The 140,469-nt window shown below is 47.6% G+C and overlaps 5 protein-coding genes and 1 non-coding gene across 12 annotated transcripts; 3 read left to right on the top strand and 3 right to left on the bottom strand.

Annotated features, from left to right (window-relative positions):
• Positions 1-603: 603 nt before the first annotated feature.
• Positions 604-3,771, bottom strand: LOC116643366 (alpha-1,3-mannosyl-glycoprotein 4-beta-N-acetylglucosaminyltransferase-like protein MGAT4E). Its single transcript, XM_032422075.1, has 3 exons — positions 3,664-3,771; positions 2,530-2,686; positions 604-1,745 (listed from the first exon to the last, which is right to left on the bottom strand). Exons 1-3 carry the CDS (start codon positions 3,769-3,771, stop codon positions 604-606), a joined length of 1,407 nt encoding a protein of 468 aa, XP_032277966.1.
• An 8,712-nt stretch (positions 3,772-12,483) lies between these two features.
• On the top strand, positions 12,484-12,674 carry LOC116643629. The gene has a single exon (XR_004301591.1). It is a non-coding gene; the product is annotated as a U2 spliceosomal RNA (small nuclear RNA).
• Positions 12,675-50,694: 38,020 nt separating this feature from the next.
• Positions 50,695-51,240, bottom strand: LOC116643481 (60S ribosomal protein L26-like). The gene has a single exon (XM_032422309.1). It carries the CDS (start codon positions 51,189-51,191, stop codon positions 50,754-50,756), a length of 438 nt encoding a protein of 145 aa, XP_032278200.1. The 5' UTR covers positions 51,192-51,240; the 3' UTR covers positions 50,695-50,753.
• A 1,520-nt stretch (positions 51,241-52,760) lies between these two features.
• Positions 52,761-64,916, top strand: TMEM183A (transmembrane protein 183A). Of its 2 annotated transcripts, none has more exons than XM_032422308.1 (8): positions 52,761-52,955; positions 53,153-53,242; positions 54,085-54,252; positions 57,111-57,267; positions 58,235-58,415; positions 60,821-60,901; positions 62,591-62,746; positions 64,214-64,916. In XM_032422308.1, exons 1-8 carry the CDS (start codon positions 52,847-52,849, stop codon positions 64,397-64,399), a joined length of 1,128 nt encoding a protein of 375 aa, XP_032278199.1. In that variant the 5' UTR covers positions 52,761-52,846; the 3' UTR covers positions 64,400-64,916. The 2 variants fall into 2 exon arrangements, with proteins under 2 accessions (XP_032278199.1, XP_032278198.1); XM_032422307.1 differs by having other exon boundaries at positions 57,108-57,267.
• A 2,668-nt stretch (positions 64,917-67,584) lies between these two features.
• On the top strand, positions 67,585-137,253 carry PPFIA4 (PTPRF interacting protein alpha 4). Of its 6 annotated transcripts, none has more exons than XM_032422205.1 (31): positions 67,585-67,713; positions 79,370-80,002; positions 82,819-82,851; positions 83,243-83,344; positions 83,716-83,880; positions 84,182-84,256; positions 84,481-84,570; positions 85,148-85,339; positions 85,639-85,785; positions 86,057-86,191; positions 87,890-87,973; positions 88,236-88,367; positions 88,657-88,719; positions 89,392-89,483; positions 91,578-91,686; positions 93,216-93,424; positions 94,849-95,089; positions 95,540-95,575; positions 95,796-95,929; positions 96,240-96,406; positions 98,504-98,597; positions 99,102-99,183; positions 99,748-99,948; positions 100,651-100,713; positions 101,334-101,360; positions 103,026-103,201; positions 106,951-107,048; positions 107,743-107,918; positions 109,963-110,031; positions 113,527-113,701; positions 137,098-137,253. In XM_032422205.1, the coding sequence occupies exons 2-31, from the start codon at positions 79,769-79,771 to the stop codon at positions 137,148-137,150; spliced, it is 3,654 nt and encodes a 1,217-aa protein (XP_032278096.1). In that variant the 5' UTR covers positions 67,585-67,713; positions 79,370-79,768; the 3' UTR covers positions 137,151-137,253. The 6 variants fall into 6 exon arrangements, with proteins under 6 accessions (XP_032278096.1, XP_032278098.1, XP_032278097.1 ...); XM_032422207.1 differs by lacking the exons at positions 82,819-82,851; positions 137,098-137,253 and adding exons at positions 113,848-113,955; positions 114,192-116,542; XM_032422206.1 differs by lacking the exon at positions 137,098-137,253 and adding an exon at positions 114,192-116,542.
• Positions 121,750-123,791, bottom strand: MYOG (myogenin). Its single transcript, XM_032422211.1, has 3 exons — positions 123,321-123,791; positions 122,471-122,552; positions 121,750-121,871 (listed from the first exon to the last, which is right to left on the bottom strand). Exons 1-3 carry the CDS (start codon positions 123,789-123,791, stop codon positions 121,750-121,752), a joined length of 675 nt encoding a protein of 224 aa, XP_032278102.1.
• Positions 137,254-140,469: the final 3,216 nt, after the last annotated feature.

Here is a 140,469-nt window from a genome sequence, read left to right as displayed (position 1 = left end):
AAAAATCTGTGAGCACCTTGGACTTCCCAGCCTCCAAAACTGTGAGAAATAAATTCTTGTTTATAAGCCGCCCAATCTATGGAATTCTGTTACAGCAGCCCAAACAGACCAGGACAGGTGTATAGATCTGATCTAAAGTCAGTTCCACCATGATCATAGTTCCACCAGTATAAAGACTGCTATAACTCTAGATAGGGCAATAACTCCTTCATGGAAAGATCTTGGGATGTTATACTTGTTTGCTGATAAGAACCCAGGCAGTTCATGGTGACTCCTTCCCTCTTTCTGGTCCTTGGAATCCAGAGGACATTGTCTTGTCTCTGCCCCTCATCAGACTGTGTTATCTATCTTGAGTAACCTAGAAAAATCAGAATTAGGATGACCACACATCTCAGCTTATCTGGGGCAGTCTTGCTTTCCACCTGTTGTTCTAGTGTCATTTTTAATAGTGCTTCCTTTCATTCTCAAAGTGTCCCAGTTTGGATAATAAATTACACGGTCACCCTACTCAGAATGAGCAGGCTTTGATCGATTTTAGCTTTATTTCTGGTCAGCCATGTGGATTCCATTCTCAAGCCCCACCCTTCCAGTGTTCCCATTGTGCTAACTCTCCTCTTCCTCATTCTGAGTCCAGACTCTGATCTGCCTGATCAGGAGCCAAGACTTTTGAGATGCTAGCACAATCAATCGTATACAACTCAACTCCTCCACAGAATCTTCTTCATAAAATACCCTCTGGTCCAAATGTCCTTCCACCAGTGGACCTAGTAGGGTATAGCGGGTGCAGCCTCTGGAATCGTCCAAGGGATCATAGCCAAGTTCCACTTGTCCCTGCTGTAGCCAGTACAGCCCTTGTTTGTCAGAACCTGTCAGCACCTCTATCCGGATGACTTTTTGTGGCTTCTCCAAAATCACTGTCAGGTAGTTGCCTTCTATAGGATTGAGGACAGAGTAGCACTCCTTGTTCAGAATATAAGCGTACTGTGGAATAATATTCAGTTCTGCCATCATGTCAGTGAGGACGTTGGCAACAGGGTTGTCTGGTTCATCAAAGACCTCTTCCTTCTCCACAAGAAAGCAGGTGTCCTCAAACAGAGAATAATTGCCCATGTGGTAGAAGACCGAGGGACTGAAACGAATTGGAACATTTTGGGCCAAGAGTAGACGGAATTCAGAGAGAAACAAATGAATGGGAATGTTCTCATGGAAAAGGAGAAAGAAAGAGGTCAGGCGGGAGAGGTCACTGTTGTGGAAAACTTTCCCAGAGAGGCTCAGGCTGGAGAACTCTAGGATCACCCAAGGTAGTTCTTTCCAGGCTGATAATACCCAATAGATGGTAGAAATAAATTTGGGGGTGCAGTGAACATAATCTTCTATCATCAGAAAGTATTCAGAAAGGTTGAGAGCAAAGTTCATGAGGAGGGCATAATTGACTTTCTGCCTGGAATAATGTGCTTCACAGGGTGAGGTGTGACTAACGTTATTCAGATCTCCTGGGAGAGGAGAGTCACTGAGACCACCATGGATCACGAGCAGCTTCTGGGCCTCAATGTGTGGTTTGAAGAGGCTTGAAATATTGGCAACTGTTTGGCTGAGCCATTCGGGATCGGGATCTGACAGGTGGACCAACACTATGATACAACTCAGCTCAGGTTCTGAAGAAGCTTGGAAAAGGGACTGCAAGGTGTCCAAGAGGTAGCTCCCATGAGGGTGCTGCTCTGAGGAAATCCCCACCGTCAGCAGCTCTAGGGGTGGAGGGAGATAAGGGAGCCTTTACCACTTACAGATGGGGAAGAATTCCCAGGTCTCTCCTCTCAGGTCTTCCCCTTAATGCCATACCTGTGATAAATTCACATTTCCTTTCCTTGGAAGAGTGTGGTCCAGATATGAGGTTAATCTCTGGTTAGAAGTTGTGAAGTGGTTTTATTTTATCACACCTTTAAACGGCTATTGGCGGAAACTTTATGAAGAACAAGTCTCCCTCTGATGAGGGAGGCTGCCATGTACTAAAGGTAAATTTCTTGGCTTGGCCAGTTAACCAGGTCTTGACCTCAGAGTTATCTCAGCTACTGTGGATCAACCAGACCTGGATTAGAGGATCTCCAGGGACCTACATAAACCCAAGGCTTCTGGCAGTCTAGTGTACAGCTAGTCAACATCCAGCCACCCTTTTCTTCCTCTACCCAGTGCTTTTTACCATAGCTCTCCTCTCCTCTCCTCCTCTCCCGTTCTGTCTTCCCCCCAGCCCGTGGGGTGGGGGACATGAATGAGCTTCACTATGGGATGGCTCCTTAACAGGTCACTGTGGACTTCTCATCTTGTTAGTCATTCAAGGGGGTGGCCAGTGGGAAGAAAGTACACTCAGGATTATAACCTGTACCAAATTTCATAGCATGGCCCTCCCTCAGAGTATCCTGCTTTCCTCCCCAGATGCCAGCTCATGTTCCCTTTTTACCCATCCTCCTTTTTCTTGTTGGAATACCTTGTCTGACCTCCTCCCAGTCTGACCACTCCCTCCCCTATACTCACTCTTTTCCTGGGGAGGGGATCCAGCCAGGAATTTGTAGTTGGCCCGTTGGAGTAAAGGGAAGGGTTCCTGCATGTCCTTGAAGGTCGCCAGATGGTTCTTACGTTCAGAGCTGATTTGCTTCTGATTGAACTGCCACAGTATTTTCTTCTTTTCCTCCTGCTGAGGATATGATGAACATCAGCCTGGAGACAAGTAAGGGGCAGATCCCCCCTTTAAGACAGGCGGGGCATGCCCCAGGATCTAGTCACCAGAGAGCCCAAGTGTCAGGACTTAGATGACTGCTGTCCCCACCTCATCATGAGAACACACAGGACTTTCCAGAAGAGGTGGTGGGCCCTGGAATCAGGTAGAAAGTAGGAATACCTGTAGGAAGTTCCTAGGCTTCTGTAGAGTAGAACTTGCTTGCCCCACCATGTCTCACATCTAATTTCTCTTACCATTATCAGGCTGGCCAAGGTCATCTAACTCAGCTTAGACTGTGCTGGATTCTGTGGCAGGTACTGAAGACCAGTGCCTGGTCCTGTCCTCATGGAAGACACCCACAGTGCCTCAATTCTAAACACCTTTCTTTTATTCCACTCGGACTATATGCATGTTTCTCAATCACTTCCCCACATCCACTTATGCTTTGCTGTAGCTGGTCTGAGGCATTAAGGAAAAATATAGACTCTCAAAACCCGAGCATGCCCTGCATTGGATTTGGTTTTCTTCACTTGCAGATGTTGTGCACGTGGGAGAAGTTATTTTAGGGCTCTGTGTCTCAGTCCCTTTGTATGAGAAATGGGATGACTAACCTCTCTCATGCCAGGCTCTGGTGAGGGAAGTGGCCAGCACTCAGGCAGTCCTCATCACATGCAGGTTCTGCCAGTCAGCATGGTTTTCTAGAAGTGTCTGTGCATTACTCTCTCTACACTAAAACTGCCCTCTCTTCCTCCTTGCCTTTATTCAAATATTATACATCTTTCAAGGCTGGTTCAATATTAACCTTTTCTCTGACACTCTCCTGATTCTTCAAGTGCCCTCTTCTTAGAACTTCTGCGGTGATAACTAGAGTGTTTGCATGACTGGAAAAAAATCCCCCCCCCCCCACCGAAGTATTGACAAACAGTCCAATCTCTGTCTCTGGTACTTACCAATGATAAGTTATATGTAAGATGCTCTTCATTATTCTTTTGGAGGAAGAAGTTCAGGAAGATTAAGGACACAGCAACTATGATATATTTCCATAGGCAATGATGCATGGTGCTGGAGCCTGGAGCAGCTCTGCAAAGAAATGTGAGCAGGGTACAGATCCTGAGTGCCTCCAGCTCAGAAAAGCATAGCGATGGCCTCCTCTTGCCTGGAAGTCTCCCACTTCTTTCCCCTCTTCCCTCCTCCTGGACACCATTGCCAAATCGTGTCAGTCGTCTTTTCCCCACCCACTTCAACCCTCCTTCCTACTTGTAGCCATCTAAGGAGAGACAAAGGCCAAAGAGTTTGATTCTTTCCCACTTCTACCTTCTTCACCTCCTGTCTGGGTTTCCAGGTGAAATTGGAGTAGCTTCTTTTGTTTATCCACTCTTGGAGTAGAGACCCAACCAGAGAGGATGTGTTGCCAAGAAGAGGAAATCAAGTGTTAGACATTAATCATATGCTTCCCTAAACTCCAAATTCAAGTCAAAGTCCCTCCTTGGATGTTATTGACCCACAAATTGGATCTTGTCTGTTAGTTCCCCATTTACTTTTGTGTCTGATCCTTCTTCCTAGGATTGTGTTAGGCAGATTATGATGTTTTGAATCAAGTCAGAGAGACTAAGGGAAGCTCTTGTTAGTATATCTCTCCCCATCCTGAACTGGTAAGTAGGATGGAAACCTAAAAGTGACAAGAGATTCCTAACCACGTGAAAGTCGTTACCATGTTTGGAGTGCTACATCATGGAGTCTTTCTGTCTAACAGAAGATGTGGCTTGAGGGTTTATCGGAGAGCTGGAATTTCTCTGAAATCAAGGAGAAAATAATATTTTTATGCATGCAAGATGGGGTCCCAGAGTGGCTCCTCTGAGGTAGCAGAAACTAGTCACCCCTCCCAGGAGACCCTGCTTGACAACCATTGTCCAGCCTGAATGGGGGGCTGGTTACCACTCCAGCCTCACATCAAGCACCTGTTTCTAGATAAGGTGGAGCTAAAGTTTTAAAGCCGGCTTTCCAGTCTTTTATCTCAAACCCAGAGGTGTGGAAATTAACCGTTGGTTTGAATCTAACTAACGAAAGTGGATATTGAATGTTCCCTTCCCCTATTAAAGGATTGCCACAGATGGTTCCTGGAGGTCTTATCTCTCCCCGTCTGCCCCCTCCCCACCCAGGCTCTGTGATGCGGTGCTCCCTGGGGGATATGGCAGTCACCGCAGATTGGCCCTACATCTACAGTTCTTCCGTGGGCCTCCCACTTCCCAGAACTGCCCAGCGGGCTTCTGGAGGTTCCTTTTCTTCTCTTTATCTGCTCTGTCTCATTACCAAGATCACATTTCCGGTTCTTCCTTGCTCCTCTCACCCCTCCCCTCCATGCTTGACTTGGCATTAGGCAAAATGCAGATTTGGCCTTTTACTAAGTAAAGGATAGAACCAAATGACATCGTCTCTTATCAGTGCAGCTTTTTAGATATGAAAAACTGAACCTGGGCACCGGGGTGGCTCAGTCAGTGAAGCATCTGACTTCAGCTCAGGTCATGATCCTGGGGTCTTGTGATCGAGTCCCGCATCGGGCTCCACGCTCGGTGCAGAGTCTGCTTGTCCCTCTCCCTCTCCCTCTGCCCCTGCCCTGGCTTGTGCTCTGCTTCTCTCTCAAATAAATAAATAAAATCTTAAAAAAAAAAAGAAAAGAAAAGAAAACAGAACCTGTATTTAGAATAAGATTTTACTTACAATAATGTTTTATTTCCTTTCAGGTTTATTGAGATATAGTTAACATACAGAACTATTTACATAGGTTTAATGTGCACAGCACAGTGCCTTTACTTACCCATATTGCAAAATGATTATGGCCATAAGGTTTAGTTAACATCCATCATCCCATATAGACACATACACATACATACACACATCTTTGTGATGAGTACTTTTAGTATTTAGTCTCTTAGCAACTTTCAGATGGACCATACGGCAGAGTTAGCTATAGTCATCATGTTGTACGTTATATCCTCGGTGCCTATTTATTTTATAACTGGAAGTTTGGACATTTTGACCACCTTCCTCCACTTCCTTCTCCCCTTAACCCCCCACTTCTGGTAGCCACAAATCTGATCTCTTTTTCTGTGAATTTGTTTGGTTTTTTTTTTAGGTTCCACATATAAAAGAGATCATATAGAATTTGCCTTTCTCTGTCTGACTTATTTCATTTAGAATAATGCCCTCTGTGTCCACCCACGGTGTCACGGGTGGCAGGATTTCCCCCTTTTTGATGGCTAAAGAGTATTACACACCATTTTCTTCACCCATAGTAGGGCTGTTTTGAGAAGTCCATGTATTTAAAAAATACAGTCTTCCACCACGGCATAACTACCTTGAACTAAAACCCTTTTTCCTTCTCCTCTCTTCCGTTTTTTGAATCCTCTTCTTCCAATTTTTCTCCCCCTCTCCTTTCTCCTCTAGGAACCAAAAAACAAACAAGCAAACAAATAAACAAAAAAATATTATTTTTTTAATTTTTAAAAAAGATTTTACTTATTTATTTGACAGCGAGAGAGGGAACACAAGCAGGAGGAGTAGGAGAAGGAGAAGCAGGCTTCCTGCAGAGCAGGGAGCCTGATGCGGGCTCGATCCCAGGATCCTGGGGTCACGACCTGAGCCGAAGGCAGACGCTTAATGACTGAGCCACCCAGGTGCCCCAAACAAAAAATTATTATATTGAAGTTGAGATGATTAGAGAAAACTAGGACAATTTTTTTGCATTAAAATTATGTATAATTTTGATGTTCAATTTATTATTATTTTTTCTTTTATGGTCAGTGACTTTTTTTGGTCTGTTTAAGAAATATCACACTCTACAAGGTTGCAGAGATAGTCTCTTACGTTTCCTTCTAGAAGCTTTGTAGTATTAATTTTCCCTCCAGCTTTATTGAGGTATATGGTAATTGACAAAAATTATATGCATTTGAGGTGTATGACTTGATGTTTTGATATATGTTTACATTGTGAAATAATCACCACAAGCAAGCTCAATAACATATCTGTCACCTCACATAGTTACCATTTTCTTTCTTTTCTTTTTCTTTCCTTCTTTCCTTCTTTCCTTCCTTCCTTCCTCCTCCTTTCTTTTGATGAAAGCCCTTAATATCTACCCTACCCTCTTAGCAAATTTCATGTATACAATACAGTATTGTTAACTATCTTCACATTGCTGTACATGAGATCCCCAGAGCTTATTAATCTTGCATAACTGGAACTTTGTACTCTTTGACTAAGATCTCCCCATTTCCCCCTTCCCCAGCCCTGCCAGCCACCATTCTACTGTCTGCTTCTAGTAGGTATCTACTGGTATCGTACACTAGATAGGTCATACGCTGTGTACACTAGGTATTGTGTTTGTTTTTCTTTTGTAAACTAAAATTTAATTTTTATATGGTAAAAGCACCTTTTTTTAGCATAGAGTTCTATAAGTTTTGACATGCACATACTGTCAGGTAGTTGCCACCATATTCAAGATCGAGAACACTATCGTCACCTCCTGAAATGTCCTCATACTCTCTTGTAGTCAATCCTTTCCCTCACTCACAGCCTCTGGTAGCTATTCACCTGTTTTCTGTCTCCATAGTTTTGCTTTTTCCAGAATTTCATACCAATGGAATCATGTAGTATGTAGCCTTCTGAGTCTGGTTCTTCTCAGCATGCTGCATTTGAGACTCATCCATATTTTTGTGTATATTAGTAGCTCATTCCTTTATTCTGCTGAGTGGTAGTCTACTTTACGGATGGCCCACAGCTTCTTTATTCATTCATAATTTGATGGATATTTGGGTTGTGTCCAGGTTTTGGCAATTACAAATAAAACCTAAAACTAAAAATGTTCCCTATCAGGTTTCTGTGTAATATAAATTTTCATTTCTTTCAGATAAATACCCAGGAGAGCAATTGCTGAGTCATACAATCAGTGCATGTCTACTTTATAAGAAACTGCTAAACTTTTTTCTAAAGCAGTGGGTCATTTTGAACCCCCCTCCCCCCCAGCAATATATGAGGAGAGTTCCAGTTGCTCCCAATCAATACTTGGATTGTCAGGTTATTTTTAAGACATTTTATCCCTTCGAATAGGTATATGGTAGTATCTCATTGTGTTTTCAATTTACATTTTCCTAATGGTTAATAAAGTTGATCATTTTCCCCCTTCAAATAAGTTTTTAAAGCTATATACTTTATTCTAAGGGCTGCTTTAATTGCATCCCATAAATTTAGAGGTTGTGTATTCATTATTATTCAGTTCAAAATAGTTTCTAATTTCATTTGCAATTTCTTTTTTGACCCATGAGCTATGTAAAAATGTTGCTTAATATTCTAAATCTTTGGAGATTTTCTAGATATGTAATTGTTCCTGGTTTCTACTTTTATTCCTTTTTGGTTCGAGAGCATATTTTGTATGATTATAATCCTTGAAACCAGGGTAACCCTCTAATACACAGCCATTGTTATGCTGCGGCAAAATATTTGGCAAAATCTTCTCGCCTGGCCTTGCTTTTGGTTTCCCACCTTACCCCTATCCTGACTTTTTGGCTTTACCTTTCAGTCTCTGATCAGATAACTCTTTGAAACTGAAGCAGATCTGGCTTCTCTGGCTTGCCTTGTCAGTCCTTTCTTTGGCACCATTTTGTCATCTCCTGGCTTCCTCCATTTCTGGCTGGGCCCATTACCATCTTGCCTAGATAAGCCCTGGCCTGGGGCCTGGTCCCGATTGGCCTTCTTGGCCCAGGCACCCTGGACAGGAAATAGCCAATTTTTTTTTTTTTTAATTTTTTTTTTTAAAGATTTTTATTTATTTATTTGAGAGAGAGAGAGAATGAGAGAGAGAGAGCATGAGGGCGGGAGGGTCAGAGGGAGAAGCAGACTCCCTGCTGAGCAGGGAGCCCGATGCGGGACTCAATCCTGGGACTCCAGGATCATGACCTGAGCCGAAGGCCGTTGCTTAACCAACTGAGCCACCCAGGCGCCCAGGAAATAGCCAATTTTTCTCCTAAACCTACAATGTTCAAGGGATTGTGATGGGATTAAGGAAGCGCTGGTGGCTAAATTTTGTTTCACCTAGTCAATCTGGGTGAAGATGCTCAGAGCAGAAAGGGCAGTGGCCCTCGGAGGCCAATTGCCAATTGGAGTAGTATATTTCCCTGCACTCGCAGACGTAGCCAGCCTTGCTCTCTTTCTACTGATGTTTTTCGTACAATTCCATGAGTCTATAGCCAACCTCTCACTTCCATGATGCAGCCCTGACCAGACTTCAAGACCTACACCTGTGTGTTTTGTGGGTATGCTGAAAAGGTGGAATTTTCCCTGATCCCCTTAACAGGGATTTGAAAAGATGGATTATCCCAGATAATCAGCCACCCAGTGAGTAGCCTAGGAAGAACGTGGCAGCATTCCTGGCTGCCCTTCATGAAACTCCACCTGAAGATACCTGAATTGCTTCACTGCTACTAGCCTTCATCATAAAAGGAGCGGTGCTGGTTTTTTAAAAACGTAATGTCAAGAAAAGCTTCCAGGGACAATGTTATAGGGGCTGGGCTGGTTTACTGAACCAGAGCCCAGCAGAACTGCCACATGCTTTGTCAGGTTTTGAACACTGCTGGCCATATGTTCTCACTTGCTTTGCCCAGCCCAGGGCAGGTATCTGTGTAGAATGGAGAATGGCAAGCAGGGTCATGCCTGGATCGCCTTGGGATGAATAACACAGCTCAGGGGTTGACCAGTTCAGGACCTGACTGGCAGCCAACGAGCTTCAGAAGGTGCTCAAAGAGGAGGCTCAGAGCCAGCTTGTAGGTCCATTATGGACACTAGAACCCCAGGTGCTTTTATTTCTGAAGGTGGGGCTCACCAACCTACCTCCTCCTTTGTGCCTTTCTGAGGCAAGCAAGGCCCAGAAATAGAATAAAGGTGCAGTAACAGATGTCCTCTTTTCCTTAGGAGTCATTTTGTCTCTGAGAAACAATTGGGTCATATCCAGTTCACTAGGCCTGTACTATACTCAGGGATGGTCCTATTTGAGGACTTTCTAGACTGACAAACTCAAATGTTCTTCAGAGGGAAAGGGAAGAGTATCCAGGGGATGCTCTTAATCATGTTTTAGACATAGACTTCTTTGGACCTTCTCAGAAAAATGCATAAAACATACCCAGCCACTCACACACCCCTCAATACCTACTTATACAAAGACCACAACTCCTCCAACCACCCATACATATACCAATTCACACCCCCACACCCCCGCACGTATATCCACTCCCACATGGCCACACATCAACCTTCCACAGACCAACCCCACACTCCTACATAATACATCCTCTTATACACACAATCCACTCTCCTCACTAACACACTTACCCACTACCTACCCACCCACCTATATATTCCATACAAAGCCGTAAGCACCCATACAGATACCTCCTTACAAAAACCACATACACATCGCACGCACTCAGGTTAGCTCCAGGTTAAGAACTCATCATTGTAGGGTGTCTTTTCACAAAAGTCCCCTACTCATGGACTTCTGTATCTGACAGCCTAGAATTTAGGATCCTGAGGAATCTCTTGGAATAAATCATCCATGCTTTGGAGCAGTGTGGGTGGGGGCCCCTCCTCTCTGCTGTCCTTACCCTCTGTGCTTATCTCTAACCAGCATTTCCCATTATATGAGGATGTGATATTCTAGTATGTATTAATCTCGCCACTAGTCTGTAAACATCTTGAGGCCAGGGACTGTATCATCAATCTTTGAATTCCCAGTGCTTAGCATAATGCTTAGCTCATAGAGGGCACTCAATTAATTTTGAGAGAAGGGATGACTCACTTTCAGACTGCCTGAATGAAAATAATTCACCTACTCAACAAATATATGTTGAGTTTCTATTGGTTGCAGGTGCTGCACTAGTCTTGTAGGAGATGAAAGGAACAGCAAGACTTTGCCCAGTGACTTTTGGAGATATAGTCGAATGTGGGAGACAGGCAGACAGAAAGTTTTAATACCTGTAGGGTATTTATTTGTTCAATTCTTATGACATGGAAGGCACTCAATATAATTTCTTGATTGAATGAAGTGCTATGGTAGAGTTCAGCATAATATATTATGAAAAATAGCAGAAAGATGTTAACTCTGTCTCTGGGTGATCAGGAAAAACTTCCCAGAGGAGATTACATTTGAGCTAGAATTTGAGAGCTGATTGGGAATTTTCCAGGTGAATCTAAGGGAAAGGGCATATTAGACGATCTGAATTTTGGCTGCAGGAGGTAGAAGGATATGAGTCTGAGAAGTTTGATCCAGATTGTGAGACTCTTATGAGTAATACAGGGCTGATGTTCAACCCAGTTACTAACCAATTAGTAAACACCTGCCCTTGGGTGTGGTCCAGTGTCCCAGGAGGCATCTCTTTCCCTTCCCTACTTCTCCCCAGACCTTCCATGACCTAGCAACAAGAGTTAAGAATTAGCACTTCAGGGGACTTCTAGGACCCTGTCCTAGTGCTGGGGCCAGTGCCTGTTTTTTTTTTTCCTTAAAGATTTTATTCATTTATTTGTCAGAGAGAGAGAGAGCGAGAGAGCACAAGCAGGGGGAGCGGCAGGCAGAGGGAGAAGCAGACTCCCCACTGAGCAGGGAGCCCGATGTGGGACTCGATCCCTGGGATCATGACCTGAGCTGAAGGCGGACACTTAACTGACTGAGCCACCCAGGTGTCCCAACCAGTGCCTGTTTTAATTGAGGTGTTCTTGTTCCATCTAATTTTTAAATTTTCAGTACCACCTCTGATACAATGCAAAGAAAGAGACTCGAGAGAAAGTTAGTATTTACTGAGCAATTTTTGTGGCAGACATGGTAGAGATGGAATGGGAAGTCACTTGCTAATGTGTTCTTATTGAGTCCTCATAAATGCCATTGAATGTGTATATTAGTATCCCTACATATGAGGAAGTGAGGCTAAGTCAAGAGAAGAAATATTTATTAAGAGTCTGCTATTGATAGATGCTGCCTTGCTCCTGCCTTTGGCCATGGATCTTGGTATTTGCATTTCTGGGCTCTAACTCTTGGGAGACTTTGCTCAGCTGTCTTAGGATATCCCCACTTAATTTTGATCACGAGTAACCAACTGTATTTTCCGATCAGCACACAACAAATTTCTTTTAAAATGGACAGAAGGTCAATAAAAGACAGCCTGATGTAGAGACTCATACAAGATGGGTGGGGACAATACAGTAAGAGAAAAACAAAAAAGAAATAGTTACTGAAAAAAAGACTAGAGAGAGAGAGAGAGAGCAGGGAGAAGGGCAGAGGAAGAGGGAGAGAGAGAGAATCTTAAACAAGCTCCACACCCAGGACAGAGTCTGTTGCAGGGCTTGATCTCACGACCCTGAGATCATGACCCGAGCCGAAGTCAAGAGTCCAACACTTAACTGACTGAGCCACCCAGGTGCCCCTGGGATGATCCCCTTTTGTATCAGAAATGCACCCCATTTATGAGCTGAAAGTCTAAAGCCCAGTGCTTCCACGTCTGTGTGGTTGCACAGATTGTGTTTTGCACGAGGGGAGTGGTAGGGAACTAAAATCCACCACTATAAACCCTGGTTTGGGTATTCCAACTGGGAGCCAGCCACCTTAGGAGGAGCACCTTTTTCTAATTTATGCAAAAGAGCAGTATAGGCTGGGTTGAATCCAACTCAATGCCAAGGTGGGATTACATGTGTGTGATTTACTGGGAGTTATAGCCTTCAAGAATGCAATGGAAATCGCTTCTCGGCCTTTTGGCTAAGATCAAGTGTAGTATCTGTTCTTATCAGTTTAATATCTGATACGTCCTCTATCCGAGGACAATATATTAAATGGATTTTTGGAGTTAGGAGATGGAATAGGAGCTTGCTCCGTCCACTCCACGCATCGACCTGGTATTGCAGTACTTTCAGGAATGGTGCACCCCCTTCGGGGGAATAAATGGTGTTCCGAAAATAAGAAAAAAAAAAAAAGAAAAAAGAATGCAATGGAAGTTTGACATCGGGGGAGGGAGGGAAGATTGGGTAGAAAACAGCCTGTACATCAGTGCAGTTTCAAGAAACCTCAGACAGGCTGATGGGGAGTCCCCAAGCCAAAGTTGCCCAGTGGAAGAATCCTGATCTTGTTGGAACTGGCCTGTTTTAGTAACCCTGATGTGCTCAGTCCCTGGTGAGGAACAGTCTGTGGGAAGTATGCTTAGTCTTTCAGTGAATTATGCTCCTCACAGCAGGAGAGTGGAGCAGCACATTTTCGTGGCTGCTGTAGTCAACCCCTTGCACCACACAGATCTACTTCTCCGTTCACGTTGGGGAGCAGCTCCTCCCTAGTTCCCGTTGGTCTCTCTTCCTGAGGGGAAACCTCAAGAGCGAGCTATAGCACTCATTGCTGTAGTTGCATCAGGGCCACGACTCATGCTGCTCTTCATTCTCCTCTCCCACCTATTCGAAATTGCTCTCACCCTCAGCTATTATTTTGGCAGGTCTTGGTGGCTTCCCTTCCCTGGTGGTATGACCCAAACCTACATTTCTAAGAGGTCTGAGTTCCTGTAAGTCACAAACCTTCTTGTACTAGGGTTGCTGCAAATGTCCATTCACAGTTACAGTGGGGCGGGGGAGTACCCGCAGGTGCCCAAGTGGGTCACCTGGATTCCATATGTATTGTTTTCTGTTCTGTGTAAAAGTAACCCTACCTCCTCTTGCTGATCAAGGACAGTTACTCTTCACACAATGGTGACTACTTGTCTTCTGGTCTCTGGACACAAAGAGTCCAAAGTGCTCTGATGGCAGCTATTACATGTAGTTCAATAGGCCCTTGCTGTGTCCTTTGGCAAGGGTGCAACCTCTTTGGGAATCAGCACTTTCAGCCCTGGAGAGTCCAGAGTTGCAGATATGGGAAGCACAAAATCCCTTGGTGGGTCATGGGGAGTGATGGTAAGTGGGGCCCTCTCCTGCTTTCACCTTTAGGTTCCCAGACCCCTATATTCTTTCTTCTGGGGAATCATTTAGATCCTCTGATTTCATGTATATACTGCATCCTGAAGGATGCCATCCCATACTTCCAGAGTATCTCTGAGCTAGTACTTCCTTCAGCTGTACCTTTAGAAAGGCACTCCAGCGCTCTATGAGGTCAGCTGCTTCTGGATGGTGTGCCATATGATATGACCAGTGGACCCCAAGGTCAGGGGCCCACTTCCGTACCTCCTTTGTTGTGAAATGGGTCCCCAGATTAGATGCTATGTTGTGTGCAATTCTATGGCTGATGATCAGGCATTTCATAAGCTCCTAGACAGTGGTCCTGTCTGAGCCTCTGTGGGCAGGAAAGGACAACCCATACCCAAAGTAGATCCCTATTCCTATGAGGATAAACTGCTGGCTCTTCCAAGATGGAGCTTGCCACCAAGTATCTGGCTGGTCTTCTCAGGGAATAGGACCATAATGGGGACTTACATTGGTCTCTGTTGTTGACAGGTTAGGTATTCAATGGTAGCAATAGCTAGGTCAGTCTTGGTAACTGGGAGTGTATGCTCTTGAGCCCTTATGTAGTCTTCATATCTGCCCCCATGGCCACTCTATTTTTTTTTTTTTTTTTTAGATTTTATTTATCTGACACAGAGAGAAACAGTGAGAAAGGGACCACAAGCAGGGGGAGGGGTAGAGGGAGAAGCAGGCGCCTCACTGAGCAAGAAGCCCGATGCGGGACTCGATCCCAGGACCCTGGGACCATGACCTGAGCCGAAGGCAGACGCTTAACGACTGAGCCACCCAGGTGCCCACGGCCACTCTATTCATGTGGCCATTGTGCCACTTCCATGTTGCCTAATGTTACCTGGCTGAATCATTTGTCTACTTGGTTGTTCAGAGTCTCTTCCATGGGGATGCTTTCTGGTGGTTATTAATATGTGATACAAAAATTTTCACACTTTGTGCCCATGCCCATATGTCCTTCCACATTCCTCTATCCCAGTCCTTTGTATCTGCAGGCTTCTAGTCCTTTCCCTTCTAGGCCCCTTATAAGACAGTTAGACCTTTTGTCACTGTCCAGAAATCATGAATGACCAGACACCTGTTTAGAACTCTGCTCATTGGGAAGATTTTCCTGTACTGTCTTTCAAAATCACCCCTAAATGTGTCCATAATGCAACCACCATCTGTTTTCAGCTTATACCCACATGTAGAGCACACCTATATGTAAATCAAGCTTGGGCCTTTTCCCTGTCCTTCAGCTAGTAATATAGAACCCTCCGTATGGCTATAGGTATGAGCTGGGGGAGGGTATGGTGTACTTATTTTGGATGGTATGAATTATCCACCAAGGCAGCTTATTTCTGCCTTCTGGCCCCACTTGATCCCAGATATACCATTTTCATCTTTTGATGGACAGCTGCTAGGCCCGTCTGACTTTATGACTTGGTGGGTATAACTGAATTCAGCTCATAATGGGAGGTTATGGACACATGGTCACCAGGTGCTCCATGCTCAAGCATTTTGTATCTATCAGGATTCATTACATGCCAAGAGCTGTTCTTCAAAAGGTGTATAATTTTCTGTTGCAAATGGCTTGACCTTGCTCCAGAATCCTAGGGGACTGCATTGTGATTCTCCCATGGAGGCTTTTCATAAACTTTACACTGCATCTTTTCCCATCAGCATAACCTCTGATACCATGAGGTCTGCTGGATTGTATGATCTCAGTGGCAAAACTTCTTGTCTTGCAACCTGGACCTGCTGCAAAGCTCTTTCTGGCTCCAAGACACATTCAAAGCTGGCAGGTTTCAGTATCACCCAGTAAATGAGCTAGAGTAGCACTCCTAGATTTGGAAACTGTTGCTTGCAGAACCCAAAGAGGCCTACCAGGTCTTTAGTTTGGAGGGAATATTCTGGTACTCCCTTGGCCACTGGACTCTAAAATACTTCACTCAAGTGGCAAATTCCTGAATTTTACCCTCTTACCAAGACCTCCAGCATGTAGCCACTTACTTGTCTTGTCTAATCAGTATGATGTTCTGTGGGATATCTAGGCAGTCCAAATCTCTTTGGACTATATTATGACAGAGGGCACGAGAGTTTACATTGTTCTTTTTTTTTTTTTTTTTAAGATTTTATTTATTTGACACAGAGAGAGAGAGAACAAGCAGGGGGAGTGGCAGGCAGAGTGAGAGGGAGAAGCAGATTCCTTGCTGAGCAGAGGGCCCAGTGTGGGGCTTGATCCCAGGACCCTGGGATCATGACCTGAACCCAAGGCAGATGCTTAACCAACTGAGCCACCCAGGCGCCCCCGAGTTTCCATAGTTGTGGGGCAAAAAATGTGAATGAATATTGTCAACTCATGTGAGTGTCAAGTCTTTCTGATTTTTTTTTCTAATCAGAATAGAAAAGAATGCATTTTCTAAGTCAATGGCTGCATAGTATGTGCTCAAGGGCATATTAATCTGCATTAACAATGACAGCATATCTGATACACAGCTGCGATCAGGGCTACTAAATGGATGAACTTGTGGTAGTCCACGGTCATTTTTTAGGAGCCAGCTGGTTTCTGCAGGGGCTAGACTAGTGAATTAAATAGATATTATAGGGACCTCCACAATTTATACTTTAGGTCTCTACTAGTGACATTAATCTCTGTCATCCTTCCCTTCTCCACTTGGCATAGAATAATTTTCGATTTACTATCTTGGCCAGGGGTAGGGGCAGTTTCAGAGGTTTCCACTTGGCCTTCTCCTCTATGATAGCTCTTACCCCATAGACCAAGGATCCAATGTGGAGTTACTCCACCTGCCAAATACATCAGTTCCAATTATACACTTAGGGACTGGAAGGATGACCATTGAGTGGGTCTGTAGACATAGTGGTTCCGCTATAAGCATGACTTTGGCAAGGACACCATTTATAATGTGGCCCCCTTAAGTTCCCACTCTAACAGGAGGCCATGATTATGCTTTGATTCTGGATATCAATATCAACCCAGAACTTGTGTGCGATAGTTGTGAAAATGTCTGGATATTCCCCTTCCCCAGTTGTGCAATTATCCAAGCAAATGGCTATAGGTCCCTTCGGTAAAAGAAACTGGGGAATCGTTACAGGATATATTGTTACAGGGTCTTCCTTCTAGGGATTTGGCCACTTCTTCTGTCAATGTATATAGGCCTGAAAATTGGCTTGAGTCCAGGAACTAAGCAAGAGACTGTCCTCAACCTCCTGTTCCTCCATTTTTGCCTTTTCTTGCTTGTAGATCTTAAGAAGCAGTCTTCTCATCTGCCTATTTTGTCCATAGCGATGACATGTTCTATTTACCTATTTTAACCTCTATTTCCACAACTTGCTGAGGGTCACGAGTAACCAGTCCCAAATCCTCACCTTACTATCCACTTCCACAGAGTACTCTCAGTACCCCCTTGTATTAGTTCACACCTGCCAAGAAGCTGACATGAAAATGGGATCAGACATCCAAGAGATTTATTAGTGGAGGGAGAAGGAGAAGGCTACAGAGTGTAGTGAAGGTCTGACAACTGTGGAAGGTGACGGAGAAGGAAGAAATTGCTAAGAAGAGTCTAGGACTGCAGCATGGTTCCAAGAAAGCTTCCAAGCCGTGATGGAGAGTCCTTGAGCCAATGTCACCTGTTGGAGGAGTCCCCCATCTTACCAGAATGGGCCTTACTAGTACCCCTGCTATAGTCACTTACTGGCTGGGAGCATTCTGTGGGAAGTATGGCCTTGACACCAACACTGTGGGGCATCCAGAGAACAGCAGTGGAGCGGTCAGTTAGTCATGCTGCTTGTAGCCGATTTCAACAATGCATTTTTATGCCTACCATATACACTTGTCCCATTTCCCTGCATTTGATGTTCCCAAAGCTTCTACCTCATCCTTGTTTGGCTTCCCCCGCATCCCTCTCCTGTTTCCATCCCATTATTCTGTTTCCAAATCCCCCAACTCTTTCTATCCATTTTTATTACAACTCATTTGGACATGCTGCTTGGTTTTTTATTTCATTTCTTCCCAAATATCCCTCTTAAAGTGGTCTTTTCTTTTTCCTTTATCCCCACCTTCATGGATTATAGTTCTCAAGCTAGTGAAAACCAGACACTGCACATTATTTGAGTTCAGGGCTCAGGGCTCAGAGCTCAGATTTTTCCTGGAATAGAGGTCTCATACCAAAACTGAACTGAAAAAATGTTGGTAAAATATCCAGTTTTTCCTATCAGAAACATCCCAGTTACCTTATAGTCCCAGAGATAAGACTATGCTGGAGACAGGAGCAACCAAAAATCAGAAAATTACTTTTTAATAATTTTGATGCTATTTAAAAAGGAATACCCTGACATATTAGGTGATCATGTAGGAGGAAACTCTGCCTAATATAAAGGTTACCCAATAAATATTTATCAAATGAATGACTGCCTCATAATGGGATAATGAGATCACAGAGAAAATAGTCATGTTCCTCTCCTGACCAACCAATTTTTTTGGTCACGTAGGAAGTTCAGCCTTTAATGACTCTATTTTTTGGCTGTTGGAAAGATCCTCTGTCTTCTCTCATGCACTGCTAGAGTCTCCGGATATGAGCATCAGTCAGTCCTATCCGCATGTTCCTGTTGTTTCTAGAAGTCTAGTGTTCTTGCCCCAAGGGAAGAATTTTGGATGGTAGATCCTTTTGCATAGAAAACCAGGGAAGGGTTAAAAATCCTGCCTCTTCCACTAGTGGCTCTCTGGGACCAAGAGGATGTTACCTTCACTCTGCCTTTCAGCATGCTGTGTCTTTTGTATTAAGAATCCTGAAAGGACCCAAGAGTGAGATGTCCTTAACCAATTTCAAGACTTTAATTTTTTTTAACCTCTACAGAGTCTAACCTCCAACCTGATCCCTCCCAGAACTCCCAATGGCTTCTTCAATATTATTATTATTATTATTTTAATTTTTAAAAAGGATTTTTATTTATTTGTTTGAGAGAGAGTGACAGAGACAGCACGAGAGAGAGAGTATCAGCAGGGAGGAGAGGGAGAAGCAGGCTCCCCACTGAGCAGGGAGCCTGATGCGGGACTCGATCCCAGGACCCTGGGATCATGACCTGAGCCAAAGGCAGACCCTTAACCAACTGAGCCACCCAGGTGCCTGGCTTCTTAAATATTATTTAACTTCATTTAATCCACAGGTTGATGTGCCTGACTATTATTCCAGAGGGTGGAGTGGCCGTCACAAGCAATCTCACACATTTTACTTTCTTCCCAGACTCATTAGATAATACCTGCTTATTCAGTGTGCCATTTTCCAGTAGCCCCAGCAGAATATAGTCATCACAGTCATTGACCCTATTAGTAGCATCATAGCCCAGTTCTACTTGTCCCTCTTCCAGCTGATTCTTGTTTTTTAGGTGAGAGCCAGTCAGCACTTGAACTCGGAACACTTTGGCAGGTACATCCAAAACCACAGTCAGATGACTGCCAGCCTCAGCTGATTTGGTATAAAAGAAATTCTTATCCAAGCTGTAGGCATTCATGAGAACAGAGCCATTGGCAACCTTCAGGCTAGTGTAGATGGAAGCAGCAGGGTTGCTGGGAGAACCAGGGTCATTTTCCTCAGTCTCTTTATCTTTGAATTTGAATTTGCTGTCAAAGAAGGAGTAATTACCCATGTGCTGGAAAAGGGAAGGGAAGAATTGGATTGGTGTTGGTTGCGTGAGAAGTTCATGAAAATGAGTGAGGAGGTAGTCATAGGGCATTTCTTGGTAGAAGAGGAGAAGGAAATGAACTAAGCAGGGAAGATCTCTAGTACGGAAGAGTTTTCCAGTGAAGCCCAGCTGAGAGAAGTTCAGAGTCATCCAAGGTTTGTTTTCCCAGGCAGACACTATAGTAGCTATCTGGGTGACAAATCCTGGAGCACATTTCACATCATCTTCGATCATCAGAAAATAGTCAGAGTGGTTGGTAGCAAAGTTCATGAGGAAGGCAAAATCCATGTTCTGCTTGGAGTGGAAGGCTACATAGGCCGGGGTGTCATGAAAGTTTTTCTTAAGGTCCTTTAAAAGAAGATAGTTTTTAAGAGGTGTATTGATCACTACTAGCTGTCTGGTCTGGATATACGGTTTAAACAGGGTTGAGATGCTGGAGATCATTTGACCAAGCCACTTGGGGTCAGGATCTGCCAGGTGTACCAAGACAATGAAGTGTTTCTGCTCAGATGAGGAGGAAGCAAAGAAGAGAGACTGCAGGGTGTCCAAGAGGTAGCTCCCACTGGGATGTTGAACTGAGGAAATCCCTATGGTTAGCAGTTCTAGGATTGGGGAGAAAAGAGGACCTTTAACAACTTAGAGAAGTGAGGAAAATACTTGCTATGGGTGAGGTTATATTACTTTCTTAGGTCTTTCCATATGCTAAATTCATTTGTCCCTGTGGTTATTTTACATTTTCTCTCCCCCAGGCCTGGGTATGGCCTGGGTATTAGGAGTTAAAAATATCTGGTCATAAGTTGTGAGTTAAAAAAAAACATTATCTTTGAAAAACTATTGTGGGAGAAATAAAGAAGATAAACTAAAAACATTGCATCTATGTCTCCTCCCACCCAAAGTCTCACTGAGAAACCAGGAAGGTTGCCATGAAAAAATCATACTATTTGAAGAATTCCTGGAAGATAGAATATGGAACAGGATTGGTGGAGAAATCTAAGTAGAATTTATAGCCCAAAAGACACACAGAGAAAACAACTGCACAGATGCATCTATACCAAAAGCCTCAGAAAAGTTCTAAGTTTGAGCCACCAAATACAGAGGTATGGGCTCTTGGATGGTCACCTGGATAATTACAGAACTGTTTCCAGAACCACTGGACCAGTGATCACCAAGGAACTGGTAGTAGCAACACCCACCCCCAGGCTAAAGTCCTAAGGACTTCTGTCTAAATAAAGTGGAAGGTCTGCCAGGCAAAGGCCCAGGGTGTGAATCCTGGGGCTGGAGAGAACATCAGAACTACAGCCAAGAACTCTAGGCAACAGATGAAGGGGGAAAGGAGATAACACAGCTGACTATGGCATTTACCTTTAGATTCCCTCAAGTAGACGTTCAGAAATGTAGAGGCTGCCAGAGTGTCTAAGCAGATAAATGGGTGAAATTCCCTAGATGACTTAGGGTTCTACTAGGAGAGATAGTGGGACACTTCACCCAGAAGATCTGATATTCACATTCCTTACTTCCTCTATGTGTCACTGCTCCCCCATAATCTAATGAGGCAGGCTTCTGTAATCACAACACACTTCTACAGAGAGGCAAAAAAGGAGTGGTTACCTGTAGAGAATTACGCTGTTCATTCTAGATCCTTGAATGTAAATCTGAAACAAGAATCATCAAACATTTGAATCATCAAACATTGAATATAAATATGAAACAAGAATCACCAACACACAAACAAGACTCAACCAGAAAGAGAACTCCAAAAATATAATAGAGGAAACACTGAAATGAAGAACATCTCAAATATACTATATCAATCCTCAGAGAGATTGAGGAAGAAATCATACTTTTTGGTAAAAGAACAGGCTCATATGAAAAGAAGTTTGTAGAAAATATGGATATGGGGACTTGACCAAGTTCAGCTTAGATTTGTCTGGTATGTTCTTCCATCAGAAGGCACACAATGGCAAATTGTTTCTGTTTTTAGGATGTTAGCAGCCTTTGATGTTCAGTGTCTAGATCCATTAATACTCCAAGGGTTGTAATATGGTGATATTCTAAGTCAAACATTCCTTCTCCATTCATTATCTGGAATGTTTCTGTAAAGTGAAAATTCCCCTAATCTCCTCTTTGGTTACTCAGTGGTATAGTTCATACAGGAAAGTGAGATAAGTATTTGATTCTTTCCCTTTATTTACCAGCTTTCAAAATAATGGATTGGTTTCCTAGCATTTTCCAATGGTGACAAAATTGGTTAGTTGGTTTTTTGTTTGTTTGTTTTGGTATCCATATGAACTCATGAATTTTATGTTTCAAACCACTGAAATTTTATTGATGCTTAAATTGTCCTATCTTAGGCAAGTAGCCTCTTGAAGTTGGATCCTGAGCCCATTTAATACAACTTTAGTAATTTTTCTTTTTTAAAAAAAGATTGATTGATTGATTGATTGATTGATTGATTTTAGAAGGGAGGAGTGGAGAGGGAGAGAATCTCAAGCAGACTCCTGGCTGAGTCAGGCTGGACCCGGGGCTCCTTGTGGGGCTCGACATCACGAACCATGAGATCATGACCTGAACTGAAAGCAAGAGTTGGATGCTTAACTGACTGTGCTACCCAAGTGCCCCTCAATTTTAATTATTTTTGAAAGATTCCTTGCTATCTGGTATGACATTTCCTGCCTTGGACCTGGAATCAGCCATTTTTTTCAAGGAGGACTGGTTATTTTAGTATAAAATGGTATTACTCATTGCTAGTGGGTCATTTCTAAGCCCTAGTGGACAGAGCTAAAAAAATTTTTTTTAAAAGATAAAATACATCATGGGTTCAGACTGATATTTCAAAATGCATTCAATTCAAAAATACATTTTAAACTTGAAGAAAAAAGTGTTTTTCCTTGCTGAGAGTTCATTCTATTTTTAAGACCAACAAGCTTAAACCCTCTTGAACTTAATCTTGTTTTATTGACAATAAATAACTTTGCACTGTCCTTTGAACTCTTAAAGTGTTTGAGTCAGTTAATGCTTATTCTGTCGCAAGGTTTATTTTTTCTTATCAAATACCATCACAACTTATGGGGATCAAATGAGTACCATAGTTGGACCTCAGAAGGGTACACAATGCCAAAATGAAGCTTGTTCAGCAAAGAGAATCACAAAGTCCTGATTGAGCTGACAGATAAAAGCCACATATTCTCTAGCCATAGACTTCATAACAGATGCTAGCACAGTTACCAGCGATAGGGGAAAGAGGGGTACCATTACTGCAAAAGTCAGTGAGGACCACAGTCGGACCTAGGCTGGAGCTATACTTTTGAGAATAATTAGCATATAGATGGTAGTTAAGGCTGTGAGACTAGATGAGGTCACCAAGGCAGTGAGTCTAGACAAGAACTAGGATACATCAACATTTAGACATTGGAAAGAGAAGATAAACCAGCAAAAGAGACTGAGGATCTACTAGTGAAGCGAGGAAAACCAGAAGATTTTGGAATTCTGTAAGCAATTGAAGAATATTAGAACAGAGTGATCTACTGTATCAAATGCTGTCATAGGTCCATTTCCTTTCTAGTGCCTTCTGTCTCTACTCTTGTCTGACCTGTCCCAGCATGTTCCATACCCCTTGTGCATACTCACTTTTTTTCATAGGAGGAGCTCCAACCAAGATACGGGAGTTTACATTTTTGAGCAGTCCTAAGTTTTTCTGCATATTTTTGAAGGTTTCCAAGTGGTTTGTCCTACCAGGGTTGATCTGCATCCGGGCTCTCTGCCAAGCTACCGTCTCCTTTTCCTCCTGAGAAAAAAGTAAGTTTCAGCCCTAGGATTCAAGCCCTTTGGGAATAATAGTTGAGTGGATTCTCTTTGTATAACACAATGAAATATCTCCAGGATACAGGGCAGGTTGCTCAGGGCTGTCTTCGTTTTCTTCCTTATTCTCTAAAAAAGTTCCACACTAGGGATTCTTGTATAGACTGTGGGTCCTGGGGTGAAGGGAATTGGAATTTCTCTAGCTCTCCTGGGTTATATGTAGGAAATGAGACAATGTCCGTCGATGTCATTCTTCACTCACAATCATCCCCTATGACTACAGCCTGATTTGGGTTCCGTGAAGGGTAAGACATATATTAAGTGTGAGAGATACAGGAGAGAAGGTAATTCCACCCGAATGTCCCAATCTAAACTCTTTCCTGTTGGTGGCACTTCACTCTTCCAAATTTGTTTACTACTCTCCCTTTTCTTCTTTGTTCTTTCTGGTTTCTAGTGCAATTTTCTCAACTCCTTAGACTTTTTCTTGGCTTAGATAAATGACTTAACTTTTCCGAAATTCAGCATCCTATTTTATAAAATGGGCGGGAGGGGATATGTAACTTTGAAACTGAAGGAAATTTTCTAAAATGGGAAACTTACTAAACAAAGAGAATATTTTATGTCTCATCAATTGCTATTAAAAAAGGACCAGCTTTGCTGAAGTATTAAATAAGTGTTATTTTTTCTCAGCCCTAAATTCTCTCTTCTGGAGTGCCACATCCCTTATTGTCTATATCAAAGACAAATGATATGTTGAGTCCTCAAACTTATCTTTTTTTCTTCTTTGAGTGTCTACAGTGTTAGTGACAATTTCACACAAATAGACACTTAGATAATCTGTTTTTTTTTAAGTCAAGGGATTTCAACTTTGCCCCATCCATAGTTTCTGGTACTCACCAAAGATAGGAAACTTGTAGTATCAAAGGGATTTTCTCTAATGAAGAAGAAGACTGGGAACACCATTGCTGTTGCAATAACGATGAATATCCATAGGAAATCTTTCATGGTGTTGGGGTTGGGAGCTTTTAGAGCTGTTTCTCAATCTGTGATCCTTGGATGTATATTCAGATGTCTGCAATTTATACAGTATTGAGAAAAGTTTTCATTTGACAGTAATATTTTTTTCATGAATCAAGGAAGTTTATAGTATACAGTTTACTTGTATAAGTAGCATTCTTTTTTAAAAAAGACTTTTTAGAACAGCAGTTTTAGGTTCACAGCTAAATTGAGAGGACAGTACAGAGATTTTCTATATACCTCCCACTCCTACACATGCATAGCCTTCCCTATGATCAACACCACTCACTAGAGTGGTGTATTTGTACAACTGATCAACCTACATTAACACAGCTTTATCACCCAAAGCCCATAGTTTACATTATGGTTCAGTCTTTGTGGTGTATTCTATGGGTTTGGACAAATGTATAAATGACATGTATCCATTATTATGATATCTTATAGAATATTTTCACTGCCCTAAAAATCCTCAGTGCTCTGCCAATTCATCCCTCCCTCTCTCCTAATCCCTGGAAACCACTGATCTTTTTACTTTCTCCACAGTTTTGTCTTTCCCAGAGTGTCATATAGTTGGAATCACATAGTGAGTAGCCTTCTCATATTGGCTTCTTTCATTTAGTAAGATGCATGTAAGGTATTTCAGAGTCTTTTCATGACTTTATATCTTATCCCCTTTTAACACTGAATAATATTCTATTGTCTGGGTGTACCACAGTTTATTTATCTATCCATTCACCTACCAAAGGGCATCTTGGTTGCTTCCAAGTTTGGGCAATTATGAATAAAGTTGCTAGAAATATCCATGTGCAGGTTTTTGTGCAGACATGTTTTCACCTTTGGGTAAATACCAAGGAACTCAATTTCTGAATTGCATGTTAAGAGTAGTTTAGTTTTGGGATGCCTGGGTAGCTCAGATGGTTAATTGTCTGCCTTTGGCTCAGGTCATGATCCCAGGGTCCTGGGATGGAGTCCCATATTGGGCTTCTTGCTCAGCGGGGAGCCTGCTTCTCTCTCTGCCTGCAGCTCCCCCTGCTTGTGCTCGCTTTCTCTCTCTCTCTCACAAATAAATAAATAAATAAAATCTTAAAAAAAAGAGAGTCTTCCATAAGTTGCTGTACCATTTTGCATCCCCATGATAATGCATCAGAGTTCCTGTTGATCCACATCCTCACCAGTATTTAGTGTTGTTGGTGTTCTGGATTTTGACCATTCTAATAGGTTTGTGGTGATATTTCTCATTGTTGTTTTAATTTTCATTTCCTTGATGGCATATGATGTGGAACATCTTTTCATATGCTTTTCTCCATTTGTATATCTTCTTTGCTTAAGTGTCTATTAAGGTCTTTTGTTCTTTTTTTTAAGATTTTATTTATTTATTTGATAGAGAGAGAGTGAGCAAGACCCTGGGATCATGACCTGAGCTGAAAGCAGACACTTAACCGACTGAGCCACCCAGGTGCCCCTTCTGGTTCATTTTTTAATTGGGCTGCTTGTTTTCCTATTGAGATTTTTATTTATTATTTATTTATTATTATTTATTTATTTATTACTTTTTAAAAGATTTTATGTATTTATTTATTTAAGAGAGAGAGAGCACGTGAGTGGGGTGGGAAGAGCAGAGGGAGACGGACAAGCAGACTCCCTTCTGAGTGCGGAGCCCTACTTAGGGCTCCATCCTACGACCCTGAGATCATGATCTGAACCCAAATCAAGAGTCAGATGCTCAACTGACTGAGCCACCCAGGTGCCCCTATTTTCCTACTGAGTTTTAAGAGTTCTTTGTATATTTTGGGTAACAGTCCTTTACCAGATGTGTCTTTTGCAAATATTTTCTCGCAGTCTGTGGCTTGTCTTCTAATTCTCTTGATACTGTTTTGTGTATGGCAGAGGTTTTAAATTTTAATGAAGTCCAGGTTATCAATTATTTCATATATCATGTGTTTGGTATTATATCTAAAAAGTCAACATCATACCCAAGGTCATCTAGGTATTCTCACATGTTATCTTGAGTCCTTCAACTTTATTCTTCTCCTTAAGTACTGCATTGGCTATTCTGGGTCTCTTGCCTCTTCCTATAAGCTTTTAAATCAGTTTGAATATCCACAAAATAACTTGCTGAGATTTTGACTGGGATTGTACTGAATCTATATATCAAATTGGGAAGAATGGATGCCTTGACAACATTGAGTCTTCCTATCCATGAACATGAACTCTTAATTTATTTAGTTCTTCTTTGATTTTGTTCAAAGTTTTGTAGTTTTCCTTATATAGATCTTGCACATATTTTGTTAGATTTATATCTAAGTATTTCATTTTTGGGGGGAGCTAATGTAAATGATACTGTGTTTTTAATTTTAAATTCCACTTGTTCATTACTGGTATATAGAAAAGTGGTTGACTTTTATATATTAACCTTGTGTCCTGCAACCTTGTTAAAATTGCTTATTAGTTCCAGGAGGCTTTTTAATTAATTCTTTTGGATTTGTTAAATAAATGGTCATGTCATTTGCAAACAAAGACAGTTGTATTTCTTCCCTCCCAATTTGTATACTTTCCTTTCTATTTATTTATTTATTTATTTATTTATTTATTTGCCTTATTGCTTTAGTAAGGACTTCCAGTACAATGTTGAAGAGTAGTGGTAAAAAGGGACATCCTTGGCTTGTATCCGATCTTAGTGGGAAAGCTTTGAGTTTCTTACCATTTAATTTGATGTTAACTGTAGGTTTTTGGTAAATAGTTTTTATTAAGTTGAGAAAGTTCCCCTCTCTTCTTAGTTTATTGAGAGATTTTATCATGAATGGTGTTGGATTTTGTCAAAAGCTTTTTCTTCTTCTGATAACCTTTTTAAATCTGTTGATGTGATGGATTACATTAGTTGATTTTATATGTTAAACCAGCTTTGTATGCCTGGGATAAATCCTACTTGGTCATGGTGTATAATTCTTTTTTACATTGTTGGATTTAATTTGCTATTTTTGTTGAGGATTTTTGCATCTAAGTTCATGAGAGATATTTTGTTTTCATGTGTTTTCTTTGATTTTGATATCAGCATAGTATCAACCTCATAAATTGAGTTGAGAAATGTTCCCTCTTCTATTTTCTGGAAGAAATTGTGTAAAATTTGTTTTAATTACTTAAATGTTAGGTAGAATTCTCCAGCACACCCACCTGGTGGGTTTTTGTTTTGGAAGGTTATTAGTTATTAATTCAATTTAATAAATATAGGCTTTTTAGATCATCTATTCCTTCTTGTATGAGGTTTGTCAGATTGTGTCTTTCAAGGAATTAGTTTATTTCATCTAGGTTATCAAATTCGTGGGCATAGAGATAGTGTTAATATTCTTTTATTATCCTTTTGCTTTCCATGGGATCTGTGGTGATATCCTCTCGTTCATTTCTGTTATTAGTAATTTGTGTCCTTTCTCTTTTTTTTCTTAGTTACCCTGTCTAGGGGCTTATTGATTTTATTGATCTTTTCAAAGAATCAGCTTTTGGTTTCATGCTATTGATTTCCTGTTTTCCATTTCATTGATTTCTGCTCTAATTCTTATTATTTCTTCTGCTTACTTTGCATTTAATTTGCTCTTCTTTTTCTAATTTCCCAAGGTGGAAACTTAGATTATTGATTCTAGGTCTTTCTTCTTTTCTAATATATGCATTCAATGTTATAAATTTTCCTTTAAGCACTGTTTTCATTGCATCCCACAAAATTTGATAAGTTGTGTTTTCATTTTCATTTAGTTCAAACTATTTTAAGATTTCTTCTTGGTCTTCTTCTTTTTGGTGGGCAGCAAAGCAGGGTTTATTGAGCGATAGCAAAGTGATAGTACAAAACTCCCAAAGAGGGAGGGGACCTGAGGGGGTTGCCTTAAGATTTCTGCTTTGACCCATGTGTTATTCAGAAGTGTTTCCTTGGTTTAAGCTCCATGTATTTTGGATTTTCCAGTTATCGTTCTGTTTTGATTTCTAGTTTAATTCCACAGTGGCCTGAGAGAAGACATTGTGTGATTTCGATTTTTTAAAATCTTTCCCCTCCCCGCTCCTCCTGCCCTGAATTTTGCTATTTCAGTGCAGCATTCATAAAGTGTTCAGTTCTTAGTGAAGGCAAGTCAGCTGGTAGAACATAGAACATGGGGGCGCCTGGGTGGCTCAGTCGTTAAGCGTCTGCCTTCGGCTCAGGTCATGATCCCAGGGTCCTGGGATCGAGTCCCGCATCGGGCTCCCTGCTCTGCGGAAGCCTGCTTCTCCCTCTCCCACTCCCCCCTGCTTGTGTTCCTGCTCTCGCTATGTCTCTCTCTGTCAAAAAAATAAATAAAATCTTTAAAAAAAAAAAAAAAAGAACATAGAACATGTTTCTTTTTATTTGAAACAGTTTTTTCCTTTTATGGTTTATGAATATGAGTACTTAGAACCAATTGTTCTTTCATTCTCTCATTGCTTTATATTTGTCAATCTTATTTTCTCTATTAGCAGTAAGTTCTCTGAAGGTAGAAGCTACTTTTCCTTTGTGCTCTCTATGGCATTTAAACATAGTGCTGAGGATACAATAGGTGCTTAATAAATTCTCGCAACTTTTGATTCTATCCTTTTAAAAAAATGAGGTGCTTTTAAAATACATTCAAAACCTTAAGACTCATGCTCAGTATGGTCAGGGCTAAGTAATATAAGTTGTGGGAAATGACTGAGCTCTTGATCTCTCCAGAATCTTTTGGTACATATAAAATTGTTAGTGATAATTGATGGAAATGACTACTATTAAAAATAGGGCTTCTAAACAATTTTTAATCTATATATGCCTGTCCACGTATTGGTGTAAAATGGAATGTCAAAGAAGCACTGGGAATAGAATACTAATATATGTGATGACAAGTGGAAAATAAAAACAGAGAAACCAAAGGCAATAAAAACGTAAGGTAATTATGATTTTGGTCTACTGGGTTCTTTTTCTGTTCCTTTAAATTTGTTAAGATATGTCTTATGGCCCAGAATATGGTCAATCTTGGTGAACATTCCATGTAGACTTAAGAATGTGTATTCTGCTGTTGTTAGATGAACCAGTCTGTGGATATCAATTATGTCTAGTTGACTGATAGTGTTGTTGAGATTAATTATATCCTTACTGATTTTCTGCCTGCTGGATCTGTCCATTTCTGATAGAGTGGTATTGAGGTTTCCAACTATGATAGTGGATTCATCTCTTTCTCCTTGCAGTTCTATCAGTTTTTGCTTCATTTAATTTGATGCTCTGATTTTAGGTGCATACACATTAAGAACTGTTATGTCTTCATGGAGAATTGCCCCTTTTATCATTATGTATATCCTTAAAAAAAACTCTGATAATTTTCCTTGTTTTAAGTCCTCTTTGTCTGAAATTAAATGGCTACTCCCTCTTCCTTCCCTCCCTTCCTTCCTTTCTTTCCTTTCCTTTCTTTCCTTCCTTCCTTTCTTCCAATACTATGTTGAATAGAAGTGATGAGAACAGGTTTCAGTCTTTCACCATTGAGTGTGAGTGTTTTTATAATAAAAATGTGTTGAGTTTTGTCAAATGCTTTTTCTGCATTAATTGAAATGATCATGTGGGGCTTTTTCTTCATTCTGTTGATGTGGCATATTAGATTGATCAAATTTTGTATGTTGAATCATTCTTGTATTCCGGGAGTATATCCTACTTCGTCACGGTGCATATACCTTTTAATACTGAATTTGAGGGGCGCCTGGGTGGCTTAGTTGGTTAGGTGTCTGCCTTCCACTCAGGTCATGATCTCAGGGTCCTGAGATCAAGCCCTGCATTGGGCTCCCTGCTCAAATGCGATTCTGCTTCTCCCTCTTCCTATCCCTCTGTGATCTCTCTTGCTCTCTCTCAAATAAATAAAATCTTTTTAAAAATACTGAATTTGGTTTGCTAGTATTTTGCTGAGGATTATTGGATCGATATTCATAAAGGATATTGGGCTGTGATATCCTTTGCTTGTGGTGTCTTTGTCTGGCTTTGGTATCAGGGTAATGTTGGTCTCATAGAATGATTTATGAAGTATTTCTTTCTCTTCAGTATTTGGGGAAAGTTTGAGAAGGATTGGTACTAGTTCTTTAAATGTTTGGTAGAATTCATCAGTGAAGCCATCAGATCCAGTGTTTTTTGGTTGTTGTGGGGAGATTTTTGATTTCTGATTCAATCTCTTTACTAGTTATAGATCTATTCAAATTTTCTATTTCTTCATGGTTTAGTGTTAGTAGGTTTTGTGTTTCTAGGAATTGGATATTTCATCTAGATTACCCAATTAATTGGCATACAATTTTTCATAGTACTCTTATTTATTTATTTTTAATTTTTAAAACATTTATTTATTTGAAAGAGAGCAATAGATTGAGAGAACGAGCTGCGGGAGGGCAGAGGGAGAAGCAGACTCCCACAGGGAGCCTGATGTGGACTCGATCCTAGGACCCTGGGATCATGACCTGAGCCAAAGGCAGACACTTAAAACCGATTGAGCCATCCAGGTGCCCATCATAGTACTCTGTTATAATTCTTTTTATTTTTGTGGAATTGGTAGTAATATCCCCACTTTCATTGCTGATTTTAGTAATTTTAGTGTTCTCTTTTTTTCTTAGTCCATCAAGCTAAGGGGTTTTCAATTTTGTTGCTCTTTTAGAAGAGCCTGCTTTTGGTTTCATTGATTTTTATTCTATATTTCATTGATCTTTGCTTTATTCTTTATTACTTCCTTCCTTCTGTTATCTTTGGGTTAGTTTGTTCTGCCATTTCTAGCTCCTTGAATTGTAAAGTTAGGTTATTGGTTTGAGATTTTTCTTACTTTTTGGTGTAAGCATTTATAGCTATAAACTTTCCCCTTAGAACCACTTTCACCATGTCCCATAAATTTTGGCATGTTGTATTTTTATTTTCATTCATTTAAATATTTTCTAACTTCTTTTGTGATTTCTTCTTTGATTCATTGGTTGTTTAAAAGTGTGCTATTTAATTTCCACAATTTTGTGAAATTTCCAGTTTTCCTTTTGTTATTGATTGCTAACTTTATCCCATTTTGGCAAGAGAAGATACTTTGTATGATGTCTATCTTTTTAAATGTATTGAGACTTAATCTGTGGCCTGACATATGGCCTATCCTGGAAAATGTTCCACGTGCACTTGAGAAGAATGTGTATTCTGTTGTTGGTGGGTAAAGTGCTCTGAAATGCCTGTTAAATCTAGTTGGTTTATTGTGCAGTTTAAGTCCTCTATTTCCTTATTTATTTTGTGTCGTTGTTCTGTTCATTATTGTCAGTGGGGTATTGAATTCTTCAACTATTACTGTATAACTGTCTATTTCTCCCTTCAATTCCATCAGTTTTTGCTGATTATATTTTGACGACCTGTTATTAGGTATGTAAATGTTCATAATTGTATCTTCTTGCTGTGTTGAACACTTTAATGAACTCTTATAATGTCCTTCTTTGTCTCTTGTAAACTTTTTTTTTAAAGATTTTATTTTATTTATTTGAGAGAGAGAGAGAGAGTGAGAGAGAGAGCACAAGAGGGGGTAGGGTCAGAGGGAGAAGCAGACTCCCCACCGAGCAGGGAGCCTGATGCGGGACTCGTTCCCGGGACTCCGGGATCATGACCTGAGCCGAAGGCAGCCGCCCAACGAACTGAGCCACCCAGGCGCCCCTCTTGCAAACTTTTTTGATATAATGTCTATTTAATTTCTATTTTGTCCAGTATAGTTCAGCCACCCCTTCTCTTTTGCTTAGTATATGCATGGAATATATATATATTTTAAATGTTTTATTTATTTATTCATGAAAGTCAGAGAGAGAGAGAGAGGCAGAGGCAGAGGGAGAAGCAGGCTCCCCGCCTAGCAGGGAGCCCGATGCGGGACTCGATCCCAGGACCCTGGGATCATGACCTGAGCCGAAGGCAGACGCTTAACCATCTGAGCCCCTGCATGGAATATTTTTTTTCCCATCTTTTCACTTGCAACCTGTTGGTGTCTTTGGATCTTAAGTGATTGTCTCTCAGGGTGCCTGGCTGGCTCAGTCAATGGAGCATGAGTCTTGATGTTGGGGTTGTGAGTGGGTATAGAGATTACTTAAAAAGAAAATTTTAAAAAATTAAAAAAATAAAACTGAGTGTCTCATAGATAGCACATAGTTGGATCAGATTATTTTAAAAGATTTTATGTATGTATATATGTATGTATGTATTTATTTATTTTATTTAACACAGAGAGAGAAAGACAAAGAGAGAGAAAGGCAGAGAAAGGGGATGGAGCAGAGAGAGAGGGACAAGCAGACTCCGCACTAGTCTGGAGTCTGATCACGGCCCAATCCCAGGACCCTGAGATCATGACCTAAGCTGAAATCAAGGGTCAGATGCTCAACCAACTGAACCACCCAGGTGCCCAGATCAGCTTTTTAAGTCAATTCTGCCAATATCTGATTGGAAAATTTAGTCAATGTACATTTAAAGTAATTACTCCTAAGACTTCTGTCATTTCGTTATGTTTTTTCTAAACGCCTCACGGTATTTTTGTCCCTTATTTCCTGCATTACCATTTACTTTTGTGTTTAGTTGATTTTTTTTTTTTTTTTGGTAGCAAATTGTTTTAATTATCTTCTCATTTCCTTTTGTGTATATTTTATAGCTATTTTCTTTGTGGTTGCCATGGGGATTACATTTAGCATCCTAAACTTACAACTCTTTAATCTGAATTTATACTGGCTTAACTTCAATAACATAGAAACTGCTCCTTTACAGGTTACTAAATATATATATTTATTTATATTTATATATATTTATTTATATTTCTATATTCATATATATAAAAGTTTCAACCACAACACATGAAAGTCCTCACCTTTACTGGAGCTGTACTTCTGAGACTTCGTTTGGGGGGTGCAGAGGAACTCAGCTTCACAACTCTTGAGAGTTCAAGACTTTCTCCAAAGTCAAGAAGAAGAAAATATAATATTTGGGGGAGCTGGGATGGGGCCAGAATTTGCATCCTCTGAGGCAAGACAGAGTTGGTCACTGCTTTCAGGTGACACTCTGCCTGACAACCATTGTTCTCCCTCAATGGGGCCTGTTTACCCTCCAACTTCACACCAAACACCAGCTCCTTGGTGACAGTCCCAGGGAAGTGGTGAGGAAGTTCTGACACCAGCTTCCTGGGATTCTGACCTAGATCCAGGACTGTGGACTGGACCACATTTTTCTCCAAATAAAAGTAGTTTTATTGGTATTCCCCCAATTTTAAATACAATGCATGTTCAATGTAAAACATTGGATTAATTACAAAAAAAAAAAAGAGAGAGAGAGAGAATAAAAATTACTCAAAATCCCAGTGGTAGGAGATAACCTTTAGTTAGCATCTCGGGAACATCTAGAATCAAAATGAGAAGGGTAGATTGAAATCTAGCTTTATGGCAATAGAAGTCAAGTCACTCAGAAGCTCCCCAAGAAAGTCATTTGGGCAACAGAACTTACCAAGTGTGGCAATCTCTCAGAGAGCTTAGGGAAGAAGTAAGTCTATCTCCACAAATTTACCAATTTCAGTTTCCTTGGGCAACTTTCAATTCCCACTTATTCCAGACATGCTGTCCTTTCCCCTAAAAATTGCTTTCCTCTTTATCTTGTCATCTTCTTTGTCATCCTTAATAATTAATGTCTTAAGTCTGTCTTTCCAACCTCCAGCTCCGTACCACCTTTTTTGGACTGCTCTGAATAAAACATACACTTAGTCACTATCTAAGAAAAAATAACGGCAATAGAATACTATCACTTTTATAAGTCCAGGATTGCAGTGTCCTCTTTTAGGAATAACTCTCCAAAAGAAATAGATCTGATAAGAACCAGCTTTTATTTGGTGATGATGTTACTTTGATAAAACCATTTGTTTAAAAATGGGATTCCTGGGGCACCTAGGTGGCTCAGTCGTTAAGTGTCTGCCATCGGCTCAGGTCATGATCCCAGGGTCCTGGAATCGAGCCCCGCATCGGCGGGGAGCCTGCTTCTTCCTCTCCACTCCCCCTGCTGTGTTCCCTCTCTCGCTGTGTCTCTCTCTGTCAAATAAATAAATAAAAAAAATCTTTAAATAAAAATAAAAATGGGATTCCCTATTTCCTTCCCTTTTTCCTCTTTATTGATTTGGCATCCCCTTCCTCTTTTCTTCTTTTTTTTTTTTTTTTTTAAAGATTTTATTTATTTATTTGACAGAGAGACACAGCGAGAGAGGGAACACAAGCAGGGGGAGTGGGAGAGGGAGAAGCAGGCTTCCCGCCAAGCAGGGAGCCCGATGCGGGGCTCGATCCCAGGACCTGGAATCATGACCTGAGCCGAAGGCAGACGCTTAACGACTGAGCCACCCAGGCGCCCCATCCTCTTTTCTTCTTAATCCATTTTATCCTTTTATATTCTTTTGTTTCTTCTCCCTGTAGCCAAAGACCACTTTGAGAGGATTATGTTGAGGCGCACCTGGCTGACTCAGGCGGTAGATCATTCCACTCTTGATCTCAGCATTGTGAGTTTGAGCTCCATTTTGGGTGTAGAGAATACTTAAAAACAAAAACAAAAACAAAAAAACAGAAATAAAAGAATTATGTTAAAAATAATGGACATGAGGAGCCACAGGCAGAGGTTGTAATCTTGTAACCATTGTAATCTTAGCAGGAGGAGGCTGTGGCCAGGGTCTGGTATGCAGGTGCAGACTGGGCAGGGCATGGCTGCAGCTTGGGCCCACAATGAAGGCTCATGGTTGGCACTCCTGGAGGCCTCTTCAACATGCCCTCAATGCTGGTGGGGCTCGATGGGGTCTAGCAAGTGCTTGGGCCAAGGGCAGGGTAGGAGGCTGGTAGGTACAACTGTGTTCCTTAGAGGAAGCAAAACACTTTCCATCTGCTCTGGTGCAGAACAGATGCTGTGGTTGGATATTTAGAGGACATTATCATGAAAAGTTCTAGGTGTTATAGGGAAATTCCATGGACAAATACTATCAGGAATTTGAAGACAGGAAAGAATAAAATCACTTGTTCTGCTTATTTTTTAAAAAGATTTATTTATTTATTTTATTTGAGAGAGAGAGAGAGAGAGAGGGAGAAGGGCAGAGGGAGAAGGAGAGAAGCAGACTCCCTGCTGAGCGTGGAGCCCAGTGTAGGGCTTCATCTCAAGACCCTGAGATCATGATCTGAACTGAAATCAAGAGTTGGATGCTTAACCCACTGAGCCACCCAGGCGACCCATGCTGCTTATTTTTAACAAATATATTTACTAGGTAGAAAAACATATGAAAGAACAGCTGCTGGAGGCTTCCTGGATTTAACTTGGTGACTTTCACATTACAACTCCATAAAGATGAAATGGGTGGTGACGTATTTGACAGGCTGCTCCCATTTATGGATCTTCTGTCTTTTTTTTTTTTTTAAGATTTTATTTATTTATTTGACAGAGAGAGACACAGTGCGAGAGAGGGAACACAAGCAGGGGGAGTGGGAGAAGGAGAAGCAGGCCTCCCGTGGAGCAGGGAGCCCAATGCGGGGCTCGATCCCAGGACCCTGGGATCATGACCTGAGCCGAAGGCAGACGCTTAACGACTGAGCCACCCAGGCGCCCCTATGGGTCTTCTGTCTTTCAAAGAAATGTTTCTGGACTACGGAGCAGAAAAGGGAGGTCAGGTACAGGAAATAACCAATGGTTTAGTGGCTACTTGTGCAAATCATCTTTCTGTCATCCAGAGCACTGCAACACTGGCTCTCACCTCCAGCAAATGGGATTGCTTTGGACATCTACAGCTCAGTAGGTTGGGAGAGGATTAGGCTAACGACAACAGAAAAATAGGTCTTGGAAAATCTGCATTTGTACCTGTTCATTAATGTGTGCCCCTCCACTTGTGACTATTTTTAACAGATTAATATTCAGGCTAACCTAGTGGATTTAATCTTGGAATTTCAAATGATCACCTACTTAAGGATAAAATATTACATACTGTGTGCTTTCTAGTTGTTAGTGCCAAGAAGGCAAAAATACTTTATGTTTTGGAGTCCCTAGTATGAATGTATGCTGTGTGCTGGAAGCAAACTAAGCAAGGTGTCCTTTTTTTATGGCATGTTAAGTGTCTTTGTGCAGGTTTGCCTAAAATCCTTTCTGTATAAATCAGTTCGTTAGGTTTTCTGTTGGTGTGGGAGCAAGATTGGCAAAAAGGCTACTGACTGCAAGCTAGGAAATTAGGAAATTCCAACTAAGTCCTCCTTCTGTCAAAATCTCTTCTGCCATCATGCTATTCTATAGTCTAGCTCAGCATGAGTAAGAGGAGGTAGCAAACAGCTTTACTAGTTACCTATTTGGCTTTGGTTTAGTAAAATGTTTGGTATAATGTTACTTACCAGAAAAGATATATGTCAAACCTTTGAGGCTAGGCCAGGTAATCCCAATGAGCACAGGTCATGGGAGGTGGATGAACCCCGGGGTGGAGAGCCTCTGGCCTCTCTGCTATGGGCAGGGTAGGAACTAATGATAGAGCTCCCCCTCCAGGTGAAGGTGACTCTCCGGGAGGCAGAGTTGAGCTACAAAGTTTAGTTGTCCCTCTCCCCATGGAGATTTTCTCTCCTGTGCCAGTCCTAGAGGAGACAGAGTTTGGGGCTTCCACTGGGTGTTCTCCCCAAATCCAGACAAATGAAACCGAGGATCGAACTGAATAAAGTCCAGTGGGGCTTGAAAGTCAAAGTTGGTTGCCCCTGCCAGGGAACACCCTCTGACAATCATTGCTCTGACTGGGGGTGGGGGATGGGCAGAACCTTCACCTTTATTCCAAAGGTGAGAGTTACCTGAAGGAGGGAAGCTCTGATGCCCGGCATGTACACCCTTTGGTGAATATTGTGGATTTGCTTGCTCAGCAGCCAGTTCAATGTTTCTCTAAATGTGCTTCCCTGTTCTGTAGGGGCTGGCAAGCTAAAGTCTGTATTTCTCAGATTCCTTAATAGCTAATGTTCCAATATGATTTAGATTTAGATTTCTATATTTAGATGGACATTTATGAGATCTCACTGAGGTAAAAAAAAAAGTTAGATTTGTAAAACGAGGATAATAATAATACCTACTTCGTTGGGTCTGATGTCCTATAGTACATATAACCACTATATACATATATAGTATAAACTTGTAGTATTACTATATAGCAGATTCTACATAGATAAAGAGAAGATAGTATATATATTTATATACACTACATATATATAATCACTAATATGTAGCCATTGTACATACCGTATACTATATACCATATTGTGTATCATAGTATAATGGAGTGTCTGGCTCATAGTAAGCAGTATATGTATGTTAGCTATGAATATATCAATATTTTAAAAGATCTCCAAGTGATTCTAAAATGTAGCCAAAGTTAGGAACCACTGATTTAAGACCTTATAACCATGGTAAGAAATTTGGGCTTAAATTTAATGCAATTGGAAAACATGGAAGGGCCTTAGGAAAGGGAATCATCTGGTTTTATTTATATTTTTAAAAGATTGCTCAGGCTTCAGTGTAGGGAGAGAATTTGAGGACGGGCCAACAGTAGAAGGAAGAAAAGAATTACGTATTACAGATGTTCAGATGAGAGAAGATGGTAGTTTTATGATAGAAATAGAAAAATAGGGGCGCCTGGGTGGCTCAGTCGTTAAGCGTCTGCCTTCGGCTCAGGTCATGATCTCAGGGTCCTGGGATCGAGCCCCACATCGGGCTCCCTGCTCAGCGGGAAGCCTGCTTCTCCCTCTCCCACTCCCCCCTGCTTGTGTTCCCTCTCTCGCTGTGTCTCTGTCAAATAAATAAATAAAATCTTTAAAAAAAAAGAAATAGAAAAATAGTTGGGTTTGTGATGTTTTGGGAATGGATTTGACCAGCAGTACTGATGGATTGAATGTAGGTATGTGAGGGTTATGTGGCATGCCAAAGTTGATTCCAAAGGAAATGACTCAGAACTCTGGGCCATCACTGACAGCATCTCTGTTTGCCAGACATACGAGCAATACCATTGGGTCTGCTGGATCGTAAGGCCCAAGTAGCAGGGCAGTTTGCTCTACAAGCTTACCGTCTATGAAACTGTTCACTGCTCCAGGTCCTACTCAAAGCTCACAGTAGTACCGTTGCTTTCCCCACTGACCAGATGACGAGATAATCAGATGAGGTTAAATAATCTGCCCCCAGGCACACAGCTGGGATAGTAGGAGAGCAGAGATGTGAACCCAGGGGACACCAGAGCCTGTCCTTTTAACCACTGTGCTGTACTACTTATTATAAACAAATTTCCTGTTTAGTTTGGTGCTAGTTTGAGTTGACAAGTTTTGATGAGCGTGCATTCTCTGATTCTTTGCAATGTTGACTGCCCCTTCTTTCCTAGAATGCTCAGACTCCTTTTGCTTTGGTGAGACTGCACTCTTCTGGTTCTCATATTTTCTCTCTTTACTTTTTGGTCCCCTCTCCTTCCCTCCACCCACCCTTTACAGAAGGTTTCCCCAGGGCCTGTCATTGTTAGCTCTCTGCATTTCTCATTGTGTACATTCCCTAGGCCTCATCTCCTACCATTCTACAACTCGGACTTTGTTACACACACATCCACACGCAGAATGTCTTTACACGTGTGGTAATGAAGATAAGATCTGAAGTGAATGAAATGGAGGGTAAAAGGTACAATAGAGAAAGTTAAAAAAGCCAAAAGTTGGTACTTTTTTTTTTTTTTTTAAAGATTTATTTATTTATTTATTTGAGAGAGAATGAGAGACAGAGAGCATGAGAGGGAGGAGGGTCAGAGGGAGAAGCAGGCTCCCCGCTGAGCAGGGAGCCCGATGCGGGACTCGATCCCGGGACTCCAGGATCATGACCTGAGCCGAAGGCAGTCGCTTAACCAACTGAGCCACCCAGGCGCCCAAAAAGTTGGTACTTTTTAAAGAGTAAAACTAATAAACCTTTAGGCAAGACCGATCAAGAAAAAAGCATAAACAAATCTCCATAGATACTGAGCTACAAGCAAGATAATAAACCATACATTTGACAATATTTTAGATGAAATGGACAAAATCCTCAGAAAATAACTTATAAAAATTAACACAGGAAGAAATAGAAATCTGATTAGTTCTATATCTATTAAAGAAATTAAATTCATGATTAACTGATTTCCCACACGCACAAAAGTACAGGCCCAGATACCTTCATGGGTGAATTCTCTAAACATTTAAGGAAGAAATAATGCTAATTTTAAACAAATTCTCTCGAAAAGTAGAGGAGGTACTTCTTCCCAACTGGTTTTTACGAGGCCAACATGCTTAAATACCAAAATATAACAAAGACATCATAAGAGAGAAAAATTACAACCCAATCTCTCCTGAGAACATAGATGCAAAAATCCTGAGGAAATATTAGCAAACAGAATCGAGCAATGTATAAAAAGTATAATACATCATGACTAAAGGATAAAATATCCAGGAGTTATCATCTTGACAGATGAAGAAAAAACAGTGGGTAAAATTCAACATTCACTCATGATAAAAACCCTTGGCAAGCAGGAATAGTGGGGAGATTACCTTAATCTAATTAGACTATTTACTCCTCTTCCCCCAAATTCTTAATGGTGAATTATTATTTACTTATATTTATTTATTTTTAAAAATGTACATTATGATTTGATATACATTGTGAAAGGATTCCCACTGTTAATTAACACATTCATCACCTTACATATTTATCTTTGTGTGTGTGTATGTGTGTGGAAACACTTAAATTCTACTCTCTTAGCAAACTTCAGTTATACAATACAGTATTATCAACTATAATGTTATACATTATATCTTCAGATCTTATTCATCTTATAACTGAAAGTTTGTACTCTTTTTTACCAGCCTCACCCTATTTTCCCCACCCCTTAAGACCCTGACAACTACCAATTCTACTGTTTCTATGAGTTTGAAATTTTTTTTAAATATTTCACATATAAGTAACACCATAATGTATATGTCTTTCTCAGTCTGGCTTATTTCACTTAGCATAATGTCCTCCAGGTTCATCCATGTTGTTGCAAATGGCAGGATTTCCTTCGTTTTTAAAGCTGAGTAATATCCTTGTTTGTGTGTGTGTGTGTATGTGTGTGTTTGTGTGTGTAACGGTAAATTATTAAAAGCTTTCCCACCCCTGAGAATGGGAATAAACAAAGATGTTCTCTGTCACAACTTCTACTCAATAAGGGGAAAAAGTAAGAAAAGGCCTTTGGTTTGGAAAGAAAAAGATAAAATTGTAATGTGATTGTATACAAAGAAAATCACCAAGAATCTACAAACTATTAGAATTAATATGTGAATTTAGCAAGGTCATGGAGTACAAGGTCAATATATAAATGCCAATTGTATTTTCTATTTATTAAGTATAAATAATTAGAAAATAAAGATCCCAAATGATACTCTTTATAATAGCATCAGAAAATATCAATCCTAGGAATAAATCTAACAAAACCCCTTTATTTATTTACTTTAAAAGTTTGTGTTTTTTAGTAATCTCCACACACAACGTGGGGCTCGAACCCATGACCCCAAGATCAAGAGTTGCATGCTCTTCCAACTGAGCCAGCCAGGCGCTCCTAAAAAGGGCTTTATTTTATTTATATATATATATTTTTAAAGGAGGCTCTATGCCTAATGTGGCACTTGAACTCAAGACCCTGAGATCAAGAGTCACATGCTCTACTGACTGAACCAGCCAGGCAGCCAGATGCTCTGCAACAAAAGCCCTTTAAATTGAAGACTACAGGGGCTCTTGATCTTGGGGTCGTGAGTTCAAGCCCTATGTTGGGTATAGAGAATACTTAAATAAAACTTAAAAAATAAATTGAAGCTATAAAACATTAGTAAAAGAAATTAAAAGAGATAAAAAAATAGAGGAACATACTTTATTCATGGATTGGAAGACTAAATATTGTAAAGATTTAAATTCTCTCTAATAGATCTATAGATTCTTGCAATACCAATAAAAATTCCAGGCAAATTTTTGGGGTGGAAATTGACAATCTGACTCTAAAAGTGATCAGAATATGCAAAGTGCCAAGATAGCCAATCTTGAAGATTAAAGTTGAAGAACTCACACTACTAGTTATGAACATTTATTATAAGCCTATAGTAATTAAGTCAGTGTGGTACTGGCATAAAGATAAGTAGACCAATGGAACACAGTAGAAGGTCCAGAAATGGATACATGCATATATAGTCACCTGGTTTATGACAAAGGTGGTATTATAGTACAGTGGGGAAAATATGACCTTTTTGAGCAATTCTGGGTCAACTGGATATCCATTTGGAAAAAAAAAATCATGATCTCTAATTCATACTACATATAAAATATCAATTCCCTATGTCTGGAATTCTGTTACTATGAGTATAGGAGAATGGCTATTAGGTAGGTAGGTATTTGATACTCTTAGTGATGTATTTATATCTGGTAAAATAAGTCTCTCCTAATTATTCTCTTTTAGAATTCTGAAATGGGGGGCAAATTTCTAGGAACACAAAACTTGCCAAGACTGAATCATGAAGAAATAGAAAATCTGAATAGAGCTATAACTAGTAAGGAGATTGAATCTGTAATCAAAAATCTCCTGACGAAGGAAAGCCCTGGATCTGCTGGCTTCAGCGGTGAATTCTAACAAATATTTAAAGAAGGTCTAACACCAATCCTTCTCAAACTCTTTGAAAAGATTGAAGGGAAGGGAACACTTCCTGACTCATTCTATTAGGCCAGCATTACCCAGTCAACTTCACTGGGCTAAGGGATGCCCAGATAGCTGGTAAAACATTATATATGGGTGTATCTGTGAGGATGCTTCTGGAGAGATTTGCATTTGATTCAGTAGAGTGAGTGAGGAGAGCCACTGTCCCCAGTGTGAGACTTTTTTTGGTGTGCAGTTTTATAAATATTAACACATGCATAGACTCATGTAACAACCACTGTAATCACCATATAGAACAGTCCCATCACCCTACTAAAATTCTTTTGTGGTATCCCTTTATCATCACACCCCCTCCCTAGTCCTAACTCCTGGCAACCTCTTCCTATTTGTTCTCCATCACTGTATTTTTTTTTTTTGAATTCCATAGAAAAGGAATCATATAATATCTTAACTTTTCGAGACTACTTTTTTCATTCAGCATAATGCCTTATAGATTCATCCATGTTTCTGCATGTAGAACAAGTTTATTTCTTTTTATCACTGAGTAATATTCTATTTTATGGATTATCACATTTTGTTTATCCACTCAGCTATTTAAAGTCATCTAGATTGTTTCCAGTTTTGGGCAATTATGAATAAAGCCGCTAGAAGCATTTGTGTACAGGCTTTTGCGTGAACATAGATTTTAATTTCTCCTGGGTATGGAGTATGATTTCTGAATAATATGGTAAGTGTATATTTAAGTTTATAAGAAACTGGTAGATTGCTTAAGTTTATAAGAAACTGCTAAATTGAGGCTAAATTGTACCATTTTGCATCTCTACTAGCAATGTGTGAAAGTTCCAGCTGTTCTGCATCCTTGTCAGCACTTGGTATTGTCAGTATTCTAAGTTGTATCTCATTATGATTTAAATGTAAATTTAATTTAAATTTCTCTAATGGCATCTTTTGAACATCTTTTCATGTACTTACCTGCCATTTGTATATCCTTTTTGTTGAAGCGTCTAATCCATTTTAAAAATTGGGTTGTTTGTATTATTCCTGTTAAGTCTTCGGAGTTCTTTAAAGGACTTCAAGTCCTTTGTCAGATATTGATTTGCAAATATTTTCTCCCAATCTATAGCTGTCTTTTCATTGTTTTAACAGTGTCTTTTGCAGAGCAAAAGTTCTCATTTTGAAAACCAAATTGAAGGCCAATTTATCAATTTTTGTTTTGTGGATTGTGGTTTCAGTGTCATATTTAAGAACTCTTGGCCTACTCCCAGGTCTCAAAGGCTTTCTCCCATGTTTTCCTCCAAGTATTTTATAGCTTTACATTTTATACTTATATATGATACTTCTTGAGTTAATTTTTATATAAAGCGTGAGGTTTAGATTAAGGCTTATTTTTTGCATAATGATGTTCACCGTTTTAACACCTTTGTTAACAAGACTATCCTTTCCCCATTGAAATTGCTTTTGTACCTCTGTCAAAAATCAATTGGCCACATTTGTGTGAGACTATTTCTGGACATTCTCTTCTGTTTCATTGATTGTTGTGTCTATACCTTTGCCAATGTCACACTATCTTGATTACCGTAACTCTATACTAAGTCTTGGGCGCCTGGGTGGCTCAGTCGTTAAGCGTCTGCCTTCGGCTCAGGTCATGATCCCAGGGTCCTGGGATCGAGCCCCGCATCGGGCCTCCTGCTCCACGGGAGGCCTGCTTCTCCTTCTCCCACTCCCCCTGCTTGTGTTCCTGCTCTCGCTGTCTCTCTCTCTGTCAAATAAATAAATAAAATCTTTAAAAAAAAAACAACAACTCTATACTAAGTCTTATCATTGGGGTAATGGTTAATTCTATGTATCAACTTGGCTAGGCTGTAGTACCCAGACATTTAATAAAACACTAATGTTTAAAGAAAGGGAAACTACCTCAGATGAGTTTGCAGACTCAAAGTGCAAAGCATATGATCAAAGATATCCAACAAACCCAATGGACAGAAGAATTCACTCCTGAGTAAAGGTAAATGATTGAGCAATGGATCAAAAAGAGGGCTTTAAATGAGTATGATTAAGATCCTTAAAGAGATAAATAAACGAATACCATCCTTAAAGCTAAAACAGAAGGTTACAAAAGAGGCAGATATTAATTAGGGTTGAGTAGCCATGAAAAAGAACTAATTATAAATTAAAACTAAAAAATATATTCACTGTAATATACAAAAATAAGAAGCAATAGACAGGGTTATTTCTTAGTGGGGTTACTTCTGATCATTTCTGGTGTTCCAGCTTCTGAGATAAGGCTTGTGTTTTTTTTTTTTTTTAAGATTTTATTTATTTATTTGAGAGAGAAAGAGACCACAAACAGAGGGAGCAGCAGAGGGAGAGGGAGGGGGAGAAGCAGGCTCCCCACTGTGCAGGGAGCCCAATGCAGGGCTCAATCCCAGGATCCTAGGATCATGACCTGAGCCAAAGGCAGACACTTAACTGAGCCACCCAGGCACCCCAAGACCTGTGGTTCTGACCTTGGGCATAAAGATATTGAAGTAGACCCAGAGATCATTTTATGACTCTACCTTGTGTTGGAAGTATCTTACGGGGTTGGGCTTGGTCAAGATTGGATCAAAGGAGTGAGACAGTCCCTGCTACAGTCAGATACCAGGTAAACCCCTTCTCTTTCTTGTCCATTGGACTTTGGGTTCTTTAAGCAAAGAATAGGTGCTGAACTGCTATTCTTAAGTATTCTCTGGAAATTATTGGATAGCCTTGATTATCCAGAGGCTTGCTACTCCAGGACCACTGATAACTTGTCCAGCTTCATATAAACATCTTGGGAGGACAGAATGTTTTCAAGAGCTCTCCCTTTGGACCTTCAACTATAAATTTTTCAAGGTTATGTCAGAGGTGCTGTGGCCCAGAGCAGGGACTCATGAGAGGTTAAATGGGCATATAAATCAAGATGTCATCTAAACAGATGACAACTATTCTATGAGGCTATGAGAAATCCATTCATTAGACCTATGAAGAATACAAGGTCATTTGTCAGAAGAGCCCAACATATTCTTTTGGCTAATGCCGAGAAATGGAAATTCATTAAAATCAAAGGTCTGTGGAGATGGTCCAGAATGTTGGTGATCTGTTTAAATTGTCTGCTGTCCTGTTGAGTGATCCTGTTGAAGCTGTAGCAATCTTAAAAACTGGATGTTTGTTTTTCTTGTTCACAAAATGTGCTGCCCTCCCTTCCCCAGGGGGAGCCAGGGGCTTGCTGAAGCTGCACTGCAAGTTGGTACAGGTTGGTTTCAGGCTTAGAGAGCAAAGCAGTCAGGATTCTTTAGTTACTAACGGAAAAAACCAACTCAAAGTAGCTTAAGATCTCAGGGGTGTCTCATGAAAACGAGGGAAGGAATGCACCTGGATCTCAAGAGGAACTGTAATAAGAACACAGAAAACCCAGTTTGAGTCAGAAATCTAAGAAATACCATCTTCATCTCAGGTGCTGTGTTTCCTGGAGAGTTTGCTTCATTCTTTCTTGCCAGATAAGCTTTCTTAGATACAAACCTTCTCCACTTGACAGGGAAAGCAGTCCCTTAGAACCAGGTGTATCCAGTCATACTTAAGATGTCAGGATCAGTTTCTTTTAGTTCAAGTTAATAAACATCTCCTGGTATGTGATTTATTTATCTAGGCTTCTGATAACAAGGCAGGATAGGGAGGTTGTTTTCGATTTGCAGAGTATGTAAGCTGATGTGTGAGGTAAAGTCGAAGGTTTAGGTATTTTAGGTAATAATGTGGTTGTCGGTTTGAGCCAAAGTCTGAGGGTCCAGGGGAAATGTGGCCAGCATTTCAACATTCTCCCCCACATGCACAGATGGAGTTGTCAACTCTTCACATGTGGCTAAGACTTGGTCCTCAAAGCCCTTTTTGGTAGCTCTGTTTATTCTTAGCATTCACTGAGTGGTAGAGCTTGCTATTTTTATTTATTTATTTATTTAATTTAATTTATTTATTTAAGATCTTATTTATTTATTTGACAGAGACACAGCGAGAGAGGGAACACAAGCAGGGGGAGTGGGAGAGGGAGAAGCAGGCCTCCTGCTAGGCAGGGAGCCTGATGCGGGACTCCATCCCAGGACCCTGGGATCATGACCTGAGCTGAAGGCAGACGCTTGACGACTGAGTCACCCAGGCGCTCTGAGTTTGCTATTTTTAGCTCTGTGTGGTTATAACCTCTATTTCCCATCTACCTATGTTGAGCCCCAATCTAAACCTGTGATTCTCAATAGCTTTGGCTTAGTTCTAGTACAAGCTTTCCTGAAAAGGGGCCTATTCTACTTTATCATTTGAAGGAAGAAACAGTTAGTTGGCTTAATAAATAACCCACCATCCCTCCTTTGTTCCCAATCTACGGATGACACTGTTAGCCATTTTTTATGCGGGAGGCCACTGAATACAAAGACCAGTCTGGTTATTTGGCTCCACTTATCCTGCCAAGTACAAAACAAAACAAAACAACAATATGACATATTCATACTTTTGTATATGGGGACCAGTGTTCCATCTATAGTAGTATGTGGAAAGAATTACTGAGTGGGAGTCTAGTAGTAATATTTTCTGGTAGTTAGGCAGTAGCTATAGGGGGAGGTAGCTTAGGAATTTTTAAGTGTAGTTCTCAGAGCTCTGAGCTAATTATAGTAAGTTGCAAGTACAGTGTTTACAGGTAGCAATGCAGTTCCTTCCTTCCTTCCTTTTTTTTTTTGCATCCCACAGGGCTCCTATGTTGCCCAGAAGAAAGGAGCAGAGCAGATGTTCCCTAATGGAGGAAACAGTATAAAGATTTCTAAGTTTAGACTTGAGTCTAGCCCTCAAAGTTGACCGAGTCACGAAGTTTGGGCTTATGAGATTAAGGAAGGTTGTGTCCACCCCCTTACTGTGGTCTGCCCTTTGGACATGATGTTTGATCAAACCTCTTCCATTAGTATCAGTTCCTTCTTATCTGGTCCCATTTTGTACTAAACCATGGTTTAGTAAGTTAGCAACCCAATTCCCAAACTTTGTAGGGCTAATAACAATTTACAAAAGCAAAGTAGTGCACCTACTTGGACTGATACCCATCCTAAACAGAGCATATTAAGAGAATACAGGTTAAAGGAGAAGAACAAAGAGCTTTTTTTTTTTTTTTTAAAGATTTTATTTATTTGACAGAGAGAGACACAGCGAGAGAGGGAACACAAGCAGGGGGAGTGGGGAGAGGGAGAAGCAGGCTTCCCGCCAAGCAGGGAGCCCAATGCGGGGCTTGATCCCAGGACCCCAGGATCATGACCTGAACTGAAGGCAGACGCTTAACAACTGAGCCACCCAGGCGCCCTGAACAAAGAGCTTCTTAACTGTGAGAGTGGCCAGATAATAAGAGAACTGAGAATGTGAAAGGCCATGGAGTAGAGGGTTTCAAGGAGGATGGGATCTCCATAGAAATACAAGAAAGAGAACTCAGAAAATACAATTAGGAGGTCATTGGTGACCCTGGAGAGTAACCTTCAATGAACAAATGAGCTTTGAAGCCCGAGTTCAAAGACACCAGAAATGATTAGGTGCTAAAGAAAGAAAGGCCACGGGTAAAAGCTATATTTACTAGGCATGAATGGTAGACAGGGGAGGGATCAGTGTTTGGCATAGGGTTTTTTTTTTTTTTTTATGATTTTATTTTTAAGTAATCTTCACACCTAACACAGGGCTCGAACTCACAACCCAGAAATAAAGAATCATATGCTCTACTGACTGAGCCAGCCAGGCACCCCGGCATAGATGTTTTCAATACAGAATAGACTTGTGCATGATTGGAAACTAGAGAAAAGAGCTTATAGATAGGAAAAATATATTCATTTTTTATAATTCCTGATGTGTTTAGTTTAGCAGTCAATTTTCAAGTTTTATTAGTCCCCAAAATCTTGATCCTATAATGAGACTATATTGCCCCCATGTGGTATAGGCTGCCCAGCAACTTCATTCTAAACTAGGAATTGACAAACTTGCTGTAAACAGTAAATATTTTAGATTTGAGTAAAAGTAGCCACAGTTATACATAAACAAGTGGGTGTGACCATGTTCCACTAAAACTTTATTTTCAAAAGTAAGTAGGGGATAGATTTGTCCTGTAGCCACTAGTTTGTTCACTCTTGATCTAAACCTCAATATTTGGGCTGAACATTAAAGTTATCTGGGGGTCTTTTTAAAAAAATGTGGGTGCCCAGGCCCTACCTCAGACTTATTGAATAAGAACCTTTGGTTGTGGGGCTAGGTAACTGGTACTTTGTGAAATCCCATCAGGGATCCATTGTGCAACCAAGGTTGAGAATTACTGATTCAAACCAGTAAATTTCTAGTTTTAAGTACAAATAACTAATTTCATCAAGTGGTTATTATATTAATTTATTTATTATTTACTATTTATTATATATTATATTTTTAAATATAAAATTTTTAAATATAAATAAGAACATTCCAAATATTATCTTATTTAATCCTTACAACAACCCTATTAATTGGGTACAATTATTATGCCCATTTTATAGATAAGAAAACTGAATTTTAGTGAGATTAAGTAATTTGTTCAAGGTTGAGGGTACAGAATATGCCACCCCCAAATATGCCATTTTGGCATAAAGATTATTTTAAGCTAAGGGTATTTGAGATTCAACAGCTGCAGAAAAAAAAAGGCTTTTTAGAGCTTTCCTTATCTGACTAAAAGCAACAACTTCTGGGAAATAAGACTACCATAAATTCTTCTTGGGGACAGATCTACTCCCAGAAGGAAGGATGAGAATGAAATAGAATGAAAATGAGAATGAAAAAAAGAATGAGAATAAAACCTACCTTAAATCCTTTATTTAGGGAAGTTTTATGGTCCGAAAGGAGACAAAAAGACCAAGATAGAAAACCATTGTCACAAACTTTCTTATTTCCTGTTTGTTCTCCTGAAAATCCATTTATCTTTCCAAAAAGTCATTTGTTTTCCTCTAAGTGCCTTTCTCCTCCTCCCTTTCACCTATTAAGATGGTATATAAACCCCAAACCTAATAATCTCTTTGAGTTATTCATCACTGATGTCTCTCATGTGTGTGCATGTTGCACATGTAAATAAACCGATATTTACCTCATGTTAATCTGTCTTTTGTCAGTTTAATTTGCAAGACTCCAGGAACAGAACCTAAGAGGGTAGAAGAAAAGTTTTTTTTTCCTCACTTACAAGGTCATGTAGCTATTAAAAGGAGGAACAGGGATTTAAACCCAGACATCTGCTTCTAGAAACTGAGCTCCCCATTACTAGACTACTCTATTTATTATTATTATTATTATTATTTTAAAGATTTTACTGATTTATTTGACAGAGGCAGACACAGCGAGAGAGGAAACACAAGCAAGGGGAGTGGGAGGGGGAGAAGCAGGCTTCCCGCGGAGCAGGGAGCCTGATGTGGGGCTCGATCCCAGGACCCTGGGATCATGACCTGAGCCGAAGGCAGGCACTTAATGACTGAGCCACCCAGGCACCCCAATTTATTATTAACTGAAAAAAAAACCCCATCTTAAACTATTTTACCACACACTGTATTTTAAATAAAGTATATAAAAAGTCATAAGCACTTTTCTCCAGATTTAAGTTAATGTACTTTTTCTAGTGCCACTGAATCTTATTTTGAATCAGATTCTTCACATACCTTGTCTACAGCTTTGGCACATTACAGAAATTTATTAAGTACCCTTTCAGTTTGTTTTCTGTCCTATAGATTTTCCCCCTCTTGGCCACTGTTTGACTCCACATCTGTTTAGGCTATTAATATTATTCAAAGGCAAAGCTTTCATATGATTTCCTTTATTTTAGAGGTAATATGGTACAGTGATTTTACATATGAGCTTTGAAGCCAGACAATCCTGAAGCCAAAGAATCCAGTTTGAATTCTGCACTGTCACTGCATGGTAAGTACTCAGTAAATATCAGCTAGTCTTCTAGCATTTTAATCAACTAGAATGTGTGTCTTGCTTCAATTTCTCTCTTCATGCAGAAGCAAAAAGGACCTTAGTCATCTAAGGTGCCTTTAAATAACAATAACACTACAATTTTAACTATCACCACCACCACAATAATAGCTGACATTTATTGAGTGACTACTATGTATTATCTTAAATACTTTCCAATGGATTAATTTAATTATTTCAATAACCCTATAAAGCAGGAGTTATCACTATCTTTAGTTTATAGACAGGAAACTGAGGCCCAGGGAGATTAAGTAACTTTTCCAAGGTCATGTGGATAAGAAGTGGCAAAGATATTTTCTGAACCCAGGTAAGTCTGGCTTCAGAATCCACACTCTTTATTACTTTTCTATATTGCTTTATACTGCTTCCTATAGGAAATGCTACTGTTATGTATTTCTTCAAATCAGAAGGAATAATCTTCCAGTGTCTCCAAAACAATGGTTCCTAGTCTTAGGACTTCACAGGATATTGAAATTTAAAAGAAGATTCTGATAAACAGCATAGATTTGCCACTTTTAAGTTTTGACAAGAAAGGACCTCAAACTACCAACCACTACCACTATCATTTATTATTAGTCCAAAATAAAGGAGGACTTAATACCCCCAAAGTAGTATGGATATAACTTAGAAAGATAGCATCCTAATGCTATATGTATTCATTCGTACTATCCTTAAACTTTCCACTTTGTTGAGGACAAAGACTTTAAACATTCTCCTTCCTTCTTCCTAATACTAAGTTAATAGCTAGATGCTACTTGCATTTACTTATTTTTTTTTCATTTTAACAGTTTTTATTTCAAGTCGCATATAAGATTACTTTACTCCTGCATCTTCTCAATTGTTTCTTCCTTATATTTGCCCTTTTCCTTTCCTACTTGGCGAGATTTGGCTTTACGTTCAAGGATCTTTTTGCGGTCTTTGTCCAGTTTTAGTCTGGTGATAACCACCTTGCTAGGGTGAATGCCTACATGGATGGTTGTGCCGTTTGCCTTCTCTCGCTGCACTCGTTCAATGTAGATGACGTACTTCTTCCTGTAAACCTGGACTACTTTGCCAATCTGCTGACCTTTGTAGTGTCCTCGCACAACCTGCACTTCATCATCCCTTTGGATGGGCATGGAGCGAACGTTGCACTTCTGTCTCAGCTCTTTGCAAAGAGGGAAAGACATGATCTTCCTGCGAATGTGGGAAGGTGCATTGAAATGCCGTTTTCGGTTCTTGCTCCGGTCAGAAGTCACAAAGGGATTAAACTTCATTTTGGCCACTGGCGCTTCAGCGATGGCCGCAAGAGGGAAGAGCTAGATGCTACTTGCATTTAGATGTAACAGCTCTTTTAGTAACATTTACAACTTGTCTTTCTAGAAAGAACCTGTATTTTGGATCTGGAAACTAATAGTGGTATTAATTAAAAGTTGTTGCTTTTTAACAGAAAGTGGAATAAAAGATCTATAGGCATTTTGTTCCACTAAAGTGGGCAAAGGACTTAACAGTCTGAGTGGCCTTATTTCTCATTCTTGAAATTTTGAAAGGTGAAATAAACAATTTTGGGATTAGCACTTCTTTCATTCCAATGCATTAAACTAGTAGTGCATACCACTGAAAATGAGAACATTTCAGTTAAAACCTTTAAGTTTGCAACAGTGACAGCATTTTAATAGGATTTTTATCTTTTGCACCTTTCATTCCCTCTGGAGTCCTGATCCCTGAGTGCTTTCAGCAAATTGCCACATCAGCAGAAATCTACATGAACACTGGCCTTATTAATTTTTTATTGATAACATTGTGAAATGAGAAGGCTCAGTGCTTACCAGTTGCACTTCGAACTTGACAACAAACATGAATTATGTATACATGGAAAAATTATTTGAAACAATTTTCTTTTAGTTAACAGTCTATTGGACCCTTGTTTTATGTTATGCCTTTAGATAAATTAAATTTGAATGGTTCACAATTATAACCGATTATATTGAGCTTCAATTATAATTCCTAATTGATTCAAGCCTATTAGCACAATGTTAGTAAAAGGCAGTGGTTTGCTCCTAATGAACTTTTATGTATTAGACAATCACTAAATCACTAAAATCACTAGTCATTAAAAACAGGAGTCTCCTAAATTTCTTAGGGTGGATCCAGCAGGTTGGATGTCTGGGTTCTCAAGACCTGGATAAGCATCTTTTGAGAACAGAAAGGAAGTTAGGACAAAGAACATAACTCAGAACACTAAACAGCTTCTTATTCGTACTGGCGCCACCAGTCCAGGGTCCTGCTCCCTCACAGTTCTGTAATCTACGCTCAGTGACTTTTTTCTTTCTCAATACAAAGGAATGACCATTTTCTTTCCTCATCGATCCTTCTAGTGTTTTGTTTGGAGGATGATGGTACATCAAAAAACTTTTGAGAACCCCTCCCTCCATTTTGAGAATTCAGAACTTTATAGCTTTTGTATAAGGATTAGAGTGAAGACTCTTACAGACTCATGTCGGAATAGCAAGCACGAAGGCGGCAACGTACGGACATTTGGGTGCTGAAGTGAACCTGGAGTGTGGACAGAGGCGGTAGCTGAAAAATCGTGGAGACCAGGGTGCAAACTCAGTTCTAGTCAACGCGGGCATGGGTTCCAGGTCTGGGACACCAATCACCTCACAAGAGGGGCGGCGAAATTCCACACTACCCAGAACAACAGCAATCCAGACACAGGTCGACCCCTACCGAACTCCGCTGCAGGTGCTCTGTAGGCGCTGGATGATGACGTACTCCGCAGACCAGGCGGTGATTGGTTTACGAACGGGGCGTCGGCTGCTAACGCGACGCGGGGCAGTCCTCGCGAGAGCTGCGGACTCCGGTGCGGGATGGCCGCTGAGCCGGGCGGAGCTGGCGCGCGGCTCCCGGAGCCGGCTCTCCGGCCCAAGACATGGCCCGGGGGCCCGGCCTCCTAGGCCGGCCTCGCCCCGACGCGGTCGCCATGCCCAAGAGAGGGAAGCGACTCAAGTTCCGGGCCCACGACGCCTGCTCTGGACGAGGTGGGCGAGGGGGCGGGGGCGTTGAAAGACTGGGTGCTGGCGGCAGGGAGGGGGCTGGACAGCGCCGAGGCGAGCGCTCGCTTGCCTGTAATGGGAGCGCGCTGGGGCCGGGGACCTGCAGTGAGCAGGAGGTCTTGGCGGAGAGGACGCTGACGGAGAGAAGGCTTCCTCCTTTGAGGGTTGTTGCTGTATTTCAGTGACCGTGGCGGATTATGCCAACTCGGATCCGGCGGTCGTGAGGTCTGGACGGGTCAAGAAAGCCGTCGCCAATGCTGTGCAGCAGGAAGGTAGGCTGCCGAAAGAAAGACTCAGGCCGGGGAGGCGGAAATAGGTGTTTTATTTTCCTGGAACTCCGCCTCAGTGTTTCTCTTGCAAAATCCTTTGGGCATCTTCCCACAAACGTGTTTGCTGTCTTCAGTGGCCCCTCATGTATTCGGAGGAGGGGGAAGGGAGGATTAGCCAAGAGCAGTAGCGCTTTCTGTAGCAGAAATATTTTCTTTCTTTGCATAAAAAAAAAAAAAAAATCTTTGCGTACTCTTCTGTAGTTTCCACTGCTTTCTTCTTGGTTATTCATCTTTTTCCTGTGGTTCACATATATTCCCCACTTACTCTGCAGTTTGTTTCTTTGTGTAATAATCCTGAGGTATGCTTTTCCTTTTCTCATGTTTCTCTTACTTTCAAGCTTTTTACTCACAGGTACCTGAGACTTGTGTTTTTATGACACCTACTGTCTCCAACATAGGAACAGGGTCAAATTGGCTTCATTTTCTCTCAAACATTGCTCCTCAGAATTTATACAAATGAGAATAGCATTTACTTTCTGTTTTTATCCTGCAGGGTTTATAGTGGGAGAATAATGCGCTCCCTTTTTCTTCAGGTCTGAAGTTGACACTTTTAAGGAGTCAATCTGCAACTTTGGGGTCAGTTTGCCTATTGCTTTCCAGTTTTTAGTATTTAAAATGCTAAAATTTCTTTCTTTTTAGTTCTCACCTTTCTTCAGCAGACTCTCTCACACTATTGCTTTCCCCCCCCCCCTCGTTTTCCTTATGCTCATGGATGCTGATACCCTAAGTCATTTGTATTTCTGGATGGGACTCTGCCATCTCATTCTCCCCTTATTTTCTTCTAGTAAAATCTCTTTGTGGCTTGGAAGCCTCCCAGGTTCCTGCAGTGGAAGCTCTTTCTGGGGTTGGTGAGCCCTGTGACATCATTGACAGCAGTGATGAGATGGATGCCCAGGAGGAGAGCATCCGTGAGAGAACCGTCTCCAGAAAAAAGAAAAGCAAGAGGCATAAAGGTATAGGGCTTGTTTGCTTTTGGATTAGTCCTGTCTGTGGTGATAACTTGAAGCTGTTCACTTTCTCAGTAGCATAAGAGGTGATACCAGCGGAGAACCAGGGTTTGGATCTTAGTAGTGGGACAGGTTTAATATACCAGGGCTTTCTGTTTTGTCTAAAAATGAGAAGAAAGGAGATAGGTAAGAGTCAGATAGGTAAGATAGTCCAGTAGATTTCTGGAGCTGTAAGCTCAACTATAGTAGCCATTCCTTGAGAACATGTCATTATTAGGTAAAAACCCATATGGTAACATGAAAACAAAAAGCCTTTGCATTTCTGGATTTCTGAACAGGTAAGGAATCAAAGATGTGACAAAAAAATGTTTTCCCAAGTATGTGGATTGTATATAACCGATTTCCTTTCAGCTGAAGCTAGATATTACTATGGACTTTTAAGTGCTCTGCAATTATTAATGTCTGCTTTATGTCTAATAGATACTGTGGGAAATAGAAAAGTATGTGATTTTATACCTAATGGCAATAAAACTCACACAAGTGAAACAAAGAAAAATAAACTAATAGTATATAATATGCCAAACCTTCATGCAGTGGTTTGCTCTAGACTTAATGAATCAGACTTTCTTGGGGTAGTACCCAGAATAGCTATTAAAGCTAAAGTGGTTCCAGTGATCAGTTAGAGTTAGGGGAAGCTAATGTAATAAGTGATATATGTATTTTTGGTCTCAGATCTACCAGAACTTTTACCTGTACTTGAGAGTCAGATAACAAATATTTGTATTTACTGAAATACATTGAAATAATTGATAATTAATGAACTGCCATCGCTTTGCAATTATGCCAATTATTGTCAGTGATACCATTGTTTTCCAGAAGGCCAAAATTAATGTTGACGTTCTTCATACTTCGTTTTTTAATTTCTTTCTTGAAATCCCTGCTCATCATCACCATGCTATTAGAGATTTATCTTGCTCTGTTTTGTTCTTGGGCACACTCCGTAGAACAGCTTGCAGACTTTTAAAACATCCTTATTGAGATAAAATTCACTTTTTTAAAGTGTTCAATTCAGTGGTTTTAGTATGTTCACATGGTTGTGCAGCTATCAACGTGATTTAAGTGTAGAACATTTCTATTACTCCAGACCTATTAGCATTATTTCTCATTCTCTCCCAACCCTCCCACTCCCCTGGCCCACGCCGCTGACCACTAATTTACTTTCTGTCTTTATAGATTTGCCTGTTCTGGACATTTCATATAAATGGAATCACATAATATGTGCCCTTTGTGTCTAGCTTTTCTCACTTAGCATGTTTTCAAGTTCATTCATTTTGTAGGACATGTCAGTCCTTCAGTGTTTTTTCAGTTGGCTATTTTGAATACTGCTATGAATACCCTTGGACAAGTTTTTACATGGACATACATTTTCATTTTTGTTGGGTAGTAGTGAAATTGCTGAATCACATGATAACTCTAGTTTAACTTCTTGAATAATTGTCAGTGTGTGTGTGTGTTGTGTTTTAAAGATTTTATTTATTTGAGAGAGAGAGCATGAGAGAGCACATGCCAGCGGGAGGGGCAGAGGGAGAGGGAGAAGCAGACTTCCTGCTGAGCAGGGAGCCCAACACAGGTCTCAGTCCCAGGATGCTGGGATCATGACCTAAGCTGAAGGCAGACGCTTAATCTACTGAGCCACCCAGGCGCCCCTCGGGAGAAATTCTGATAGTCATTTACCTTCTCCTTCAGAGAGAGACTTAATGTGGGAGAAGATGGGGCTCAAACATGTTAGGACTAAGCCTTCAGTGGTCACTGGAGATTTCAGGGAAGATTAGGAACCAGAAAAGAGGATGTCGTTTTAGAGGTACTGGTCTCTGTTATGAAGAACCTAATGCAATAACCTGTCTGAGTCGTACTGCTGCAGTTAGCTCGAAAAGTAGAGGCAGCTTTGGGGAGCTAGTGTAGGATCTTTTTGCCCAGGAAACAGAAAGAAGAAAGCTGGTTTTTGGATAGTTCTGTGACTAGCTCTGAATTGTAGGTTAGAAGTAGGGTTTGCCCAGATGCAAGTGTCTTTATGGAGTGTGAGTTTTTACTTGGACCTGAGACACCGAGTGGACCTCAGGGTCAAGAGAATGAATCCTAACAAAGTCTGAGGAGAAGGAGGTGGGGATACATTGTCAAAGGGCATCTTTGAGTACTGAACGCCCATGGCTGGGATCATAGGTCAAACTGGCAATGAAATGAGGAACTAGAAGGAAAGAAACGTCTACAGGCATTTACTGAGTAATGAAAATATACCACAACTTACTGGGTGTTTTATTGAGCTTGCACTTTGAGGTTTCCTCATACCATCTTAAAATCAGTTGTTGTTTTAAATGACTGAACTGAAGACAATGTTTGGTGGAAGGGGACCATGAGGGAAATCAGGGGCAGAGTTTTTAGTGCAAAGCTGGAATTTACAGTAGAAACCTGGGTCTGTTTACCTTAACTAGTGGCAAGGTTATGTCTTCTTACTAGTAAAATGGGCACAGTAATATTTTCCTTATTTGTGTTGAGGAATTATTAGAATGGAATGATAGTAAAGTGTGCAAAACTTTGATAAACTTTGAAAACTTCAAAATAGTATGTGAATAGTTGTTAAAGAAAGGCCTTAAGAATGAGACCCGGTCACTTGGGCAACAGGAAGCAAAAGTTTCCAGCAGCTAGAAGAAGCAGGAAATGATGAGTCTGAGAGGCTTCATTGGACCTATTTAAAACTGTTTTCTTAACTGTGCAAGCCCTGGGAGAATTGAAATGACTGGGGATCTTTAGATATGTCCATAATCGAAGGTCAAAGCTTATAGTTCTTTTTTTTTCTGTTTCAGAAGACCTGGACGGGGCTGGAGGAGAAGAGTATCCCATGGATATTTGGCTATTGCTGGCCTCCTATATCCGTCCTGAGGACATTGTGAATTTTTCTCTGATTTGTAAGAATGCCTGGACTGTCACTTGCACTGCTGCCTTTTGGACCAGGTTGTACCGAAGGTGCGACCACAGAGACTCACTCTGTTATCTGTGTAGCTGATTTCATTGCTGTTTGTGATTTGGAGCTACTCCCTGGATGGTGACCTCTTTTCATTTTCTCTACTCCATGCCTGGGCATGAGCCTAGCTTTGGACTCCTTGAGCCCCTCTCTAATTTAAGTTTGGTATTATTAATTTGTCCAGGTAATTGTCTTCCCTTTGGTTGCCCCCTCCTCCCATCCAGTATCCACTTTCAGCAAAAAGTCTTGCTTCAGGTCTTAAAAAGAACTTGTGTTTGACTTGTCTTCAGAAGTTTATCTTAGCTAGAATTTTCGAAAGCTGTAGATGCCTATCTATTTATCTTTCTAACTGGATTAGTTGTTTCTTAGTTGGGTAGTTACCATGAAGTATCATAGAGTTTTTGTACTCATGCTGCCCTGTGTTTAGTTGTAGTGGTGAGGAGAGAGTGAATGATAGGATTAATAAGACAGCTTTTGATACCGGGTGCAGAAGTGTAATGAAGATTATAAACTGTCAGAATGTTGTGGGAAGGGATGTTGAAGTGGAAGGGTGTAGAGAACTTGCTGAGACCCGTGGTGGGAGAACCTGGTGGTTCTTCAGTACACATTCCTTTTGAGCAACTGAAGTATATTCTACTGGTGTCAAGTCCGAGACTTGCCGTTTTTTAGAGTAAAATAGGATTTAAAATTTTAACATGGATGGAGGGCAGGATTATAAGGTATATGTGAATTGGGTTTTGCATAGCAAAGAAGCAAAAGTAGCTGAGAAATGAAGGAGGTGTGATTGTGTGTGTGTGTGTGTGTGTGTGTGTGTGTGTGAGTGTGAGTGAGAGAACATTGGGGACAAGCTAACTACTGGCCAGTAGAACAGTATAGTTAAATGGACACAGAGACCAGGGGTCCTAGGAGACTGAGCTAGAGCAGGAGAGACAGGTCACATATTGGTAGGAGTAATGTGTCGTGTTTCAGGCACTACACGCTGGGTGCCTCTCTGCCTTTGCGCCTGCGACCAGAGTCAATGGAGAAGCTGCGCTGTCTCCGGGCATGTGTGATCCGATCTCTATACCATATGTATGAGCCGTTTGCTGCTCGAATCTCCAAGAATCCAGCCATTCCAGAAAGCACTCCCAGCACATTAAAGAATTCCAAAGTAAGTGAGAATTATTGTTGGGGCCTAACTAATGGTATGGTGGGCCTGTTGTTATGGCTTGTCTCCGGCTTCCTTGATGGGGAGGGCAAGGGCTGTTGGTCCCAGGCTGCCAGGGGGCTAATGCAAACTTTCAGGGTTTCACTTCTCTAAGACATTCCTGCTCTGTTGGGCTGGCTTCTCTTCTCTTTACCTTAAAGCTTTCTTGTGCTTTTAGCATATTCTTTATTCTCTTTAATTTATTCTCATGCATTGTACATTGGACCACTTTAGATGATTTTGATGGTTTGGGTTAGGAAGAGCACAACTCAAATGGTAGATGTAAACTGTAAATCTTCCAGGGTGCTATAAATCATGATGCAAAGATATAACATGAACACCTTAGTAATTTTCTTTTCCTAACGTGACCTTGATATCTGGGATTCTTCTTTCTTGTTGACCTCTTTAAAAGATACTGGTATAGACTTTAACATACGCTACGTGCCAACTATTGCTAGGCTCTGGGCTAGGTTGTTTCAGAGACTATAACTCACAGACTTTAGCTCTCTCAAATTCTTCCTGTATCCTAGGCTATTTCTTATATCTTGGGATTTCCCCTGTAGCTTATATTCATACATTGTATTCAAGTGTTTGGCATTCTTCTGATTTGTAAATAGGTCTGTTAGCCTTTGATCCTTTCTCTCCTTTTCTCCATAATGAAGTATCCAGTGAACCTACCTTTGCCAAGCTATACCAGTACAACAGATATGATTACTTAGGCAAGTTGATGTCTCAGCCTATTTCTCCTTCAACTAATGCCATTGTCTGAATTTTGTATCTTTTGAGTTGGTAATTTTTATTACTCTGTTCCTACCCCAAATCTGGTGTCCTATAGCACTTTCTATTCTCTTCTATTTTGTTTTTTGGATGTTCTGTAATGATTCTTCTCCCCTAGTTTAGCTCCCGTGTGATAATATTCCACCTGATACATATTGAGTAAAAGGGTACTGTTGGTTTCAAGATTATGAGGGTTCCTTCGAGGGTCGCAAACTGAGATGGTCAGGGCCATGGGCTGAGCTCAATTCAGTATCACACTAGCTGGTGGCTTTAGGGCAGGAGTAGAATGTGTGGTGAGTAGCATTTCACCTAGCAGCTGCTTCTGCTAGTAATATGAGTGGACAGTGTATCATCTCACATTTGCATTTTCCCTCCCCAGAAACATTTGATAGTATCAGACCAGCTCTGATGAGGTGGGGATCATCCCAGAGCTAACCATGCCGGGTATGAATCAGTTGCTGGGAGTAGAGCAGCATTAGGCAGACTCCTCGTGCTCGACACATCCTAGCGGCTCCAGTGCACAATGCAAGTGCTACTGCCTAAATCGAAAATGCCCGTGTCTTCGTGTTCTTGTCACTGCATATTAATTTTTTAAAAGTAGATTATAAAAACCAAGGTGGTGATAACTAAGTTCTTAATCCAGACAGTAAGTCCAGGCCACCTGGCTGCTGCTTTTGTGCCTTGTTAGAGATCTCTGGAGAGGATATGGGACCTGCAGTGACAGGTGTCCCATGCATGGCCTTGCCACTTGTATAACCACAATCGCATGGCATTCAGGGAGTTGGCAGCATGCCTAAGGAAGTTGTCCCAGGTTCCTGGACTCCAGCTTTTCGTATTTGATTCTCCCTCTCTCTCTTTTCAATCGCATAGCTTGTATGGGACACTGGAGCCGCTGTGATGGCAGCAGAAGTATTTGCCCCTTAAAGCCAAGCCCATTATTTTTGATGGAACAGCGGGACGTACAGGGCATGTCTGAAGGGCAGGACAGCTGGCACGGCGGACGACCCACCCCTTATCCCCTGGGAGGTACTTAACTTCTTGTGTTAACCCTAGCTGTAGCCTGAGTTTCATGGAGGGGCTTACTCTAGACAGTTCAGCCCAGCTCTGTCGTTTTCACACCGGCTCTCTGCTCCCAGAAGGTCCTGAGTGGCTTGCTCCTGTTCCAGGGATGGCCATCTCTGCCTGCCTTACGGCTTTGTTATCATCTTGCCTGGTGGCTACTGGCTGCCCTTATATTTTCATATAGAGGAGTGGCTCGCTGACTCAGAGAATGTCCCAGTCTCTAGAGACCATGTTTCTGTCTTTAAAGATGAGAACAGAGGGGGTTGCCCTCAATAGCATCTGAGGTTGACTTATATCAGTCCCTCTTCTCTTTACTGAATAGCCCTGGGATTGTCTCTTTCCATGTTGCACCAGTGTCAAACTGGGGGGGTCTCTATCTGTGCCAGAGTAAAATCTCAGCATTGGGACTGTGGCTGGCCTTGGAGCTGTCAGACAGGTTTTTGCTGATTATTTTTTGTTACCTTACTTTGATTTTTTCCTTTTCTATCATTTATTTATTTTTGGTTTATTTTATTTTTATTTTTTTACAGTGCTTACTTTTCTGGTGCAGAAAGATTGTTGGGAACAGACAGGAACCAATGTGGGAATTCAACTTTAAGTTCAAAAAACAGGTATGTAGTCATATCTTCTCTTTGTTTTTCAGGTAGTATGTTGTTCTAATAAATTTCACTAGGCATAAAATTGTCTTATTGAAATCAAATAGTACACATCACAATTTACGATAACGCCATGAAAAGAAAAGGTAGAAGGAACTATTCTGTACGAAAGAGACACAACAGTATACTAGCTGAATGAGTGGGTACTGGAGCGGGGAACAAAGGGCTGTAAAAGACACTTGGGACAATTCAAGAGATGTGAGTATGCTGTAAATGTTAGATGACATGAAATTATTGTTAGTTTCTCAGGTGTGATAATGATACTGTGGTTATATGTAAGTGTCTTTATTCATGCTGAATAAGGGTGGAGCGTCAGTGCTCCTTTCAGATGGCTTTGCCCCCTTTACCATCTTCTACATAAAATGAGAGGTGGGAGGAGAGGAAGCAAATACGGTGAAATGTCTAACGGTAGGGGGTATACAGGAGTTTATTGCACTATTTTATTAACTTTCTGTATAGTTGAAGACTTTCTAAAGATGGGAAAAAGGGGAAAACTTGTTTTAACAATGTACTGAGGTTATTTGCCTATAATTTTTTTGTTTTTCAAAGCAAATGTATTTGCAGACAACAATAATTTATATGGTTTTATACCTGAGGCAGTTCGGGGAAGTCATGAGGAAAGGGACAGCCGCCAGGAGGCTGTTTATAAGAAGAATAGATAGTATCCTACTCCGTTTCTGCCTTTTGCTTGGACTGTACCTGAGATCTTGGCCACAGAGAGGATCTACTTTGCTCGCCTTTACTTCTTATCCTCAGCAGCTCATTTCTTCCTTCTGTCTCCCCTATTTAGTATCTCACTGAGGAGACACATTACAAATAAGATTAGTTATCCCTCACTTGATGAGTTACAGATAAGTTTGTAATTAAAGTGAATCATATTTTTCCATTGATTTTTAAAAAATTTTTTTATTGTTATGTTAATCACCATACATTACATCATTAGTTTTAGATGTATTGTTCCATGATTCATTGTTTGTGCATAACACCCAGTGCTCCATGCAGAACGTGCCCTCTTTAATACCCATCACCAGGCTAACCCATCCTCCCACCTCCCATTGATTTTTCATAAACATGGCTTTAGGGAAGAATTTTAGTTTCTAGTCATTTGATTTTAATAAGATGTCTTCAACTGTGATATCCATTAGATGGTGGTGGTAAATCCACCATAGGACCTTTCTGGGAAGGGGCTGCAGGGCAGTCTCAGCAGTGTTCAAGCTGAGAGCGGAATTAACTGCAGGAAGGTGAATGCCCAGATTCTTTAGTTCTGAGACTTGTGGTTCTTTTATTTATGGTGCCTAGAATTAGATGGCCACTTCTGCTTCTATCCCTTTTGTGCAGCAGATGTTCTTTGGAGTCCGACGAGTCACGAGGAGTTTGCGATCTTTCAAACATTGGGGAGCCTCTGATAGAAGTATAAGTTTCCATTTCTTGCCAGATGGCAGGAAATACCATCTAAATGAAGCATATACCGACTACCACATTGCTTATCCAGATGTGTTTCCTCTTCTTTCAAAGGGCAGGTTTTCCTTGATCTGTATAGAAACCAATATGTATATAAAGAGAACCATAGGATTTTCACTGGTGGAGTCTTAGAGCCATCAACATTTCCTCTAAGCCGTTCGAGTAATTTTCAGTTCTCTTTAGTCCCCTAGATTAAAGAGCAAGTGTGTGGGAGGGTTGCAGCCTCCCATTCAGTATGAAGATGTTCATACCAACCCAGACCAGGACTGCTGCCTACTGCAGGTCACCACCCTCAATTTCATCTTTATTCCAATTGTCATGGGAATGATATTTACCCTGGTAAGTGGAAACAGAATGCCATCCTTAGTTCTTTCGTAGACTCTCATTATACCTAGGTTTTGAAAGAAATTTGTAAATTTAACCATTGAGGAAGAAATCTTTGAAGTATAATTTTTTTAAAAAGTTTGAAAGCAGACTTGTATATTAGGAATGGAGTTAATTATGTCTGGATATTTTATCTCTGTTTCCTTCTTATAGTAAAGGGAATGTTTTTGCATCTTCTTTGTAGTGATCATTAATATTTGAGAAACAGTATCCTTTCAGGGATAATAATGAGGCTTATATATGAGCACTGTATTTCAGGACCTTGAGGCTTGCTTGTGGTGTCGTAAGTGGAATACTAAAATGTAAGGTGACCAGCTCTGTCCATTATGTGATGATGACTATTCAAGCCTTAGCTAAGAATTAGATTAGTAAATAACAAATATGTCTCTGGCATATTTTCCAGGTTTTTAAAATTTTTAACCGGATTGATAACTTGAGAGTATATGCAGTTTATCTTCTCTGTCCTTTAGGCTTATGTTCAGAGATACATGGGGTTCCCCCCTCTGCACTGAAAATAGCTTTGTTCTTATTTATATATTTATTCATTCATTCATTCATTTGAGAGAGTGAGCGAGTGAGAGAGAAAACAAGAGCTGGGGTGGGGGGTGCAGAGGGAGAGGGAGAAGCAGATTCCCCACTGAGCAGGGAGCCCCATGCAGGGCTCAGTCCTGGGACTCCAGGATCATGACCTGAGCTGAAGGCAGATCCTTAACTGACTGAGCCACCCAGGTGCCCAGCTTTATTCTTTTTTTAATGGTAAAATAAATAATGCATACTTCATGGAAAGAATTTAAATAATACATAAATACATGAAAAAAGTAAAGGTGACCTAGACTCTTACTGGCCTCTAACTATGGCCCTTTAGGGAACTGTTCTTTAATGTATCTGTTATTATGTACTTGTATACACCCACTCTCTTAAATAATTTTGTTTAATTGAGATTATACCATATATGCTGTTTTGGTTGTTAGGCACCTTTCCCCTCCCTCTAGGTTAAGTCACATTAGTGACCTAGTAATATACTTATATTCCATAGACTTCATATTCATATAATTCTGTTCAGACCAGCATATACATAAACAGATTTAGAGAATTTGTGGTTTATTTTACCAAAAATGTGATCAAACGTATGTTTCATGCATCTTGTTTCACTCGCTTAACAATATCTCATCAGAACCCCTTCAAGTCATTTTGTATAGTTCTAACCCAGTTTTTAAAAAATTGGCTTCAGTGCTATTCTGTGTGCATGTATCCTAATTTATTCAGCCATTTGAGAGGCTTTCTTTAGCATAGTTTAAATATGAAGAATTTCATTTTGTGGCCTAGCCAGTGTAAATTTTGTCTAGACTGTCTTATTTCAGAGTGAGCCGTGGGAAAACAAGGTTGTTTAATTTGGGTACTGAATTTGCTTTTCCCTCCTAGTTTACTATCAATGTGAGCACGGATATGCGGCATCATCGTGTGAGACTGGTGTTCCAAGATTCTCCTGTCCATGGTGGTCGGAAACTGCGCAGTGAACAGGGTGTGCAAGTCATCCTGGACCCAGTGCACAGCGTTCGACTCTTTGACTGGTGGCATCCTCAGTATCCGTTCTCCCTGAGAGCCTAGTTACTGCTTCCTGTCCCTGAGGGCAGCCCTGAGCTAGGCCAGTCCATTAGTAATCAGATTCCAGTTTGGAAGGGGTGTCTGGATTGTATATCTGGTTAGTAATGCACATGCTCTTCCGGTTCCCGGGGCTCCTGTTAGGGGAAGGAGAAGGATTGAATCAAGAGGAAAAACAACTATGATTTATAAACATATTTTAATGTAAAAATTTGCATTTGAAAGGAGAAACCTGGCCCTATTTTCTGTGTTAAACCCCATTTGGTGCTATTGAGTTTGTTGTTCTTTATTCTTTTATCCCAGCAAAAATGGATGATCTTGCTCTAGGGAAAAATTAAACTCATCCATCTCCAAACAAGGAAGTTTCAGCATTCCCTTGTGATCAGAGAGGAGCCTTCGAGGCCTGAAATTGTTGCTACTGTTGCTTCCCATTAAGCTGCCCCTCAAATTCAAGTGAATATTTTCTCTTCTCCCTTTACCCTTCTCCAGAAATAAAGCAGGTGACAGGGTTTTCAGAATCTTACAAGATTGACTTGTGTATCTTTCTTTAAAAATACTTTTTGGATATTTATTGCATAAATATTCTTTTGCCGATTTTGGATTTTAGGTATTTTTTTTGCATGAGGTTTGATAGTGGTGGTGATGACTTTGTGCCCTTGGTACTGTACTAGGAACTTTACGTAATATTTCTAATTCTCATGATCCTGCAAGGTGGGTGATACTGTTCCCATTCTGTAGTTGAGAAAACTGCATCAGTGACTTACCCAAGGCCATATGGCCAGGTCTTTTTGCTATATCACAGTTAAAAAAGTTCAGTTTCATTCCCTGTGGTAGATGGTGGCAAAAGGGAGTAGGCAGAGTGTACATAGATAAGAAAGTAAAAGGGTGAGTAAAAATTTGATCGTGATATTACCTTATCCCTAATCAGCCTAAAGGGTATATAAGATTGATGAAAGAGTCTTTGAAATCTGTGTTTCTAAGTAAATTGTAAAGCTAACCAAGAAAGGCAGGAAGGATAAGAAGGATAATAATATTTTCATTGAGTTGTTAGAAAGGCATTATGCTGAAGGTCATTTAAAAAAAAAACGCATCCCATATTGAAACTAGCCTCCTGAACTATAAGCACTTAGTGACCTTCTTCTGCTCTGCCTGGCCCTGTGCTGCCTGTCATCCTGTGTGCCTACAGGAGCCTGGCCTTTCATCCCTGCAGAAAGGCTAATGTCCTGTTAGTCAGAGGACTTGCTGTAGCTGGTGGACTCTGAGGAGAGGATCACGGGTGGGATTTTGGTTTTATTTTGTGTTTGCTAACAAGGTAACCTTGCTACTTGTCCTCCCTTCTCAGCCCTCCAAGTTAGCCAGTGAGCTGGATATTAGCTGGATGTTGCCATGAGATGGGCATTAATATATTCTTAAAACATGAAAATCTTGTGGGGGCAGTTATTATCACAAACCAAGCTGTTAAATTAGTGTGTGGTTTTTTTTTCCTTAATCATCCTCCCTAACCCCTGCTATTTAAAGAATATTCTTAGGAAGCAGCTGCTTAATACTGCTGCTAACAGTTAAACGTTACCCTGCACTGAGGGTGGTACTCAAAGCTGTTCACACGGAAAGTGAGCCTTGGTCAGTGAAAATCAGAATTTGGGCATGTAAATGGTAAGAAACAAAAGAATCCAAAGACAATAAGCACCCTGGACAATAAGTACCTTTCACAAGCAAAAGTTGCTTCTTTGAGGCAGAAGGAGAGAAGCACGGAGTTCTGGTTCCCTGGACTGAAGATGCCATGAAGTAGAAGGGAATTATTCTGGTGGATCGATGTCCTCCCCCATTTGGGAGGTACCTTTAAAAGGGGAGTGAAATTAATTGGTTTAATAATTGTGTTCTGACTCAACTTCTAAGTTTTCATATTAAACTTTATGATGATGATAGGTACAATATTAGGTATTGTCTCAGCTGTTCTCTTAGCTTGATATTGATAGACACTTGGTAAAGTGTGTTATGGCTTCAGCCTTCCCTCTGCATTGACTGAGTTGCCTTTTCTAGGATGATTCATTTTAGTGAAAGGATAAGCGAAGTGTCTCAGATTTCCTCTTGAAGAACCCCAAACCACCTGGAGAAGAGTTGGAACTTTCTGGACTACTTTTGTAAAAACTGCTTTGTAATTTTCACTTTTAAAAATACATCTCTTGATTTTGCTCTCAGGGTCAGACAAACAAAATAACACAAATTTAGCTTCATTTCTCACCCTCATAATAAATCAGAATTACTCAGATTTTTCTGCCTTTTGCTGAAGATACAAGGAAACGAAGCCAATTGGTGAATATACTGGGAAGAAGAAGAAAAAATAAATGAAAGGTTGTATGTGCCACTGATTTCAACTACATACAGCGTTTGTTGCAGAAGATACAGAACATGTTGTCTGTATATTTATAAATATGTACACATTGCGTGTATATAAAAATTCTTTGCACTTGTAACAGCGCTTACTGGGTATTGTAAGGGATTGAGTAGGCACTGTGATGACACTTCACAAACCAGATGGGAAAGATGCAATTCATAGCCACACGGGACAGGGTAAGGAGCAATTCAGGAAAATGGAGAGGTTTAACTAAAATTTGTCAGTCGGGAATTTGGCATTGAGACTGTCTTCATACTATGTATATGTAACAAACATTTCATATTCTAGTAACAGCGTTAGCACAGCGAGGTCCTGAATTCAGGCGAGCAATTCACTCAAGCGCACACTACGGAAATGTATCTGGATTTCAAGGTTCTCCACTTAAGAAATAGATGCGGCCAAAAGAAAAGTAATAAATGGGCCCAAGAGGGCAGGTGTGAAAGGTGACAGACCATTGGCAACGATTACAAGGCCAGGACTGAGGCCAATTTAGGGACAGGTGGTTAGATGAGGAAAAAGGGTGGAGGTCGAATGGACGGGATGTGTGCTGCGCCTCACTGGGAAGGAGAGAGGGCGCCGCTGAGCCCCGACACTTTAGTCCTCTTGGGTAAAATGGTTCTCTGCCACCTCAGGGACTCTCCAGGCCAAGCCAAGATGGCGCGCAGTAGCAAAGTGCCTCTTGTCATGTGCCGGGGCGGGGGCGTGGCCTGGAGGGAGCCGGCCAGGCCCCGCCCTTGGGGGTGGGGCCAGAGGCCTTCCGGGGAGGCAGGGGCGGGGCTTTGAGGCGGGGCGCTTCGGCGCTGGCGGAGGCTGCAGCTACCTCAGCGCCCGCTCGGCTCCCTAGGACGTGTCGGGCTCCCCGGGTCGGGGGCGGCTCCCTTCCGCTTCGGAGCTGAGCTGCCTGGCTTTCGACGACTGCAGGCAGGTGAGCGTCCAGAATCTGGAGGTGGGAAAAGGATGCCTCTTTTCCCACCTCCAGCTCCCCTCCAGTTTGGGGAGGGGTCTCTGTCTAAGAGCGCGCCTTGGAAAACAGCCCCGTTTTACTCCGGATGTGTCGTCTCCGGCTGGCATAGATACTGCTCCCTCCGCCGCCCCTCGCCGGCCTTTGCAGTGCCCTGTGCCCTTGGGGGTGAGAATGGGGGGCAATGCCCGGCTTGCGGGAGGGCGTGGAGTTCGCCCTCAGCTCCATCAGCCTCGGAGGAGGGGGGCTGAGGTGGCAAGTCTCCCGGTGCGAGCTGGATGGACTGCGCCCCATTTCCCATCCTGGAGAGTCAGAGAAAAAAGCACCTCTTAGCTCCTGGGCCAGCTCCGCTCATTTGGGCACAAGCGGTGCTGAGATCTTCGCGCTTATCGGGGGTCTTAATCCTTCCCGCGTTGCTACTAACACCCCTTCTTAATATCGCTAGCTGTGTTCCTTGAACTGCCAGTCTCAGTCTGTGCCAGAAATGCCCCCGTCTCCGCAGTGCCAGGGCGATGGGATGGAAGGAGCGGCCAACCCGAGGTCTGGTGGGGGTGGGGGTGAGAGTGGGCGCAAGCGGAAAAGAGAGCTGGAATAGATTCCTGAACTGAGAGGGTGGGAGTGGGGAGTTGACTTTGGACCGCGCAGTAGGGGTGTTTTCCGGTATAGATCCTGCAGGGTTCGATGGTGGGCTGGAAGAGAGAGGTCGGGTTGGAGGACTTGGAAATGTGGTGTGGGTGGTTTTCTTTGAGAAGGAGGAGGGATCCAGGACAAGGTGCCACTAGGTGCTGATGTCACCTTTGAGGAGAGGGATGCTGGTAGTACCCAGTAGAGGGATATGGGAGTTGGGGCTGCTATTCTGCTGTTCTGTGTGGTGAGCAAGTGGTTAAGGAGGAGGCTCTGCTTAGCATGGAGATCCCCTCCTGGTGGGAGCTTAAGGGGCCCCTCCAGTAGCTAGGTTTCAGGGACTTCCCTCCGTCTTTCCAGAGGTGTTGGAACTGATACCTAGTACTTTGTTCAATACCCAGCAAACATTTATTGGGCACTTACTATATGCCAAGCCCTATGCTGTGTGCTGGGTCTTCTGAAGGCAATTTAGGGCCATGGAGCAGCTGAAAAGTACACACAGTAGGCACTCTCTTAACGGCCCCTGCCCCCCCATTTTGTTACATTGCTATTAAATGATAAAAAAGCAGAGCCCTGTCCACGTGCTTTCAAACAGCTGTCTAAACTGGATCCCAACCCATCCACCCCCTACCACTGTTAACTGGCCAGGTAGCCCCAAGAGAAGCTGCCTTAGCAAAAGGAACAGTTTGAAGGATTTCCCTGGGCTATTTTCTAGGACTTTGTCCTGATGCCTGAGAAGGCTGCCTGAGATAAATAGCATCTCAAAATAATGAGATGATGAATAGCACGATGATTATGGGGGGCCAAGAATGCCCCAGACACCCGGCACAGTGGGAGATACCATCTCTGGAAGATAGGAGAGTGTGGGGGAAGGGGGTGTGAAGTGAAACCTTGTCCAGGGATATCTGGGTGTGTGCTGATGAGCATGTCATGATGTCAGAACTGTGGAGTATATGAGGTCTAGCCTTTGGGTGGTAAGGAGGGATTGGAGGGGCAGGGCAGGGCAGGCGACCAGGCTCCTGGGTCTCTTTTCTGAGTTGATTGCTAGAATCTTAGAGTTGGCAAGAGTCATCAGGGACTTCAGTGGGTCCTTTCAGAGCTTCTGAGGATAGCAGGGTGAGAGCTGGGGAGAGGAGGAGGAGTCAGGGTTGAAGGGCCAGGGAGCTGGGGGAGGGTCAGGAGTCTTTAGGATAGAGGCACTAGAGGAGGCCTTTTTATGTCAGGGACACTCTCCCCTGGGGCTCTGGGCCCTTGGATGGGTTGCTGTAGAAGCAAGGTGTGGCTTCCGATTGGCACGGAGTTGCATGTGGCATGTGTGTCCTGGAGAGGAGCTGGTAAGGAGCAGGGAAGACCACAGGAGTGGAAGCTGCCTCAGAGTCTAGGTCCCAGGTATGGGATCAGGAGAAATGGAGGGGAGGTCAGGGGGAGGGGTGGTGTGTATTGCAGCCACATGAAGTCACCATCTGTCCCCCCTCTGGCCTGCTAGCTCACTGACCTATAATTAGCTCTGGAGGGCATACGGTGCTGGCTCACAAGAGCGTGGCACTTTGGGTGGCCAGTGGAGTAAAAAGTACTGGGATGGGCCATGGTGAGAGGGGCAGCTTCTAGGGGACCCTCAGTCTTTGTTGTGCTGGGAGGGTCCCGTGGGAACTGAGAATGCCATGGGGGCAGGACTGGTGTGGGGGGGGGGGGGGGGGGGGGGAATAGTGGGAGAAGGAGCTCTGAGCTAGCATGGTGTGAAACTCCAGGGCTGGGCGGAGCTTGAGGACTGCCCTCTCCTCCTTGGCAATGGCCCTCCAATCACACAGGAAACATGACTGCTGCCCAGCTCTTTGCTTGGCTCTCAGAGAGCCTTGGTTGGGTGCAGCAGACCGCCCCCCACCCCACCACCATCAAGTGTCTTCTATTCCCTTGAGTGAAGTCAGCTCTAACACAGAGCAGCTTCCTGCCTGTGGGGCTGAGAGGCCTTGGCTGGGGCTGCTTCATTCTGAGAGAGCTGGAGGAGAAACTGCCACCGGTTAATTCAATTGGTCAGACTCCAAGTAGTGCTCGGTGCTGACCCCCAGGCTGTGCCAGACACTGGATATTTGGTCACATGCTACTCCCTGTAGCTTTCGAACCATTGCATGGGTATAGTAGTCCCCCTTTTCACAGGGGATACATTCCAAGACCCTCAGTGGATGCCTGAAACCACGGATAGTGTGGAACCCTATACATACTCTATTTTTTTCCCCAGGCTACACACCTATGATAGTTTAATCTATAAGTTAGTCCCAGTAAGAGATTAGCAACAATAATGATAATTATTGGACTATAAATAGAGGAATCTCCTCTCTCTAATAAAATAGGACAATTATAACAATTTACTGGAATAAAAATTATGGGAATGTGGTTTCTCTAAATATCTTACTGTACTCACCTTTCTTCTTGTGATGATGCAAGATGATAAAATGGCTATGTGATGAGATGAAGTGAGGGGAATGACGTAGGCACCATGATGTAGTGTTAGGCTACTGTTGACCTTCTGATGTGTCAGAATCATATGCTTCCATCAGTGGTTGACCGCTGGGAACTGAGATCACAGAAAATGAGGCTATGGTTGGGGGGGGGACCACTCTATCTGTGTTCTTTCAAGTAGACTGTAAACTTTTTGAGGGTTGATGGCATATCTTACCTACCTTTTGTATCCATAACAACTCTTAACTCAGCATTGGATTCATGGAAATCTACTCAGTAGGTTAATTGTTGGATTGGATCAAAGAGGTCTGTCTTCTGATTCCCTGAATTCAATGAAGCAGGGCCTCCTTGCCACTAGAAATATTTAACCTGGAGCAGAAAAGTGTCTGGGGACCCAGTATGGTGGTGTTACATCTCAGTGGGAGAATTAGATTCTATAGGAAGTAGGTAAAGTGAAAATCCCTAAATCTCCCATAAAGCATGGTATATGGTTTTAGGTTTCTAATGCTGAACAATAATGTTAATGTACAGATATGGTATACATTATACACATTATATATTAATTATATAATGTGTACAGTGATTTTAAAAAGTACTTACATACAATATAATTTTGTAGTTAAGTGTCAGATGAAATAGCTGGTTTGCATTAGAGGCTTTTATTGCTTATTTTGCTCACCCAAGATAGTTGAATTCTCGTAGATAAAATATGCTGCCCGTGTGACTTCATGGCCACTGTCTTCAGATAGATAACTGTCACTTCAAAGGGGAGCTAGGTTCCCATTCAGTTGAAGAAGAAGTTTCCTTAGGACAATGAGGGCTTCCTCATTTAGTAGTGAGTTCCTGTTCCTGAAGGATAATCAAATAAAGACTGAGCTGTTGGGGAGGTGTGGAAGGTTGGCCTACCTGACCTCGGAGAAGGTCCTTCCAAGTAGGAATGTGCAGTTCTAGGTAAGGGATGAGGTGGGGTAGGCAGTGGATGGTAGGGGTCTTTGGCAGCCGCTCCAGAAGAGGACTCTCCTTTGTGTGGCTTGGAGGATGCTAAAACTGGAGGGCTCCGGGAGGGGTCCGGACCAGGACCTTGGCCTGGGCTGTTTTATGAGGAGTGACATGCTGGGAGATCCACGGGGTGACTGCCGCCATCTCTAATGCACAGGGAGCCCTGGGCTCGGGAGACCCTGCCGTGCAGCTCTGAGGGGTGGCGGTAAGGAGAAGGGTGAGCTGGGTGCAGTTTCTTGACCTCAGCTCACACCAGGCCAACTGCGGAGTACCCAAAATGTTGGGCTCTTGTTTGGGGCAGAGTACCCGGAACAAATGAGGTTTTCATTCTTTCTTTATCATCTCCATCCCTCCTTCTTCTCCCTCTCACACATTCTCACACAGGTTCAAGCCCACGCATGCACGTACACTCTTCATGACCAGCTGTATCTGCTTTCATGATCACACACGCGTGTAAGCTCTCATGGTGCCCACGTGCTCTTATGAGTACACATGACTTCATGACTCCCAGGTGCACATGCTTACATAACCACACATGTTCACTCTCATGACTGTACACACACAACCCATTGGCATGACTGTAGACATACGTCATGAGTCCTTGACATATGACCACACACAATCTGTCTCGCCATTATGCGTACCTACCCACCATTATGCACACCCACTCACTGCCCACGCACAGGCTCTCAGGACCCCGTTCTCATGACCGTACTCTTACCCACACGCGCTCTCATGGCCATCCGTACACACCACACATTCTCATGACTCTACTCTTACATGCTGTTGCATGGATGCACATGTCCCCCCACACATTCTCTCTCTCTCATAACCACCCCCCACACCCTCTGTGACCATGTACACACACACTTTATGACGCAGTTCTGAGTACTCTGGGCCTTTCATGCCCTGGCACCTGACAGGACTTCCCTCTTGTGTTCCTGACGCCCCTCTGGGCGGCTCTGGTTTCCACTATGGGGCAGCTCCCTAATCTATGGGCTGATCTACTAATGCAGAGACTTCTGAGCTTTTTTTTTTCAATGCCAGAAGAACCATATTTGACCCACAGTTTTGGACCCCTAGTTTTGAAAGATTTTTATTCTCCAAATATGCCACACTGATTACTTTGTTTCTTCTTTTGCAAACAATTTGTAAGGACATATATGAGGGTTAACCAATGGCTCTGATGAGCAGAAGTTGGCTAGGGTTACTGAACTTAATGAGGTAAGTTCAGCCAAAGCCATGTGCTGTGTTCAGGGGTGCGGGCTTCATCTTGGTTGATGCAAGTATATGATCTCTGGGAGACCTTTAGAATATGGGAAGCAGTCGGTGGCCCCCAGTGTCACCTGTGCAGCCTTCTCAGGCTGACTGCCCTGTGGCACTGATGTGCAGACTCTCCGAGAGAACAGGTGTGTTTGTTTAACAGGGGCCTTCTGGAGACAGTACTTTAACTTACAATGCTTTTTAGAGTTGGAACCCTTTTATACAAATGAAACCTTAATCAGATGTTCAGAAACACTGACAGATTTGGAAATTAAGAAAAGGGAGTTCGGAGTCCTTTGCTTTTACCTCCCCTCTGTGCCACGGCATCGTCCCTGAGCAGCCCCCAAAGGTACTCTCTCAGTCTGCAAATCCTGTCTTCTTTTATTTCTTTAAAGATTTTATTTATTTCTTTGACACACAGAGAGAGAGAGAGAGAGAGCATGCAGGGGAGGGTCAGAGGGAGAAGCAGGCTCTCCGCAGAGCAGGGAGCCCGATGTGGGACTCGATCCCAGGACCCTGGGATCGTGACCTGAGCCGAAGGCAGACATGCTTAACCGACTGAGCCACCCAGGTGCCCCCTCCCATCTTCATTTAAAGAGGTAGTTGTGATGGCTCTACTTTTGGGTATTTTAGAAGAGGAAGTATGAGAAGAAGAGACTCCCAGTCCTCCTTTCCCCACTAGCCTTTGACGTTAGTCCTCCTGGGGTGGTGATAGTGAGGGTGACCATACAGCCAGGTGTGTCTCAGTTTACACCTGAGTCCTGGTGTGATTGTTCACAGTGCCTCCATTCATTCTCAAGAAGGGCCTTGTTTGGACAGTAAGTCGTATGCTCACCCAAGTGGGAGGCCATGTCTCGGGAAGAAGTGGCCCAAACCTAACTTCTGGGGAGCAGCTGGGGAGATGGGCTTCACAGAAACAGGCCCAGGGGAGCCTGTTAGAGACCTCGCTCCCTGTGCCTACTTGAATGTGCGCGGCATGAGGACATGGAGGGCCTGGGTGGCCGTCGGTGCCCACGGGTCCTTTGGTAGCATTTTATACTCCTCAGATCAGTTTCTGTCTTATCTCCTTGGACCCTCATGATGACCTAGAAGATCACTAGAGCGTGTTATGTGTTATGACCTTCATCTTCCAGATTTGGGAACCCGAAGCCCAGAGAGATAAAGTCTCACTGCTGGTCTTTTCGGGGGCCTGGAGAACTGGGTGCTTTTGAAGGGATTTGTGCAGCCATCAGAAACTGTCAGGAGAGCTTTTCCAAGAGGTTTCCTCTGGCGGTGGCTTCCCCTAGCTATATGGATTTTTAGTTTTCTTACTGTGTTCAGAGTGGGCCCGGCCTTGAGGTGCCTTAGGAGCCTAAGGTGCTAAGAGTTACCCCTGAACGCTGGGCCGGGACCCCAGCCCTCTGTGTACGTTAACTCCAGCGATCCTCATCAGCTGTCTGAGGTGGGCATTGCTATCATCCCCTCTGGGCTCATTTCACAGATGAGGAACTGAGGCTCAGAGAGAGTAAGTATCTTTCCCGAGTCACATGAGTGGTCAGTGGAGGAGTCAGCATTCAGACCCATCAGTCTGCTCCAGAGTCTGCCTTGCAAAGCAGGAGTGGCCCCTGTCTTGCTCTCAAGAAGCTTTAATTTTCAGAGGGCAAGATAAATGAACCTATTCCCAGGCCTTGAGCCAGTTTTTACCATTTTGGAGTTCCTCTTCTTTGAACTTGGGCAGGCATGGCCTGCCCAGAGACGACCCTGTCACATGTGTCTGTTCAGTTCCATGTGTGTTGTGACCGTGCGTTGGAGCGTCCAAAGATAAGTAGGACATGGTTCTCACCTCTGAGTATTCAGTTGAGATGATGTGTCACAGAGAGAGGTAGGAATAAAGGGCCGTGCTGGGTCCATGGAAGGGTCGATCTTACCTAGGGAGGAATCAGAAAAGGCTCCATGGATGAAGTAGTGTTTGAGGTGGGCTTAGAAGGGTGATGGGAAGTTCCTTAGGCTGACATGGAAGGGGAGACTAAGGCAGGCTGGGTGAGATGCTAGAAGGTCGTGAGCCATAGTCAGTCCAGGGAGCATGACAGTGAGCAGGGTAGGGAGTAACAGAGGAGGAGGCTCACTGGGCTCTCAGAGGAGAGGAAGAGTGAGGGCAAGGCTTTTTGGGGTGGTGGGCTGAACAGGGAGAGGGACGGGGGAGGAGAAGCTTCTGGGTTAGAGGGAAGGAGAGTGGCTGCTGAACGTCATTGCCCTGGGACTGTAGTATCTGAAAACCACGCAGGGTGAGGGGAGCCCAGGGCTGTTTCTGCAGTTCCTGCAGGAATGTGGTGTGGTGTGCGGGGCCCAGGGGACTGCTCACAACTCAGTTTGGAGCCCCTACGGGGGATGGGGTTGAGGGAGAGATTCGGGGGGATGGCGGCTGAGGCCTTGGGCGTGGGTCGCTTCTGGTGGGAAAGTGGCCGCTCGGGAGCATGGTGGCAGCTGTGCAGAGATCTTCCTTCCCCGGGGGGACGGGTGGAGGAGGGCCGAGATGAGCGGTCCCTAGGCTGCCATGGCCTTGGACGAGGGCGAGAAATCGTGAAGGAGTCATGGCCGCTCTTCCCCTTTCTCAACCTCCATCCCCTCCTTGGAGTCAGACAGACTGGGATGGAATCCTAGTTCTTCCTCTTCACAGCTCTGTAGACTTGGGCACATGACTCTGAGACCCAGTCCTCACATCTGCGGAGTGGGAAGAATTGAATCTTCCTTGCGAGGAATTGTGAGGATTAAAGTAAGTGAATATATGACAACAGATAGCACAGCGCCTGGCATGCGGTAAATAGCCAATAAGTCAGAGCTGCTCTCATAATCGGTATTATTTTCCTGGAGGAAAATACCTCCCTTCCTCCGGTCAAGTGGGGGCACAGCCCTCCTCTCTTACCTCATCGCTCCGGGGGGCTTCCACCCTGACACCCCCTCTTTGCCTAGCTCATGGCCCCCTCACATGAGCACAGCGCCAGCCAGCTTTGCCCTGGCCCTTTGGCCTCCACGAGCTCCCTCCCCAAAGTGGGGCCGGCCTGCCATCTGGTAGGGCAGTGGGGAGCCAGCCCGTGTGTGTGTGTGTGTGTGTGTGTGTGTGTGTGTGTGTGCGCGTGCACGCGCGCATGTATGCGTGCACGTGTGTGGCTGGCCAGAGCATCAGACCCAAGTGCACAACCCTCCTGTTTGCGGGGAAGAGATGGGGGTGACTTTTGAGAAACCAGAGAGGCCTCCGATTTGCCAGACACCTGGTGTGGGTCTGACACCCGCCCCCAACATGCGCACGCACATGCACACTCACCCCCATGCCTGCTCTCTCTGGAGCCCCCTCCCTCTGTTTCACAGCCTCCCCACACTCCTCACTGGCAAAGCCCCTCAAATGCTCACTTTGGGGGCTGGTAGCTGTCGCCTCAGAATCAGGACCTGGGAATGTTACTTAGAAATGGTGCAGGAGTCGAGGAGACTTCTGTTAGGCTGAGATGATAATTGTGCTATTTAAAGCTGGCCCCGGAGCCAGAAGGAGCCAGGTGTCCCTGCGTGGCTGCCCTAGAGCTCCCTTCTGCTCTCCATGCTGCACCAGTGGGGCCAGGGTGGGGGGGCCCCGGCCAGCCATCTCGGGGCATCTGCCTGGCAGCACCCTCGGGCTCGTCCTCAGTCTGCTCTCCACGATGCCATTTCACTAGGGGAAGCAGAGTGGCTCCCTGGCACCTGGCTGGGAGGGAGGCTGGGAAAGGGATGGTGGCAGCCAACTTCTCTGTTGCCAGAATGATCAGGAGGATTTGGGGAGGCCAAGTTGGACCCAATAGCTAGCACATTACCGCGGGCGGCCTGAGGTCTGTTCTCCCTTCCTGAGAATTTCCCAACCCCTTCCCTGTAAGGAGCTAGCACCACCCCTCCCATAGGCCTGCCTTTGCCCACCACTCATGGTCGTTCATGCGCTCCTGCGATCCTGCACTGCTTTCTGCTTTGCCAGCCTCTGGTTATCTGTGATCTCCTCCCTTGAGGGTGGGCAGAACAAGGGTCATGGGTTCTGTCTGACAGCAGAGCTCCCAGTAGGTGGTGACAGGCCCAAGGTCATCCAGCTGATCGGTGGCAGAACTGCAGCCTAGGTGTTCAGAGTCCCAGCTCTACACTACACTGCGGGATGCCTGTGGATCTGTTGGGCTGAGGCTGCTCCCAGGCCCCTGAGTTCCTGAGCACGCTATCCTCTTCTCCAAAGGACAGATTCTGCCACAAGGGGCCCCTTCCCCAGCCTGGCCTTCACTCCTGCTCTCTCATTTTTTCCTGGGGTGGGGTGGGGGAGTGGGAGGAATGAGGGCCTGGCTGCTGATGAGCTTGGAGAGGTCTGGGGGGGCCATCGTGGCGTTCAGCCTCACAGATCGGAGCATTCAGGGTGAAGGGTCCTGGACACAGTGGGTGGGAGAACCGGAGGAATTGCTGATATCAGCACCAGTGAGTTACCAGTCCTGGCAAGACTGGGCTGGCAGCCCGTCCTGTCCACTCCCTGCTGCTCTGTGGGGCGGGGATGTTGAGGTAGGGAGGGTGCAGATCAGGGTGCTACTTTTCACCTCTGTCATTTGCTGGGACCCTGCCCTCCACAGTGGCTGTCCAGCTTGGGGAAAGGATCCTCTGGGTTAGTGTCTGTGTCTAGTCTGTCTGGGAGCATGTTTGTGGCCGCACGCATATGTCCCAGGTCCCCAGCGTTCTGCGTCTGCCTGTATGCGTGTGTGGGCGTACCCCCGTGCCGGCCTGAACTCCTGGGCCCTCTGGGAAGGGCTGTGGGGGTGAGCTCAGGAGTTCTCAAGCTGGTGCTCTAGCTTGTGTCGGATCCAGGCCCACATTCCTCCCCAGCCTCCCTCCTGCTGCTCCCATTTTGCCTGGATCCTGAGTACTTGGCAGGGGGGGGGGGCAGCGACTGGGGGGATGACAGGTTCAGGTGGAGGAGGCTTGACCCTTCTCTGGTTCCCCTGCTGGGCTCAGCCCTGCCACAGGCTGGGGGCTGCCCAGGGTCTGACTCCTCACGTTGGGTCCCGATACCTCCTGTCCCCTCCCTGACCGTCCCAGCCTGCCTGTTGCCCGATCGGCCACCTGCGGGGTGTCCCTGTGTCTCCCAAATGGGGAGAGGAGGGAAGGGAGGAAAGCACCATTTATGGAGCATCTCCTGTGTGCCCAGGGCTGTGCTGGCGGCCTTTCGTCCTGTTTCTCATGCAGCAGGAGCTCTGAAGACAGCTTCCTCTGAAAACTGATCAAATGCTGGCCTTCCAGCAGTGGCCAGGGGGGTTGGAGGCCGATGGCGGGCAGAGAAACCCCCAGCTGCAGCCGCCTTCCCCAGCACACCTTCGTTTGCTCTGATCACTGGGCTTCCCTGTGCCAGGCTCAAGGAGTCACATGAGCCAGACTGTGCACACGCTAACCGCCCTAGCTGGTGACAGCTGGCAGTGCCAGCAATGGACAATTACACAGAAGATGCCCAGCCACGAGCTGGGGCCCGTGCACATCAGGAGAGTGACACCCCGTACCCCCGCGTGACCCCAGGTTCCTTCGCATCATTCAGTTCCTGCTCCAACACAGAGGTGGTGGGCCATGAATTCAGCATGGAAGCCTGCTCTTTACCCGGTTTCAGGAGCGGGGATAGTTTGAGCCAGAGCCTCTTTTCCAAATGATGGGCATGGAGCAGGTCAGGGCTGTCTGCCACCCCAGGGTCCAGCCCATGCCTTTCCAAGGAACCAGACTGTGTCAGTGGTCAGGGTAGGAGCCACCCTGCTCCTGTTTCCTATGACCCTACTAGCCCACCTGGTGTGGACTCCCATCCACGAAGAGCCCTTTAACCCTTTCTGTGCTTACCTGGGCCTAAGCACTGGGGAGAAGGCCATGGTGGGGGCAGAGACCCTATTCCCCCGCCCCCCACTTTCCCACCCCTTGGTCTCAGGAGGACTCTGGGCAGCCTGCTGGCTGCTCCCTTGCCACTGACTGAATCATTTCTATATTTGGCCAGTGAGGCACGTGGGTGGGGAACCACTCCACTGCGGCTGCACTTCTGACAGCTGGGGGTGGGGAGAGCGGGAGGCAGAGGCTACGGCAGGCAGCGGGCTCGTGCATTCCTTGGGAGAAGTAAGGAAGGCGCCGTCTGAGTGAGTAAGCCTGGAGCAGGGCCATGTGCCAACCCCTCCCTCTCCTCCCCCACCCGCTGGTCCGGGTCCTGTCTCCTGCCCCCACCCCCGCCCCTGGATGCCCTTCTCTACTCAGCTGGTCCTCACGGCAGGCTCTTCTTCCACAGACCGCTGCCCTCCAGCAACGATGGGTGTCGCTAGACCCAGCTGGGACTCGGCCAGGCTCCAGCACTCAGCCTGAGCGAAGGGCCCTCTTCCAGCCTTGCTCCGTCTGCCTGTCATGGCCACACTCGGCTGCTGCCCGCTTGTCTGGGGACATAGGGCACCCAGCCCCAGCCCTGAGAGGTTAAGCCAGGCCCTCTGGCTCCATTCCACAGGGGCGCCCCGGGCACCAGGCCCCTTTCAGAGCAAGGGCAACTGATGCCATGGGAGAAGCCCCTGCCCACCTGTCCACTCGCCTGGCGCTGCCTGCTCTGAGACCCATGCACTGGGTCCCCCTGGACGTGCCAATCCTGTGAACTCCTCCCCTGTCCCCCGACGCTGAGAAGGCCCTGCCCACCCCCACCATGTGTGAGGTGATGCCCACAATCAATGAGGGGGACCCCCTGGGGCCCCCCCATGGCGCCGACGCTGACGCCAACTTTGAGCAGCTGATGGTGAACATGCTGGATGAGCGGGAGAAGTTGCTGGAGTCCCTTCGGGAGAGTCAGGAGACCTTGGTGGCCACGCAGAGCCGGCTCCAGGACGCCCTGCATGAACGGGACCAGCTCCAGCGCCACCTTAACTCCGCCCTCCCCCAGGTAAGGCCACATTGTCTGCACCTCCCTCAGCCCCTGCACTCTCCCCTAGCCCGGCCCAGCCCAGCGTACTCTGGGCCCTCAGCTTATCTGCATCTATTTGCATATCAACAAATGGAATTCACAGAGCATTTAACTTTCCTTCATCTCCCTACATGGGTCCTTTCCCTGTCAGTCCCAAGCTCCTCAGCCTGGAATTGGCTTCACCTGGAGAAAGGGATGGACTTTGGTGCTGGAAGAAAACCCAGCCGTAGCGGCCCACTGCAGTGAGCCCATGCGGCCAGCAGGTGGCACCCTAGACTGGAAAGGCACCTCTGCCTTGCCTGCACCTCATCAGTGCCCTATTCTTGGAGGTGGTGGGTGGGGAAGCAGAGGGTGGAAATGGAGAAGCCTTAGGAGATCATCTAGTCCACCAATTATTGCACAGATGGGAAAAACAAGAGGCGTTGCATAGAAAATTCTAGGCAGAGCTGAATCTAGAAGCCAGGTATCTTGACACCTGTCTTGCCCTCCTTAACACTACTGCTAGCAATGATAGTCACTGTTTCTGTGTGTTGTCTGTGTACTAAGCACTTTGTGCGCAGTTTACCTTGCTAAATGCTCACAGCAATGACGTTGGTACTATTACCACCATCATCTCCATTTTACAAATGATGGAAGGTGATGCTTGAGGAGATTAGCCAGTTGCCCATCTTGTGTGTGTGTGTATGGGAGTGGGGGTTGCTGCTGGGACCGGGGAGGCAGCCATGAGGAGCCACACACATGCCTTTTCCCCACATGTGGGGAGAAGAATCAGGGTGAACCCAGGTGGGCTGCAGAAAGCTCCTGCCCAAGGCTCAGAAGTTATGGGGGCAGAGTCTCGTAATGCTTCATCGACAGGGATATGGAGCCCTGCTGGAGAATGGGGTTCACGATGCCCCGAACAAGCCATAGATTGAAGGAGCCAAGCCCTGCCCTTGGGGCTCACAGACTAGAAAGGAGATAGATAAAAAGCCGAGTGATCGGAAGACCAGGCAGGGGAAGAGAAGAGTGGCCTCAAAGGTTGTTAAAACAGCATCGATGGTAAAAGTCATTTGTGCTAAGTGCTTTCCATACATTGGCTCATTTAGTCATCGTAGCAACACGGGAGGGAGGCCTCTACTTCTATCTTACAGATAGAGGCGGAGCTTCAAAGAGGCTAGGTAACTCGACCAAGGTCACACAGCTAACCGGACAGGGTTGGGATTTGATTCCAGCCCCACACTGGGAGCTGCAGGAAGGCAGGGATTATGTCTTTCTTGTCACTGTGTCCCCAGGGGGGAGCACAGGACCTGGTACATGGTCGGTGCTCATAGTACTTGTGGTTGAATGATGGGCTCCTAAGCTGGTGCTCTTGAGCTCTGTTCCAGACAGTACTTAGAGGAGGGAGACAGCCTTCCACGGGGGAGTCTGGAAAGGTCCCAAGGAGGTGTATCCTTTGAGACAGGCTTTGAAAGATAGATGTGATTTCATCAGGTGGTGACAGAGGGTTGGGCTTTCCAGGGGGAGGTAGCCCACTGAGCAATGGTATGGAATCAGGATGGCTTGCTGGTGATTGGACATAGCAGGTGACCCAGGTTGACCAGGTCTTAGGATGTATGAAAAGGAACCACGAGAGAGAAACTTGAAAACCAGGATAGGAAGCTTCTATTCAACATTGTGGACAACGCCGTGCTTTGGGAGATTGTCCTGGCAGCAGTGTGTCAGATGGGCTAGAGTTGGGGAGGAGGCAGATGTCCTGGGGTGGAGAGCCCGGGGGGGGGGGAACAGAGCACAGGTCCTTTGGTGGGGGTGTCATGGTGTGGGGCTAGGGGCGTGCCGAGTCCTGTCTCTGGGTATAAGTGTGTGTGTGTGTGTGTGTGCGTGTGAGTGTGTGTGTGAGAGAGAATGTGTGTGAGTGTGAGCGAGTGTACGTGGTGCGTGTGTGAGTGGGTATGTGTGAGAATGAGTGTGTGTGCGTGTGAGAGTAAATGTGTGTGTTTGTGGTGCGTGCGTGCATGTGTGTGTGTGAACCTGAGGAGTGGAGCAGCACTGGGGCTAGGTCTGGCTTTCTGGGGGTGAGATGTTTGGCCTCCTTTGGCCATGGCCTTGACAGAAAGGCAATAATCAAAGAACAGGGTTAGAGGTCTGAGGCTTCTCAGGCTCTGGCATTCCTGGGTCCCTTGGCCCCTTCCCACAGCCCTTCTTGTCCTCTGTTGCCCGATCTGGAGTGATAAGAGGGGGTTGCTTCGGAATTCTTCCTTCAGTCATGAGTCCTTGGTGGATGAAGGAGGCTTCAGTTCGGAGAGGACTGCAGCCACCGTTCAGTCACTCCCAGACCCTGGGCATCCACAGAGTTTGGGCCACGTCTCTGAGAACTTTTCTGGAATGAGGTGATGTCTGCTTGAATAAATAGGATACGATGGACCTGGAACTGTGGGGCCAGCCTCTCACCCTTGTACGCTGGTCCTGACTGAGATGGGTGGGCTGGAAACGTGTCTCTGCGTGTCTGGGCCTGACAGTGTGGGAGCAGGGCTCCTCGAAGGGACACTTTGAGCACGGGTACTCGGTAAGGCCAGAGCGAGTGCCCTGGCATCAGGCACCAGGATGCAGCCCTGGACTAAGGAAGCGGGGATCCCTGGGATGTGGGCTAGAGCCACATGGCTGGCCGGGCAGGTCTGCAGGCTCCCTTGCTTTCACATACGTGGGTCCTTATTTCACCGGCCACCTGTAGCTTGCAAAGCCCTGGGGAGGGTGTGGGAGGGAGCTCCCTGGGGCACTCGCTTCAAAGCCGCCTCTCTTCCTTGTCTAATATCCACCAGTCTCTGTCGGGACCTCACCATGCCAAACCAGAGGTGAGACTCCCCTCCGTCTGTTTCTAAAGAATAATGTCATTAAACAGAAATACAAACTAGGGGAAAAGATCTAATTGGGTTATATTGTTGGCTTGAGGGGGAAGGGGCTGCAGAGCAGATTAGGTGACTCTCTCACTCTTGTTTCCACCTCTGTCCCCGTGTACCCTAACACATACTTGGAGTGCACGGAGGCCCCAGAGACGGGGACCCCTCTGGGGGCACGCATGTTAGCTGCGGCTTGTAGCCCTGCAATATGGATGGGTGGGGGCTGTTCTGGGAGCAGGTGCCAGAAGTAAGGGATGCATGAGAAGATCCCACCACTGATGTGGGCATGCAGGACACTGGTCAGGGGGCAAATCCCCGAGCACTCAGGGGCCTTGGGGGTTTTCAGGAATTTGCCACCTTAACCCGGGAGCTGAGCATGTGTCGGGAACAACTTCTAGAAAGGGAGGAAGAGATATCAGAGCTGAAAGCAGAGCGGAATAACACAAGGGTAAGTGGGGTGACCTGGTGTGTGTGTGTTGGGGGGCGAAGCCCCTGACCAAGGGCGTGGCCAGGGCCCATCCCAGGCCCCATGCTGACCTCTTCCTGTCTTATGTTCTGGGGTCGGTGCTAGGTTTTTCCACCCGTAGATGGGGGTGGCCCTGGGAAGGTCGGGGTCCTAGGACAGAGGCCAGGGTCGCTGGCTTGGGGAAGGTATTCAGTCGGAGCAGCGGCAGTTTACCAGCATGAAGCATTTCAACATTTTAACAACGGTGCGCACGGCCCCACTCATGGCTCCTCGGCGGGCACGTGGGCCCTGCTTCCAGCCCCTGGGGCACGTACTCACAGCCCTCCCTCTTGCCCTGCCCCCTGCCCTGCCAGTTGCTTCTGGAACATCTGGAGTGCCTGGTGTCCCGCCACGAGCGGTCGCTGCGGATGACTGTGGTGAAGCGCCAGGCCCAGTCGCCTTCCGGGGTCTCCAGTGAGGTGGAGGTGCTAAAGGCCCTCAAGTCGCTGTTCGAGCACCACAAGGCCCTGGATGAGAAGGTAGCCGGCGGGGCCCGCCGCTTGGCCCACCCCACCATCCAGCCTCGCCTCCGTGTGTCCCTCCTCGGCGATTTCTGCACCCCGTGTTGAGGGAAAACTGCCCTCTAGCTTCGCAACTGGCCCCTCCTCCCACCGGCCTAATTTCCAGGTCCTCCTGTTAGGTTCCCGCTCAGAGATGTGCCTCTTGGCAGGCCCCTCTCTTTGCCTTATGCCCCAGTGCTGGTAGATCAAGCCAGGCTCCTGCAGCTTGAGTCCCGTGGGGTCCCTGTGTCTTCATCCATCCCCCCCTTCCCTCTGGCAGGTGCGGGAGCGGCTCCGGGCGGCCCTGGAGCGAGTCACCACCTTGGAAGAGCAGCTCGCCGGGGCCCACCAGCAGGTAAGCTGCCTGCCCACCCTCCACCTGCAGACTGCAGCTCCCGGTAGCCAAGGAGGGTTCACTGCTTTGCCCCACTCTGTTGTGCATTGGATTTCTTCCCCGGTCATGGCTGGAGACCGCTAGCCAACTCGAGGCTGGGAGGAGGCAGGGGACTCAGAAGGGTCTGGAATAAACAGGAAGTTCTCTTCTCTTTGACTCACTGCCCTGGGTGGTGTGCCCCACAGGTGTCTGCCCTGCAGCAGGGGGCCGGGGTTCGGGAGGGAGTGGCAGAAGAGGAGGGGACTGTGGAGCTGGGACCGAAGCGCCTGTGGAAGGTGGGTCACGGGGACCTGCGTGGCAGGGGCAGGGTCGCCCCCAGACGGGACGCGAGGGCCCCACCCTGAATTCGTTCAGGCGAGCAAATGCTTGAATGAAATTTGGGGCTTTCTCCAATATTCCAATGTCTCTTTCCTTCTTTCCCCCACCCCATCTGCGAAGAAATCGGCAGATATTTTGTGTGTGTACCCTACATGCTGCTAGGCACGTAATATGTCGTCCACTTGAAGGGTTAGGCGCCATCTACCTTGTGTGTCAGCGTCAGGCCAGATCCCTTTTCTCTCCCCGAGCCTTTGTTCCCTTAGTCATGCCCCTTCCTGGGTTACAAGATTCTGAGACAGCAGGTAAACTAGAAACTACTGTTTTTCAAAAGAAACGCAGGGGAGCAAGGGTGTTTTGTTTGGTCCCCGTCTGGAGCGAGCTCCTGGGGCCCAGACGAAGGACAGTGGCGCTGGAGGTGTGTGCGGACTTTGGAGGCGGAGCTGTGATCTGCTCTGGGTGCCGTCCCTGGGGTGGGCCAGGGGCGCGGGCTGCCCTGGGCCCCGATGACTGACTGATGGCTCACTGTCCCTGGAGGATGACACGGGCCGGGTAGAGGAGCTGCAGGAGCTCCTGGAGAAGCAGAACTTTGAGTTGAGCCAGGCTCGGGAGCGACTGGTCACCCTGACGGCAACAGTGGCCGAGCTTGAGGAGGACCTGGGCACGGCCCGCCGGGACCTCATCAAGTCGGAGGAGCTGGGCAGCAAGCATCAGCGGGACCTCCGGGAGGTGAGCTAGGGCCCCGGCCCGCCCCCATCTGGTTGCATGCGGGCACTCAGCACTCCGGAGGGCAGCTGCTAGGATGCCCTAGGTCTGGAGGGAGGGGTAGGCCGGGGCTGGGGAGCTTAAGACTGAACACTGGGGTCCACTGTGCAGAGGAGTAGCGGGAGGGCTGGGTCAAGGTCAGAAACTGGCAGGGAGGCATGGGGAGGATACAGGCAGCCAGGCGTTGGAGGGGAGGTGCAGGTAGGATGGGGGCAGGGAGAAGCTGATGCCCTTCCCTCCCGTCCCCTCTTCTCCCGCCCTAGGCTCTGGCTCAGAAGGAAGACATGGAGGAGAGAATCACAACACTAGAGAAGCGCTACCTGGCTGCACAGCGCGAGGCCACGTCCATCCATGACCTCAATGACAAACTGGAGAATGAGCTGGCCAATAAGGAGTCCCTGCACCGCCAGGTAACTCCTCCCGCTGGTGTGGGGGCAGGCACTGTACTTGACCCTGGCGGTCCTGATGATCGTGCTGGAACCTTCCCTTGGTGGCCCAGGAGCCCCGGGGGCCCTCCAGGTCCCCTTGGGAAAGGGGAGGCCGTGCATCGTGGGCAGCCAAGAACCAGGTTGTCCTTGGCTCGTCTGGCCTGTCACCTGCTCCCTCCTGAGGCGGGGCCAGGAGGTGGGGGAGGTTTGGGGCTCCCTCTTGACTCTTGGCGGCCCCCCCCCACGGTGCCAGTGTGAGGAGAAGGCCCGGCACCTGCAGGAGCTATTGGAGGCGGCAGAGCAGAAGCTGCAGCAGACGATGCGCAAGGCCGAGACGCTGCCGGAGGTGGAGGCCGAGCTGGCTCAGAGGATTGCAGCCCTCACCAAGGCAAGCGGGCCCAGAGCCCCGGGATCTGCCTCTGGGTCTGCTTCCCGAGCTCTTACGGAGCCAGGCGGTGCGTGGAGAGAGTGGGAGGCACGCAGGGCTGGGAGCCAGGAAACTGCCTCTCACCGCACGACTCCGGGAAGCACCCTGTCTGTGTCCGTCTGTTGGAAGAGTAATCCCTGCCCTCATCAGCCCTCAGCGAAGTGACGGTCTCCTGAGGAGGGCTGCAGAAGTCCACGGAGAAGTAGACGAGACTTTGCCGAAGCAAAGTGTTTTGATGATCATTTACACTATTGTGTTAATACTAGCTTTTGTTGGGGGCTGGAGTGGAAAAATTAGGACTTTCATCTCTGGAAAGATGAAATCCAGGAGGAGAGAGGATCAAAGTGGGTGGGGGGTGGGCAGTGGGAGCGCAGGCCGAGCATGCCTTTCTCCATCAAACTGAAGCATTCTGGATCTAGGGACCAACTCTGGTTGCTTGAAGGCTGCAGCTTTAGGATTAATAAAAGGGGATAGATTTGTACCTGATGGATAGTTAACTTTATGGAGGAATAATTTCTAAGAGGTAGGCAGGCTGAGATCATTGTTGGAGCTGGAAGAGCTGGGTAAATGCACGCACCTAGACATGCGGTGGGCTAATCAAGAGCATTTAGGAGTGTTTGCAGTGGGTTGGATGCTTTCGGGGGGGCCTCACGTGGGGTCACCATAGCTACCCTCCCCCAACCCGTGGAGAGAAGGAAATCAGCAGTGAGTAAGCAGCAGGCCCCGGAGCCTCTGGAGGATAGAGGCTGGCCGCTTTGAGCATGTCATCATCTCTGTGATGATAGGGTTAGACTCGGCGGTGTCAGAGGTCTTTCTTGCTCCTAGGGATGCAGTGCTGGGTTTAAGTGCAGTAGAGGATGCCACGTGTGGGATGCTGAGCCGTCAGCTTTCATATCTCCCCGAACTGACAGGAGGGGATGGGCTGAAGTGATTCAGATGTTCAAATGAGTCATAGTAGGGGGCTTTAAGGAGGGATTTCCTGACTGTAGGCTGTGTGCTAGTCTGGAATATCTTGCCAGCTGAGACATGGGGTTTCCATCTCTGGAGACATGTGAGTGGAAGGGAGCCCACTCTGCCTGGGTGGGTAATAACCATGGCTGGCATTTGCTGAGTGTTTATTGCGTCCTAAGTGTTTGCCATGGATTATCTCATGTAGTCCTCACAATGGTCCAACGGGCATAGGGGCTGTTACTCTCCATATTTTACAGTTGAGGAAACTCAGGCACGTAGAGATCCAATAACCTGCCCGACGTCACACACAGGGGAAGAGAGGGAGCCGGGATTTGGACCCAGGCAGTCTGGCTTGCGTTCATATTAAGTGCAGGTCCATCTACCTGGAGGCATAGAGGAGATTTATGGTAGCTCTTGCTTTCAAGTGGAGATTTTTTCTGGAAGTGGGGAGTCCATTGGGCTGCCAGCCCCAGGATGTTTTAAGGCAGGCCCTGAGCAGGAAGAACACTTGGCAGGGAGGAGAGAGTGCTTGGGAAGAAGGGCAGTGGTGGTGGCAGTTCTGCTCCAGGGTGAGAGGCCGAGGGCTGGGCTTCGTTGGTACTGAGGCCCTGAACCCCGAAGAGCCCCCTGGCACAGGGTGTGTGGGATGCGGGGCCTGAGCAGGAGGGCAGGGGATCTACAGGCCCACTGACCTGTGCCCACCTCCAGGCTGAAGAAAGGCACGGCAGCATTGAGGAGCACCTGCGGCAGCTGGAGGGGCAGCTGGAGGAGAAGAACCAGGAGCTGGCGAGGGTGAGAGCACCGCGCTGGGCTCTCAGGCCCCCTCCTTGTCCCCAGGGCAGCCTCCCAGGATGGCGTGTGGACAGGCCTGAGAAGAGTGGGAGCTGGGAGGGGCCTGGCCAGGGACAGAGCCATAGAGGGGCCGCAGGAGGTGGACCGGGGAGCTGGAGAGAGGGGCTCCGGGAGGGCGAGTAGGGGACAGGTGAGTGGGGTGCAGCCAGGCGGGAATGCGCGGCCCTGGGGTGACCTGGGACCAGGTGTGCCGGCTCTGCAGGTACGCCAGCGGGAGAAGATGAACGAGGACCACAACAAGCGGCTGTCAGACACCGTGGACCGGCTGCTCAGCGAGTCCAACGAGCGCCTGCAGCTGCACCTCAAGGAGCGAATGGCCGCCCTGGAGGAGAAGGTGCGGTGGGTCGCGGGCCTGGGTGGGCGGGGCTGCCAGGGTGGGCGGGGCGAGGGTGTGGGTGTAGCCGAGGGGAGGAGTTGGGATGCGAGAGGTTAGTCCGGGGCGGGGCGTGTCTGGGACGTAGACCTGGGTGGACGGACCTGGGGAGGCTGGAGAAGGGAGGAGCAGGAGGGGTGAGGAGGGGCGGGCTGGCCTGGAGAGTGGGGGCAGGGAGGGGAAGGCGCGGGCCGGCGCCGGAGTAGAGGAACCGGGGCGGGGTCCCTAGCTCCCAGCTGTTCTCCCCCAGAACACGTTGATCCAGGAGCTGGAGAGCTCCCAGCGGCAGATCGAGGAGCAGCACCATCACAAGGTACCCAGCTGCTGGCCAGCCCGCCGGCCTGGGAGGGCCGGGCTTGCGGTGGGGAAGGAACATGCCTGTGTTTCATGCAGCTGCTCTGACACCCAGCACCACGCTAGTCTGTGTACAGACGTGATTTCGCTGATCCTCGCTAGCGCCCGGCACGGTGGATGCATCGCCACCCACATGTAAAGAAGAAACGGAGGCCATAAGCATAGGGCATAGGGTGGGCAGCAGAGGCAGGGCCCAGGGCACGATTTGTTGGGGCCTCAGGCCAGGTGAGGCAGGAGACGTCCGGTGATTCTGAGGGGACTCGTCACTGGTCCTGCCTCAGCCCCGTCTGTGAGGTCTGGGTGGGCACCCTGCTCCCCTCAGCTGTCCAGCCTCCGTCGCCATGCATTTGTGTGGTGGTGAGGGCTCAGCAAACCCTATTCCAGTAGCATCCTTACCAAGACAGACCCTCTCCTGGCCCTGCCCCTCTGCCTGCCCGCTGCCCACCCTTCTGCTCACTTTCCAGTTGGACCTCTTCTCTCGGTGTTGTCTGTAGGCCTGGCCGGGGGCCCCTGGCTTTGGACTTTGCAGTACATTCTTCTGCTTCTCCCCAACTCTGCTGTCCTCTTTGTCCCTCTCTCCTCTCTCCGCCCCTCCCTGGCCCCACCCCCACCCCGGGTCTGCCTGGCACAGGGCCGCCTGTCTGAAGAGATTGAGAAGCTGCGCCAAGAGGTGGACCAGCTGAAGGGTCGAGGGGGGCCGTTTGTGGATGGCGTCCACTCCAGGTACTGGAGCGCGGGAGGCTGGGCGTGCTGGGATGGGGTCCTGGATGGACCCTGAGGAAGGAGACTTCCTCCCACCAAAAGACCACCCAGGACCTCAGGGTCCTCCTCCTATCCAGGGTGGGACACTGAGGCTCCCAGAACTTGGTCAAAGTCACCTAGCTCACTTGGGCAGCGTAGAAGGAGCACCTGTCCTCTGAGGGATGCTGAGAGGCAAGTAAAGACGGGATGCTCCTTCCCCAGAGCCATGGGACACAGGCCGTGCTTCCTGATTCCTTGACAGAGGACATGCCCTTGAGAGGGGTCTGCTGAGTTACATGCTCACCTATTTCCTACAGGACTTGCTCACCTATGTCCCACAGGACTTGCTCATGGAGAGTGTCTGGTTCATTCTAGTTCCTCGGAGATACCATCTTTAGGGCTCTGGAGGATTGATGCCTGAGAGTTAAGGACCATGTAGGTTCAGGCAGCAGGCAGTGGGCAGAAAAGCAGCACGAGAGACTGACATGAGGCATCCAGAACTTCCTCACAGTTGGAAGTTGAGAGGCCACATCATGGTTGTGACCTCCCTTTTTCTGAAAACATTGTAAGAGATGGAGAGTGGCGCTTTTCACCTACTGCTGGAATTAGGTCCATGTTTTAGGGAACTTCTGGATTTTTCTCCACATTCTGTGAAGTAATTGACATTGAACTCAGACCTCAGTCCTGCCGCCACTTCTCTGCCCAGAGAGGCAGGGTGAAGATTGAGGATATTAGTGGGAGATGCCCCTCAAGGTTCATGGCTCCTGGCTGTTTTCTCTCCAAACCAAAGTCTCACAGAAGGGAGTCTTTGAGGTTCCCTTCAGTCATGCTCTTGCTATGTCAGGGCAATAGGGATCCATTTCCCTGAAGAGAGGTTACAGGAAATGTGTACATACACATTTGTATGGAGGGGTAGGGCTTGCATTAGGGGAAGGGACATTGAACCTGAAGAAGAGAAGCCCGTGGGTGTCTGGGGTGGTAGAGACTTAAGTACCATCTTCAAGTTCATCAGGAATTATTGTTTAGGACAGCATGGAGAGAAGCAGGGAACAGAGAGAGGGAATAGTAGTTGGGATCCCTCTGACTTCTCCCTTTCCATAGGTTTCTCCAAAGAGAACCCCCCCCCCCAATGAATACGACTCATGACTCAGAGTACACCAAGCTATTTCCCGCTGCTTGCTTTCCTTAATGGTTGAGAATTCTTGGCTTTGACCATAGAAAGACTGGACCCATCATGGAATTGGGACTGAGTTGGAGGAGAGAAGAGGGGGATAAGCAGAAACTCCCTTTTCCCTGCTCCATTTCCCTTATCCATTGTAGGCTTGCCCTGTCCCTCTGCCCTGGGCCCCCTCATGGTATCCAAACTGGGAAGCATCATAGGGAAGAAGTGTCACTAGGGAAGGCTTCCAGACATTCCAGAGCATCATTACTGGGATTCTAAAGTCTCAGGTTTGGAATAAACCCAGGGGGCATCTAAGTGGTTTTTCTAGCCCATGTCTCTGATAGAGTGTCAGGGCCTCCTGAAGCTTCCTGGGGGAAAGGGAGTCGGCCTGGGTTGAATTTTGGCCAGGAACTCAGTCCAGATTATGGGGAAATCCAGGGAAAGTTGCTGAGGAGAAGACGAAGAGACAAAGACCCTAGAGATTAAAAGGACCTTTAGAGACCCGCCCTTGCAAAGTCCCTCAGTGCCCGGAGCTCTCCAGCACCATTCTTGTGGGATGGCCCGAGAGCCGGGGTTGAATGCCTCTGATGGAGAGCTCAGCTCTTTAAAAGCCACCAGTTGCATCATAAACCAAATCTTACCATCCGAAGGTGCTTCTTACGTTAAATGAAAAGCTGCTTCCCTAGAACATTCTCCCCTGGATCATTCTGATCCATGGGGCACCAGAGAATAAATCGAATCTCTTGTTTACACGGCAGCCCTTAAACCATTTCCAGTAGCTTTCTGCCAGCTAAGACTTCTCTTCGCCAAGCCAAAGATCCCTTAACTCTTTGGACCTTGGGTGTGAGATGGGGCTCTCAGTCCTCAGGGCTGGTCTTTTCTCCCCGCCCCCCGCACCCCCCCAACCACTCAAGGTCGCACATGGGCAGTGCAGCGGATGTGCGGTTCTCCCTGAGCGCAGCCACCCACGTGCCCTCAAGCCTGCACCGCCACTACTCAGCTCTGCGGGAGGAGTCTGCCAAGGTGAGGGGTGGAGGGGTGAGTGTGGAGGGGTCTCCCCAGGGAGTTTGGGGTCAGTTCGGCCGCGTGCCTGGCTCCAGTTTCACAGACGGCTGGTGTGCGGTGCAAATCCCCCCCCACCCCCGTGTGGACAACAGCTGCAGCCCTGGGGTTGGGCCATTGTTAGCTGCAACAGCTGTGCCCCCTCGCCTTGGCCTCCTGGTGGGCAAGTGGTGGGGCTGGCGGGCGGCCAGCCAGTCCCTGAGGCCCTACTGAAGCGTGTGCACGTGTGCCTGGGGGTGCAGGCGTGTGTTCTGGCCGTCAGGGTGGGAGATGGAATTGGCCAGCTTTCTGGAACACAAGCTGTGGTTTATGGGGGAGATGAGGAAGGGATGGCAGGTTTAAGTGGCCCTGGGGAGATGGCACCTGAAGTTTTCTGAGAAGCAGCTTTGCGTTCCTGCTGAGACTGCCTGGGGGGCTGGGAGGGGGAGCAGGAAAGAACGGGGCAGAAAAGGACCAGGACCCACCTCATCTTCTATCTGGGGAAATGTGATTCCATCCCAGCGCCATACTTGTTAAGCATGCTCTGCCCTGAACCCAGGTCCTCTGCATGCTCTAAGGCACTGCAAGATATGGGTGGAGAAGGAGGGAACTCCTAGCCTGACGGGGGAGGATTCATCTCTGCCCTTAGGAAAGCCCTAGTCTGATGGGGTCACAGTCTGAAGGCATCTCTTTCTCCCCTCACCCTTTCCTCTTTCCGTTGATAAGAACACAGCAGGTGCCCAGGAGCTAGAAAAGAGCCCTAATGGGAAGTTGGGGGTCTGGGTCCTAGAGGATGGGGTTAGAGCACCTCTCTATCCCTGGCCCCCCTGCTCTTCTGGCTCGCTCAGCCCACTTCTGTGCTCTTTCCTCTTCTGGGCCTTTATCCACTGAAGAGGTTTGTAGGGTGACTTCTGAGACCACCACTTCTCAGGGTTGGGTACAGGGCCCTGCGATGTGCTGAAACCCTGGGAGACGCAAGACAGACAGGACTGCTTGGCTTCTCTGGTGTCCTGGATCTAGTTACTCTTTGAGAGTTTGTATTCATGGAAAGGGATAGCCTTTATATAGTGCCAGACACTGTGCTAAGTGCTTTCCATGCATGTCCTCACTCTGTTCTCATTACCTACAACGTAGGTAGGTACTATTACCGTCCCCATTTTACAGATGAAGAAACTGAGGCCCAGAGAGGTTAAACAGTTTTACCTCCATTGCACAGCTAATAATCAGGTTTCAAAGCAAGGCAGTCTCTTTCTGGAATCTGTTCCTAACCACTCTGCTACCTGGCTCCTTGAATTGGGGTAGTATTTCTTAGACTCTAAAGGGCAAATAAATCACCTGGGAAACTGGTTAAAATGCAGATTCTGAATCAGTAGGTCTGGGGTGGGGCCTGGCATTTTGCAGTTTTAACGAGTCCCCAGGAGGTGCCAGTGCTGCTGGGATAGGTGGGGAGGGGCCTGCTCCTCAGCGGTCTGGTGTATCTTATTCCTACTCTTTTCCCCTCCTTTACTAAGGACTGGGAGCCCTCTCCACTGCCTGGGGTGCTGGCCCCCACAGCCGCTCCTGCCTTTGACAGTGACCCCGAGATCTCCGACATGGATGAGGATGAGCCAGGGGGTCTGGTGGGCTCCGTGGATGTTGTCTCCCCCAGTGGCCACTCGGATGCCCAGACCCTGGCCATGATGCTGCAAGAGCAGCTGGATGCCATCAATGAGGAGATCAGGTTCGGGCTGGGGCGGAGGGTCTGGGAGGCGCCTTGTAGGACAGGGGCCCCTTTAGGTTCGGGCACTGCAGGACAAATTCTACGTGTATCTGCTTGTCTTTTCTAGCTGCACCTCTTGAGTGCTCACTCTAGGGACTCTGTGCGGGGGGGGCATCAGGCCCCATACCGGATGGAGAGGGGTGAGACCTCAGCCTGACTTTTCGGGCTTCATTTCCCCTCCTGGGGCTGGGGAGGCTGTGTTCCTGCAGCTTCTGCGGCTGAGCCTGGAGCCCCCCCGACCGAGACCACGTCAGGGAGAGAACTTTGTAGATGCTCCCGTCGGTCCGCCCCCGCATCTCTGGGGGAGGCAGCATTATTTCCATTGTTCAGCCAAGGGAACCGAGACCAGAGAGTTTAAGGGATTTGCCCGAAGCCCCACAGTAAGTGGCGGGGCCAGGATTCACATTCAGGTCTACACTCTGTGTATTGCAGCATTCCTCCCATCCCTAATGAGGTGTCAAACAGAAACCAGTGGCAGGGAAAGCGATCAAGACCTGGACTTTACCCTGCCTTTGTAGGAGGTTTGTGAATGTTTGTGACCAGCGGCAAGGAAAAATCTGAGCCAGAGGGCTCAGAGCTTATAGGGCTATATGGGACATCTGGTTCCATGGTTCCCACACTTTTGGATTTCACAGAGCAGTTAGAAAGAAAACACACACACACGAGAGAAGGATAGTAACCTAGGGCCGCCAACTTTTATTCTGCAAAGGAACCCATGAAAAGTAACTGCTGTCCCCTATCACAACCATTCTGCAAAAGAAAGGGCATTTTAACACCCCCCACGTTGGAAAGACAGACTCTGAATAAAGACAAGTCCGGCTCCTAACGGACAGTTGGCATTGTCACATCAACACATGCGTGTGCGTGCGTGTGCCTGAGGCTGCCTACACACGCCCCCCCTCCCCCACAGGATTATCGTGGGTTTTCTCATTTTTCATGGAACAGGGAAAACTCCATCAGAGGTCAGCGTCAGTTAAAGACCTGGGTTTGGGGACGGCTGGCTTGGACATCGCATGGGTCTAGTGGGAAGCTGAGGCCAAAGAGTCTGACTCCAGGTGGCCCGCGTAGTCAGTGGTAGGTCAAGAATTCTGCCTTCCAGGATGGTTTGTAGCCCACTGACTAAACGCCTCCTTTGTTGAGCTGGGGAGTTTTGTTACGTGAAGTCAGCTAACGAGACAGAGAGAGAAATGTTTCTGAGCTGCAGTGGGAAGATCGAGCTCTGTCCGCGAGGCCTTGCATGTCCCAGCGATGCCAGAAACAGTGCGGCGTTCCCCTGGGCATCGCCGGCTGCCTGGGCTCCCAGAGTGGGAAGTGCGGTGCCGGCATCTGCCCCCTGCTGGGCCTCGCTGGGGCCAGCGTAACGTCTGGTTTTGCCCGCCTCCCAGGATGATCCAGGAGGAGAAGGAGTCCACGGAGCTGCGTGCCGAGGAGATCGAGACTCGAGTGACCAGCGGCAGCATGGAGGCCCTCAACCTGACCCAGCTGCGCAAACGCGGCTCCATGCCCACCTCTCTGACTGCCCTGTCCCTGGCTAGCGCATCCCCTCCGCTCAGCGGCCGCTCCACGCCTAAGCTGACCTCCCGCAGTGCTGCCCAGGACCTGGACCGCATGGGGGTCATGACCCTGGTGAGAGCCTTGGGACAGTTGATGAACAACCCTAGTCAACTCTGGGCTCTGCTTTGGGGGCTGGCCGAGGGTTGCCGCGAAGGCTTGGTAGGGCTCACTCCTTCTCAGCTGGGCCCGGCATCCTCTTCCCATGATGTGTGCAGACCCCAGCATGTCAGGCCGCCAACATGTTCTTCTGGCATGGGCCCGTCATGTCTTCCTCAACCCTCTCTCTTGGATAAGTGCAGAATGCTTAAGAAACTCACCCCCTGCCCATACCTCTCCCCCTCTTCCAGAGGTGGCCCTGAATTATTTTTCCAGGCCAGCTTTTTTCTGCTGGGGTATTCTCTGTCGGCCTGTGTAAGGCACTGAATCCTATCTTTTCCTCCTAAGACCATCGGGCTCCACTTGGGGTGGACTTCTGGGCATCCGGAGGGTGATGCTGAGCTCACCCTTCACTCTCTCTTCCAGCCCAGTGACTTGAGAAAGCATAGGAGGAAACTGCTGGTGAGTGCTGCCCGATGACCCAGGTACTAATGGGTGAATTCTCCCAGGCCCTTCCCTTTTGGCTTCTCTCCCCTGGCTGGGCCCTTGAGTCTGAGTCTGGGCTCAGAGAGGGCCCCATTCTTCCCACTGCGTTTCTCCAAGCTCCTCTGCCTCGACTGGGCTGGGTAGGCAGGCCCCAGATCTCTCCCTCTATCCCCTGACGGCTTCACTGTCTGTTCAGTCGCCAGTGTCTCGGGAAGAGAACCGAGAGGATAAAGCCACCATAAAATGTGAGACTTCTCCTCCTTCCTCACCCAGGACGCTGCGGCTAGAGAAGCTTGGCCATCCAGCCCTGAGCCAGGAAGAAGGCAAAAGGTAAGTGGCACGGGCCCCACCTTGAGTCCCTCTACCCCCAAGGTCATCTCATCCCTCCCTGCCTCTGGAGGGACGGAGGCTCACCTGTCCAGGTGTCTAAACATCTTGCTTCTCTCTGAAACACTGTCAGGGAAGGACATTCCCATGTCTCCTTTGGTCACCTGCTCTGATCATAATCCACCCCCCCCCCCCCCCCCCCGCCCCACCTCTGCCACTTACCGTAAGTCCTTCCCGAGGTCTCACTTCCAGGTCTCCTGTTATAATGAAACCATGTTTCTTTTCATTCCACCCCCTCGTGGCTGTCCTGTAGTGCTCTGGAGGATCCGGGCAGCAACCCAAGCAGCAGCGACAGCAGCCAGGACTCCTTGCACAAGGGCGCCAAGCGCAAGGGCATCAAGTCATCCATCGGCCGCCTGTTCGGGAAGAAGGAGAAGGGCCGGCTAATCCAGCTGAGCCGGGATGGAGCCACGGGCCATGGTGTCTGTCCACGTCCTAGCGAATGGGTGCAAGCAGAGGGGCCAGGGCAGGAGGGAGTCCTGGGATCCAGCCTTCTCCGCCTGCCTCCCGGGGGCCTGTGGGTGGAAGCCACAAGTCAGGCAGATTTCAGCTCCGGAGAGGAGAGGCGAGGCAGGTGGTTTGGGTTAGAGCTGTTTCACAGGGCCACGGGCTGCCCCAGGAGCCGCTGGCTCCCACCACTAGAAGCGTCCGGCTGCAGGTGGGTGGCTGTACTTGGAATGCTGTGGAAGGGATTCCTGTACGGAGCGAGAGGTTGGACCTCTGAGGTTTCTTGCAGTTTGAAGGTTTTCTGACGTACTGTGCTCAGGACCTTCAGGAGGAATCTCTGGGTTCTTTCTTGAGGAGAATCGGTTCTTGATTAGAACTTATTTCTAGTACATCTGGTCTCCAGGACGCAACATGTCATAATGCCTATTGATGGCTTCATAGATATTCGCGGAAATGCTTGGGCAGGAGTAGCATTACCACTTCTGTGCTAATATAAAGTTCTTGTGCGTGCTTGGCGCCTGCCAGGTACACAATGAATGTCAGCCGTCTTCCTCCGCCCTCCCCTATTCCTGCTTTCCTTTCCTTCCTCCCCTCCCTTCCTCCTCTTTGCCTCATCTACCAGTCATTTGTTCAACAGACATTTATTGAGTAACTACTGTATACAAGGCTCAGCGTTGGGTGTTGGAACAATAGGCCATTCCCTCAAGGAGCTTGGTGTCTCCTGGAAAGGAAAAAAAAAAAAAATATATATATATATAAAGAGATGATTCCAGAATGGTGTGATGATAGCAGTATGCTTCAGGTGCTTCTGGAACGCAGAACTCAGCCGTGGAGTGGTAGGGACACCAGCAGTGGCTTCCTCTGCTAGGCAACCGCTGGGCCGAAGCGGGAAGGCTGCGTAGGAAGTGGCCAAGCCAAGAAGAGTTGTGCGTGAGGGGACCGGGGGTCTGGGAGAGGCAGGTTCTGGGGGCAGGAGCTCTGTACACAATCGAGTCTATTCAGAGCGGGGGAGAGAGAGGCTGGGAGGAGTGGAGGAGTGGCTGTGGACCCTAGGCTGGGCCCCGCTCAGAAGGGCCTTGAGAAGTCTCCCAAGGCAGCGGGAGCATTGACAATTGCGTGCAGGGGGAGGGCCTGATCGATGAGAAGAAAGGAACCTTTGAACCCAAAGGCATAATTAGACCTCCCTCCACCTCAGAGAAGGTGTGGATCAGAAGCTAGCTAGCTGAGTGAGGAGGAGGTGGAGGAGGAAAGGCACCTCTCGTCTGGGTGGGGAATGAGGAACAGCTCCCTGTCCCCAGCCCTTAGGAGCTGACACAGATGGGGCTGGGAGGGCGCCGGGAAGGTCTGATCTGTGGAAGAGGTATTCTGTGGGAAGTCTTAGGATTTTCTCCGCTCCCCGCACCCCGGCGGCACCTAACCCTAAGACAGCATCTCACCTCGGCTTCTGGATCGCCCACACCTCCGGCCAGCCACGCTGTGTGGCGTGCCTGGAACTTGATGAATTCTAAGATGTGGCGCCTGCCATGAACTCCGTAGGCGTCTGGCGTCCTTTTCAGGAGATCCTTAATAGAAGAAGACCGAGCTAGGAATGTTCCCCCATGGGGTTCGTGCAAGTGTGCTCCCTGAAAAAGAGGCCAGGGGGCACGTCTCTCAGTGTGCCCATCTTCAGACCCCCAGCCGGGTCAGGATAATCCTCTCTGAGCCCGGAGCCCACTCACGTCTGGCTCTCTAGGTTTCCTTTGCACCTTGGTTTGGAGGAGAGCTATGTTCTGTCTAGGATTCTGCTGCTGAAGGGGTAGGACAGCCTCGGTCCATCTGGCTGGAAAATGCCTCCAGGGTTGAGGCTCCCCTGGGGAGACTCTCTGGGCTAGGGGACCTGTTTGATGCCACTGTGGGGCCACCTGGATGTAGGGACATCGAGCGGAGGCTCTAGGAATAATGGATGGCCCCATCAGGCCTCCTGGGTTGTTAAACATTGGGGAGCCTCCTGTGGGTCTGCTCCCCATCCTGGCCTAGGCCAAGGGAGGAAAAGGAGAGGGCCTGGCTCACATGTCATCTCTTCCCTTCTAGTTATGCTAATAGACTCCGAGCTTGGTCTGCAGGAGCCCATGGTGCCTGCCAAGCTGGGGACCCAAGCAGAGAAGGACCGGCGGCTGAAGAAGAAGTAAGAGCCACAGGCCAGGATGGCACCCAGCCCCTCACCCATTGTCCTTCCCTTGGCCTGCCATGGGACTGAGCATTTCTAGGTGCCATGGGACTGAGCTCAGGCAGCCAGAGCCGGATCAAGGCCCTTTCTGAACTGAGTTGGCCTGGTCCCCCTGGGCACAGCAGGGACTAGGAGGTGGTTTTTACTATGACCCAAGGGAGAAGGAGGCTGGGGGGCTGTGGGAAGGTGACCCAGGACCTGTGGGTCTCTGGCAGAGCAGACTGAAATGTCTATGGGTCAGGCCATGTGCAAACAAAGTCAGAGCCCCTTGCCCTCTGGGAATGGAGAAGAGTCCTGCCCCATGTCTTGGCATCATACTGCTTCAGGCATGGAGCAGGGGTAGCAGTCCAGTGGTGGGGAGTTGGGTTGTGGGAGTCCCGCTTAGCACAGCCCATGGCCCCAGGAGTAAGCATGGTTGGGAGAAAAGGAGACTAGTGAGTCTGTTCTTCCTCTTCCCGCAAGACACCAGCTGCTTGAAGACGCCCGCAGAAAAGGAACGCCCTTTGCCCAGTGGGATGGCCCTACTGTGGTCTCCTGGCTGGAGGTAAGCCTAGGCAAAGGGAGTCTACTCAGGGGACTGGTGGGAAGGATGTGCAGTGTGGGACGAGGACTCCTCGGGTAGGTAGAGGGGTGGTGTCCCTAGAACTTTCCCAGCTTGTTTCTCCCCTGCCAAGTACACATGTGGCATGCCTAGCATTTAGCCCCAGCAAATGCACGTACCAGTTACTGTGGAGGGCAGAACCGATGCCACTTACGGCTGATGCCTCACGGGTAGCTTGGTTTGGGTTAGGGGAACTAAGTATCACCGAGCCATAGGCTTTCACAGGCAATTTGACTCCCTCTATAGGCTGTCCCCAGGAGCTGGTCACTCATGTGATGTTGGGAAAATCCCCTCACATTCTCGGACCTTAGATTTTCCATCTGTAAAATGGGCAAGAGAGGCATTTGGTGACTGTCATCTCTACATTTCTGAATTCTGCTCTGTGTTTGCTCTTTTGAGACCATGGATGAGGCCTGGCCCTTGCTCCCTGATATTGTCAAGCTCTTGGCAGCGGGGCCCAGATCTTGGGGAAGGGGCTGAACTTACCCCCTGTGCCCGTATCTGCAGCTCTGGGTGGGGATGCCTGCCTGGTACGTGGCAGCCTGCCGGGCCAACGTCAAGAGCGGTGCCATCATGTCGGCCCTGTCGGACACGGAGATCCAGCGTGAGATCGGCATCAGCAACGCCCTGCACCGGCTCAAGCTCCGGCTGGCCATCCAGGAGATGGTTTCGCTGACCAGCCCCTCCGCCCCACCCACCTCCAGGACTGTGAGTGGCGTCTCCCTCACCCAGGACGTTTTTCGGAAGTCCTGGAATAGTATTTGCGAAGTTTCCCGTTGGTCTTTGGGAAGATGGTAACATTGATTCCTGCCCCTTCTGGTCCCTCAAAGGGCTCAACCTGGTCTCCAGGAGGGGCTGACACTGATTCCAGGAGGATCCCAGCAGCCTCGTTCCCTGCCTTCACATACCACCAGTGGGCCCCATCTCCCTATACCCACTCTGCCAACAATTGCAGATCTCTGGGCAGAGTTTCCAAGGACAGGGCTTCCAGGGGTTCTGTGTTGTTGCTGGACTCAGGGAGGCAGAGAGGCAGGGCATTTGTGAATTCTGTCCTCGTCCTCCAACCTCTCCATCAGAGTGCAGACTAGTCCATGGAGCCTCAGGGTAAAATCATTCACTGCTGTCCATCTCTTTGATTGGGATCAACCCATTTTCCACGATCGGTGCCATTCATTCGTATTCATTCAGGAAACGTTTGTTGAGCATTTCTAGGTGCCGGGCATTGTGCCACGCAGCGCGGCTACAGTGATACGGGGAGTTGCTCAGAGCCAGACAGGATGCGGGGCTCGGGCTGGGCCTGTGGGAGAACTCAGGGGAAGGAATGTTTGTCCTTGTCCTTGGGGTTCCCAGCTTCAAGGGAATCTTGGGGACCCACATGCAGGACCTGCTAGGTTTCCTCTCTGCCTACAGTCTTCCGGGAATGTCTGGGTCACCCATGAAGAGATGGAAACTCTGGCAACACCCACTAAAACAGTGAGTCTGGCCCTGGGCCTTGGGCCTGGGTTGGGGCTGATGACCCCCATGAGGACGAGGGGAAGGTGGTGGGAAGTCAGAGGGGGTTGCAGTCGGTCTAATATGAGATTGGTATCCCTGATGTGTGTTGGGTTCTGTTCTCAGGGTGGTGGGTTGGTGGGAGAGGAGTGGGATTGGGAACAGTTTGTGTGTGCTGGGGGATCCGTCTCAGGGGGTCCCGAGCTCACCCTGGGCCACTGGTGCGCTGCAGTGGAGAAGAGCTGGCCTTGGGGATGGGGAGTGCTTTGCCCTGGTCTGGGCAACAGAGTCCTTGCCCTTGTGCTTGATGCTTGGTGGGGGACCAGGGAATGGGAGAGCCTGGCCCTTGTGGGGCTTCCAGCCAAGTCTGCGAGGTGTGGGAGTGTGTTTTTGCCACACACACATTTGCTCCCGCCTCAGCGCAAACACAGACAGACGCACCAGCCTTGTGTTCTCTCTTGACCATCCCAACAAGCCCTCCTTAGTCACCCTTCCAGCCACTGGGGTGTCTGCTCCCTCTGCTTGATGGGGCCTGGGGTGGACGCTTCCAGGTTCCTTGACTCTGCCTGTTTCCCCTGACACGCTGCACTCGTTCCCGCTAGGACAGTGAGGAGGGCAGCTGGGCTCAGGTAAGACCCCCTTCTCTGTCCAGAACCACCTCTCAGGAGTTCAGGGCAGTATTTTCCCAACAGGCTCTCTGCCCAACAGGACTCCCTGAGTCCCAGTCTATTTATGTCCCCTCTTCGCACGGAAAGCCATGGACAGGTTTTCTCCTCCCGCTGAGGCCCCCTCCCTCCTCATTCCCCTCTAGCTACTTGTTCTGGTTTCTCAGGATGGCCGATGGGGAGCCTTAGAGGGCTGTGTCCCCAGCACACCTGCCTCTTCCCCTCTCGTCCCAGGAATAATGAGACCGAGATGGGTACAAATCCTCTTCCTCACCGCATCCTGCAGGGGGCACCCCTGGTGAGCTGGGCAAAGACCTTTTTACTCATTTAGTTAGTAGGCAAATATTTATTGAGCAGCTACGAGGTGTCAGGCCTTTCTAGGCTCTCTGGATACAGAAGTGGACTCATATTCTAGGGGAGAGACAGGCAAGAAACACACAAACACACCCACGACCACTATGTCATGTGGTTCTAAGGACAGTGGAGTAGCACTGTGGATACTTCAAGGGAAACCCAACCGGGTCCTGGACAGATTAGTCATAGTATACTTACACAGTGAAACCTTCAGCAGAGGAAATAGACGAAATTTAGAAATATTATGTCAAGTGCAAAATCAAAGCCCAAAAGATTCATAGAATTTTATACTAAAACTCAAAAATAAGCAAACTTAATAAATTTTTTTTTGAGAGAAATACACATTGGTGATTGTAAAAACTGTAAAAACATTTTTTCCAACAAGGGCATGATAGAATACTCAGCATAGTGGTCACCTCTAGAGGGGCAGCAGGGGATGGGACGGGGAAGGCGAGCATGGGGGCGACAACAGCCGTGGGATAGCGCGGCTGGTGTCCATCGATGTTAACTTCTTCTTTATGCTTAATAACGAACCTGTGCTACATTTATTTTTATATGTATAACGATTTCGTTTTAAAAGATAAAATCAGTGTTTCAATCTAAAAAAAAGGAAGTAGGGTAAGGAGCCAGAGTGACGGAGGAGTGCTGTTCCTACAGTCTTTCTAAGGATAGGTGGACAGGAGCCCCTTGTCGGCAGGAGGTGGCAAGAGAGTGGGTGGAGGGGGCGGCCAGGGGGCAGCCGGGGGTGTGTGTAGGGTGCTGGAGAAAGCAGCAGAGGGCCTGGGGAATTCCTGGACTGGACACCAGAGCTCAGAGTGCTGAGTGTTTCAGGTGCAGGCCTTCACCCGTGGCTTCTGACTTCTCTAGTCCATATGTAACTCTTGGATAGATGTGGGAGGCCACTTTGCGGTCCTCTGTAACGGGGCCTGTCCCCTGGGCCCAGTGGGCTAGAGGCCGGCGGAGAACCAGGAAGGCAGTTTGGCCACACGACACCACAAATGCATTCCTGAGCCGACAGGAAGGACCTCGTATTATCTGCTGCCTGGATAGTTGCTTCTGTTCATTAGTGTAGATAATTGATCTGTGAGTGGAACCATATCATTCTGAGATCTTAAAAAGTGCCATTTAAAACCCCCACCTCCTACCACTCCCAGCTTCTTAGTGAAAATCAGCTGCCACGGCGGATGGAGGGAGGTTTCTCTCCACGGGATATGCCGGCCGTGGCCGGCTGGCACTGCCTTCCTCCCCGATAGCCGCTCTGCCTTGTCCCCCCAGACCCTGGCCTATGGGGACATGAACCACGAGTGGATTGGGAACGAATGGCTCCCCAGCCTGGGGCTCCCCCAGTACCGCAGCTACTTCATGGAGTGCCTGGTGGACGCCCGCATGCTGGACCACCTCACCAAGAAGGACCTGCGGGTCCACCTGAAGATGGTGGACAGCTTCCACCGGTGAGCAAGGCCAGAGCGTGCCGCGGGCCTCCCCCAGCCCTGGGGGTCTGTCTGCAGGGATCCAGGGGCCTCCAGCTCCTTGTGTGGCCCGTCTGGGCGCTAATGGGTCTCCCGCTTGCGAAAGCCGGATCCTCGTCTCATTCTGCAATGTGAGGGAGGATTCGGTCCTCTCACCTCCAGCCCTTAAGACATAGCAAGTCATTCTTCCTTAGCTTCACATTCTTGGAGATTTCCCTCCTAGGTCTGCATTTCATTTCTTTGTCTTTGGGCTTGCTGAAGTTTCTCTGTTCACCCTGGGAAGCCTCAAACTGAAACCAGTGTCCTGTTTCGGGCTCTAATTCCTTCTAAGTTGAGAGGAAAGGTCTTTCTGGGCCCTAGTCCTGCCTGCATCCCAGATCTGAGCCTCTCAGCTTTGAACCCACGCCCTTTGGTATACGGGATGCCATCCAAGTCTCTCCTCCCCTTTGCTGAAAAGGTCTTCTGTTCGCAAGTGTCTGCAGCGGAGGTCTCCATGACTGGCAGCCCGTGGGCAGAATTTGGCCCCACAATTGTGTTTTGTTTGGCTGACACGGTATTTTAAAGATTATGAATTTAGTTGCCAGCATTTAAACACTAGGAAATTTTACACAAAATTCTGGATGTCTGGCTTCTCTTAAAAAACTGGAAGCTCTGTTGACACATTCTAGCATGGAGACAGCCAGCTGGAGCTGGTGGTGGCCGCCCTCCTGCCACAGGTAGGCGCAGTCCCCAGATCCTGCTTCACTCACTGTGCTACCTGCTTGAGCGCAGGGGCACTTGCGCAGGGGAGCAAGGTGGGTGGTCATTCCAGGGGTTGACAGTCGCTAGGAAGGCTGTTTAACGTCTAGCTTCAAATCACACAGGAACCTCGCTCTTTGAGCCAGGTTCTTTGTCTTTTACCTCTAATGCCCACAGCCGCCCTGCAGGAGAGGTATGACCCCACCTCGCGTATTCTGAGTGCCACTCCGCTGGAAAGTGGCACAGCTGGTGTTCAGACCGAGGAGAATGAGAGGATAATGCGACGAATGTTGGGGCTGGGAGCGTGTGGCTTTTCAAGGTTCTCTTGGGGCTCTGTGGACGTCTCTTGGTCTCTCTGACTCATCAACCACGGAAGGTTCAATTTGGAAGGGATCTAGCTAGCTTCCCCGTTTTATGGGGGAGGAAACTGAGGCATGGGAAGGAGCATCAGGGATGGTAGCCAAGTCTAGCCCCCTTGCCACCACACCGCAGAGCCCGTGACGCTAGAACTCCCTACTGTGGCCTCCCTCGGCACTCCCCCACCCCTTCCCAGGGCCGAAAGGGAATCTTTTGTCTCTGTCCCAGAGGCTGCCAGGCCTGGCTGCACCTGTCCCCTCCTCAGTGATTGATAGGGCTGGGGAGAGAAGGGCTACTCCCCTGCCGAGCTGGGATGTGCCTGGTCGGCCAGGGGATCAGTCAGCCCGGCCCCACCCAGCATTCTGGAGGTCCTCCTGGTGACCCTCTGCAAAGGCCCCAGGAGAGTCTCAGCCTGCACACGTGGTTCCAGATTCAGCTCTAAGTCTGGAGTACTTCAGGGTTTCTAAAGCATTTCCCTGTTCCTTACCTCAACTACCTATATACCTGTTTTTATTCCCCTTAACATTTCATAAGCATGCTCTTAAGTCTTTAAAAATTATCATAATTTTTATGGCAAAACATATTTAAAAACCCTCCTTTGTGTGAGGAAAACAAGCCCGACAGAGACCAGGAGTGTCACCAGGTGACACAGACTGGGGCCAACATCCTTCTTTCTTGACATCGATTTCTGAGCTCTTTTCCTTGGAGCATCGTGTTCTCTTGAGCAGCTTTCCTAGAGAACCGGCTGTTTTGATAGGAGAACCGGCACACACCATCATCGGCAGCGTTCTCCTGATAGTGGTCCCATTGCCGGGTGCCTGGATGCTCCAGGGGCGAGGCCGAGCCCTTCCACCACGACCACCTGTGATGCCCATGGCAGCACTGCAGGAGAGGGGTGGCCTCATTTCCATGTGCTGAGGGCCACCGGGCGGGAAGTGGCACAGCTGCATTCAGACCTAGGTTGATCTGACTTTAAATGTTCTCCATGCAATGCAACAGCTTTGAAAGTGCTAGGACTTGGACAGAAAATGATAGCAAGTGAGATTGAAAGTAGACAGAAGGCATTTCCGGTCAGGAGGTGTGTGTGCTTCTGCCGCCTCCAGCGGACCAAGGCATAAACCAGTGGCTTGAGCAACGATTGGTTGCCTTGGGCCAGAAAAGAGTTCCTAGAAGTGGTGTCTGTGAGCTGTGAGGGATTGTTCTAGGAAGCAGGGCTGCCTGGGTGGAGCTGAGGGGAGAGAAGGAGGGAGTAGGCAGCATAATTTAATTTCACAAGGCGATGCCTCAATAATAGAGTTGAGAACGTCTATTCCTCCATCTGATAGATGACAAAACCCAGAGAGGCTTGAATGAAAAGCAGTATTCAAGGGAAGGAAGAACATTCTAATGAAAGGTGGGATGAGCTGCCTCAAGAGGTGGTGAGTTCCCTGTCTCAGAGGTGCTGGGTACACGTGCTCACACTGCTCAGAAGGATGCTACACAGGGGACGCCTGTGTGAAATGGGGGCTTGGACTGGTGGCCTGTGGGGTCCCTTCTAACCTGCAGGTTCTGTGGTTCTTGGCCTGGCTTGTGATTATTTATTGAAGGCTTACTCTGCACCTGGTACTGTTTAAGTACTTTTAGTACTTTCTGTGAACCATTTCATTTCATTCATTAAGCATTTATGGTGTTATGTGCCAGGCACTATTCCAGGGGTTTGAGATATATCAGTGAACAAAACAGAGTTGCCCTCATGGAGTTTACATTCTAACTGGGAGAGACAGACAAGGAACTATCATCTATCTGTAGATAGTATCTATCTATCTATCTATCTATCTATCTATCTATCTATCTATCTATCTATCTATCTATCATCTATCTTATCTATCTATCCATCCATCCACCTATCCATCCATTAATCTATCTATACTGTATATATATACTATGTTAACAGACAAAAAGTGCTAGGAAAAAAATTAGACCAGGGTAAGGGGGTTGGGAGTATGGGCTGCAGTGGTGATGGTGATGTTGTAGTTTTAAATCAGGTGGACAAGGTGACCATTGAATTGAGAAGATGGTATTTGAGCAAAGACTTAAAGGAGACAGGGGGTGAGCCATGCAACAGATTGGGGACTGAGTGTTCCAGGCAGAGGGAGCAGCTAGTACAAAGGCCCTGAGGCACATAGGCAGGCGTAGCGTGCCGGCTGTGTTTGAGGAAGAACAGAGATGTCAGTGTACAAGGCAAATCGTGTAGCATGCGTAGGTCATTGTAAGGACTCTGAGTGAAATGGGGTATCAAAGAAATATCTGTAGGGATCTTTCTGTAGGGTCCTAACTGTATGGGTCAGATATCTGTAGGGTCATTCCAGAGCCTAGAGAGTGGGGGGCTGTTGCTTCATTCAGAGAACTTTCCTTCCATCTGTCAGACCCATACCCTGGCTGAGAGGGAGGACGTGGGTTGGGCAGAGGAGGGGAAGTAGCTTGGGCTGGGTCACATGTAAGCCCTGGGAGAAGGAGGAATGTGAGTAGGCTGGGAGGCTCTTTGAGCTGGAAGACGTGGGCCTGGACATGCTATGGCTGGTGGTGGATGTGGAGCAGAGGCGGCAGGAATGTGGCCCCACTGAGACTCTGGCTCAGGGAGGGCTATGTGCCTGCAGAACCAGTCTTCAGTACGGCATCATGTGTCTGAAGAGGCTGAATTATGACCGCAAGGAGCTGGAGAAAAGACGGGAGGAAAGCCAGCACGAGATCAAGGGTAAGCTGGTCAAGCTCAGCGGGCCTCCTCTGAAAGGCATGGAGCAGCCTTGGGGGAGCAGGCTCCTACCTTGCTGTTCCCTGCCCTGGGTGAGTGGCGGGGAGAGGGGGCATTCTGTGCCTCAGGGAAGCTCCAAACCCAAGAGGGAAGACTCAGCCCCAGTCTGTGTGATGAGGCAGACATAGTCCATGCCCAAAGGATGTTGCCATCTGGTGGAGAAGAAACAGTCCCTGCCCAGTCAGCTGTAACCGCCCCCCCCCAACGATGGCCACCGACTGGACAAATGCAGTGAATCCCCTAGGATTACTAGCGCTAGAGACTGGTATGGGAAAGTGCTCATGGAACTTGGTGATCTGGGTGGCATTGGGCAGGAAAGAGAGACAAGTCTTAGAAGACCCTTCAAAGGTGGAAAAATAAGAGGACCGTTCCAGCCTGGGGGCAGGAGAGGGCCCAGGCAAGGGCTCTGGGGAGAAAGCTGGGAGCCTGACGGCCTGGCCTTGGGTCCTATCGGCTGGCAGGGATGGAGGGAAGTGGGGCTTGTTCTCTAGGAGCCCAGGTGCCAGGGAAGACAGACCGAAGACAGAAAGCAGGGTAGACTGGCGCTCTGGTTCCAGGGAGCCCCGTTTCTGTCCCCGGAGGGGGCGTGGCCAAACCTCTTGCCTCTTCCTGCCTCTTTTCTTGTTCTGCCCTCCAGATGTGCTTGTCTGGACCAACGACCAGGTGGTTCACTGGGTCCAGTCCATTGGGCTGCGGGATTACGCAGGAAACCTGCAGGAGAGCGGCGTGCATGGGGCCCTGCTGGCCCTGGATGAGAACTTTGACCACAACACGCTGGCCCTGGTCCTCCAGATCCCCACGCAGAATACCCAGGTGGGCATCCTTGTCATCAATCAGTCTCAATCTCAGGCTCCCCCTCTGCCCCACTCTCCCGCTCTCTCCTGCTCACATACACGGGTTTATGGATTTGTTGGGGGACCATTCTAGGGCCTGTCTCAGAGGGGAATCACAATGGCCTCAGACCTCCAAGTGGTCCCGGTGCATAACCAAGCTGCCCAGGGAACCAGTGTCCTTGACATACAGAGCCCACCCAGCCCACGCCCACAACACTGTGTTCATCCCCTCCCTGCCGTGGGCACCCTTTCTCTCCCCCGACCCCATCTTTGCCTTTGACACTCTGCGCCTTTTCCTCACCCTGCTTTTCTGACCCGACTTTTCTTAGAGGAGAACTAGCCCCGGGGTCTGAGGTGATCAGAGAACCCACTGTCTCCTTTGTCTCCCACCCTAAGGATCTGCTCCTGGGCTCCCAGGCTTGAGAAAGCTAAACATACCAAATAACACAGCCCCGAGCCTCTCCGTGCCAGGGGTTTGTCTCCCTGTCACCAGCTTAAAAGATGAGACATCTCCTTAAGTTACATTTCATAATTATTATGGAGCTGTCATCCAAGACTATAGCTAAACTCTCTAGAACCTATTTATATGTTTGGCCTTTCTAACTTCCCGTGGGCAATGGACTCTCGTTGTGCAAAGTACTTTCCGATTTTATTTGTCCTGAACGTGCCTCCCGTCAGGCTCCCGCTGGGGACGGAAGGGCACCGCCTCCTCCTCACTGACTGGGTTTGACCCGGCCTCACCTTTGGTCATTTCATCGACGCTGATTGTGTTGCCTCGGGGCCCAAGCCTTTGTCCCTCCAGACAGAATGGTCTTAATTCTTTTAGGCTTTCCTCATATAGACGCGCCTCCGTGCCCTGATCATTTTAGCCGCCCTTGTCTGGACTGTTTGCAGCTGTCAGGGCTCTTGAAATTCAGCCGCCAGAGCCGCACAAGCTATTCCGGGAGCAGATGCGTGTTGGCTTGGGTGAGGGTTGGCGGTGTTGTCTCGTAATTCCGGGGGGCGCGTTGGCCTTTTGGAGGTGTCGGGCAGCACGCAGGGCCAGTGTGTCCCATAGGCCCTCTGCGGTGACCCCTCCAAACCAGTTAGAATGGAGGGCACAGATCCCCTGTTCTCTAAGAGCTGAGGTCCCCTGCCCCCCATGCGGTTTTCTGTACGTGCCCATCTCCGACCTCCTCTGCTTTCTCGCGCGCTCCCACAGCCTGGGGGGACATTGCTGAAGTTTGCGTCAGCTTCACCTCTCACTGCCCCGAGGGGCAGTGTCATCCGGATACTTGGAAATTGACTGTGCTTCTCTTTTCCCATCACTTAGGAGGCAGGCCTTCCGAAGCTCTGGGGTTAACATTTTCCACCCAGAAATGGGCTTGTTCTTCTCTGTCGTTGGTCTCCTGTCTCTAAATGTGCCTGGGTTTTGCGGCTAGCCGTGCATCTGCAAAGAGCTGGCGGGGACCTCTCTGGTGCTTGCTAACCTTTCTGGTTTTCCTGACTGGTCCATTTAGCACAGCTCTTAGAGGAAGTGGGAGCTGACCCAGCGTAGAATTCTTCATCAACAATGGTTAAAAATACCTGGTGGCAGTTTCGAAAACGTTGTTGTTCCTGGCATTTCCCAAATCTCCTGCTGAGTGAGGCTCCTGGGAGGCTGAGTCAAGGCCTATAGGCACTAGTCAGCCCAAGGGCCACCAACATCTATGACTGCACAGTCCTCCTGGCTTAAATTTTTGATGTGGAGCCTTATGAAATATGTTTCTTTAATCTAAATAAATTAAATCCTTATTTTCCGTGGTCTACATGCTTATTTACCCCTCCAGAAAGATAGGAATGCATGATTTTCTCGTATAGACAGAATATGGGGCTTTCCCCCAGTAAGTGAATCCTGCACATCCATGCATTCTGTGGTCCTACTTTGTTCAAATTACAGTTTTCTAATGTGCTCCATATGAAAGAATCCTAACAGGAGCAAGATGGCATAGAGGTCATTAACTATACCCCTCCTATCTCTCCGTGTCTCACCCTGTGGACTCCAGGCACGCCAGGTGATGGAAAGAGAGTTCAACAACCTGTTGGCCTTGGGCACAGACCGGAAGCTGGATGATGTGAGTACTTGGCTGTGAATTAGGGGCCTCTGGGATTTGGGCATTGTTGGTTCGCTGGGTTGAAATCCATGAGTTGTGCTTTCCTTGGGCTGATGATTGGTGGGGTGGCCTAAGGGAGGAGAGCTGGAGGGGTTGGGGATGAAGTCAGGGAGTTCGGGGTGGGGAGGGGCAGGGCCAGACCTAACAATAGGCCTAGGGAAGTCTCCATGAAACTCCTTGTACAAAAACTAAAGGCTCTTATGTGTTATACTTCTAGCATCTTCCAACTCTGTGCCCCACTGCCCTCCTAACCACACAGGATTGAAGGTTCCCCCCAAAGGCCATCTCTTTGGGATCACACCTTTTTCTTCGTTTCTCAGACCCCATCTCTCAGTGCTCTTGACACAGCATGACTCCAGCCTGCTTCTCAGGATTCCCATCTGTCAGAGCGTGGTTGTTTGGAGGTCGGCGTTATGCTGAGGTCCTTAAAAGAAGGGTCTGCTTGCTGGTTCGGCCGTGTGGTTTGACACGCTGGTCCAGATGTTTATCAGTGCAGTTTCCTCTCCAGTTCTACTCTTGAGTTACCTACAAGCCAAGTTAAGGTCCTCCTCTCCTGGCCCCCCTGGCCAGTGAAAAACCGGCCTTTTCCCCTGGGTTTCGTCAGGCCTTTCCCTGAGTTTAGGCTGTCCTAAATGTCCGGATGTCCTGAGCTGTAATGCTCCCATTGGAGATGCCTGCCCAAAGGTACCTGTCTCCTGAGGAGGCAGCTCCCTCCTCAGCCCTCCTCCTCTTCCCCCTCCCCTCCTCCCTCCCCCCACTTTCCCATCACCAGCCTTGCGTGCCTTTGCCTATCTGGTCAGGCTTGGTTGCCTTGGCTCCAAACAAGTTAAAAAAAGAGCCCAGATTATTTATTTTTAATGTTTCCATCTTCAATCAGATCTGTTTCTTCTGCTCTCCAAGGTCTGTGTAGCGTCCCTTTCTACACACCCCTGCCCTGACCAATGCCTCTGTTTAGACTTTTGGGCCTCTTTTTTGGGACCCCATTAGTGTTACCTACGTATCAATTAGTCTTTCTCCATTGGGTTTAACAGGGCTAAAGTCCACCTTTGTGGAATGATTGTTCTGCTTCAGTAGATAGGACACACTCAGGAATACACAGAATTTGTGGAGGGGTATTTTCTTCACAGAGGTACCTTGAAATTTGGAGTGTGTTATTTACACACACACATAATTTACGTGTGTGTGTGTGTATGTATTCCTGTCAAGGAGATAAATTGCCAGACCCCACCAGCTACCCCCACTCCCAGAGATCTTAATTTTCCCAATGCCCCTGCTACGTGGAACCCTCCTCTTATTCTCCACACACCTAGGATCTTAGCTTTCTTTGATGCTGCTTGGAAAAATGATGCCTATATATCTTACTGTGGTGCTTTCTAATTAGAAAGCTATTTATTCCTTCCATCCTTACAAAAATATTCTTTGAAGGCCTACTCTGGGCCAGGCATTGGCCTAGGCAGAGGGGTATAGTGGTGACAGACATCTCATTTTATGCTCACACTCATCATGTGGGACGGGTTATTATCCCATTGGACTGACTGATGAGGAGCTAAGCTCAAAGAGGTAACCTCCCTACTGTCACACGCCGATGCATGGCAGAGCAGGGATGGGTGAAAGTGTATCTGATTCCTCTTCTCTCCCCCACATCCTGCTGCCTCCCGGAAGCATGTAGAGCTACCCAGCCTCTCTGGCTTCAGACATTGGGGTGGGGTTATTGAGTAGATGATGTCATCTTGGCAGCACAGAGGGATTTCTGGGATGCAGCTAGGTGTGGGGCTGCAGAGGACTGGTTCTTGCAGGAAGCTCAAAGTCGAAGGCCAGGTTCTGGGAATAAGGTGGGATTTGGTGGTGGTGGGTGCAGGGGAGGTCAGAGATCCAGGGAGCCTGCTTCCTGTCCAGCCATCTAACAGCATCAGCAACCTTGAGCTGGTCTCTTGAACTGTTTCCTCTGTCAATTCTGGTTCTCAGTTTCCCCTCTCTAGCTTCAAGGCCCTGGAGGGTTGCATCGAATTCTCCCCCTACATGGAGAGCAGGACTCCAGGGAAAAGAGGAGAGGAGCAGGAAGGATATCTTTTAGGGGACAAGCGATACAGACACAAGTCTTAGGGTTGGCAGAAGGTGGAAATGAAAAGAGAGAGAGGGGGAAGGAAGCAGGGAGGGAGGGAGAGAGAGAGAGAAAGGGAAAGCACTCTGGGCTAGGTTAAGGGCAGGATCATGGAGCGGACAGAAATGATGAGGAAAGTTCCTGATGAACTCACAGATGGGATGCCTGCATAGGAAGCCAGCTGCCATCCATTCATTTAACAAATATTTACTGAGTGCGTACAATTTTCCCAGGCACTACCTTTGGGGCTGGGGATACACTGGTTGGAACAAAAAAGATCATGGTCTCTGTCCTGTGGAGCACAGAATTTGAAAGTGAGAGGGAGAGAGTTGAGGGAGTGGAGGGAGAAGGAGAGGGAGAGCTTAATGAAATAATCTCATAAGTACATGAAAAAATGATACTAGGGTGGGTGCTGGGACAGAGGCACATGGTGCCAAGAAGCGATAGGAGCGTTTGGCCTCCGCAGGGCACAAGCAGCAAACCCCAAGGGCTTGGGGCTGGGAGGGGTTGTTGAGGCAAGAACTGGTGGGTTAGTGTCCCTTGTTCCTCTGGCAGCTCTCTGCCTGCACCAGTTCTGAGAACACAGGGGTTGGCTTGGGGGTGGGGGAGATTAGACATGGCTGCCAAGCAGGGTGGAAGTGGGCTCCTCAGGGTGGGCTGGGGAAGCCTGTGCAGAGGGGCGTCCTGTAGGGTTATGGCTCTGGGTGCCCTTTGGCAGAGAGAGGCCTTTGGAGGAGCCTGCCTCTGATCGGCCAGCCACCTGACCCATCACTGTCACTAGGTGCTCTCACTCGATCCCATTAGGGATAGGCAGCCTGAGAAAGAGATAAGGCAGATGATGTCCTTCCTATTTTACAGAAACGGAAGCTCAGAGAGGTCCCTTAACTTGCCCAGGGACACGGAGCTAGTAAAATGGCAGCCGGGTCTCCCGACTCCTGGCCGGGTGCACTTCCAGCGCACCGGGCCGAAGCCAGAGTGAAGGCAGGAGGCGTGGGGGGCGGGGGGGCTGGCCGCTGCCCACTTCCCATGGCATGAGGCTGAGGGTGGGGGGATACTTGAAAGGCCAGTGGGCCTCCGCAGGCCGGGTTGAGATGACGGGGCTGGGCAGGGCAACAGTTCCAGGATGCTGCAGGATGGTGACAGGTCGGACCAGCGGGGACGCCACCCCACCTGGAGGCGGGGAGTCTCGGAGCCTGCAGGGGCCCCTGGGAGTCGTCTCCTTAAGCCCGAAAGGGGAGGTGACCCTCCCCCCCCAGCCCCCCGCCCTCGGGCGGGCCGGGAGCGGCACCCCTGGAAGCGGCCGCGAGGGCCCTTCGCGCGGGCAGGGAGTGAGGGCCTCCGCGTGTCGCGTGCAGGGCGAGGACAAGGTGTTCCGGCGCGCGCCGTCCTGGAGGAAGCGCTTCCGGCCGCGGGAGCCGCACGGCGGCCTGCTCGGCGCCTCGGCGGAGACGCTCCCGGCCGCCTTCCGCGTGGCCAGCCTGGGGCCGCTGCAGCCCCCGCCCGCGCCGCCCAAGAAGATCACGCCGGAGGGTGAGTGACGGGCCGCCGGAGGGGCCTGCGGGCGCCGCTGCACTAACGCTGCCGCCGGGCCGGCGGGCGGGCCGGCGGGGCGGGCCCCCGGAGCGCGCGCACTAACCGCCGCCCTGTGTTCTCCCGCGGCCGCCGACTCCTCCCAGCCGGGACGGCGGGGGCGCCGAGACTGGAGCCCTCCACGGTTCGGACCTACTCCTGCTGACCCCCCCCCTCCCGCCCCGGCCCTCGCGGGGGTGTGCCCGTGGTGCGGGGTAAGTGGGCGGGGCCCGGGCCGCACGCCCCCGCCCCCCCCGCCGCACGCCCCCCCCCCTCCCGCCGCTGCTCGCGCGCGCTGCCCCCCGCCCGGCCTGCCCCCCTCTGCTTCCGCCGCTGCCGGGGCGCCTGGCGCTTGCAAGCTTGCGCTCACGCCTCTGCACCCCCTGGCCCCCCGGGACGACTCCCCGCTCACGGCGCAATGCCTCTCTCTCTCCCTCTCTCTCTCTCTCAGCTCGCTCCCACTATCTCTACGGACACATGCTCTCCGCCTTTCGGGACTAGCCACGGCCCCCTGGGCCAGCGTCCTCCGGCTGGGTTTCACAGGCTCAGCTGGCCCTGGCCCCTCCTGCTCGTTCCCCGTCCTCTCACGGCTCCTAGTCTCGTCGGTGACTTTCCAGTTGCCCTGGATCTCAGAATATACTCGTCCACCCCCTCGGCATCCCACTACCCTGAGTCCTACCGTGTGTCCTTTGTAAGTCTCTTGTGGCTGTGGCTGGGTGTCCAAGTTGTCCGTGCTTGGGATTCTGCAGAAGGGACAGGACAGCAGTAGCCCAGGGCCGGGTGTGACTTCACCCTCCTTCTTCTGGACCTGGCCTGGTCTGGACTGCGACCTGCACCAGAGACCGGGACATGTGCCAAGGGCTGGGGATGGCCCTTCCAAGAAAATGGCACTTCAGACTCTGCCTTGCTCAGGCTCTTGGGCCTTCCGGTCCCTGTGCACATCCCAGCTGTCTGACATCTGGTTTCGGCACTCCCAGCGTCACCCCTTTCCCACCTCATCTCCACAAGGGCAGCTCCTGTGTCCAGGACCTCTTTGGGGGCTGGGAGGCGCTGCAGAAGGCCCCGTTCTCTCTCAGGATGGTGAGGCTGGGGGAGGAGGAAGGCTAAGGTGGTGATTCCAGGCCCTTGCTTAAGATGAATCCCAAACGTGATTTGGGGGAAAATCTGAGAAAAATGGCCCCCTGAGCTTTGAGCCAAGGTTAAGGATGGGGAAACTCTCAACCCTCCCGCCCAGGGAGAGGTGCAGGCCGGCCAGCTAGACGGAGAGCCAATGGCCTGTGTTAGTGTGAAGCTCCAAAGGCAGGGGGAATGCGTCCTGTCCTGCCCCAGCCATAAGGTGTACGGGAGAGCTGCTGTTGGGGCAGGGCTGGGGGCTTGTGTGGGGTCTTGGCTCTGGGGCAGAAGAGAACTACCCAGGCACTGACCACTCTGCTCCCAGTATTCCTTCCCTGCTGTCCTCCTCTGCCCTACCTCTTTAGTAATCCAGCCCCTAAGAATATACACGATGGGTGGATTGAAGATACATTGACCTCCAAATCAGATTTGGGAAAAGGTAGTGTGAGGCTCTCTTCCCCTGATCTCTTGGGAAGAAAATAAAGCTTCCCCTTCCGTGAGTCTTATCCCAGGTCCAGGAAATCCAATGTTGGTGAAGGCCATCACTCTCCTGCTTGCCCTTAAATCTCCCACTCCTTGTTCAGGGCTCTTTTGGTGTGCAGGGACTGCCTCCTCCAGAAATTCCGGAGACAGCCCCCCCCCCCCCCCAGCCTCCATCATTTTAATTGCTTTCCTCAGCTGCTTGGTGGCAACCGGGACTTAGGGATAGAGGTCCCGGTTTTGTCGGAATGTCATTCCCAAGAAACCCCTCCTCCTTAGCCACTTCCTCATCCTGCCAAAATGCCTGGAAGTGTTGGGACCCAAGTTCAGGGTGAGGTGATGGACCCCAGTGAGAGGAGAGGAAGAGTATCTGGAGCAGGTTTCCTGGAGAAGCGCCGGGGCCGAGCCTTCCTACCGGTGGCTGAGCAGCTGGTTTGCAACCTGATCGACTTGCGTTCTGGGCAGGGGCTCGGCTAGCAGGTGGGATAGTGGGTCAGAGCACCCTGGCCAGAAGGAGTGATGGAGCGATGCCAGGGCTTGGAGGTGCCAGGGCTTGGAGCCTTCTGCTGTTTTTCAGTAGAGAAGAGGTCCACCCGTGGTGGGGCCGAGGGGGCTCCCCAGGTGTGGGCACGGCAGTCAGCTGCTCTGATTCTCCCTCATTGTTCCTGGCCCTCGCTGCCCAGCAGGCTGCTGCGAACGGAGCTGGAGGCGTTCTTGAGCAGCAAATGAGTTGGATGGAGAGAAAAGGCCCCTATCCCTGGGTAATGGATATTAGGATTATGGAGAAACCCCAGTTTCCTAAGATTGGTGGAGTTGGGGACCACCAGGCCCTCTGTCTGCATCCGGGCACTTTTGATGGACTGGCCAAGTGGGAGATTCAGCCCCAGCTTCTCCTCCACAACTTCACCCCGTCATGGTTGGCCATGTACCTGGGTCTATTCAGGGCATCCTGGGGAGTATTGCAGGGAGGTGACGGACAAGAGAATTCGTGATACAGTGATGGAAGGCTGTTATCCTGGTGTCTCCCTTGCCTCACAGTCAGTGTAGTTTTGGAGAGTCGCCAGTGCCCCGAACCCCCCTCACCAGCCTCCTGTATCTTGTCGGTTCCCTTCTCAGTACTGTACCGGCTCAGTGCATCAGGAATGGGTGTGCGGGTGTGGATGAGTGTGAGTGTGGGTGTGTACGTATCAATAAACAGCCTGGTTTTAAGACAACCTACACATGGCTCTGGTCTTTTTTTTTTTTTAAACTTAGAGCTCAGCTGACCTGTCCAGCTTCCTCCACAGTCCTCTGGGAAGTAAACATCCGAGTTTTAAAGACATAAAGTCCGGAACCTTCTGTTTACTTACCTAACTATGGGATTGCTAGAAAGGCTGATGTTTAGGTTGCTTGTGCCAAGGGAATTAGGAAAAGGAGTGAGGAGCCCTGATGCTGGGCTTGATTTCTTCCTCTTCTTCCTCTCTACTCACCTGGTCCAGCTCCGCCCTCCTCCTGGCCTTTCACAAGGCTCCCAGGGCCACTGCCCCTCCACGGCCCCTGCTCAGATCACCCCTCGGCTCACGCTGCAGCAGCCCCCTCTGCCTGTCGATCAGAGGCCCACCCCCTCCATGTAGCATGACGGGCTGCCTGTGACTTGGCTCTGACGCCCCCTCACTCACCAGTCTGAGTCCACCAAACTCAGAAACGTCGGTCCCTCAGCCCCATTACCAGAAGGCAACACGAGTGCCTCTCGCCTTCCCTTTGAAGCAACGAACCTTCCAGACCCACTTGGAGCATCACCTGGGAGGCATGACCAGGCCCTCCCCAGCCGAATTAGATAAGCAACGACCCTTTGCTCCCTGGCACTCTGCACCCCACCATGCTAGGCAGCCTTTCTCCTCGTCCGTTCCCACAGGGGGCTGTGAGGAAGGCCCTTGGGTCTGTCTTATTGATCTTCGGGTCCCTAGATGGACACACTCGAGTGAATAAATGAATCAACCTTATCTCAGAGGGTTTTTAGGAGGATTATTATTAAAGTAAAATTTATTGGGAACTATTATGTGCCAGATACCGTTTAAGCATGCTCAATGTATTAGCTCATTTAATCCTCACAGCCCTGAGATGTGTTATCTTGGCTGTTTTGCAGAACAGGAAATTGTAAGGCTCAGACCACACAGCTGGTGAGAGACAGATGTAGGTTCCCAAGCTAAGTCTTCTGACTGCAGTGCTTGTCCTTTTACTACAATATGTATGTTAGAACTTCTGACCCAACGCCAGGACTGCCTACCAAATGTTACTTGCTTCTCTCTCTCTCTCTCTTTTATTTGCTTCTGTTTTAAGTGAGCTCAAGCCTCTGCCCCTTGGCCCCCCCTGCCCCAGCTCCCTTTCCCAAACCCACACTCATGTGGCACTTGGCTTCTGTGGACTACGTTTCTTCTGCTCACCTAAATTGTGGATTCCTTGAGAGCAGCATAATACACCAAATCCTTTCCAGGGCTACCACTGTCCCAAACACTGATGGCACAGGGTGGCAGGGTCCATGGGCACAGGTGACAGGATGGGAGCAAGACAAGGCAACCTGTGACCCAGGAAGGGCACACAAAGGAGGGAAGGTGCTGGCCTAGTGCCTGCAAGCCTCTGGGGGTCCCTTCCCACCCACTCCACGGAGGTAGAATTGACCAGCCGTGGTGACCAGCTAGCTACAGGATGAGATCTGAAAGAATCCAGAAAAACTTTTTTTTTGGATTGAAAACTGTTTCCCAGTGTTGCCATCCACTGGGATGGGGAATGTGGAAGGAGCGAGCGTACGTGGAAATGTGAGTTTAGTTATAGACGTGCTGAACTTGAGATGAGACCCCAACATCATGTTTCTGTCAGCGTTTGTAGAAAAGAAAGAAGATTCTAGATTTCTTTTCTAGAGCACTTTCCTTTGCCTCCCTTAGGAATGTTCCAGGCAGAGTGAGAGGCAGAGTCTGTGTCTGGTGGTTGCCTGTGGCTGGGAGGAGAGGCACAGCCAGAATTGCCATGGGGTGGAGATTTGGGGTTCCCACCCAGGCCTGGCCTATGGGTCCTTAGCCAAGACTCCAGCCGAACCTGGAACCTTCAGTCCTTCTTGAGCTTTGGTGCACCACCGGGCACCTCAGCTCCAGCCTGGAGCCCAGAAGCCAGGAAGTCAGACAAGTCCAAGGGATGTGACATGTTGGTGATAGGGTTCTATCCATGCAACAGATGCCTGATTTGAGGGGGCTCCTCTCCTCTCACCTTCCATTGTCCCCCCTCCACCTCCCTCTCCAGGTGTTCCTACCAGCTACTATACCGGCAGCACTGAAATCGTTTTCCAGCTGACCAGATAGATGACCTTGAGAAGTTGGATACCTAAGCAACCAATGGTACTTGAAGCAACAAATAGTACTGGAAGCATTCTGCAGTTCACGCTAATTAGCTAAACACTCTAAGAAGTTCCTATTTACACACTGACAACTGGGATGCCAATTCCCAGTAATTCTTATCTTTACGTTCTAGAGGATGTAAAGTCCATTATTAGGTAACATTTGATTAACCCGGTTTGATTTATTGCAGGTACTTCCACTGGCGACTGGATTTAAGCTAATTTCCCTAAAGAACTACCACTCATTATTCATTAATTGGAGTCTTATCTGTAATTTAATTGTGAAGGCTAAGCATTTATTTTAGGAAAGGCTCAGTGCTTTGATGACAGTCGTTTATTCTGTGCAAATAATGGGTGAGGTTGGGCTTCCATTTGGCAAAGTTTGCTGTTCACACCTTTGAGATCCCAGCAGCTTGTCGCTCTGGTGGGAAGCTTAAGGACTTAAAGACCAAAGAAAAAATAGGTAGACAATGGCCACCCCTGACAATGATCAGGAACAGTTGACCCTGATGGCCATTACTGAGGACTGTTCATTCTAACCAGGTTAGGAATATGAACCTCAGTTTCCAATTGACGTGATGAGTGAAGAAGAATAAACTTAGAAAATATGTCAGCCACTCCAGAGCCTATCAGCTGTGTAGTAGAGACGAGTACGCTTGTCCTTTACTGCCCCTAGCTCCCCAGTGAGAAGCAGGGCAACTGAAGGTGGTGGGATTGTATCCACCTAGGAGCTTGGGAGGCACCAGGGACAGAGGAAATGAACTTGAGGGGAGCAGACCCCCCCCCTTTGAATGTGTAGTTTAGTGTTTTTAGTGGATAGTAAGGGAGTGAATGTAGACTTGAGAGCCAAGGTGTTGCACCCAGGCTTGTGGGGATCTCCTCATCTCCAAGGGCAGTGAGTCAGGGGGAGCTAAGAGTCATGCAAATGACATAGGTATTCCTCTCCGGCCCTTCCAAGAAGGTGAGACTGTAAACACAGGGACACAGACTCAAGAAGAAAACCCCACAGATAGGGCAGATGAAGCCAGTCTGTGACTCCCAATAGGCCTAACCCTGACTGGTTGTTGGAGACAAATAGGCCCCGGGGCGGGGGGGCTGCTCCCTTCTGCACCCTTACCTTGGTCTGTGAGCCTACTCTGGGGCTTCCTCCTCTCTTCCTTAGGCAGAGTTTCTGGGAGTGGGGAGTTGACAGCCCTCTTCAGGAGCAAGTCTGGAGGGCAGATATGGGAGAGATGGTCCCGCTAAGCCCAGAGCAAGTGCAGAATGGGTCCCAGAGCCTGGAAGGTTAAACTGGGCGAAGTCCCAAACAGGGGCCTGGAAGAATTGGGTGGGGGCTAGAATGTATCACGCTCCGAATCCCCAGACTTCTGTAATGATTCTGAAACTTACAATTTGTAAGAAATCAGACAAATTCAGCCTAAAGCAGTTGGAGTTAATAAAATTTTTAGTAGATGTTCATGGTCCATTCAAATTCTAGCTCCTGCTATCTCCCCAGCTAGTCCTTATGTAATTTATGTCCAGAATCTTCTCAATTTTCCACCCACCTTCTCCCTTCAGCCAGTAGTTGGAAGATACAGCATCCCATGAAGAGAACCCCAGCTTCTCTTCCTTTGATTGTTCTTTGTGAGGCCCTCCCTCTGCCCCCAGCAGAACTGCCTTCATCCTCTGAACTGTGGGCAGGGGGCCAGGATCCCCTTCAGCCTGGAGAGATGGAAGGGTGTGGCGAGGGGGACATGCTGGTTGGCCTGCAGGGAATGGACAGTGTCTGACCTCAATCACGCTGATTTATTCACCTCCCACTTTCCTGCAGGGCCCCTGGTAATGTCACACCAGAGGAGAGGCAGGGATTAGGGAGGGGAAACCCACAAATTCCCACTCTACAACCCCGCCTGCTGGTGGTGGGATGAGTGCTGGCCAGAGAGCATGTTCATTAGTTGGAAGGGACTGGACCTCTTGGGATTTAAGACGGAGCACATAGACTGTTGCAGTGCCCATGAGTAAGGAAGCGTGCCACAGAATGCTGGCCAGGCTTTCCTCTGGATCTCGAGGTGTTTGTGGATCTGGTCTTCACCCAGCCGGTGGACCACACCCAGCTTCCTTCATGGTGGTAAAAAGAGCAGGGCTCCCAGCACCTGGTGACCACCAGCAAGATAGCTGCTCAGCTATCTTTTGGAGCTGCTTTTGGAACCCTACCAGGTCCAGTCCTTAGGAGGCACCTGAGGGAGTTGTCTGCACCACCGAGGGGGAGGGGCAGGAGCGGCGGCCACCCCCTCCCTCCACATCATCACAGACGCTCTTCTAGCACCCAGTCTTTATTCATTTTTTAAAAAAGAAATCCAAATAAGTTAGCAAAAAAAAAAAATTACAAAACAATGTCAAAACCACACAATGCTTAGTTAAGAAAAGAAATCACCCCGAGAGCCCCTGCCCCCCTCCCTGCCTATCCCTGGCAACTTGTGCACAGGAGACCTTGGTCAGATGGCGGCTTTACAAACAACACAAAACATAAAACCACTGGAAGGTTCCCAGGATTCACTGCAAAAGCTTGGCCCCCCAGGGACTTGGGAACAGAGGATTGTTCCTCTCCCTTTCTTCTCCCTCGATTCAGGGCAGGCCCAGCCCAGCCGCTGGCATCGGGAAGAGACAAGAACAGGAGATGTACACAGCCCGTCCTGCTCAGGACACTGTCTTCAGCTCTCAGACTGTTTCTCTTGAGGGGGTGGAATTGGCTGCATTATGAACAAAGGGAAGCTCCTGAGTTTGCCCCCCTGACGGGGCCCACGCGAGGGGCACTCTGGTCCCCTGCTTTATCTCCCTGGAAACAGGATGCTCCTTGCTGTAAGGAGTCAGCTAAATGAGAGCATCCATTCCCTCTCTGGGTGGCGAGTTAACCTTATATGGAGGAGGAAGGGGCTAGTCTGGCATTTGGCAGCCCCAGGGCTGGCTTTCTGGCATCAGGACAGCCTGGCTTAGGAAGCCCGTGCTGCCGAGGTGGTGGCATCTGTGGCCAGTGTGGGGGTCCCACGGACACCCGGCCTGGCAGACGGTCTCAGTTAGGTATGGTTTCATCTGGAAAGGCCACAGAGACATCTTCCACTGTGATGCTGTCCACAATGGAGGTGAGAGAGTGCAGGTTGTGAGCATCCGTAGGGTCAGCTGTGAGCAGGTGATCTGTAAGGAGAAGGGGGGAGGATGTTACCTGGGTGACGAAGGGGGTCTCAAGACCCAGGGCAGGGAGTGAGCTCTTTGGGGCTGGCACAGGTTTTCCCGGACAGATAGGTGAACAAAACTCAAGAATCCTACCCCCCAGCCCATGCCTTTCCCAGTGCCATGCGTGTGTGCACTGAACGCGTGTGCCTCCTCTCCGAACTCCCCTAGTTGGGTTAGAATTTGAAAGCAGCTACTCCGAGGTGGAGCCAGGACGGCATATCCTGGAGACTGGAACTGCCCTTTGCTGGCCCAGTCGCGCTGCACTGACTCAGCAATTCCCAGGGACCCCTGGGGCAGAGACATTCTCCTCTCCGTGGAGAAGGTCAGGCCCCAGGCACGGGCTGGGGAGCTGTAGGAGGCCTAGACTGATCCTTAGCTGGTCAAGGTCTCGAGGAGGCATAGGGCCTTGCGGCCCACCATTTGGGGCCCCGGGTTCAGCAGTTCCCTGGAGAGACCAAAGGAAGAGGGCTGGAGCAGAAGTAAGGTAAAAGGAGACAACTGGGCCTAGAGACAGGCTGATGGGGTTGAGCCAAAGTTCTGAGGGTGAGGGTCTCACTTACCCCCTGTGTTGGGGCCAAACTCCAGTGTGCTGCCCCACTCTGGACTGCAGGAGGCGCTGTGGGAGCTGCATTCACTGGGCACCTGCAAGACAGGGTGAAGGCCCAAGGTCAGAGCACAGGCCATTTTTGGTGGTGTCTCTCTGTCCAGTTCCAATGAGCAAAAGCTCCCATTGTGGGGTTGGAGGGTGGCATGTAAGCTGCAGCCCTCCAGCCCAGGGCACCCCGAGCCTCAGGATCTTCACAATCAGCAACTTTCATGCCCCCGCCTGGCCACAGGAGCCCCTGCTTCCAGGCCTTTCCTGTCCTCCATCCTGGGTGGTGATTCTGTCCTGGCAGGACACCCAGGATAAAGGGGTCCCTGGTTTTCCTGACCCTTGGATAAGGGTGGAGGATAAGGGTGAAGGAAGCAGGTGCAGGCTGGCTGGGGCTCTGGGAGAGACACTGGGTAGGTGTTCTCTCTGCTCAGCCACATACACAGGATGGTGTGGGGTGGGGGCTACAAAGCGGCACTTGGCCACTTTCAGGCCCCATCCCCAGGCGCTGGGATTAATTCTCACTCCCACCCAGGCTGACTCTGGACTTGCTCTTGGATCCCTCCTTCGGTCCTCTGCCACCCCCCTCCACATCTGCTTCTCCCCACTGCCTTTAGCTTGGCCTGAAAGGACAAAGGGACACCGGAGGTCAACTGGACAGCCCAGCTCTGACAAAGGAGGGGGTCCTGTGGCCCCTGTAAGATCCCACCTGCCATCTACTCCAACTCTCTGACCGAGCCCCACACTGGGGTCCCCAGGCCGTCCAGGTGCCTCCTGTGCCCCTCCCCCTGGGGCACCTGGGTGGGACAGCCACTTACCCCTGGCTGGGGCCCGCCCCCGCCTCGGTAGCGGAGGTCCCGCTCTTCCTGGTTGAGGGAGCTGAGCAGGGCCTGCAGGCGCTCGATGTACTGGATGGCGCTGCGCAGGATCTCCACCTTGGGCAGCCGCTGGTTGGGGTTGAGCAGGGTGCTCCTCTTCAGGGCCTCGAAGGCCTCATTCACCTTCTTGAGCCTGCGCTTCTCCCTCAGTGTGGCCGCACGCCGCCGGTCCACTGACACCGACTTCCTCTTACACACCTTGCACGCCCACGGCAGGCACTGGCCCAGGCAGTGCTCGGGGGTCCCCAGCCCCTTGTCCTCGAGGGGCCCTCGGGCCTCGGGGCTCAGGCTGAGCTCAGTCCGCTCGTAGCCTGGCGGCTCGAAGGCCTGGAGGTGGACGGGCAGGTAGTTCTCCCCGTCATAGAAGTGGGGTTCCTGGTAGAAGTAGGGGGATGTCTCATAGAGCTCCATGGGGTCGGAAAAGCCTTGTTCCTGCCACTGGCCCCCAAGCTCCTGCAGCCCCTCACGCCAACTGCTGGGTGCCATTTAAACCCTCCCTGCTGGCATGGAACCAGAGATAAATATAGCCAATGCCGCAGAAACCTGAGCCCCCCCTAAGCTGTTGCTGCACATCAAGACGTTTACAGTGGATTAGATGTGATTCCCTTCCCTCTCCCCCCAGCACCCCCCCCCCAGCCTGCCTGCCCCAGCCTGGGCTGGCTCCTGTGCACGGGGAGGGAGGCCGTCGGTGTAATTTGATTAGTTTTCATTTCTCAGCAGCCCCCGTGGGGCAGGGGAGGTGGGGGAGGACACACATTCTCCTCTCATCTGCTCCTTTCAATTACTCCTAGCCAGGCGGCCTGCCTGCTTTCCCCTTGCTAGTCCCAAAGAAGTGGGGGGGGGGGGAGCCGAGGGGAGGGAAAAAGGAAGGGCAGGGTTCAGGCTGGAAGGGGACTGAAGAAGTCAATGTGTCCATCCCCCTGCCTCCTGACAGCACTTAACCAGCATCCATCCATCAGAAGCATGAGACCACTTCAAATTCAGGGCGTGTTTGGGGGCTCAATGTCCAGGGTGAGAAGGAACCTGGACTTCTGGGTTTCCAAAGCAGCCTGGACATCTTAGGTCTCATAGGTCTCCTGTAACGGGGGAAATTGAGGCAAGAAGAATTTTTTGGTCCTTTTGGCAGGGGTCAGAAGTTTTCCCTTTGACACAGCTGGTCAGGGACAGAGCAAGAATGAGGACTTACAGGCTACCCCTTGCCACCTTCCCTGCAGGAGCAAGGTCAGGATCTATTAAATCCTCTGTCTCCTCCCTTTCTCCCTCTGGATCATTTATCCATCCTTCTGTGTTGCCTCTTCAACTCTGTTTACTGTCCTATCTGGGCACCCAGCTCTTCCTGGCTGCTTACTGTGGGTGGGGTGGGAGGGAGAGAAAGCAGAGCCCTCCAGACTCACTTTGAATCTCGCCTCTCCTTGACCACCTGGTGTGGTGGTTCTGCATCTTCTCGTCTAAGCAATTAGTTTTACACGTAGCATGTAGGTCTCAAATGTCGGTGGGAGGAAGGCCTACTACATCTTCAGGCTTCTCAGTCCATGGTCACCTCTCAGCAGAGGGTTTGGGGTCTGAGAGGACCAATGCTCCCAAGACTGTGGGCTGGCCTGAGAGACCAGCAGTGAACAAGCTCAGCCCTAGGGCTGAAGAGTTACAGGGATGCCCCAGGCAGGGTCTCTGCCCTCAAGGACCTGACCATTAGTAGACCCCAGTGGTCACCTAGTTCCCCCCAACCCATGATGCCTGAATCCCCTTCATGGGTGGCCACTGTCCAGCTGCTGCTGACCTCACAGGGCAGCCCGTTCCACTGATGTGCAGCTCTGGCCACAGGGAGGCCTTCTGGATTTTGGACTGTGATGTGCTCCCCAAAAATCCTTTGGTCCCGTTTTTTCTCTAGGGTCCTGTGGATTAAGTCTAATCCCTCCTCCACTTGACATTTGAGATTGATGTTGTAAGTTCCAACCGGTGGCAATAAGAGGAGGAGGAATGGTGCTGGGGACTCAGAGAGGACTTCTCAGGGGTGGTGAGACCCATATGGAGCTTGAAGGAGCCAGCTTTCTTGCCGCTCATGGTTTATGGTGAGGAGCCGGGAAAGTGCTGGTGTCTGTTTGGGGTAGGGACCAAAGATGAGGAGGGGTCGCAGCTGGGCAATAAAAAAAACCCAAGCATGTTGAGGGAAGCAGTGAGGTCTTCATTGGGTTCTTGGCCTTCCCAGTGTGGCAGCAGGGGGGGCTCTGGTTTCTCAACCCTGCTTTGACCCTGCTTTGACCAGCTGGGCTGAAGAAGAAGTGCTATTTCTAACACACATCCCGCCAAGCAAAGAGAAAAGAAAAACCTTGCCTCGGTTTACACCCTAGTCCTATGAGCCCTGAGGAAAGAAGTGATGTGGAAGTTACTATGGAAACCGAAAAATTGCATCGTTTGGTCCTTTTGGGATACAATCTGTCTTGCCCCTAAACAGGTGTTCACATCCTCTAAAAATGGAAGCAGGAAAGCTGGGCTTGTTCTGATTTCCAGGATCTTACTATCTAGTTGGCGAGCATGGACGCCGAAATGTGAATGTTAAACTGTAATGTAAGAGAGAGCTATTTTAATTCAGCAGGAAACATGGGGGCCGTGATCGATTGCAAATGAGTGGGCTCATCAACCCAGCATTTTGGGAGTTTATAGAAAGTCAAAATCACCAGGGGCGCCTGGGTGGCTCAGTTGGTTAAGCGACTGCCTTCGGCTCAGGTCATGATCCTGGAGTCCCGGGATCGAGTCCCACATCAGGCTCCCTGCTTGGCAGGGAGTCTGCTTCTCCCTCTGACCCTCCTCCCTCTCATGCTCTCTGTCTCTCATTGTCTCTCTCGCAAATAAATAAAATCTTAAAAAAAAAAAAAAAATTTATAAAAAAAAAAGAAAGTCAAAATCACCAAAGTCTGGTCTCCGTGGAAGGCTTGAGGAGGAGGAGAGTGCTGGGCTGGCTCCTGGAGAACAGGTGGGATTTAGATGAGAAGAGAGGAGGGGAAGGTGGCTCTGGGCAGAGGGTTTGCACAGCTCTCGGGCTTCCGGTAAGTAGGCGATTCGACAAGTCTGTAAAGATGGGAGGAGGCCCAGCTGGACATGGGTGGACTCGAAAGCTGAGGCCATAGAAAACCATAGCAGTGATCCAGGAGTGAGGTGCTGAAGGTTCGAGCAACCCACTCAGAGGCGGGAGGATGGATTCCGCCAGGAGAGCGAGTCTGTTTCAGCTGGCAGAGGGCGTGCGTGCGCCTGTGTGCGAGAGGACCATGGTCTTTGTAGTAATGAAAGAGCACCTGGCACATGGAAACACCTGATAAATATCGGTCCCTTTCCTTGCTTTGTCCTCTCCACTCCTGGCCTGTATCCCAGGCTATTGCCCTGGCTGTCACCGCCTCCAGGGGACCAGAAGAGCAGGAGTGGGGGAGGGAGAACCTGGCCCTACCCCAGGTGTGTATCTATTTATTCACTCACTCTTTCAATCAAGAAACATGTGTTTCACACCTTGTGCTGGGTGTTGGGGTCACCGATGTGAATAAGAGGTGGTCTTTCTGCCTGCAGCATAGTCACAGTTGAGTAAGGAAGAGGAGTACACGAAGTTATCTAACGAAGGTAGGCAGTGTTAGCTGGTAAAAAGTGCCATGCTATAATCCAGAGAAAGAATTTACTAACTACGCCCCTTCTTCGGCTGAACCCATTTTCCTAGGGGCCCACTCTGCGTCAGTCCCTGGGGCTGGGGCCGGACCTGGGTGAGAGCGGGAAATAGGCTCAGTACCTACTCTCTGGTGGAGGTGTGAGTTTGACCTTGTGTGTGTGATGTTCGTCTCTAACCAAGGGTGAGGGCAGAGCTGGAAGGTTAGGGTGATCTTCTGTGTCTGGGTTTCAATGAAGCCCTGTCTGTAGATGTGTTTGTGTATGTCTGTCCATGTAAGTGGCCTGAGGACCATGTCAGGGCCTAGCTGTGGGGCACAGACCCTCCTAGGACTGAGAAGATAGAGTGGCCCAGGCATCTCTGACCTCAGAACCCTGATGGGGGGATTGGTCCTCTACCCACCTTGTTCCTCTTTCATAGCTGAGCTGTGGAGCAGCCGCATCTAGGGGCTTGGCCTTCCTCCCCTGCACACTCGTCCACCCCATGCAGGCTGCCCTCTGATGGATGGGAACACATTGGTGCCAAGCACAGAACAGCCTTTGTGCTCGGCCACCAGTGGTGATCCATCAGTTCTAACCTGACAGCAGGGCGTCGGGCCTTAATCCCCACCCCTGCTGGCTTGGGCACACAGGGCCCCCTGCCCCAACTGTAGCCTCCTCCAGCCGTCCTGCTCCTTCCAGAGGAAGCCCTTATCCCTGGCTGGGGCTCCAGGGCCAAGCTGTTTGTGCCCCCACCCTGTCTGTCTCAACTCAATTCTGTCTATTTGCATGCTGTGCTGATCTCATTTGCATGGTAGTAGTTGGGTTTCAGAATGCCCAGAAATCCCCTTCACCTGCCTCTCGGGTCCTTCCTTCCCCCTCTGCTACGCACCCAGCCCTACTCTCTGACTTCCAGTCCCTGCTGACCTGACAGGTGGGCTCACCTGGGCTGCCATGTTGCTTGGCCAACATCAAAGCGAGTTTCCCATTCTGGAGTCTCAAGTGCCTGGCAATAGAGAAGCAAAAAGGAGAAGAGTCTGGAAAGGGTGGGGGCTTCTGGCTTCTCCAAACAGGCCCCACTTTTTGTTTTCTTAGTCTGGGTCTCTGGGTGTTATGGATGAGAATTAGGTGGGGGTTGGTGGCAGGAATGTGTGTACATTTCTAGGACCTAGATGCATGAATGTGGCACACCAATCAGCTTGATTATTTGGGGAGCAGTAACCTCACAGCAGGGTGAGAACCCATCACAGAATCATAGAATGTCAGAGCTAGGAGGTAGCCTAAGGATTAGCTAGTCCACCTTCTTTCTTCTACACACTGGGAAACTGAGGCCCAGAGGCGGGATGTGACTTGCCCAAGGGTGCACAGAGCACCAGTATCAGAAGTGTGAAGGGTTTTGGCTCTTGGACTGCCTGATTTGAGGCCTGGGGGCTGAATCCAGCTGTCTCCTTTCCCTCCCTGAGGCTGACAGGTGAGAAACATGCTTCACGTGAGTACATGCCTTCCAGGTGGGAGACAGTGAGGGAACTGGAGGTGTTCTAGGCTTCGAATGGAGAGTCCAGGAGACGTGGAGAGTTGAAGACAGGAAAACGGGGTGAGAGACACTGGGCTGGGGAGACCGAGGGAAGCCTGGGGGTTTGAGACAGGAGGAGAGGTCTAGAGGCAGATGGGAGCCCCAACTGAGAGGTGAGGAGCAGGGGGGCCCTAGGCCTCCGGAGGCCACACATTGTTTCCATTGAGGACTGAGCATCAGATAACCACTGGGAAATCCGTCCCTGCCTGGAATCTGGAGCTCAGAGCCAGGCTCATTCATCAAGAATCTCTGGCCTTGGGGTGGGGGAAGGTATGGGCCTGGAGGCGGAAGGGAATGGGTCCGCAGGGAGTGGGGGTCATGGGGGTGGTGATTGTTGGACACAAAGCACAGAGCTAGGTTTAAAAATAACCAGACCAGGTTTCAGCAGAGTGTGTGACCGTGTGAACCTGAGGGCCTTTGGAAAAATGGGTGAGGATTTCTTATGAGTATTCCATGTTCCTATGTGAGCTGGGCCTTCAGCTCTGGATTAAGACAAAGACTGTGAGGAAGTTAAGGGCAAGTGGAAGAAGAAACCCTGCATAAGGGTCAGGGCACAATGCTGTCATTTCTCCTCTCTGGTTCCCAGTTTCCCCATTTGTAAATCAAGATGCTGATCTGAATGATCCAAATGATCCTTTGAGAGGTTAACATTCTTTTTCTGACTCAGCATGTGGGTCTGGAGGAAGTGCTCATAGGGTCAGAGTAGGACTGTTTGGAGAGTTGTTTGAACTGGGCCTGGCCCTAGAGAATGGACTTGTAGGATCAGAGAGGGTAGGTTTCCTTGGATTTTTTGTCCTTTTCCCATCTCCACTTCTGCTCCCATACTCAGTCTCACTGAAAAGCAACCAGATGGTTCTCTGGACTCATTTCAGTCTCCCTAGAACTGGCTGGCATATATTTGTCATACTTGCCCTCAGACTTAGCCCCCCACCTAGCCCCCTTCCTTTCTAGTAACCCCCCCCCCCCCCCCCGCTTCTGCCTTCTCTGTGGATTCAGAAGCCTTCTGCCCTCCCTGTGGGTTCAGAAGCTGCCCCACCCCCTTCCACTCCATGGACAGCTTCTATTTCTGCCTCTTTGACAAGTTGTGACATATTTGGGAGCAGCTGCTGCCTGGGTGGAGATGCCTTTGCTTTTCTCCTGGCTCTGTCTTCTCCTCCCCAATACCTCTCCCAACAGCCACCCCTTCCCAGAATGTGCTGGCAGACCCTCCCTGCATTCCCCTCTGTGGAACTCAGACATCCAGCTTTTTCTCCGTTTCTACAGGAGTGGCCCAGGCTCTAGACTGATACAAAGGGAGCCTTCTGCGATAGAAAGTCAGGTGGCTGGGTGTGGGGGATAAGATCTCTTCTGCCAAGCCCCAATCTGTGTGGTTTGAAGCCCAAGTCGCTCTGGGCTTTATTTTTCTATCTTTAAGATGTGGGTGATGAATAATGTCTTCCCTGGCAACAGCAGGTAGTTTTGCCACCTGTTAACTGTAGGAACTTGGGAACTCTCCCTGTGCTATTAATCCCTTTACTCTTGTCTTCTCTAAAGATTTTATTTCAATGTGACCCACAGAGAAAAATCAGTCAATTGAAATGGATTCAGAAATGATAGGGAAGATAGAGGGGCACCTGGGTGGCTCAGTCAGTGGAGTGTCTGACTCTTGATTTTGGCTCAGGTCATGATCTCAGAGTCGTGGGATGGAGCCCTCGCGTTGGGCTCCTCGCTCAGCGGGGAGTCTGCTTGAAGATTCTCTCCCTCTGCCCCTCCCCCTGTGTGCATATGTGTGCTCTCTCTCTCTCAAATAAGTAAATCGATCTTTTACTGCATTAAATGTAAATAGTACAACTGGATAAAAAGCAATATCCAACTACAGGCTGTCTACAAGAAATTAACTTAACATGTAAAGACAGATAGGTTGAGAGTAAAATGATGGAAAAACACATACCATGCAAACACTAATCAAGAAGTATTGGGGTGCCTGGTTTTCTCAGTCGGTGGATCGTGTGACTCTTGATCTCGGGGTTGTGAGTTTGAGCCCCATGTTAAGGTGTAAAGATTACTTAAAATAAAAAATCTTAAAAAAAAGAAAAAGAAGTGTGGAGTGGCTGTATTTGTATCCAGAAAAAGTAGATTTCAGAACAAGAAATATTACCAGGGATAAAGAGAGACAGTACATGATAAAGGGGTCAGTTCATCAATAAGACATATTAATTTTTGAATGTCTGTGCACCTAATAATAGACCTTCAAAATAGATGAAGCAAAAAACGATAAAACTACAAAGGAAAACTAGATAAATCCAAAATTTTAGTTAGAAATTTCATTTTTGAAAAATTTTTATTTTTTAAGTACGCCCCATGCCCAGCGTGGAGCCCAACATGGGGCTCAAACTTACAGCCCTGAGATGAAGACCTGAGCCGAAATCAAGAGTTGGATGGTTAACTGACTGAACCACCCAAGCACCCTCGTTAGAGATTTCAAAGATCCTTTTTCAGTAATTCACAGAACAAGTAGGTAAAATTAATATGGAAATAGAAGACTTCACTCATTCCATTGATTTGCTAACTGATGTTTGTAACAAGTGGCACATGGAACACTGACCAAGGTAGATCATATGCTGGGCCACTGAAAGTCTCAGTAGATTTAAAAATACCATAGTAAAGAGCATGTGCTCTGACCGTAATTGAATTAAATTGGAAGCCAGTAACAGAAATTTCTAGGAAATCCCCCCAGATATTTGGAAATTAAACTTTTAAATAACCCATGGATCATTACTTACTGATCCCTTTCTGTCATGCCCTGTGCTAAGTGCTAGGTAAACTGTGTCTCACTTAATCCTCACAATAATCCCCACAAAATAATTACTATTATCACCATTTTGCAGATGAGGATCCGGAGCCCAGAGAGGGTGGGCAGCTGGTAAATTATAAAGCCAGGACCAGAAACTCAGATCCGTCTCATGCCAAAGCCCAGCTCACAATCAGTTATGTTGTTCAACAGTCAACTCGTTAGAGCATTTGAGATGGATACCCCAAATAGCACTGTGCTGGGAGAGCCCTGTTGGGCCTGGGGTGGGGGTGCGTGGCTGTGCTGTTCACAGGTTGCTTGCCTCCTCTCAGCTCCCCATCCCCGGTCTCACCCCCAGGCTTGGTGCTCAAGAACCTTCCGTGTGGAAAGTTTCACATTGCATGTTCCCTTGTGCTCTTGCCCACCCAAATTCGGCTCCCCTGCCCCCAGCCAGCTCTCTCCATGGCAACCTCACTGGCCTTTTGCAGGTGCTCCACCCAAACTCTTTCCAAGTGCTCCTGGTCTTCCTCTTCCAGGGGTCCTACTTCTACTGCCCCCCTCCTGGTGCCCCCTTCCTGGCGCCCCCATCCTGGCTCCCCCATCCTGATCTCAGTGGGCCTGCTCTCTGCTTCAGGCCTTTCTGGAACTTTATCCCCGGGCACTCAGTTCCAAGCAAGACCTGAGACACTATGCTCCTCGGACAGCCTTCTCAGACCAGACCCACTGTCGCCAGTCGCCTGGAATCCACGGTGATCAGAGTATCCCCAGACCGTCCAGCACTGCTCAGTGGCTTGCTTTTTCTTGGTCTTTTACTTAGGAGACCTTGAACCAGACTGCCTGGCTTGTAATCCTGGCATTGTCACTTTTGAGCTTTGTGACCTTATATAAGTGACTTGACCTCTCTGTGCCTCTACTTTGGAATTCTTTTAATAAGGATAAAAATAGGACCTGTCTCATGGAATTGTTGTATAGATTAAATGGGTTCATATTTATAAAGTGCTTGGCACTTAGTGTCTACTCAGTTAATTTAGGTCTGTTATTATTACTGAGCCTGCCTTCGGTCCTTGTCTCCTCCATCAGACTGGGAGCTCCCTGAGAGCAGCAGTAGTGTTTTTTTCTATCACTCTATCATCCTGGGAGCCCTCTGGGGAGAGGGGCTGCATCTTCCCTAATGAGCCGGGGGCTCCCCGAGGGCACAAAATGTGTCTCTACCATTAGACAGGGACTGTGTCTGTGTCCTCAGGCTCTGAATGTCCCTCTTTGCTTGCCCCTCTGTTCTCAGGACAAGGATGTGAATGTGGCAGGCCCAGGGGAGTCCCCAGGAGGTGAGGATGTTGCAGGGAGGGGCCCTGTTGAGGGAGCCACATAGACAGATTCCTACCCAGGGCAGGGTGGCCCCCAGAGAGAGTTGGGCGGCTCTTGGAATGACGTCACAAGGCAGCCTCCAAGGGTTACTTCTGTCCTCAGGAAGGGACCAGCCAGGAATTGTCCCAAAACCTTCTGTCCATGTCCACCACTGAGGTCATCAGCCCTCGGCACAACCTTATTCCTTTCTCTCCATTGGAAGACGGGAGATGCGGCTGGCACGGGGTAAAGAACAGCCCGAGATGCCATTGTATCCTGCTCTGCTGCTTGCTAGTTGTGTGACCTTTTATTCATTTACTATCTTGGAGACTTATTTTCACAGACAAAATGCTAATTAGAAAACCTGTTTCTCCGGGCATATCATATACTCAGTAAATGTTTGTTGAATGAATGAATGAGTGTTTGTTTCCTTTCTTTTGGGGGCAAGGGTTAGGGAGTGGTGCAACCAGCCAGGCTTCTGGTAAGTTGAATTCTAGCATCTGCGGGCTGAACAGGTCATTGAGATGACATTTAGTCCATTCCCAGCCTTTAATCCATCCCAGGCACACACTTATATAAGCTCCCAAAATGGAACCCTTGGTAATGCATTCCCATGCTTTGGCCATGAGAAAATCCCTTCTAACATCACTTCACCCCCTCCCTACCCCACCCTTAAGGGCACATCATAGGCGTGTCTTGTCATGGACTCTTTTCTGTAGCTGGGATGAGGAATGTGGTGTACCTCCCTGAGTTGAGAGTCAGGACATCTGTATTCTACTCCTAGCTCTGCAGCTAACTCCTATGTGGCCTTGAGAAATGGAAGCTAGTATTTGCTGAGTCTCTACTGTGCGCTGGACACAGTGCTAAGTGGTCTATGTACGTTACCTCCCTCATTTCTCACAAGTATGTGGAGTGAAGACAGAGTCCCTGTTTTACTAAGGGGAACCTGAGGCTCAGAGAGGTTAAGGAACCTGCATCAAATCACACAGCTTATAAATGAGGAGTTCCTGTCTCTGACTCCATAGTTTCTTTCCATGGTGCTAGGCTGACTTCTCTAGGGGCCTCCGTGTCCTGATCTGTAAAACAAGGGGATTGGATTCAGTGTTCCGGAAGGTCCCTCCCAGCTTTGGCATTTTGTCACCCCCTGCTCAAGACCTCTGGAAGGTTCTTAGGAAATTGGTACTTAGCTTCCTGGCTTGGCTTCCCTGCCCTTCCCCGACCTTCTCTTTTGTTTGTCTGTCCCTGGGCCCTCCTCACAATCCTCTTCAGTAAGTTGGTGTGAGACAAGAAACCAAATGTTTCCCTGTAGTTGGGGCAGATCCATCTGCTGCGTTCCCCGAATAGCGGGCTGTGGGAACACTGCGTTCTGCCCTCCGGCCCTAGTGCCTGGAGTGTTTTCCCTGAGCAATACTGCCTGTTTGCATTCCCCTCTCTGTGGGGGCTTGGGCCAGCCCAAGGCAGGACCCATTTGCTTTTCTGCGACTGAAAGCAGATGGCCTCCTGGTGGTAGGGGTGGGGTTGGGTGGACTTGCTTCCCAGGCCCAGGGATTTTTCCTCTGTAGGCTGTTTTCATTCCTAAAGTGCCAAGCCTTGCACCCTCAGACCACTGATGGAGTTCACTAACTCGCATGCTCCATGCCCTCACTCCATCTTGGCTCCCCTGCAGTGGACATAGAGCCCTGACTTCGGATTTTTAGCCATGGCTTCTCTCAGCCTATGGTTTGCTTTTCTGCATTTATAGATAGGCAAGTTGAGGCCTTGGGAGGTGGGTCAGGAGCTCGGGCTGGGACAGGAACTCATGCACCCACCCTTCCCCAACTGGGCTGGACTCCCCACCCCTGTCTTTCAATAGGGCTGCTTTCCCAACACTGTGTCTGGCTTCCCAAGTCTCCAGTTGCCTATTTCTCATCTTTCTTGGCTGGAACCAGATTTTTGAAAGAGACTGTTTCCTTTGTTGGCTAATGAGCTCTCACACTTCCTGGTCCAGGGGTGAGGAGCAATGTTTTCTTAGAATCCCAAACCCAGAGGCAGCTGCCTTCTCCATCTCATGTTGCCTGGTTGGCATTGGCTGGTCAGGGGAAGCACCCTGGGTCCAGAGCAGGATTGACTCAGGGGGACAATGTGACTGTCATTCCTAGGTCATCATCAACAACTACCTCACCATTTAGGACTTTCCTGTTTACCAGGCACTGTGATAAATGCTTTATACACACAAACTATTTGGTCCCTACAATAATTCTATGAAGTAAGTATTATTACGTCAATTTTCAGACTGGGAGTCATGGTTAAGAAATTTGTTAACGGGGGTGCCTGGGTGGCTCAGTCATTAAGCGTCTGCTTTTGGCTCAGGTCATGATCCCAGGGTCCTGGGATCGAGCCCCACATCGGGCTCCCTCCTCTGCGGGAAGCCTGCTTCTCCCTCTCCCACTCCTCCTGCTTGTGTTCCCTCTCTCGCTGTGTCTCTCTCTGTCAAATAAATAAATAAAATCTTAAAAAAAAAAAAAGAAATTGTTAACAGTACTAATAGAAGGTGGAGGCAAGAATAGAACCCAACCTGGCAAACTCCAAAGTTGGTGGACGGTCTCCTCCATGAATGTCTCCTATCTCAGGCTCCAGCCTTAGGCGACCTTGGTGAGCAACTCTTCTTTACAGTGGGTAAACAGTAGGTATTCAGCAAGTGCATGGGTAGATGTTCACTACATACTTACTGATTAGCTGAGCTAAACAGCTAAACAGTGGAGTCCTCGTCATCAAAGCAAGTCCCTTCTTTGGCACAGAATGAGAGTCCGGGTCATTTTTCCTTCTCTGGGCTGACCTGAATGTCATTCTCTGTGAACTGGGGTGAATTCCTGGCTCTTTGGGTGCTGGTGGTGCCCACTGGGAAAAGTGAAAATGTCATGCAGAGGGGCATAGAACTGTAGACAGGTTGAGGCAGGAGGCTGGACACCTCGACCTTCCGAAGGGCTGTTGCAGCAACGGTGAACTGCATCGAGCTGCCTGGGGATTTGCTTATTCTGAGACAGACAGCCTCGCTCCTAGAGTCATGAATATAGGAACATTCCGTCTACCTGTTGGCGGGCACGCCTGGCCCCAGTGCCTGTAGCCCTGGGAGTGGGTGTTGGCATGATCAGTGATGCTCATTGTGCCTTATTCCCTGCCATGTGGAGCTGATGGAGACAAGCCTCCTGACTTGTCTTCCTTTTGCTTTGCTCTTGCTGGCTGTCCTTGCCAGGGCTGGTTCTTGGCTGGGGGGGTGGGTAGCCAAAAACTTGACTTCTGACCTCTGACAACCCCAAGCCTCCCCCTCCCCCACACTTGCTAACTCCAGTGAAACCAGAGCTGCATAGATGATCAGAGCTGGGAAGAATCTTAGACCAACTGTCTCGTTTTAAAGAGGAAAAACTGAGAGGTAGAGAGGAGGAAGTGACTTGCCTAAGGTGACAGATGGTAGAGTGGGGTAAGCCATATTGGACTTTAGCAGCCTGCCTGCCTTGTCTTTGAGAGCCAGGAAATAGTCATTTAATATACATGTAATGTCGTCTATGTATGATCACACTGCCTCCCGCTGAGTGATCACCTGGGTGTACACACACACCACGCACGCATGCGTGTACACACACGTTGTCCAGAGCCTCCCTTCGGTACTGCCAGCTCACTGTCCCCGTCTACCCCATCAAAGTTCCTGGGCCAGATTTCTGCCCCTTGGGATCTTGCCCCTTTAGGTGGCTACGGGCTGATGTGACAGTGGAAGATATCTAGACCCTTGACCTCTCCTCCTTCCCACACAAGCCGGGGCACCAGGCAGAGAGCTTCATCGCTTAGAGTAATGAGGCCTTCGGTTGGTTACTTACCCTCACCAACCCTCAGCTTTCTCATTCGGAAAATGGGCATAATAATACACTTAGCTTGGCGCCTGGCGCCCAGTCGGCTAATAATGTGTTAGTTCCCATGTATTATTATTAGTGGGACCATTATTCCTGAAAGCAGTTCTCTGGGGGATTTCTCACCTAGCTGAGAGATGGGGCTGGGGTTCCAGAAACTTTCCATGATGGGTTCCCCTCCCCCGCCCCACCAAACACACACACACACACACACACACACACACACACACACAAGACTAGCATTCTAGGAGTCCTTAGGGAGGTTTCAGTCCCTACCCTGGCCCCATTCATTGTCAAACAAGCCCGTGGCATTTCACGGATCTCAGCTCTGCCTGTTGCGAGTTATAAATAACCCCTGGCCATCTGTTCTATGAAACCCCAATACTGAGCCCAAAAGCAGAAGCTTCCTAGATCCCTGTCTCCATCCTTACCCATCTTCTTCTGTTTCTGGCAGGACTTTTATTTTCTCTGCTTTAGAATTTAAAGCTCTTCCCAAGCCTGTGTGTGAATTCTCCATCATTGCAGATGTCGAGGAACTCTCTGGGGAATGGTTCTTTTGGAAGGAAATGCCCATTTAAAGAATCGCCCATGGCCGGGCAGGGTCAGCGGCTACACGGCGGCTGGAAGGTGCACAGAAAACCTGCCGGGCCTATGAGGCAGATGCCCCCCTACAGCAGAGGGGCTCAGAAGCAGTGGCTCTTGGAGTCCCCAGAGCTAAGCAAACCCTCAACCTTGTGGGGGTGATGAGGTGAGAATCCCTGGGCCCTTCCTTTGTTCTCATTCCTGCCCCCTAAAAACACATAGGAGTCCTGTGTGCCCCGGCCCCTCTCAACCTGCAATAATTAGCTAGGTATAATAAATATTAGCTAAATATAACAACTGGCTAATCTGGGTGGCTATATGCTATGGACTGACTGTTTTTGTCCCACCCCCACCCCTCCAAATTCAGATGTTGAAGCCCTAACACCTCGTGTGATGGTATTTGGAGATGGAGTCTTAGGGTCGGAAGAGGTCATGGGGGTGGGGCCCTCATAATGGGATTAGTGCCCTTTTAAGTAGAGACAGCAGAGAGCTTGCCCTCTCTCCATATGTACTCACTGAGGAAAGGCCATGGGAGCAGAGCCAGAAGGAGGCTGTCTGCCAGCCAGGAAGGAGGCCCTCACCAGAACCTGACCATGCTGGCACCCTGACCTTGGACTCCCAGCCTCCAGAACACTGAGAAAATAAATTTCTGTTGTTTGAGCCACTCTGTCTGTGGTATTTTATCATGGCAGCCTGAGCTGACTGACACACTATATAAACATATTGGTCAGGACACTTCCTTTTCTCAGGAAGAGCATTTCAACAGAGCCTTCCTGGAGACAGCATCAGTGACTGTGGTCTGCTTCTTAGCTGAGACCTGGGCGAGCGGCAGCCATGTTTCTTCCACCACAAGCCAATTGATCAGAAATCCATATGGATGTGAGATACAGAAAGTGTTAAATGTATCACATTTTACTAAATAGAAAGTAATATTTATAAGTTACAATGTATAACAATAAAAATTCAACAAACACTCACAGTCTGGCTGTTTGAAGGAACAGCCCATGGCAGTATTGCCTTTGAATGCCTCCCTAATCTTACCCATTCCCTCCTTGAGCTGAGGTAACCCTCATCATTAATTCTGTGCTTACAATTTCCTTGCTTTTCTAGGGCGCCTGGGTGGCTCAGTCGGTGAAGCGTCTGCCTTCGGCTCAGGTCATGATACCAGGGTCCTGGGATCGAGCCCCACGTCGGGCTCCCTGCTCAGCGGGAAGCCTGTTTCTCCCTCTCCCACTCCCCCCTGCTTGTGTTCCCTCTCTCGCTGTCTCTCTCTCTCTGTCAAGTAAATAAACAAAATCTTAAAAAAAATTTTCCTTGCTTTTCTTTACAGTTTTATCACATTTCTATCCCAAAATGAGACATGGCTTGATTTCATATGTTTTTGAATATTTTATCATTGGAATCAAAGTACACATCTTCTCTTGAGACTGGCTTCTTTCGTCGGTGTTGTCTTGTGTTGCTATTCACTTTTTCTTTCATTATAGTGCAGGATTCCATTGCGTGAATATACCACAACTTATTTCTCAATTCTATTGCTGATGGAAAGGATGGATTTTTTTTTTTTCCCAGTTTGGGAGTTCTGGGAGCTACACTGCAACAGATGTTCTTCTCCACAGAAGAGCTGCTCTAGGGTGTATACAAAGCGGTGGAATTGAATTGTTGCCTCACAGAGTAAATACGTCTTAACTTTGTTAGATAACGTAAAACCTGTTTTCTAAGGTGACTGCACCAATTTACACTTCCACTAATAGTGATATCGTCAAACTTAAAAATTTTGTTTGTTTATTGGGAGGGATTAAAATGGTATCTCTTGGAGTGCCTGTGTGGCTCAGTCTGTTAACCGTCTGCCTTCTGCTCAGGTCATGATCCTAGGGTCCCGGGATTGGCCCCGCTCAGCAGAGTCTGCTTATCCCTCTCCCTCTGCCCCTCCATCCACCCCCACCCCGTTTGTGCTCTCTCTCTCTCTCAAATAAATAAATAAAATCTTTAAAAATAAAATAAAGTGGCATCTCTTGTGGTTAAAATTTGCATATCCCTGATGACTAGTAAAGTTGAATATTTTTTCAGATATTTATCAGCCATTCATATTTCTTCATTTGTGAAATTCCTGTTTAAGTACTTTGCCCATTTTTCTATTAGATTGTTTATCATTTTCTTATTGATTGTAGGAGTTCCTCATATTCTTTCTTTCTTTCTTTCTTTTTTAAAGTGGGCCCCATGCCCATCACAGAGCCCAGCGTGGGGCTTGAACTCACAACCCTGAGATCGAGACATGAGCTGAATTCAAGAGTCAGACACTGAACTGACTGAGCCACGCAGGCGCCCCTCATATTCTTGATAGTAGTCATTTGTCAGAGAGAAGTATGACAGATATCCTCTCTCACTCTGGTTTCCTTTTTCACTCTTAAGCTGTCTTTTTGCTTCTTTTCCTTTAGAGTTAAGGATTTTTGTTCCTGTTTAGGAAATCTTTGCCTATTACAAGGTCATGAAGATACTTTTTTCTGTTTTCTTCCAGAAGTGGGTTTTTTTTTTTTTTTTTTGACCTTTCACGTTTAGGTCTCTATGTCTGAACTGAGTTTCGTTTGTAGTGTGAGGCTGCTGGTGTCCCCACAGAGCCGGCTACTGGGGACCCTGACAGCATTGCCATGTGGCTGATATTGATAGCCCGCACCCTTCTTCTTCAGACGTGTCAGGTAAGCCAATGTCCCTGGCGATCTTTCTTTGTGGGTATTTTCTATTTTTGCTTCATGGTGTTGCTATAGGTTCTAAATGGACTACTGAGACCTCCCAGGGCTATTTTTGTTTGTGGATAGCTGTCTGTTGTTTTTTGTGGGGGAACAAAGCCTGCTGTCCCCTACTCTGCCACCTTGCTGATGTCACTCCAAAGTTGTGTTTGCTGTTTATAAATTCTAAATCTGCAGTTATTTGTCTTTAGAATTTTAAAGATGTTACTCCATTGTCTCCTGGCTTTCATTGTTTCTGTTGAAGAGTTTGCTAACTCTATTAGCTCCTTTGCAACAATGTGTCTTTTTATTGTGCCTGCTTTTAAGATTTTCTCTTTGTTTTTGTTTTCTCCAGTTTTACTGGAGTTTTACAGTTTTACTATGATGTATTTCTTTTTTTTTTTTTTTTTTTTGCATGGGAGGAGTATGGATATTATTGAGTCTATGGCTCCATTTTTGTTGTTGTTGTTTTGGGTTTTTTCTTCATTTCTCTTTTTCCCGTGTGTGTGTATTTTATTCAGGTATAGTTAACATACAGTGTTATATTAGTTTCAGGTGCACAATATAGTGATTCAACAATTCTATGTATTAC

This window comes from Phoca vitulina, unplaced genomic scaffold (assembly GCF_004348235.1).
Source record: "Phoca vitulina isolate PV1807 unplaced genomic scaffold, GSC_HSeal_1.0 scaffold26, whole genome shotgun sequence".
NCBI classification, from domain to species: domain Eukaryota; kingdom Metazoa; phylum Chordata; class Mammalia; order Carnivora; family Phocidae; genus Phoca; species Phoca vitulina.
The sequence above is the reverse complement of the archived record's forward strand: the minus strand, read 5'-3'. Positions and strand labels throughout refer to the sequence as shown.

Excerpts from the sequence above, each read along its gene's own strand:
- LOC116643366 (XM_032422075.1), bottom strand. The coding sequence starts at position 3,771 with ATGCATCATTGCCTATGGAAATATATCATAGTTGCTGTGTCCTTAATC. Across the intron at positions 2,687-3,663 it reads TTACATATAACTTATCATTG|GAGGAAAAGAAGAAAATACT; the intron begins GTAAGTACCAGA and ends TATCCTCAGCAG. Across the intron at positions 1,746-2,529 it reads ATCCCCTCCCCAGGAAAAGA|AGCTGCTGACGGTGGGGATT; the intron begins GTGAGTATAGGG and ends CTCCACCCCTAG.
- LOC116643481 (XM_032422309.1), bottom strand. The coding sequence starts at position 51,191 with ATGAAGTTTAATCCCTTTGTGACTTCTGACCGGAGCAAGAACCGAAAA.
- TMEM183A (XM_032422307.1), top strand. The coding sequence starts at position 52,847 with ATGGCCCGGGGGCCCGGCCTCCTAGGCCGGCCTCGCCCCGACGCGGTC. Across the intron at positions 58,416-60,820 it reads GCACATTAAAGAATTCCAAA|TGCTTACTTTTCTGGTGCAG; the intron begins GTAAGTGAGAAT and ends ATTTTTTTACAG. Across the intron at positions 60,902-62,590 it reads ACTTTAAGTTCAAAAAACAG|TCCCCTAGATTAAAGAGCAA; the intron begins GTATGTAGTCAT and ends AGTTCTCTTTAG.
- PPFIA4 (XM_032422205.1), top strand. The coding sequence starts at position 79,769 with ATGTGTGAGGTGATGCCCACAATCAATGAGGGGGACCCCCTGGGGCCC. Across the intron at positions 82,852-83,242 it reads CTCACCATGCCAAACCAGAG|GAATTTGCCACCTTAACCCG; the intron begins GTGAGACTCCCC and ends GGGGGTTTTCAG. Across the intron at positions 113,702-137,097 it reads CAAGAAGATCACGCCGGAGG|ATGTCGAGGAACTCTCTGGG; the intron begins GTGAGTGACGGG and ends CCATCATTGCAG.
- MYOG (XM_032422211.1), bottom strand. The coding sequence starts at position 123,791 with ATGGAGCTCTATGAGACATCCCCCTACTTCTACCAGGAACCCCACTTC. Across the intron at positions 122,553-123,320 it reads GGGGCGGGCCCCAGCCAGGG|GTGCCCAGTGAATGCAGCTC; the intron begins GTAAGTGGCTGT and ends CCTGTCTTGCAG. Across the intron at positions 121,872-122,470 it reads GTTTGGCCCCAACACAGGGG|ATCACCTGCTCACAGCTGAC; the intron begins GTAAGTGAGACC and ends TTCTCCTTACAG.